At 34.0% G+C, this 108,929-nt stretch overlaps 1 pseudogene; it reads left to right on the forward strand.

Moving 5' to 3' along the window:
• Window positions 1–24,835: 24,835 nt before the first annotated feature.
• Window positions 24,836–84,738, forward strand: LOC149579442 (floricaula/leafy-like protein pseudogene; annotated as a pseudogene).
• Window positions 84,739–108,929: the final 24,191 nt, after the last annotated feature.

The raw sequence follows: 108,929 nt of genomic DNA on the forward strand, positions 1-108,929 counted from the left end.
TCAAGTGATATGGGGTTCACAGAGAGGAGTCCTAAAAGCTAAACAAAGATCAACTAAAAAACCAGAGACCCTCTCTCACATCCTTACATCCCGCAACAACTTGAGAAAAGGTTTCCAAAATCTACAATGAAAGCATGAGGTCTATCATGATTACAGCCTAGCACAACCATTGATAATGCCTCCTCACATATGAGAGGATTATAGCTTGGACATTGATTTTCATGCACCAAACTGCATTCTAGATTTGAGATATCTCTCCAGAATCTCATAATATGAGAAGGATAATCATGACTCTGATATGGCATGCTTAAGACATTATTAGAAATTGCAAACCACTGACTAAGTACTGAATGAGGCAGATTTAGCTCCTATGGAAGTAAATTTAATATCAGCAAAAAGGACAACGATACTATAATAAGTAAGAGGAATAGTTTTAAAAATTAATACACCAGCTCATTCATCCAAGGTTATATTAATACAGAGAGTGACTAATATTATTATGTATATTGACATATACTTGTCTATATGTATTTAGATGAGATAATTAATATTATGATAAATCTAAATAAAACCCCTTTTTAAAGTTAATACAGCTAAACTTAACAATTATTTTAATAACTATTATTCTAATATAGTATCTATAATTATTAAAAAAATAAGACTTTAAACTGCCATAGCAACAAAGAATTGCTGATCCAAAAAAATGAATGTTTACTAAGAGGGCTAGCCCTGATAAGAATTATAGCTATTGAGCTTTATTTAAATGGAAATTAGTTAATTAAATTGTCCTAATGTTCTTATTCTTTCAGCTTATAAGTATGTCGTAATAGAGATGGATAAATTAGTTCTAACGCTATATAGAATTAAATCTATATAATCTACTAAAGATGTATTTCTGTATTTATCTGTATAGGTCAATTGAATATGAATGTTGTCTATATGACTCTAGATATTTGTATCTTTTAATCATCTTAGCTATTAGAACTGTATAGCTGGACCTAGAAAGCATTAATATTACACTAAGAAAAGATTAAAATTAATTGTAAACCAAGGGTGATTCCTCGTTCGTTCCCCTGTTAGCAAGCCCATCAGCCATCGAATTTCCTTCTCGAAAAATGTGACTAATATGGATATCTTCAAAATTTTCCCAAAGTATTAGAACTTCTTGGATTTTTGCGTTTAAAACCCAATTTGGGGTCTTTTTCTGCCTAATAGCATTAAGGATGACCTAAGAATCACCTTTGATGAAAACTTTGGACAAATGAAGATTGAGACAGAGATGTAAACCTCTCCAAGGCTTCTAATTCTGCCATGTTATTAGAAGAGGGTGGGAGAGGGGATGCTAACTTTGCTATCCATTGACCATCGTCATTGTTAATGATGTAACCAACACCAGAAACTCCTAGGTTACCCCTCGCGGCACCATCAAAGTTCAATTTGTGCCAACCTAGAGGAGGAGGGGCCCATTGGAAATTTTCCCTTGCCTCCTTATTTCTTGTTGGGTATACCAGAGGAGAATTGATGAGGTTGGACCAATGTTTTTTCATGAGTCCATCCCAGAATGAGAAAGAACCTTCTTCATGCAAAGTTTTCCTGAGATTAGCATTCATAACTTCCACTATTGAAACTTCTAATTTGAGAAGAAATCTATCTAAATTCAGCTCCTTATCCTTAAAAATGCGACGATTTCTTTCTTTCCACAATTCCCATACCACTATAGAAGGATAGATATTCCAGAGCTTACTATAGACCCCACGAACCAGATTTTTAGGCCAAGAACACAGCAGCCCGTTAAGAGAATTTGGAAAAGGAGTTGACCATCCAAGTCATGATCTGAGCCAATCCCAGCAAGAAAGAGTGAAAGGACAGTTGAGGAAGAGATGATCAACATCTTCACTACTTTTTTTACACAGGAAACACCTATGTGGGCCTGTAATACCAAATCTAGATAAATTTGTCCACGGTCAAAACTCTATTTTGTAGGACAAGCCATAAAAAGAAACCAACTTTAGGGAGGCATGCTACATCCCAACACAGATTTAGAGGGATCTCCACCAAATTCCATCATTGCGAATGGATGATATCCTTATACCCTTGTTTCACACTATAGATTCCATCCTTAGATCTAGCCCATATAAGTTTATCCGATCTTTTAGATTGTTTAATGAATCTATTAGAGTTAATCTTTTCATATGCAACAACTAAATCTGGATCAAGATCTGACTCCTCTAGAGAGTGCCACTGCCATCACAAAACCCCATCCAATATTTCCTTAACTTTATAATCTTCTATCTTATTACCCCATAGCGAAGTCAGCCTGAGTTTAAGGGTGTCAATGGTGGGGGAAGATTGTATTGGGGGTTGTCCATCCCATGAGTCTTCCAAGATTAGAGCTTTATCACCAGCTGCCACATCCCAAGTAAGATATCTACTAATAATTTTTTGGCATTTCATCATAAAATTCTAGCACTCTGATCTTTTAGGTGTTCTTTCCATTTGGAACAGCGATTTTGGATTAGTTAGATCCAAATATTTATAATAAAAAATCTTCGCCCATTTGTGTTTGTATTCCTGATATAATCTCCAAACCAATTTGGCTCCCAAAGCCTCATTTTGCCACTGAGGCTTTTTTATCCCTAAACCCCCACAATCTTTAGGTTTTCATAAATCATCCCATTTAATAAGAGAAATTTTCTTATCATCTACTTTGTCTTTCCAAAGAAAATTCCTTAATTTAGATTCAAATTTATCGGACATCCAATTAGAGAGAGGTAGACAAGCCATAGGGAAGATTGGAATGGCCAAAAGAACCAATCTAATTTTAGTAATCTTCCCAGCCTTAGATAGCCATTTATTTCTCCAATTTGCAATCTGCTTATCCACCTTTTCAATCATATCCTACCAAACTTTCCTATATTTCGAGGAATTTTCCAAAGAGATACCCAAATATTTACACAGGAACACTCCCTTTTTGTATCCCATAATCCTATAGATCCTATTTTCCATCTTAGGGGAGGTATTTAGGAAGTAAATCTCAAACTTTTCCTTATTCACCTTTTGACTTGAAGCATCCATATAAGATTGTAAAATGTTTTTGAAACCCAAAGCCTCTTGAACAGAGCTCTTCCCAGGAAGAATGGTATCATTTACATATTGTTGGTGTGTAATGTTAGGGAGATTTTTGGTAACAAAAATTCCAGAAACACTACGATTCAAATATGCATCAGAGATTTCTCTACTGAAGGTTTCAGCCATAAGAATGAAGAGAAATGGAGATAGGGGATCTCCTTGTCTAATACCCCTAGAAATTTCAAAAAAACCTTCTAGCGTCCCACTAATAAGAACAGAAATTTTTGGAGTAGAGATAAATTTAAAGATGAGATTAATCCATTGATGGGAGAAGCCGAAAGCTTCTAAGGTCTTACATAGAAAACACCAATCAACCATGTCATATGCCTTCTGAATATCTAACTTCATGAACATGCATGCTTCCTTATAAATGGAAGCTGAGTGAATGGTTTCTTGGATAATAAGAATACCATCCAAAATAGATCTCCCTGGAACAAAACCTGTCTGTTCTTCTGAGATCAATTTTGGCATGAGTACCTTGAGCCTATTTGCCAAAATTTTTGAAAAAATTTCATAGATGGTATTACACAAGGCTATAGGACAAAAATCACCAGGATGTTCTGACCTGTCCTTCTTAGGAATCAATGTGAGGAAAGAATTATTAATTTATGAAAGTAATGAACCACCATTTCAAGATGCTTCAATTGCTTTCCATAAATCTTCCCCTAAAATGTCCCAACATTTTTGGAAAAAAAAGGCTTGAAAACCATAAGGCACCGGAGATTTATCCAGACTCATGCTAAAAATCGTGGTCCTGACCTCCTCCAAAATTATTGGTCTGTTTAGAATCTTGTTGTCTTCTATTGTAACCAACTTGGGAATAAATTTCAGCATTCAGGATTGAGCTTCCAAATTTGATCCTTCACAATTATTAAGTAAACTTTTAAAATGTGTTACTAATGTGTTTGTTATTTCATGGGGATTTTCTATATGCAATCCCAGTGGAGTAGTGATGCTTGTGATTTTCTTTAGTGATCGATTGTGAATAGTTGAATTATGAAAAAACTTTTTGTTACGGTCTCCTTCATTCAACCATTTCTCCCTAGATTTCTGCCTCCAAAAGGTCTCTTCTTTTGAGAGGATGTCTTCTTGTTTTGCTAGACGATATTTTTCTAAAATATATTTCTCATGATTCATACCATATCTAATGATTTCCTAATTCAGAATTTTTAGTTTTTCTTCAGTTTCCATTTTTTCTTTGAAAATATCGATGAAATGTTCTCTATTCCATCTTAAAATGTTTTCTTTCAACATTTTTAGTTTTGAGATAAAGATGAACATTTTAGAACCTTCAAAACTTGTTTGAGTCCACCATGTCTGAATGAGCTCAATGAATTTTGGATCTTGAAACCACATCTTTTCACACTTGAAGGGGTTTCTAGGGGGTTTAGATGGTTCAGATAGCTCCATGCATACAGGAAAATGATCAAATCCTACATACGGTAGGATAGAGGATTGGAAATCCTTATTATAGTGAATGAGATTACCTACTATGAAAAATCTATCAAGCTTTTCCACAATATATGCATAATCCTTTCTTTTATTATTTCAAGTGAATATATCGTTATTTGATGGAATTTCTAACAAAAGATGTTTATCAATCCATAATTTGAAATCAGTTGAAGAAGGTGTGAGATGTTGGGAACCTCCTACCTTTTCATCCAATACTAAGATGGTATTAAAATCACCTCTTAGTATAGTTGTGCTATCTTGATGTTCCAATAAAATCATACTTAATTCATCCCAAACAACTTTTTTTCCTGTTATACTGTTGGGACCATATACATTTATAAGAATAAATTTCATGTTTGATCTTAAGCTCTATATGCTAACACAGAACCAGTTACTACTATTCGCTAGATGCTTTAAATATGCTTTCTTTGAGTTCCAAATGAATCCTAAGCCACCAGATGCACCTACTGCATCCAAAAAGATTGATTCCCAAAGACCTAAAGACTTATTTAGTTTGGCACCTTCTAACTTATTTAATTTTGTTTCTTGTATTAAGATTATTTTTGAATTAAAATTCTTTAAATATTGTTTAATTAACCTCTTTTTACTAGGGGTTTTTAGTCCCCTAGCATTCCATGGTGTAATCCTCATGGTGCCTTGGGAAGGCGCTTCCCCTTCCCCATTTTTAGAAGCTCATCAATTTTCCTCTGTTCCCTAGATAGTCTCTCAGATTCTCGTAACTCCTTCAAAGATTTCTTGCCCCTTTTACTTTTAGAGTTGCCAAAAATAGGGGAAATCCGACCTTCTTGATTCATATGCAAACTGAGCTCTAGCTGATATACTTCCAGATCTTGTGCTATTGGAGATATACAATCATCAATTTTTTCAAACTCTTCTATTTCCAATTCTCTGCATATCCTTTCCTGGAGGGCATCCTTCTCTTGTTCATCATGATCTAATGCTAAAAACTTTCCCATGCTTGTCCAATCCTTCTCCTAACTTTTTTCCATCCTGGTCTTACTCTGTTTGTCCTGCTTTAGTAAACTGTCCTCCATCTCAATCTCTAGAATATCCCAACGGAGATCCTCAGCCGTATAATCTTTTCCTCCCAATTCGATAATTTTCTGTACCAATTTCTCTTTTTGTGAGGAAGTGCTACTATACCTCTGTTGCTCCCATTTTCAAGATAAAGTTAACTTCTTTGTTTAGGAAATGCTAAAAATCTTTGACAATAGATCCTAATGAAGATTTGTCCCCATACTATAATTTTGGCTGATCCTCCATTGGGGTAAAAGGCAAGGTGGGCATCTCATTGGGCGTCTGCCAAAATTTTGAAGCCTCTATACTTTGGAGTTAATGAATCTTCCCCTTGGCTTGTATCAATTTCCTACTGCTAGAAAACTTGTTTGTCTATCCTTGAAGATGTTTCTACCATCCTCACCTTGGGAGAGGAAAAAGAAAGATCATTTTCTACCTCACCTTGATCATAGACTTCTGTCAGCTCTGTACCTCTAGACTATAATTCTCCTTGAATGTCATTTCCTTTACTCCTATCAGACTCCTTCAGCTTTTCCTGTATTAAGAGATCCTCTTTACTATTTATTTTTTATTGGTTCCTCCCTCTTCCATCTCCCTATTCCTTACACCTTTCTTCAAGTCCTACAGTAGTATTATATATCACTTTATCTTGCTCTAATATTTTACCTGAGATCTTTGTTGAAGGTAACTCACTCTCCTTCGGGCCATTTTTTGCTTTATCTCTATTTGCTTGCTGTTTTGTTGAGGAATTAGGATTTCCTATCTTATTTTTCCTTACTTTCTGACCATGTTTATCTGTAGCCTTTTTCTTATTTCTTTTCAACCTTCTTGGGTTTGTTCCATCCAAACTTATCTCCTCATACTCTTGATGCAGGAGCATCTTGCATCCAAAATAAAGGGGAGACGTGTTGAATGTAAAAAAAAAAAAAAAAAAAAAAAAAAAAAGAAAAAAAAAAAAAAAAAAAAAAAAATTCTGGAGGAGAGAGAAAAGTGACGAAATAATTAGAGGAGAAATAATAAAAAATAAAAAATAAAGGAAAAAGGAGAAAAAAAGAAAAAGAAAAGAGGAATTTCTATTTTCAAGGTGCGTAGGTGGCGTAAATAGAAAAATAAGAAAAATAGTTGTCATTCCATTAATCGAGGTGTGTAGGTAGAAATTCTAGAAGGTTTTGGATAAATCATGTATTTAATATTTGTTGGGTGCTTAGTTGTATTTGGGTAGGAATTTAATATTTATTTAAAGGTAGTTGTATTTACCTTTTATCCCACATTGGTTGTGTTTGTAATGTCTTGGGTTAGAAGTTCCTATTTAAGCAAGGCTTATTACCATTTGTAATCAAGGTCGAGGAGTAGAAACTTGAGAAGTAGCAGTTGTGGAAGGAGAAGCTCAAGGAGAAGCTTGATATCATCTTGTGGGTGTTGTAAGGATCTTCAAGTATAATAAAATTTCTTGTGAAGCATTTTTTTGGTCTCCATATTGTTGCTTTCTTGATTGTGAGTGAGTAAGGGTGGTGTGGCCCTCTATCAAGTGGTATCAGAGCAGGAGTTCCTGAGTGTGTGGACAGATCGCCGAACGTGAGGCAGTTTATACCAGGATTTGCAAAGAAGGTTGATCTTGTGGCTGATTGATCTTTTAGATTGGTGGATTTTTTTTGCTTAGGGTTTGCTAAATTTTTGGAAGATGTCTCCAAGAAGATTGGACCCCAAGGAAAATGATGACCTTAGTGAAGCGATGGAAGAAAGAATCTTAGAGAAGATAAGAGCAGAGGTCAAATTAGAGATTGCATTGATGAAGAGTGACATGATTGCTGAAATTGTGAGTGCTTTGGGTGGTGTACCTAGGCATGTGGGTACTGAAGACAAATATGATGAAGTTGCTGAAGACTTTGAAGCTACTAGTGAGGATAGAAGTGATCATGAGGAGAGACCTACTGGAATTAGGACTACTTAGTTTGCTCGACCTAGATCTCAGTTGAAGCTGAAGCATAAGATGGAGGTTTCTAAATTTTTAGGTACTTTGAATCCTGAAGACCTGATTGATTGGATTGGTGAATTAGAGGACTACTTTGAGCTTGAGGGTATTGAAGATCCATTGAGAGTAGGGTTGGCACAAACTAAGTTGAAGGGACATGCTGCTCTTTGGTGGAAGGAACTACAAAGAGATAGAGAAGAGGAAGGTGAAATGAAGATCACTAGATGGAAATTGATGGTGACTAAGTTAAAGGCAAAGTTTATTCCAGCTGATTATGAACTTGAAGATTTTAAGAGGTTGCAGAATTTGAAACAGAAGGATATGACTGTGAAGGATTACACTGAGGAGTTCTACAAGTTGACTATTCGGTCTGGGCATAGAGAATTGTCAAAGGAGAAGGTAGCACGGTATATTAATGGTTTGAGATTCAATATTCAGGATGAGGTTGGTATGCTAAATATTTCCACAGTGGAGGATGCTTATCAGTATGCTTTGAGAGCAGAGGAAAAGCTAAAGAGGAAGAATCAAGGTAGTTCTCGAGGGAAGGAGAAGCAGGATAGTTCGATACAAGCTAAACCAAAAGTAGAAGGCGAACCAAAACCTATGGAACAAAGAAGAAGGACAGGTGGAGGTGTATTCAGAGGTAATTGTTTCAAGTGTGGTCAAGAAGGGCATAGATCTTTTGAATGTTATATTGGTAGGACAGCTACTATTGTGAATGAGGTTGAAGTCCAGGAAAATCAGCCTGAGGAAGGAGAAAGTTTGTTGGCTCGACGAGTACTAATGGGTAAGAAGACATTGGATTCTTTTCAGAGGACTAGTTTGTTCAGAACTTGTTGTAAGTCTGGTGGGAAAGTTTGCAAGGTGATTATAGATAGTGGTAGTACTGATAACCTTGTTGCTGAGGAGATGGTTCAAAAACTTGGTTTGAAGAGATTGAGACATCCTTTTCCTTATAGGATTGGCTGGTTGCAAGGTGAGCATGCTTTGGAAGTGAGAGAGCAATGTCTTGTTGATTTTCAGATTGGGTAGTATAAGGATCAAGTATTGTGTGATATTGTGGATATGAATAGTTGTCATGTGTTACTTGGTAGACCTTGGCAGTATGATTGCAGGGCTATGCATGATTGTGTTAGGAATGTGTTTACTATTGAGAAAGGTGGTAGGAAGTTTTCCTTGATTCCTTTGCAGAATGAAGCACTCGGTAGGAGAAACCTGAGTGTTGGCAGTCGAGTTGAGTTGGCAGATTTTGAGAAGATTGAAAATCAGCATGGGAAGAAAACCTATAGAACACCTATGGTGGATGTAAAGGAGAAGAAGAAAAACAAGGGAAAGAGTGTGCAAGTTGAAGATTTGGAGGACATATATGTGAAGAACCAGTTTGGGATTTATGTACTAAATCCCGAAAGATGTTCTTCCAGCTATTAGAACATGTTTTCGGACCTGGGGAGTCTGATGCAGGAGCATCTTGCATCCAAAATAAAGGGGAGACGTGTTGAATGTAAAAAAAAAAAAAAAAATTGGAGGAGAGAGAAAAGTGACAAAAATTAGAGGAGAAATAATAAAAAATTAAAAAAAAGGAAAAAGGAGAAAAAAAGAAAAAGAAAAGAGGAATTTCTATTTTCAAGGTGCGTAGGTGGCGTAAATAGAAAAATAAGAAAAATAGTTGTCATTCCATTAATCGAGGTGTGTAGGTAGAAATTCTAGAAGGTTTTGGATAAATCATGTATTTAATATTTGTTGGGTGCTTAGTTGTATTTGGGTAGGAATTTAATATTTATTTAAAGGTAGTTGTATTTACCTTTTATCCCACATTGGTTGTGTTTGTAATGTCTTGGGTTAGAAGTGCCTATTTAAGCAAGGCTTATTACCATTTGTAATCAAGCTCGAGGAGTAGAAACTTGAGAAGTAGAAGTTGTGGAAGGAGAAGCTCAAGGAGAAGCTTGATATCATCTTGTGGGTGTTGTAAGGATCTTCAAGTATAATAAAATTTCTTGTGAAGCATTTTTTTGGTCTCCATATTGTTGCTTTCTTGATTGTGAGTGAGTAAGGGTGGTGTGGCCCTCTATCAACTCTTTAGGGTTGGAGACTATTATAGATTTAAGTCTTTTTCTTCCTGGGGAAATCGTATTTGTGACTCCAGCTTTTAACCTTTCTTTCTGATCTTCCTTCATATGTAAATCTTCTGGGAGGATTTGTTCATCTGATGCTCTGATTTTGTTGTTTTTCATTGCTCTCATCCATGGAAATTTTCTTCTAAAATCCGAGGAAAGGGGGAGGATTTTGGGCATAATTTTATGAAGTTCATCAAATCTTACAATATCCACTATTTTCCCTTTGTATTTTTGAAAATTAATATCATATAATGCCTTATTGGTTTTAAATTGTTTCTTAAATTCATTTGGATGATTCAAACTAACATTGATCAAAACTTTAACAATATTCCAGCAGCAAAAAGGGGCATCAATACCTCTAAACTCTCCTACTGCAAATCCTATGTCTTTGATGATATCTTCATGACAAAGCTCTGGAGGGAGAGATGTCAAAATAAACCCAGAGGGCAGCGAGCATTCTACTTGTTCTAAATTGAAATTATGAGACCAATCTATAAATTTGAAACAATGACCGTTGAAAAAACATTCTGAGACCAAAAGAAACTCTTTTTTGATCGATTCATCAAAACATTGTAAAAAAATAGTATTCTCCTAGAAAGAAGATATACTTACCTCCTCCTCAGAGTTCTCCTCCAGCCAATCGAGTAGCAGAGGGAGCTCTTCCTATGGTCCATTCCATATAGCAAAGATACATCTTTTCAGACAATTTTCCCAGGAGTCTTCAACTTCTTTGCTTGATATTCTGATAACTTTCTTCTCTATTTTGTATGGGGTTGACCTATGCGATGGGCTAGGGTTAAAAGGTGGAGATTTGATGTTGCTTCTACGATGCAGAGTGATGTAGGAGCCTGGAGATTCTGATCTAGCAGGTATCCTTCTAACTTGAGGTGTGATCGGATATGAAGAAACTGGAGGGAAGGTGAAATGTCCCTTTACTAGTTTTGTATGATATTTCCAACCTCTAATCATATCTTTAAGATCAAACAACCAATATTTCAAAGATCCACCAATTTCTCAATAAACCCCAAATTGGGTATGCCAGAAATAGTGCCAAAAGCTTCACAGCTTCACCTATTATTAATAAATTTGAAAGTGGAAATTTTTACAAAAATTTGAGCAGAATAACAGCCTATAAAATGACATTTTCAGATCTGTATAACATGCACACAATAGCTCCCAAACGGAGGACAAAAACAATGCTCATCGAGCTCTTGAAAATAGCACAAAATAGCCCAGAATCACCACAAAAACTTAATAATCTATCATAGAATTATAATCATATCTAAATACATATATTCAGCTCTATTTTAATATTTAAAAGTCTGATATACAGTAGAAACCCAAACTGATATGAAATACTCAACTGGAAACACCAAACTCTTACAAATATACACCCGAAAACCCACAAATCTGCACTGTTCAGCACAAAGGAAAACTCTGCATGAGCATGCACATGGAATGGCTTCAAACTCCTATCCTTAGACTTCTTGTAAACCTAAAAACTCCCATTCTTGGGTCTCCTTGGAAACCTGCAAACTCCCGTTCTTGGGTCTCCTTCTCCACAGGTTTGGCAGCCTCTGAAGAATAACAAAGAAAATGAGCAAAAATCAAGTTCTGGAATGAGCCCAAAATGCCTCCAAACCCCTTAAAAGAGGGCATAACCCTAACTCACGTCCAAGAGGGGTTAATAAAACATATTTTAATAATAATTTTCATTTATTAGTCCATTCACTTCCAAAGATTATCCCCTTTTGCTGAAACTTCACCTTTTTGGGCCTGCTTGCCTTAGCAAAGATTATTATTTTTAATTATTTGAAAAGGGGACATGACAAGTCCTCCCCTCATAAATATTTCTTGTCCTCAAGCAATGGCTGAACAATAAACCAATCAATCCACTTGGATCCCAAATGTAGTCATGAACTATACTATTGCCAATTAACACAGGCTCCTGCAATATCCTCTGCAATATGATCAAGAGGAATCCATAATCAAACTGACAATTACAGCTCAACCAAACTCCAAAATCACCACTTCCACTGTCAGAAACCCATGAGACGCAAACTCTTAGAACATCAAAACCCAAGTAAAGTGGATAAATCAAACTACCAACACAGTAAATACCATCAACACATCCCACTAGCCTATACGGAATATACAATCCAACTCTGCAACAATGGTGAATGCTCTCGAATGAAACTGTACCAAGTATGGAGAATCCACGCACTGTAGAACTCCTGCAGTCAACACAACTCTGCAAATCACCGGTCACTATCTCATAACCATAACTCCCATGCACTGCTAATGGTGAAAAGACATTACAAGATAAAGAGTAAGAAATGGAACCCAAACCAAATTTTCCATGAACAAGTGATATAGCCCACTGTGACTAACTACCAGTTGAGCTAGGAGATGTCATAGCCAAAGGAGTAGAATCAGTAACAACAACTGCTGAAGCATCACTCCCAAACTCTTGCTCTAAGTCATGTATTATCAAGTTGTCAACTGCAGAACCTATCACCATGTCATGTCCATCACAACTCTCATCCCGAGGCATCAAACTGTCCCATAACTGATGACAAGCACTAGGAACCAAAGTACATCTTTGTATCATCATCTCATCAACATGGTCATCAAAGGTAAATTGATGAGCGTACCTCACAGTGTAATGCCGATAGAATGCGCCAATCTCAGTCAGTGGCTCAGACTGTAATCCAGATGAAACTAACTGCAATTGATCATTAACCATGTTGGAACTGACTACTACCTCCGAAGATATCACCAAGGGAGTAGTATTACTAGTAGGAACCATGCCAACTGCCGACTCACCAGCATCACACATGATCTTTGATACATCTCTAGTCTCTGTGCCATCAGTACTAGAGGCCACCACAATGTCAGGCATACAAAAATCTGCTACAACACCCAACTCAACTGAACCTGAATCTAGTGGGAATGAACCTGATATGCCAATGTTAGTATCAAGGATGGATACATCCCCATCTCCACTGTCTCTGACAATCTCGGCCATGGACATCCTCGAATCACCAAACACCACAGCTTGTGACTGTATAGAATCAGGTAAAGACTGTAGTGGCTCTAACTCCATGCTCATCTTAGCCAAATGAAACTGTGACTCCTTGAAAGCCAACTATGTACTCTCAAGAATCTCAGAAGTCACCTCAAGCTACTAAGTAAGCTAACTCACCTCATCTTCCTTGGCCAACAATGCATCATATGTTGTACTGCCCCACTCCATAAGATAATCTCTATTGGCTACCAACTGCATATAATCCTGTCTCAAAATCCAGATAGCCTCCCATAAAGAGTGGAACTCTGTCAAGGAAAGATAACTACCTCCCTGCTCATCACTAGTAGGAGAACCCCATCCATAAACTGCTAACAACTGAAGAGCAACATCAAAATGCTGACAAGCAATAGCAATGTCTCACTCACTAACTCTCAACTAATTAGACACATGATGGCACTGGCTAGACTATCTCCTACAAACCTCCTATGATGCACTGTCTAAAGGAGTATCCTCAAAGTTACTAGTCTCTTGAGTATTACCATCCATATCCTGTGAATCAACTCCAAAGCTCATATCAACATATGGAGTATCAAAAACTATAGCACTTATGTCTAACTCCTCTGTACCAAAAGAAACTACCAAGGAAACTAAGTCTTCAAAACTACCCACTACATCCTCCTGGATGTCATCAATTCCAATATGATCCTGGGACTCATCTTTACACATTGCCAAATATGAAAGATCATCAACACATTCCAGCAAGTATGGTTGACTAGATATATGAACAAAACCCAACAACGGTGTATAAAAACTAATACCAGCATCAGACAAGTTGCTGGCACAAGAAAAGACAACACCCTACAATCTGCTAATCAAATCCATGATAGCACCCAAACAAACACTGCTACCAAAAAGTGTTAAAGATCTCCAGTCAACTGAATCCCAAATGCCAATATAACAATCTCGAGTTCATATCTGTAAACTAGAATAAGTTGGTAACTCAAGAAAACTCCTCACCTGAGTAATATGACCAATACCAACTAACTCCATATACCTATCATGATGAGATAATGAAGTCACAATACTATCTTTGTCCACTTTCAGTCGGTCGAACAAATCATGTGAAGTACTACCAGCCTCAACCTCATGTGTCAAAGCATCTAACTGTGTCTAGTACTCTTTCTCAAAAAAGTCATGAATGCTCAATGTTTGCTCATCTCTACCAGGTATCTCACCATCATGCACAACAACATCCTCATAATCATCATCTAAACCTACTATGCTATAGTCACTACATGTTGTAACTATACCATCCTGAATACCTGTGACATCACCCTTTGACGACCTGTATACAATTGTCTCAATTTGAGTATCAAGTTGACCATTACTATAAATCTACATAATATCCTTTCTCACTACCTCCTATGGTAGAGTAGAATCTGAGACCTCAACCTGGCTATAAGCTAGTTTCTCAAACTCCTCATGCAAGTTCTTGGTAATTGTGTCATCTGCCCTGTGAGAAAATTTGCCAAATAGAAATCCAATCAACTTATCCACCTTAGCTGGGTCAGAAAACATGTCATTCATTATATGGTAGTGCTCAACCAACTGTTTAGACATGTCATGGATTATTTTCCTAAGTTTATCTCGAATGTCTAAATAACCATCCTTTCTACTGTTCTGACTCTGGATATCAATTGTCCAAGATCATGTCCTCTGAGACTCTGTACTATACCTATCCATTTTGGATAAAGTAGAGTGTAACCTCAATAGGTTATAACTTCTTCAAACACCAAGAACTAACATGCAATTGATTAGAAGTAGCATGCAACCATAGATTTTGACATGCAGCTGATTAGAAGCAACATGCAACCACCAAATTCACCAAGAACTAACATGCAAATGATTAGAAGTAGCATGCAACCATAGATTTTGATATGAAACTGATTAGAAGAAACATGCAACCATAAATTATGACATGAAAGATTTGGGTAGTTGTCAAAACTGACATGCAAGATCTGGGTAGTTGTCAGAACTGACATGCAAGATTTGGGTAGTTGTCAAAACTGACATGCAAACTTCTACAAACCCTCAAGCTGGCAAGATCATGGATCTAATACCACTAAAATTTCCCTTTACTGGTTTTGTATGATATTTCCAACCTCTAATCAGATCTTTAAGATCAAACAACCAATATTTCAAAGATCCACCAATTTCTCAATAAACCCCAAATCGGGTATGCCAGAAATAGTGCCAAAAGCTTCACAGCTTCACCTATTATTAATAAATCTGAAAGTGGACATGTTTATAGAAATTTGAGCAGCATAAAAGCCTATAAAATGACATTTCCAGATCTATATAACATGCACACAATAGCTCCCAAACAAAGGACAAAAACAATGCTCATTGAGCTCCCGAAAATAGCACAAAATAGCCCAGAATCACCACAAAAACTTAATAATCTATCACAGAAGTATAATCATATCCAAATACATATATTTAGCTCTATTTTAATATTTAAAATTTTGATATACAGAAGCAACCCAAACTGATATGAAATACTCAATTGGAAACACCAAACTCTTACAAAATATACACCTGAAAACCCACAAATCTGCACTGTTCAGCACAAAGGCAAACTCTGCATGAGCATGCACATGGAATGGCTTCAAACTCCCATCCTTATCCTTCCTAGAAACTTTCAAACTCCCATTCTTGGGTCTCCCTGGAAACCTGCAAACTCCCATTCTTGGGTCTCCTTCTCCACAGGTTTGGTAGCCTCTGAAGAATAACAAAGAAAATGAGCAAAAATCAAGTTCTAGAATGAGCCCAAAATGCCTCCAAACCCCTTAAAAGAGGGCATAACCCTAACTCACATCCAAGATGGGTTAATAAAACATATTTTAATAATAATTTTCATTCATTAGTCCATTTGCTTCCAAAGATTATCCCCTTTTGCTGAAACTTCACCTTTTTGGGCCTGCCTGCCTTAACAAAGATTATTATTTTTAATTATTTGAAAAGGGGACATGACAGAAGGGCGAAGATTTGATGATCTCTGGATGGGTGTATTTGGTTAAATTGAATATAAGAATTTGGTTGTCTAATTGTTCTATGGTGAAGAAATGGAAATTAGGGTTCTTGATAGCCTTACTAGGGATGATAGGGGATGACGAAACACAGTTCATATCGAAGATTGTTTTCTATTGACCTTCAATCCCTCTACTTCATTTCTGGCTACGAGGCTCATCTACACCAAAATTGAAAACTTCAAACCTATTTCCAGTATTCATTGCAAATCATTTGTCATGACCAGTTTGAGTTTCCACCTGTTGCCCTTTTCAGGCATAAATTGTAAGGGCCCGTTTGGTGAGCAGAATAGGAATACGTATTCTGGAATACATATTCTGGAATATGTATTCTGGAATAGAACATATTCCTATTCTCTGTTTGGTTCAACCAATATTTGATGGGAATTCGCAGACCTGAAAATTTATGTTTTCTAAAATAAAAAAATGGAATAGGAATAAGTATTCCAACACCACCTATTTTGGTGGAATTGCAAAACCTAATTTTTGGGCCAAAAATGGAATACATATTCCATTTTTTCTTTGTATTCCAATCCTATTTATGTGCATCCAAACAAGGAATTCAAACTTTTTGGAATACATATTCCTATTCCGCTCACCAAACGGGCCCTAAAGGAATTTGACCAGTTCATCCCCTGACTGCTGGAATGCCCTTGCCATCATTTTTGTAGAAATTTCCTTTGTGACTTTTTTGCTAGGTGAAGTGAATTCGGCATTTTTCTTGGCTCCTTTGAATTATTACCATCTACATTGGATCAATTAAGATTAGACAAAGATCTAGTCATCTTGAAATTATTTCTTGTATATCAAAGATAATATTATTTTTTAGTTGAAGTCAAATGAATGATTTAAAAAAGATGTGTACATGAACTTTGTAAAAAAAGAGAGGCGTTGACTAATAGTTCATATCAATTGTTACTACTAAATAAGAGAATTTTTAAATTATTAGGAAGAACAATGAAATAAAATAATGAAATGCTTATTACCATAGTGTTTAGCATTGAATAGGTGCCCATGAATGAAATTAAATCCTTGGATTGGTCTTTCACATGCAAAATTATGTTCATGTTTACCTTGCAATAACCATAGCTTGTAAATGCTATCTTCTATCATGGAAAATAATATAATTAAGAGGTTTTTTTGTACCTTGTAACAAGCTTGTATTATTAGGGAAAATGGATAAATTAACCAAATTGCCAATTATATCTATGATAGTGAATCAAATGGATTACTTGACATGGTAGATCTAGAAGAAAACCAATAGGAAAACTAATGATCCAACCTGTTTCTTTTCCTTTCTTGTTATTTTTATTTTATCAATTTGTATTAAAGTTGTAATCATTTTGCAAAGACAAAATTCAAAATCGAGAGTCAATTACATTTTATATAGGTCCATTATGATTTGATTTATATTAAGGAAAAAAATACTCTATATAGAACAATGAGTGAAATTGAATCTAACCATTCTACTAAGCACAAGTAATTGCTAGATACTTAGAGTTGATTAATTTAACTTTGAAGTCCAAAAACATAGATGCACCATTTAACTATATAATGTACAATTGATCAATTCTGTCATTAGAATAAATTTTTTATGAAGTTTTATAATGGTTACCTCTATTTGAAGGGTGCTCTACAATGCAAATTGTAAAATGTAAAATGTAGCTATAGTAATCCAAAACCACTATTTTATTTTTCTAATTTTAAATTCTACAATTTACTTAATAGGATGATAACTTCAAGAGTATGATATAATTATGCTTTATACTCTTTGTTGTGGGCAACATGAATCTCCTATAACTCATTTTAGTGTAAACTCATTTAATGAGCCATGTTTATCATTACAATGTGATTTCTTATAATATGCATGATTTCTTCTCTCCATCAAATAACTCACTCGATACTATTTTGATATGAATTATGTCTTTTCACTTTTGTGCAGTAAAGCATAATTTGGAAACAAATGGTTGTTTATAACCAAGGATATCCAATGAGGAGGGAAGATGTCAAATGGCAGCCACCACAAAAGAATTGGATAAAATTGAATTTTGATGGCACTTCAAAAGGAAATCCTAGATAAATAGGAGTAGGAGGAGTGTTTTGCAATGTAGAAGGGTATATCATGGTTGTATTTGCCGAAACTTATGGATTGAAAAATATACTATGTTGGAAGAGAGCTAATTACTCAGAGGCATTGAGATTACAACACAACATCGATGGACTAAATTGAAAATAGAAGGTGACTGCATGACTATTGTGAATGCTCTTAATAATGAGGGCAATGGGGATTCGAAAAAAGATGTTATAATTTAGAATGCTAGAAATTTGTGTGACATTTTTGAAGAATGGAAATATAGTCACATCTAGAGAGAAGGGAGTGGATTAGCAGATATTATGGTTAATATTGGTGTATGCCTTCAACCTAATGATAGAAAACTTTGGACCAAACACTAGCACCTAGATTTGAATAAGGTGGCTAATAAAGAAATGACTAACTCATTGTCTCTGATGTTACAACAACGCAATGTAGATCCTTCAAGACATTGAGATTCAGTCATAAGTATTGTTTATATATTTTTATAAATACATTTAATGTATTTTTTAGGTGAGATTCACTTGAGTTTTATAATATTTTATTTTTAAAATTTTATAGTATAATATTTAAATTTAAATAAAGAAAACCAAAATAACTATTTAATAAATTTGATTTTAGTAGTAGATAAATGAAATTACTAAATAAATTTATTAATTATCAATATTATAATTTATTAGGGGTAAAATATATCATCATTTCTATGATAATTTATAAAATGTCAAACATAGAAATTGATGTTATAAGACTTCTATTGATTAATCCAATTAAAAAGGAGAAAAATAATTTATACATATTATAGAAATTAAAAATTTAACATCTATATTTCAAAACATAATACTTATAATAAAAGATCAAATTAAAAAACTTATAACTGGTCAACTATAGTTCATTTAATCACCATTAACATGAGCAATCTAAAACAACATTGGGCATGCATAAATTAGGACAAATGGGAGTGCGTGTTCAAATTTCAAATCTTGAGATGGGCAGGAAGTCATAGGGAGACAGATGTCATCTACTAGGCATGCAGGAGGGGATCCAGGTAGGCAACGGAGAGGAGTCAGGGGATGGGGACCCACGTGTGGACTCCCTAGGGAATCTCCCAAAGAAATGGGCCTCACTCTTTGGACTCAAGCCATTAGGTAAGTCCTCTTTCCCTCCGATTAAGGTTGTGTCTAGTCTGGAAAAGGGTTCTTGCACGATTGCTATTCCAGACAAGATTGTTGACCATAGCATTGCCTCTATGGCCTCAAAGCTCGTCGAGAATTTTATTGGCCTGAGACCAAATATTGAGGTGGTTCAGGCCTACACTTTGAAAAAAAGGAGCTTGAAAGGTTAGTTAGTGTCACTGCAATGGCTAAGGGCTTTCTCTCTTTTGAGTTCACCTGTCAAGAGGACATGGCTGACATTTTATGTGAAAGCCCCTGGAGTTTTGGGAGGGCCACCCTGGTGCTTCAAAAATGATCATCCAAACTAGACTTAAATGAATCATTCCTTTAGCAAGCTCCAGTATGGGTCAGACTCCTTGAGCTGCCATTAGAGTTCTGGAATGAGGATTGTTTTAAGGGAGTGGCTAGCTCTTTCAGAGAGCTTCTCTCCATCGACCCCATTATAGCTTCAAAGAGCAAGCTGACTCATGCGAGGATCTGCATAGGTGTAAGGGAAGGGGTTGACATGCCTGAAGTGGTATGTTTCCAATCCAAACTTGGCACTCATATCCAGTAGTTGGACTATGCGAGTGTCCCTTTTGGGTGTTTTCACTATCTTAAAATTGGCCACAAGGCTTTTCAGTGCCCAAAAGCTAAGACTGCTAAGAAGAAGAAGGTGAAGAAAGTGTGGATAAAGAAGACTGTTGTATATGGCCAAAATGACCTTTCACCGTAGACCCAGAAAGTAGCAGATGCTCCCAAGATGAATATCCAAGAGCCTCAGGCCAGGACAAGTAAAGAAGGGGAGTCAGCCAAGACAAGACTGTGTTCCTCTTTACCTTTAAACACTTCCCAACTAATAGAGGATGACCTAGTCAAGGAAAGGACCATGCCTAAAGAAGAGGAAGGCAAGGTTTCCTCACAAAAAGGCCTTGAGTTTGGAATGGACAATTTCCCCAGCGAGGAAGAGCTAGTATTGGGCTCCTCAGAGATGGTAAAGGAAAGAGAAAAAAAGGAAATTATCATCTTTCAGGGCCCAAAGGAAAATTTGGTTTCTACCAGGGAAGCAACAACTAGAACAAGAAAAAAGGAAGACTTGCTAAAAGATCAGGACCATAGGGTTGATCTTCTCAGCACTCTAAAGAATGGCAACAAGGCTTCTAGATCCTTGAAGTTTGAAAAGAAGGGAGAGACACCTAGGAAGTATCAAACCAGAGATCTATCTAAGGCTTCTCCTATAGCGACCAGGAGTAGCTGCAAACCAGATGCAGGCTCTACTACCAAAGTAGGTAGAAAATTAGAGAGGGAGTTCAGAGAGGAGTAGACCAAAAGATGCTTAGCAAATGGGCGCCAAAGCACCCTGAAGGATTTTTCCAAGAATAAAAAATGAAGATCATCTCTTGGAATATTAAGGGCCTTAATGGAGCCCATAAATAGGAAATTATAAGAAATCTAATTAGAGACCAGAGACCTAACATTTTGATGATCCAAGAAACTAAAATGAAAAAGGATTCTTTGAGAAATATCAAGTTTAGTAACCTGATGAGTGGGGAGGCTTCAGACTCGGATGGAGCCTTTGGGGGTCTACTGACTTTATTCAAGACAAAACTATTTAGGGTGGAATCTATCTTCAATGAAGGTAACATTCTTTTTTGTAAAGTATTCCATATCCACTCCAATGAATTTTGGTTTTTGCTCAATATTTATGCTCCCAACAACAAGAGAGATAGAAAGTCCTACTGGTCTAGAGTAGAAGGGCTAGTTCAGAAAAGTAACATGAAGAAAGGAATCATTATGGGAGACTTTAATACCCCTCTTCTGGACAAGGAAAAGAAGAGTGGTTTTCCTTAGGACTGGGATAGAAAGCATGACCTCTCTAACTTCATCAATGGTTTGGCTTTTCTAGATCTAGATCTTATGGGAGGTGACTTCACTTCGTCCAATAAGTGCTTAGGTAAGGATTGTATTCAAGTTAGACTGGATAGAGCTCTTATTTCTCCTGATTGGTTGCAGTCTTCCTCTTGCAAGTTAGCTCTTTTTCCTAGAGTTGCGTCTGATCACTCCCCCATCTCCCTCTTGATTGTTGCTTCTGATCCCTCCAGACCTCCTCCCTTCCATTTTGAGAAAATGTAGACTTCTCACTCTGACCTTCTAGAAATAATTAAGGTCTGGTGGAGCATAGAAGTGGAAGGCACTACAATGTTCTGGGTGGCTAGAAAACTTAGTAATGTAAAAAGGATGATAAAAGCTTGGAATAAGTTGGATTTTAGTCATTTATTCTCTCTTAAAGAGGATCTCTCTACTGACCTCTCTACTATCCAAGCCTCCATTCAGGAAAATGGGTATGATGCCTCGAATAAGGAAGAAGAGTTGTCCATCTTGTCTGATTTGCATGATATCATCAGCAAAGAGGAAATGTTCTGGAGGCAAAAATCTAGAATTAACTGGCTCAACGAAGAAGACCAAAACTCAAAGTTCTTCAATTTATCCACTCTTAAGCATAGAGAGAATAATAGGGTCTTTGGTCTAAAGAAAGACTAGGGAGTGCTGACTAAGGTAGAAGATATTTCTAATGAAGTTGTTTCTTTTTTCTCATCCCTATTGTCTTGGGACCCTTTGCTCTCCAAAGTGGATCAGGAAGACATTGTTTCTTGTATCCCTCAAATCCTCCAACCGCACCATAATAATCAGCTCCAGTTCATTCCTTCTATCTCTGAAGTTAGAGAAGCTATGTTTTCCCTTCCAGTAGATAAATTGCTTGGTCCTAATGGTTTTCCCACCTTATTTTTCCAAATGTACTGGCCCATCATTATGAAGGATTTTGTTAAGGCGGTTCAAGAATTCTTTGGAGCCAGAAGTATTCTAAAGGAAATTAACTCTACATTCTTAGTTCTTATTACCAAAGTTCTAGGAGCTAACACACTAGATAAATTCAGACCCATCAGTTTATGCAACTCATTTTATAAGATCATCTCAAAGGTGCTCACTTCAAGGCTGCTAAAGCTTCTCCCCCTGATAATTTCCTAGCATCAATTTGGTCTTGTCCTGGGCAGGTAGATTTTAGATTTGATTATTATGGTGCATGAAGTGATTCAGTCTATGGAAGCTGGAAAGAGAGAAGGGATGTTACTCAAACTTGACATGCCCAAAGCTTACGATCGAGTAGATTAGTCTTTTTTGGAGTTGGTGTTGAAGGCTTTTGGCTTTAATGACAATTCATGTAAACTAATCTCTCAGCTAGTTATCACCCCTTCTCTAGCTATTTTAGTGAATGGATCCCCCTCTGATTTTTTCAAACCTACAAGAGACCTACATCAAGGGGATTTTCTATCACCTATACTTTTTATTATTCTGGCGGAATGCATTGCCAGACTCATGGAGAAGAATAAGAAAGAAGGGAGGATCAAAGGTTTTAAACCTTCTTCCAAATGCACCACCTTTTTGCACCAGCAATTTGTTGATGACCCTATTATGGGTGGAGAGGCCTCAGTCAAGGAGGCTAAGGCTATGAAAGACACTTTGGACACCTATTCTAGAGGGTTGGGGCAACTCATCAATTGGGATAAAAGCTATGTTTTCTTTATCAATACTTTGGAGGAAAGACATAAGAGAATCTCTAGAATCCTCAGGTTTCAGGTGGGGAAGCTTCCTTCTACCTACCTTGGTCTCCCCTTGGGAATGACCCCTTCTAACTCCTTCTAGAGTAGCATCATGGATAGGTTCAGTAAGAAGCTAGCTAGCTGGAAAGGTGGCATTCTTAGCCAAGCTGGAAAATGTCAACTAGTCAAATCCATACTCCAAAACTTTTTGATATACGCTCTGAACCCTTTCACCATCCCGATGAATTATACCAAGAGGATGGAGAAAATCCAAAGGGATTTTTTATGGACAAGAACTGGAACGAAAAAAAGGTACCCCCTTGTTTCTTGGGACAAAGTTTGCCTCCCCAAGAAGAAAGGAGGTCTGGGAATCAGGAAGCTCACTCACCTCAATAAGGCCCTCCTAGCAAAGCAAATTTGGTGCATCTTTAGTAGCATGAGGGAATGGAGAGACACAGTGGTTAATAAGTATATTAAAAGGCCCTTTATTCAGTTCACCCTATTCAGTGAGGATATCCCAAGAGGCTTTGTTGTTTGGAATGGTATCTTAAAAGCCAAGAATTTGGCTAATTCAAGAGTCTCCTGGAAGCTAGGTAATGGGGAGAACATTCTATTCTATTTGGACTATTGGCTATCTTAGGGCCCCCTTTTGAACAACCCCAGCTATGGACTATGGGCCAATGAGTGCATCAACCTTTATGGGCACAAAGTTAGCAACTACAGAACTAAACAGGGGTGCAAGGACCTTTCCATTATCTCAGAGGACCTCAAACCAATCATGATCATGCTTCATTCCTTATCCCTTACCAACAATAAGGATGAACTGGTATGGATGGATAATGCCAATGGGCTCTATTTGGTTGCCTCTGGGTACTCTGCTTTATGGAGCTTCAAAGAGTCTCCACCTTGGTTGAGAGCTTGGTTCCCTGGCCTCACTCCTAAAGTCATGTTTTTTTGGTTGGCTCTTCAAGACAAAAATCTCACCTAGGAAAATCTCATAAAAAGAGGTCACATCATGCGCAGCAGATGTGTTTTGTGTAAAGAAGAGTCGAAGACAGGCAACCATATGTTCATTCACTATTCTTACTTTGGAATAGTTTGTGGTGTCCTCACCAAGGATTAGGCCATCTTTGGTGCTTTCCTTCTAACCTTCTGGACATCTTCTATTATTGGAGTGGTATGTTCAATGGATCTACCTTGTAGGAATTTAGCTCTTGGATCCTGCCCCATTTTTGTTGGAGCATATGGAAGGAGAGAAACAATCGGATTTTCAGAGATAGGGAGGAGCCAGCTTTAGTTGTTGGGAGGAAAATTTTCAGTAATGTAAAGGAAAAAATTTCTATGAGGAAGGGAGGAGATTTTGAGATAGGAGGCAGGAAAAAGGAGAAAGAAAAAGACAAAGCGAGGAAAAGACAAGAAGCCAAGTGGCTTCTCCCCCCTAAAGGCTGGCACAAAGCCAACTTCGACAGAGCCTCCAAGGGCAACCCTAGATCGTCGGGTAGTGGAGGTGTGATAAGGAATGAAAATGGAGATAGTATTGCGGCTTTTTCTCTCACACTAGGATTCCAAACAAATCACTTTGTGGAAGCCAATGCCGCGTGCAATGCAGTAAAACTAGCTTTTGAAATTGGGGTTACCAATTTATGGCTTCAAGGGGACTCGAATAACACTATTAAGTGCATCAATGGCAACTCACATCCATCATGGACGATAGCAAATCTTATTGATGAGACTCGAGTGACCCTAGCCAAATTTAATAAAATCCACGTCACTCATATTTTTCGAGAAGCAAACCCAATTGCCGACAGGTTCGCGAATATAGGGGTCAGCACAAACCAAAAAATGACCTGGCTTCCTGGAACCTGTATGCAAATGGACATTAAAAATCTAATCAACTTGGATAAAATCCAAGGAAGTATGGACAAAATCAAGCCTTAATTATGGATATGAAGGAGTTAAGAAACAAGGGTACTTTTCATAATAGAAGCATGGGAAATTGTAAATGTAGTATCTTATTATTGATTAACTGGCACGCTTTGTGGGTCATTCTTCACAATCACTTCTGGGGAAATAGCAGGGTTATCTTTCTCTATTATTTGCTTACTCTTGATAGTCCATATTAGTTACAGAGTGAGGAGCACATGAGTAAAGAAGGTGTGAAGTTTGCGAAAATGGTTGGCGAGAGATGCAGAAAGGAGCCGGTGGGAGATTTTGAGAAATGGAGGAGTAGGCCAAAAGTATGGGAAAATCTTGAAGAGGGTGGGGTTACCAATTATATCATGAAGCTACATGTATTTGATTAGGAGGTGACCAAAAGTATGGTGGGGTCCTGGAAGGATGGTAGGGTGAAGATGAATGATATCTACTTCCATATAATGGAGGAGGTGATTGCAACTATCACTAAAATCCCTATCGAGGGTTTCAAATTCTTCAGAGATAAGAAGCTCTCGGCTAATGCGGTTAGGGACTTTGCGGAAAGTGAGAAGGAATTGAAGAAGCTGAAAAAGATTGACACCTACTATGTCCCTGACTCCATGAAGAAGTGGTGGAGGTATGTTATGAAAGTTGTTATTGAGTATATAACTTTGGACCCTAGGTTTGATAGGGCTCATACCCACCACTTTGTCATTCTGAATCATTTTTGGCATAATGCCAAAATTTCCTTTCCTTTTTATCTGTTTACCTCAATGAGTAAGGTGGTGGACAGCTTCAAAAAGAAGCCCATTGTAAACTTGGCTCTACACGAGGGGTTGTTGTTTCTTATCCATGAGCACTTCAAGGCCCAAACTATAAGCATTGCATCCCCTTAGGTAGAGAATGTGGAGTTTGGTAGTTCTAGTTACTCCTCTAACTCTAATGAAATTCAGAGCCTCAACTCTGAGAAAGGAGGGATCTCTTCTTCGAGGAAAGTTGTGACTAACCAAACTAAAAAATTGCCCACCCCCATAACCCCAAGCAAAAAAATCCCTAGGGATCTCGAGCAGAAGCCTCTTAAGAAGGCTGAGGAGGGAGACAGTGATGATGAGGAGGATCTAGAGTCTGAGGAGGTGGTTAAGGAGGTGCAGGAGGAAATAAAGGAGGAAAGTGGAAGGAAGAAACGCAGGAGGGAGAGTTGGGAGGAAGTGTGCTCACAATTTGAGGAGACGTCTGTGTTGCCCCTGTCTCCTATCCATCTCCAACCTAAGGAGCAGAAAGAAGAGAAATTTGGGTACGAAGAAGGGGAAGTGCAAACCAAGGATAGGAGGAAGTGTGGATAAACTTCAATGTCAAGACTTCAAAGATGGGCATCTTTAGGGAAGCCATGAACCCCCAAATCCTTGTGGAAAATCAAGAAGAACAGAGGCTGGAAGAGCTCATTGACCCAGTGATTGTGGCAATTTCAGACAGAGCTAGGGAGATAGGGATGAACCTCTTAAATAATGCTCGAAAAAGTATCATTGAAAACTTTAGATCAATCAAATGGCTTTTCCACAAGCTAGAGGAGGTCAAAGATCAGGTGAAACATATTAAGGCAACAAGAAAAGGGATGGATGCTAACAAGAGGATGGAATCAGCTGACAAGCTCAACCTGGCAGAAAAAAGGATAAAAAACTTGGAGAACTACAATCAAAACCTTGCCAATTAGATGTTCTCTTTGTTGAGCTCCATTAATAACAACATCATCTCCCTCATGGGATGGATAAAAGACAGAGATACATAGGAAGATGAGGAAGGAAAAGATAGGGATGAATCCAGAACGGAGGATGACTCTGCAAGGGACATCTCCATTCCTGATCAGGACCAAGGGAGCCAAAGGGTGCAATAGCTGGAAGCAGAGGAGAAGCAACTGGCCTTTGAGGCTGGTTAGGTTATGCAAGTGCTAGAGCGAAAGAACGAGGAATAACTCTCGCCTGTCCTTTTGTTTCTAGTTGTCTTTTGGCTTTTTGTTCTAGCTTTAGGCTATGGATTTGTCTTTTTTCCTGGTCTTTTCTCAGAACTATATATTTAGGTTGGGCTTCTTGCTTATTAACAGCCTTTGATCTTCTACTTTTTGGTTGGGCTTTCATGCTTATTATCAACCTTTTATGTTTTAACTCTTGGGTTTCAGGTTCCCTGTAAAACCTATTTATCTAATAAAAAACATGAGCAATCTAAAATATGATACAATAGTACTTGGCACTAACTAATCATTTATAACCAACACAAATTATCATCCAAACCCCTATAAATTGGCATGTACCCACTATGGACATCTAAGAAATACTGTGTAACTTCACATGCCTTGATCTTCATCACATTAGTTTTACTAATACTTTCTTCTTACTAAACTTTTCAAGAACATTAGAACAAAAGAAGAAATATGTTAACATAAACCCTTTCAAATATGTGGTAACAATCTCTAAAACAAGGATCAAATCATAAGCACTAACCAATCAAACAAAGATATTATTCCATTATCTTTGAGAACTTCTCTATAGTAAATCTCTCTAGCTAAGGGAAATCTCGTTTACATAAAACCAATTTACCACTAATGGGTGAATGAAAAAGTAACTCACTTCTACACCTTCGCACCTACTTATTTCCCTGATTATGGTTTAATGCTTGTGATTCTTCTCTTTCTCTTGTTCGCTTCTTTGCAAGCTTATTTCCCTATTGACCGCTTAGGCTTGCTAAAATATGATCTCTTCATTCTATGCTTTATCATGGCTTTGTAGTTGATCACCACTTCAATTTACTAACCAAAGACCAAGACCTAACATCTTGTTTATCTGTGATGTTGTAATGGCTCAAATATCAACCTTGTTGCCTATTTACAAGTGCCAAACACAAAGCTCTTCTTAACCCTGCGATGTTGCGATCACTATTTTGATTGACTGCCACTTCATTTCATAGCTACACAATTAAAAATATTAACTGCAACTTAAGTCTTGCAATGTTGTGATAGCCTTTAGCTTTTAGTTTTTCTTATTATTTTCACAAACTCATAACTTAATATTTTAACTCATAATCAAACCTCGCAATGGTGTGATGAACATATATCACTGTTTCACATCCTTAACCATGGATTGAACTTAATTATATGTGATGAAGCGATAACCCTAAACTTAACTATTATTTTATATCTTTCACGGCTTCACAACTACAAATTTTAATTTTCCATTTAACCCTGTGAAGCTGCAATGATAGGCTTACACTACTTCGCAGCTACAATCTCAAGTTACTCTTAACTACCTGCGAAGCTACAATGGCTTCCATACTTGACCACCATGGCTATCTCCCAAAAATTTGCAACTTAAAATCTTTTAAGCCAGAACCAAGCCATTATTATGTGATCTTTATTGAATCACTCATTTGCAACCAAAACTTGAAGGTTAACCTCAACAACTGCGATCTCGCAATGACCTTTATCTTGACTGCTTCGCACCTTCGTAGCTTCCAAAACTATTGGTGATCATAATGGAGTGATGGAGCAACCAAGAATATTTTGCAAGATTGCAACTTAAAACATGTTAGAGTTGAGACTTATAATATGAAAATAATCAAAGGACTTAGGGATATAGAAAATTAAATGAATGACCAAAGTTTTTGATGTATCCCTATTTCAACAGGATAGGCTAATCTCCATCCAAAATGGAAAAAAGACAAAACAAAGTGAAACTTCTTTTTTTTTCAAATTCACAAAAATGTAGTGACTTTTTTCCATTTTTTTATTTCAACTACAAACTATGCATGAAAATATGGATGAAATTGTTATGCATTTTCGATATTATGATTGATTAACAATATAAAAATATGGATGAAATTGTTATGCATTTTGATATTATGATTGATTAACAATATAAAAATATGGATGAAACTATAATGCAATTTTGGTAATACCCTAACCTAACTGCCCGATAACAATATCCAATTATGGATGAAACTGTAATGCATTTTTTATAAAATTGAAGCTGCTTGAAAAGATTCAACACATGTCATATAAATGAATCAGATTACATAATGAGAATATAGATGAAACTATTATGTGTTTTCAATATCTCCTCCTTTTCAATCACTAAATACATGATATTGTCATAAATTATAGTGATACCACATTTTCATTTTTCATATTTTAGGTCTCGCCTCTAACATGTTTTAAGTCATGATCTTGCATAGTTGTCTTTGTCACTTCATCACTCCAATATGAACATTAACTATTTTGGAGGATGTGAAGGTGCGAATTAGTCAAGCTAATGGTCATTACAACATCGCAGGTGTTAATGTTGACCTTCATTTTTGGGTCGTGAAGGAGCAATTCATTAAACATCGCATGATCACAACTTGTTTTTGGCTTAAAAGGTTTTAAGTTGTAAGATAGTGAGAGATTATAACCAACAATCTACATCCATTCATCCAAAAATGGGCTAGGGTTTTTTGCTTTTGAAGAAGATTCTTCAATTACGACTTGTGCTATCAATACTCCTTTCTATGCTATTTTTGTGAAATAATCTCAACTATTTTGAATGTTGGATTTTGGAAATCTACTTGAATTCACTTTGCAACTCTGTCTGTACTCTAAAATATCAAACAATCATGCAACTAGTAATGAAAATCTTTGTGCTTCTTAGAATTTATTGATCTCTCCAAAAGGGAGCATGGCATTAAAGGATGGCTTTAAAACCCAAACCCTTGAAGTCCTTGAAAAGCTGGTGACATTTCCACTTTTTTAAATTATCCATGTTTCCATCTCATACTTTTCCTTCCATCTCAAAGATGGCCGTTGAAATTTTTTTATATGTTTAGAAACTAAGCATTGTGATGGTGCGATGACCTCTTTGTCGCTTCTTCACAATGGTTTTCTTTCTTTACTTATCCCCAGTTGCGATCATGCAAAGAGGGCTATCTTAGCTATTTTGCAACTTCACTACCTTTTTCATATCAGTGAGTTTAAGATCGCGACAATGTGATTCCCTTTAATCGCTACTTTGCAACTTCATTTCTTTATTGAAAACATGGGCTTGCAAAACTACGTTCACTTATTTCCATGCTCCATTGCTGCTTCATAATTGTTTACCACTCTAACATTCTAACTTCTATTATCTGGAGATGACCTATTTGTTTACTACTTTGTATCCCCACTATAGTTTTGGACTTAACACTCTTTTTACTTGTGATATTGCGATGCTTGAGACAATCACCTTATCACTTCTTTATAACCATCAGACATGATGTTTGCTTTAACTGTGTGATATTACGCTAAACCCTTTTCCTTAATTGTTACTTCTTTTCACAATGTTGCAACTCAAAATTTTAACTGTCTATGAAACCATGTGATGATGTGATAAACAGTTCCTTGCCACTTTGCAACTTAAAGCATTTAAACTGTGTTGCACCTCCAAACTTCTAGTAATCATACTAAGTTTAACTCTCACCTTTCTTTGTAGCTTTGCAACCACAAAATCTTGACCACAACCAAACCTTGACATATTGAAATTTCAAGCTTTCACCACTTTTCTATTGTAACCTTGAGTTAATCATAAACTCTTGCGATGATGCGAAGGTTTAAATCTTAACTACATGATTGCTTTTTGCACCTTCACAATTTAAACTTTCACTTCATTTCAAACCCTTGCGATTATGCGATGACTATTTCTTCTGACAAATAGTAATCCTATCTCCACATCGAAGGAACATTAAACTATAACATATGGCAATCGTGTGAAGGAAAGGATACATTAAAGGAAGATAAAGTTGTTTTATTGATTATGTCTTAGGATGCAGTAACAACAATGGCTAACTCATTTCAAATATTTGATTCTACAATGAAGTAACAGAAATGGCTAATCAAAGGTACATAAATAGTTATCTAACTTGATACAACATTAATAGGCCCATGAAATGACATCTAATGAGGTTGCTTTTTATGGTATGAATTCATACAAAAGTAGTCTACGATGACAATTCCACCATAACTCCATCACTTGGCATCTATACAACTGCATAATTAATAATAAAAATTGTCACTTCAATGAAGCATCTGTCAGAAATGCTGACAAGACACCCAGGAAAGGATACAGAATGACTGTAGATGCATCCAGATGGGTCTATGGGATGTATGTATCATGCATTTTTCTGTCCTTTTTCTATACTTTTCATGTACGGTAGGATGATTTTGTGGGAGGGTAGTTGTGTCCTATATATGCCAGGCAAGGATAATTAAATGGTAAGGCAATACAATGATAGCTAAGAGCACATCATTGCAAGATTTTTCAAGAAATATAATGATAATCCGTACGTTAAAGATCTTGCATGATTTACCATACACATCAATGACATTCTAGTTGTAGTTGCATTTATAGAGGTGGTTGCTAAGGGAAAAAATAAAACACAAATTTTTATATAGGAATGTATTCCCATACGTCTACTATAAGGAATGGTCAAGCTAACCATAAGGACTAATTCTGGGTTGCATATTAAAATATATATGTTGCATTTCAGTTCAATGAGAGAAATTGATACAAGTTCCATCATCTTGGTACATTTTTGTTTCCTTGAAGATAGGTATTAATCCAACTATGGATGTATTCAATCATAAAGAAATCTGGATATCTTATCATATAGTATTTTAAACTCCTAATAAATGACTATAGTATTCAATTTTCCAACATGATTTGGTCTATCACTAGCTTGTGCATGCAAAAGTTTTCATACACTACATTCTTTTTACACACACCCAACATCATACACAGATTTATAACTTAATTCGGTCGTTCAATGAAAATCTTGCCATTTTCTTCACACGGCGCATCAATTCTGAAGATTAAAATCTATAAAATTCATTGAAACAGAACCTAGTATTATCCCTTATAGATTATTTTCTTTCCAAGATTTCTTTCAATTGGCTGGGCTTAGGCAGGGTCTCATGAGGGGGGCTTGGGCTCTACTTCTAATAAAATAGAGTTCTCATGAGATTTTTCCTTGGAGGCTAAAGGATTATTTAGAATCATTTCCATCAAAATAGGAGCCCCTATATTTTAGCCCTCATAACTTGAGTGGGTGAAAATGGGACCAGGCCCCACCAAATTAGGAAAACTATGTGCCACATGTCAACAAATAAAAGAAATTTTGAAAAGAAAAGAAAGTTTTTAATTTTTTTAATTTGATATTTTAAATGTAAAATCCTCCAAACTTCCTTAGTTTAGGAATTCAAAAATACATTTTATTATCCATGAAACCATTCATTTGTAAACATTCCTAAAAAAATCTCATCGCTCACTACTTTATTTCTTAGGAAGCCCCCCTCCATAGAACCCCGACCTTAACTAGCACACTCGAAGCTTTGACCACTTCGAGTGGCTAAAGTAGGCCCAGCTCTGACTCCTCTGACTCCAATTTCTCATTAATAGAGACATTTGGTAGATGGGCATAAATTTAAATTTTAAACCTTCCTCTACTTTTCGCTCACCCCAAAATTGGTTAAAGTTACTATCCTTCTAGTCATTGCTCTCATTTTATTATCCTCCATATGAAACACCTTGCGATTTGAAATAACTATTTGAGGTAGAGGAGAAGCTCATTCTAATAGAGATGGATGCAAAATATGGAGGGACGTCATTGTTCTTATATAATGCTCTTCTTACTGTATATCTATGAAGAGGATTTATTTATAAGGCTTTACATAACATCAAGAGAATTTAATTTACAGGCATAAAGGCAAACTTATTAAAATTTGCCAGTATTCTCAAACTTCAAAATAGATTGCTAGTGTATATTTAGGAACATTCCACGATAAATAAAATTGATAGTTCTGAAGCCAACTCTCCACTCGACTAGAAATGTGAGAATCTGTTTATTTAATTTGTTTAATCAAATCTTTCCTACGCATTCTTTGATTTTGGTCTTTCTCTCTACTTGATGAAAGTCCTACTTATAAGTTCAAATTGTTTAATTTTCTTTGTTCTCTGGTATGCATTCAATTGCTTTATCAGGTTACCTTATTTTTTCTATATAGTTCTCATTCAAATTATAAACCATTTTACTTAATTGATATTCATGAGTTCCATATCTATTGCTTTATCCTTTTACTAGTTTTTTTCTATACAATTGATGATCTATCGATCTCAATTTTAGGGATCTACTAACTGAGGAATAAATTGGATCACCATCTAAATATTTTTTAGAAGACTAAAAAATATAAGAAATAAGGTAAAAGATATCAATTAAGGATTATGCATTTTTTGGTAGAGGAAAATATATAAATCTTAAAAAGTTATGATTGAAGAAAAATGGGTTGGAGATTATTAATTTGTATTGTCTAATGCAAGATGAAAAAAAGAGCAAGAAATATGGTCGAAGGACTTAGGAATTGGTTTTACCACATACCTTATACCTTTGTGTACATCTTGGTATTAGTATTATTAACAATGTAAATATGGGTTAAGAATGAAGGAAGTGGAAAGTGGAGTGAGAGAAATGGGTCGATAAAATAAAAACTCAGATATTTTAAGACTATGAAAAATATATTCTCAAATAAATCCTCAAATAAAGTATTGGGTACTATTATATTATCTAATCTTGTAAAGAATCTTAGTATAGTGGTTTTAATTAAGGCTATGAATTTACCCCAAAGAGATATAAATGCTTTATTTTATGATTTAGTTGTGGAGATTACATAGTTACACCTTAACAAACTATTGTTTTATATACACAAACACTATATTGGTATTTCAAGAGTGGCCTCAAACAACCATTCAAATATATTTTTTAATAAGAAATACATCTAATATAGTCTTTTTCTTGACAACACATTCAATCTTTTTCAAAAACCAAATAATTTCTATGATCACTTTCCTAATACAAGTTCCTAATCTAATACATTTTAAGAATTAGATATAATTTTCAGTAGAATTTATCAAGTTCTTAATCTTTTCTATAGATAAGCTAGTTATTATTTTCCTTATAAATTATAATGAAATTAATTATATGATTCTATAAACATTTATATCTCAATTTATACTACTTAAACCACACATTTACACCTAGAAAGATAATGTCCATTTTAACAATATGCATAATTATGTTATTCTTTTCCTTCACCAAATAACTTAGAAATCTAGCTAAAAGTATGTTGTTCCTTGTATACAAAATCTATTTGCTCTAAAATAAAGGTGAATATTTTCATCCCCTAGTAGTTATATCGATCAAAGGTTCTTTTATTTTTTAAATATTCTAGCTTTATTTGGTTCTTGATGACCAAATCAGATTGTGAAGTCTAAGTTTTAAATTTTTTCTACTTTGAGGTATTAGCTTTGTGGTGTTAAGAAATGACTTGGGTTCTTATATATCCTCCTCTCATTTGCATTTACTTTATGGCTAATCTCTAAGCTTTTGAAGTATATAGATAGCAGTTAAAAGACATGGGGGGCTAACCTCAAAGTACAAAAAGGATGAAAGATCAATCAGAGATTACCTTCCTATCATCTAACCAATATCAGTTTTATACTTCAAAAAAATAACATAATCTAAAGCAACCCTAACAACATTAGTCCTACTATGATCAAGCATATAAACAGGAAAAGTATTCCAGTAGTAAAACACCATACTACTACTATCAGTCCATCTATTAAACTTATACAAACAATAAAAATCCTTATAGGGCATTAAGTTCAAATTACACGACAACATTAAAGCATAAAGAAAAATAGCCAACTGGGCTAATTGCCCTCCTCCTTATCTAGTTCCTCCACATCCTTTACCTTAGGACCATCCTTGTCCCCAATTACCCCCTCCTCCTTGACAGGTTTGTCCAGGAGGGTCTTCATCTAGTCCTTCACCAGGAAGCCATATATAGTGTGGGTCAAAATCTCACTCTCCTTTCCTACGTTCTTCACGTCCTTGTTCATCTGAAGAAAGTACAAGGTGCTAGCCATGGAATGCATCACTTTAGTGGAGAGCTCAGCCAAGGTTTCAAGTCCTTAGTAGATGCTAGTATGATTATCTTCCAAATCCTTCATTGACTATTCAAGCCTGTCAAGCCAAGCCTTACAATAACTCTAATCATGGCTATACTTTCCTCTCCCCCCCCCCCCCCCCCGTAACTTTAGGGTTTTCCTTCCTTAGGGAAATAATATCTTCACCACCGCTTCTATCCTAGGAAGGGTGAAGCTCCATGGTTTCATAAATATGGGAGGGGTTGGGATGGTTGGAGCCATACTTTTTTCCAATATCCTTGTGGGGTTTCTTCCTCTTGGGGGGTTTAATGTCACTTTTAGTAGAATTTGAGATGAGGACCTTTTTGGGATGGGGCTTAAACTTCTCCATTTGGAGGTATTTACTAGATCTACAAGCACTCTATTTTTACTTCCTAGTATCAGTTTCAAAGTCTATGAGACTAATTTTGACCTTAGGATTGGGGGTTTTCTTGATTTTTTTTATGGCTAGTCCCAAGTCCAGGGTCAAGTGAGGCTTGGGGATTAGTAGTAGCTAGAGGGTTAACCAAGAGTGGTAGATTGTGGGCAAGGTGATGGGTATACAACTTATTCATTAAACCCTAGTGGATGAAGTAAAAGGGTTTTCCCTCCTTTCTCCTAGCCTTGAAAATACTATCTTCCAAAGAATTCAATAAAAGGAACGGAAAAGAAATTTGATCCAAATATCTAAAATGGTTGAGGATGGGGAAATTGTAAAAATATAGTACCTAAAATTGGTCCTCCAAAGTTATGTATCTTGTAAAAGCATAGAAGATGAAATCCCAGGGCTTAGAGAGGTGTTCCTTGGAAAACCCACCTCGCATACAAACTAGTTCTTCATTAAACTTGAAGAATTTCTATAGGCTGGTTTCATCATTCACGTGAGCTTATTTGCACTAGTTCTTTCCACCCATGGGAAACTCACCGACCCTATCAATAAGATCTTCAGTGATTTCAAAACTCATCCGATTGACAGCCACCCTTCTATCATTCCACAAATTGAAGTACTGCACAGAGATCTTTTCCTAATGTTTTATCATCCCTTCCATAAAGGGTAATAGGCCACCCTCCTGTAGATAAACTATCATCACTTCACTTTTATGAATGTACTCCTCTACTCCTATAGGTTCAATATGATCATTGGTGCTCATACCACCACACAACTCAAACACCAACTCTTTCGATTTTTCCACCAATTCCTCTAAAGTTTCTAACATTGTTGAGTTGTAGGTAAGACAATTTTTACAAGTTAAATAAAATATACTCAAGATGTAAAATTAGAGGTAGTATAAAGCCATCATAAGACCATAAGTTTTTTTGAAGCCAAAAAAAATCTCTTTCCCTGGCACGTGTGAATTGTCCCTTTCTTTCCATAATCACACAACTCTAGTTGTGAATGTAATGGGGTATGAGTGAGGTGTCATTATTGTCTTTTACAATTAGATTTTTGAATATAAGAAAATCCATTACCTTCATCCTTTTGCGAAAATAAATAAGATTCACGGCAAGGAGATCATAAAAGAAAATCCACATATAATCTTTCCATACATAACCTTTATGAATCCCTTTACTTTCCCACTCACACGGAAACTTGAAAACATGCCACTTGGTGTGATAATTCATATGATAGTGTTAGAAGTAATTTCTCATTTCATCAATAGTTTAGTTGATGATAGAATTAGCCTAATGTCTTCCCATTCATTTAACCTCGTGACACTATGTTTGAAATTAGCAAACTCATCTACTACACCATTACCTTCACAATAAATATGATCCACCTAGATTCCCCAGTATTCCTCCATCATCTTACAAATTTCCTCAATTATCACCTTGATCACCCAACAATTCTGACTGTCCTCTTTAACGGCTTTGATAATTTGCATCGAATCCCCCTCAACCATCAACCTACTAATTATGTGTTTCCTCACAAGTCTCAATCCCCATAGAAGATCCAAGGCTTCAACTTCATTATTTGAGCCACCCTCCCAATTTTTAGAATAACCAATAATCATTTTCCCTATAGAATTGTGTAAAACACCCCCGATAGTAGAACTTCCCACAATGGTTGAGCCATAAAAATTAAGCTTAAACCATGATTTATGGGGCAAATTCCACATCATATTCTTCCTAGACAAGGCTTTGGAGTTATCAAACTGTGCCACCATATGTCCCACTCCCCAAGCAAAAGCTCATTGCCTATCAAGTCTACCTAGGGGCTTCAAGAGAGGTTTCCATTGCTAGATTCCACTACATTCCTTTAGGAGTCTAATAACCTATTGCATCACCCCTAGACTAGTAGTAGCTTTATCCTTGAACATTTTGTTACTCCATTCCTTCCAGATTTTCTATGAAACATAAGGAGGAATTATTAACCATAAGTTATTTAGGTACGGGTGGGAAGATGGGCCATTCCAATGAACAAAATATTGTATACCTTCATTAGCACACCATTGGATTCTCCATAATGCAAGTACCTCCCTCCATACCTCTAAGGAAAAAGGGTAGTGAATAAAAAGGTTTGATATAGAGTACGCATCCTAAAGACATAGGACATAACAGTTTGCAAGCTGACATCCTCAACTTTGAAGATTGTCTGTCATAAGGATAGATCCATGTAAAGTTGTCCACCAAAAAAAAAAAAATTCTTTGGAGGGATCTACGGGTGCTACACCTTTCTCCAGTCTCCCTGCACCCCCACCCCCAAAGGCAACATAGGTATGTTGACTTCATTGTGAAGTTCCCTGAGTGAGTAAGCTTCCAGACCATGGAATCTTCAACAAGGATGAGAGGGATCCTATAATTATTCAATAGGTTTTAATTATTCAATAGGTTTTGAAATTCTAGAGCAAAACCCATCCCCACAAGAGCATGGTGCTAGATTCCAAACGATTGGTGATCAGAGGTGATATAGTTTTGGTTCCTAGATCCATAAGCTCTAGTGTACGTCTCATCCAATAGGAAGAATTTAGTATGCTTGAGTGGGTAATCTTGGATCCATTGGTCATCATAGAAATCAATGTTGTTACTATTCCCAATAATCCAATGGCACCGTATCTTCATAATTTTTTGGGTGTGCACTATTATTCCATTATTCCAAATTTTAAAACCCTAGGGGAGAGCTTGGGTCCATAGGATATGATGAAATGAATCTCCTCCAAGGTACTTGGCCCTCACAATGTTGCATCAATTACTTGTTGAATTTGTCAATCTCCAACTAACTTTGAACAGGAGGGTTTTATTCATATGTCCAATCCTTCTTAAATTTAATCCTCCGAGGTCCTTAAGATGAAAAAAAATTCCCAACTTACCAAACTCATCCTAGCTCGTTCTTTAGTACCGGACCACAAGAAGTTTCATTTTATTTTTCATGGGATATCTTTGAATCTACTAGGAATTTATAAGTGGATAGGAAGTAAATCAGGATTCCTTTTGGGGAGGCAGAGAGAAGTTGGAGTTTCTCAATCCTGCTCAGAATCTTACTTTCCATCTCTCCAATTTTCTTTGGAAGCATTCTACAAGACCATTCCAAAACTAATTTAAAAGATCTTTAATCATGAGCAAGAGACCAAGGTAAGTGTCTGGTAGAAATGTCTCCTAGCATTCCAAAATTTGAGTAACCTTACCTCTTAGACTGGCATCAGTGTTGAAGAAATATACTTTTCTTTTTTGATAATTTATACACTGACTAGATACCTCTACATACTAGTTTAGGATAGCTTTCCACTTTGTGGCTTCATGGACTGAGGAGATACCAAATAAGAAAGTCTCATAAACATAAATTATTGAATAGTTTCAAGAGGACATAAGGATGCAAGTCTAACACCTCTTAACTTGCCAACATTGTTCATGCAAACCAAATTTCTACCAAGGAGCTCAGCCACAATAATGAAGAGATATAGGGATAGGGGGGCACCTTGGTGTAGCTCCTGGGACAAAGAAAAAAACCTCTAGGAGTCCCATTAAAAAGCACCAAAAAGGTCATGGTAATAATCACATTTTTTATAACATTTTAATTTAAACCAAGTTTAGAGAGAATAGAAATCAGAAATTCCCTCCTAACCTTATCATAGGCTTTAGAGATATCCAATTTGAGAGCCATACCTAGGTTCTTGCTCCTATCCATAGAGTGGATAACCTCATGAGTAGTTATGACCACATCTAGGATCTGCCTCCTAGGGACAGACCCATTCTAATAGGGACCAATGAACTTATCAAGGAGGAGCTTGATTCCATTTACCATAATCTTGGAAAGGATTTTATAAACCATGTTGCATAGACTAATGGGTCAAAAGTACTCCAGACATCTAGGGTTATCAATCTTATAGAGAAGAGAAATAAATGTCTAGTTGAGTTATTTTAGTAAATTGCATGTTCTAATGAAGTCTCTGGAAAAATGCATCAAATCATACTTGATAATATCCTAGAATTTTTGAAAAAAGCCAAAGAAAAACCATCAAGACTAGGGGATTTGTAGTGATTCATGCTAGCTGCATATTTTTTGACTTCCTCCTCCTTGACCTTAGTAGTCAAGTCCTCATTCATCTAGTTATTAACAATCAGGTGAAAAGATCTCAAAATATCATTTTGTATGTTGCTACTGACCTGCACAACATGTGTTATAGAGTTCCTTGAAATAGAGACAGACTTTACCTTCTATCTCCTCCATATCATTAATCTCTTGACCATTTTCATCCACCAACATGTTTATGGTGTTACATTTTTTCCTTCTTGATGTCGATCTTTGGAAAAAGGCCATATTTTGGTCACCCTCCTTCAACCACTAAACACTTGATCTCTATTTCCAAAAAAAATCCTCTTGATTTAGGAGTGTCTTCCATAAGTTTTGACACTTCCTCTCCTCCTATTTATGTTTACTATTAGTATTGTCCTGAATAATTTGGTTCTAGAGGGATTCAAACTTCTTCTCAATAGGTTTCTTTTCTTTGGAGATGTTGCCAAAAGAATATTTGCACCATCCCCACACTTCTTTTCATATTCCTTCAAGCTTTTTGGAAATATAGAACATGAACATTCGCTCAACCAAGTCCTTCCACCACCATGCAATACAATCTCTAAACTCGATGTATGAGTGTTAGATGATTTCATACCGAAAAGGGCTTCGTCTGGTAGGTTGATTCTCCAACCAAGAGATCACCAACATAGAGTGATATGAAATGGCCCTTGGCTCCACCTTTAAGGAAGAATGTTGAATAATGTCCCAACAAGAAGAAATAAGATCCCTATCAAGTATAACCTAAATCAAATGTTTGCCCAATCTATTATTTGACCAAGTGAGTGCAAGACCCTAAAGATCGATATCAATCAAGTCATTCCTTTCCAAGAAGCCCCCCAAAGCTTGCATACTATTAGAAAAGTATTTCAAACCCCCTAGATTCTCCAAAAAATATAGAGGGGTGATAAAGTCCTCCGAGCACAAAATTATTTCTTGTCTCATAGTCTCATCCACTTTAGTAGCCTAATCCCAGATAGCTAGTCTACAATTCCTAGTGATGGGGGCATAGAAATTGAAAATATTCCAACTAACAACATGTGAGGTGAAACTCATGACCACAAAATGGGGATTAATATAGTTGACCATTTCCACCACCTTGTCTGGGTTCCACATCATGGAAATGCCACTGGAGGCACCATTAGCCTTAGTGTAATAAAATTTAGCCCCCAGCCAAATGTAAGTAGAAACACTAGAGAAAAGTTGCTCAGTAATTTTAACTTCCTACAAAAGAATCAAGTCAGCCTTAAGCTCTATGACCTTTTGTTTTATTTCATAGTATTTCCTAGGGCTATTTAGTCCTCTTACATTCCAAGATATGAGCTTCATCTTTTATGATATTGATTTTCCTTTAGGTTTTTTTGTTTCCTCTATGTTATATCCTTCTTCATTTTCTTTTGACAGATGTTCTTGGTTAGAGGTTTCCCAATCCTCGTGGATGACTCTACATCCACCTTATATCCTCCTCTAGGATTCCTCTCTGGGACCATCTAGCCAACATCATTATTGAGAAGGTCAAGATTTGGTAGCTTGGTTGTGAGGGAAAGTATTTCAACAATACTTGTGAGTGAAACTATGAGAGTGCCATCAACGAGTAGTGATCCATTCCTAAGAGGACGAGTGAAAAATATGGAGTAGCACCACTTTTATCTTCTATTGATTTAATCATTTATCCCTCCCCAAGTTGGAATAGTTGTAGAGAGAATGTTTCAAAGATATCCCTCTATTCGTGGTCAAAAATATCAATCATTTTGGCTAGGAGTTTCAACTAGGTCTTGAGAGGCCTCCTTATAAGTTTCCTTCAGGCTAGTTGATTCCTTATTCATTGGGCTTTCATCCTTTTCAGCCCTCTCAGTAGTTTTTGAGCTTTCAACCACCACCACTCTCAATGAGGACACTTTTTCTTTTAGTTTGTCACCCTTCAGACAATCCACAACCAAATGGCCAAACATGTTACACTTTTGGCAAAAGGGGACTGCATCCTCATAAATTATCAATTGCAACTAGTCGCCCCATTTAGATTTTAGGTCAACTATGTCAGCAAGGGTTTATTCATTCCAATATTGATATAGAATCTAGCAAAACCTAGTGAAGTTGTAGAGCTAGTCATATTGTCCATTTTGATGAACTGAACAAAGGAGTTGTTAATCTATCTAAACACCCTTTCATCCCAAAATTCTAAAGGGAGACCAAGCAACCTTATCCAGACTGGAGCATACTTGTAGAGGTCCCTCTCCTAATTGAAACATGACTTCCATTTTTCCATCAGCAAGGGGTGTTTGCCAAAATTCCAGGACCCCACTATGAATGAGTCATGATCCTTTTCTATAGTGAAGTTGAATAGGAAAAGGAGGCTAATCATAGCAAAGATGGACACTAACCCCAGAGTTTCCACTTCATCGAGCACCACTTCCTTACCATAACAATCATGGATTAGAAGAAGATGAACTATCCAACAAGAAATCCAAAAGAGAAATCATGGGACCAGTGGACCCTAAGGAGATCACGAGTTTTGTACTAGAGTCCACAGGAACCTTGGATCTGAAAACAACCCCCAACCAATTTGACTTATGGGACACCACCAATAAAAATGTCAATGGACAACCACTGAGGGGTTTAGGGCCAAAACAAGCACAATAATTAGAGATAGAGCAAGGTTTTGTTAGAGGAATATCTTCTTGGAGTAGGTCACAAACATTTTGGGCCTTACCAAATAAACTTGGTTCTAGATTTGGACATATAGGTCCCACTAGCTCTAGCAAGGGGGGGTGGTAAAGGTAGAAGGGAGGACCTTCCCCTTGATATTAGAGAGAGCATAAGCTTGGGAGGAAGCTAAGAATGGGAAAGGAGTTGCAAAGTGATTTACACGTATCTATTGTGCGATCATAATTCTAAGTTACTATAATTATAATTCTTGATTTGAGTATTTAATGAAACATTTTATGTTATGTTACTATCAATAATATAATAGATAAGTCTCTAAGTTATCATCATGAGATTAATCTATGTAAACTCTCATTAAATAGGTTTTGTAGTATTATACTTGGTCTTTGAATCTCAACCTCTACCATTTTTTAATAATGAACTTGATGTTGATGCAACTCTCAATATGATGAGTTTTGTTCAAAATCATAACTAATTTAAATTTATTAATTTCATTTTCTAAATCTTAATGCTTTTCTCCTGTCATGTTAATTTTTGTGTTTTGTTTAAGGCTTCATATAGATGAGAGTCTCTAGTAGGCACTATTTCATCTAATATTTGGATTAGAAGCTTCATTTAGTCCACTTTGAGTCTTTTTCCATCATGCATCATATGTTTCTCTCCATCCTTATTTAGGATAAAATTTAACTATGTTGTATTTTATTTTCATGCTTTATTTATATGGCAATAATATTGTAGTTATCCAAGACTTTGAGTTGTTTATCTAGCAAAAAAAAATTGTAGTTACTGCAGGCCTACGTTCTCACATTATTTGTAATAAAAAAATCCTTAATGTTGATATATTATGAGGTGGTTTCCTATAACTATTATTTCCACCTACATATGCTACAAGCAATGAATTTCATGTAGTATTCTAAATATCCTTTTGTATTTCTTATATTTAAATTTGTGTGCATATGTTGAATGAATTCTTGATGTTTATATATTTTTAGCTAGTTTTAAGTTTTTTGTAACTATTTGTTGTTTGAAATATAAGGTAGGCAAGGTTACTGAGAGGGGAGGGGTGAATCAAGAACAAATGAAACTTTATCTTATTTCACCAATTAATCCTTCATATAATATTCTAATCTAATTGCATGCATGAAAGAATGAAAGAAAATAAACATTCATATTACTTTGACACAAGATATGGTGACCTAGAAACCTTCCAATTAGAAAGTAAAACTAGGGTGGGGATGATACCCACAAGGTTTAGTACTCCAGTATAAAGTTAACCTATTAAGGCTTATAATTGACCACTTCTGGTGATTTTCCCTATTAGGAGCAATAAGGATTGTGAGGTCCACCTTGTAAAAGGATTTACAAACATACAATGAAGTATGCACTTGGTTAAGAGATTTAGCAAAGACTGTTAAGTCTACCTTATTAAAGGATTTGATTGATGCACCTATTAGGATGAACTAGTGGTTGATATTTGATCTACAACTTTGATTTTCTATTTGAGATCCCTTGTATTGCAATGATCACCTTACTGTGATAGATAAAACTCTATTGTCCCTTATACTACTTGTAGTCTTCTTTTAATTCGCACTTCTACTCATCACATTCTCTTCTCATACATTCTATGGATATGATACAATACATTACATATATGCCAATCCAAATTACACCTTATTGGAGTCAACTACAATATCAATTTTATCATAATTCACAAAGTTAACCCAACTATTGTAACTTAGGTTCTGAAGAAAAACTCGATGATGTTCATGTATATGAAAAACATTGTCAATGCTTGGCAATCTTTGCCACTCGGTTGAACTTGAAGCTCAGTTAATACTAATCACTTCCAAGTATCTTAAACTTGATCAGCATTGTGTGACTCAATGAACACTAAGAAAATTGGCAGCAACTGGACCACTAGGTTGATACTGCGTAACTTGGTCAACACTAGATCCACTTTGTTAACCCTATGAGCCCAGTAGACACTCTTGGACTTGGTTAACACTACAGAGCTCAGTTAACACTATGATCTTCTTCACTTCCACTAACTAGCTTGGTGGCCTTTGCTACACTCAGTTTCCACTGAACCTTGTCTCTAAAGCTTGGTAAACACTGTGTAGCCTGGCAAGCACTACAAGCTGACTACTTAGCTTGGGAACAACTAAATCACTTGGTTAACATTGCAGACTGAAGGATAATATCTATAGCAACTATAGAGCTTGGTAAAAATATAACCAATTCTGATAGAAAAATAGACCTTAATGTCAATAATCTTCCCCTTTGGCATTAGTGACAAAAACACTTATCAAAACAAAAATCTGATCATTCACAATTGTATGTCAAAACTTCCTTTACCATCATTTTGTGTCTTCAACTCAGTTTTGACTTTCATCTTCTATGGCTTAGTAGCATACTCTATTTTTTTTATTTTTCAAATTTTCTTTTTTAAAGGTATCTTTTGCTTATTCACACTACACTATACAGCTCCCCCATACATATATCTCCCTTATATACATACACATGGATTATAGTATATTTCTCCTCATTTGCATATTATATACACTTGTGTTGCATAAAAATGTAACTAAAGGAAAACACATTAAGCAACTAATGCACATTCCTACATTATCATGCAAAACCTCAAAATATGAAAGAAGACATGTAAATGAACAACAAAATAGCACTATGCAAACCTCATGAAACTATCAAGTGTAGATGATTTCATTGCTCATGGGATGTGGTTGCTCACAAATCCAGTAGCATAACAATGAGGTAGAAGGTGCTTCTTTTGAAATGAGGAGAGGGCTCTCCTTTTATAGAAAAATGGATGCAACGGACAGCTAAGATCGAATGCAAGATGGAGGGCTAGGATCCCTTAGGATTAATGAGGTGTCCATGAGGTGGAGGCCAAGTAGACTCCATGTGGATTAGGGTTTTGACCATTCAAAGGGGGCAATATGCTCACACATGTGTGAGCAACCTTTGATGGTGACATGTCAATGACAGGTGTAAGAGGTGTGTAAGATCATGTTTCCTCACACATGTGTGAGACACCTTTGAAAGTGATGGGTCAATGACATGTGTAAGAGGGTTGGAGGCTCAAGGTTTCTCACACATGTGTGAGACACCTTGGTTCACATGTGAAGGGGGACAAGGTTGTAAGAGGCATGCAAGATATGAGGGATAAGGAAAGTGTGAACATCTCTCACACATGTGTGAGGTGATCCTAAGTGTGTTCTCACACATGTGTGAGGATTCCTCACACATGTGTGAGAACACACTTAGGATCAAGAGGTGATTAGCTAGGATGATTAGGAAAAGAAAGCATGATTAGGAAGTGGGTAGGTTTAGCAAGACGGGTTAGGTAGGCTAGTGAGGTTAGGTGAGGATTAAATGTAGGAGCCATGTGCTCAAATAGGATTAAATGCAATATTTAATTCCTAGTGGGATTAGGAGGGAATTAATTAAGTAAATGACATACTTAATTAAAGTGAAAGGGGTTAGATGCAAGTGGGAATAGGTTAAGATTTAAATAAACCTTAGTTTGTTTAAATCAAGAAAAGGTGAACATAATTAAATAAATGTAAAATTTATTTAATTAAAGGCAAGGGAATTAAATAAATAATAAATATTTATTTAATTGGTCAAGACACGTGATTTGGACAATTTTAGGTGTCTACAACACTACTCACCCTTTTCGACACAAATGCCAAAGTTTTATAATAACTATGTATTAATACTAAAATGTGATAGGAATTCAGAATGAACCTTTAAAATAAGTACCATTGTCTTGTCTCAATTTTCCTGTAGCACCTTGCTTGCATGTAATGCAATATGAAAGTTGTTATCATGGATGAGTGTCTTTTCATGTGCAATATGTTTTTGCAATGCATCCATGTTTGGAAGAGTCATGCCTTGGATTTCTACAAGTGTGGCCCTGATCCTGGCTTCTTGCTTCAATAATTATGCCTGTAGATTTGTTAGATATATGATCTTTGAATAGTGTTCAGAACTATGGCTTGGGTCAAGTGACAGCGAGTGTGCACTTGCCTTCATTTCTTCATCTATCTTGGACAATTTCTCCTTGATATGCTTGGTAAAGATAGATGTGTCATTTAACTTGACAAATAGTGACACAACATTATTAACAAATGTTTCCAGTGTACCAAGAATTTAATAGCTAACTCTACTTGATCTATTGCAATTCTGTGTGCAACTTTTTCTAACACTCTATTCTCAAATTTGGTTGCTAATATTTGAAGTAGGTTCTCCTATCCATTCAATTCTTCAATTAATTTGTGCATAATATTTTCTAATTAATCAAGAACAGGTTGAGTACTATCAACCTCAATACTTAGGGCATCAACAAATATGCTCTTTATGTCTTCAAAATTTTGACTTTTTTTTTCTTATTCTCTTCTCTAAGTTTTTGCTACTCATCTCTCTTCTTCAATAGTTCTACCATGGTATTCATTTGATCATGGGCGAGGGTAGAGATATCGTAATTTGGAATAACTATATCCTTATCCATATCAATAGCTTCTTCTTCTTTTCCCTTTTCTTTCAAAATGGTGGAAACAATTTTTTTTCCCTTGTCTAAGAATTCAATACATGGTTGAGACTCTTTCTCAACTATCATTGTACTTCCTATAGATACATTTGGAATGGAAACAATTGTAAAAATTGATGAGCTAGAAAAAAATGTTGAAACATCACTAACAAAAAAAAATACCTTATTGTTGCTTGGTCAAGCTTGATGATGAACGACCTTTCTGCTCAACAGATGAAGTGTTGGGCACTTCTATCATTGTCACATTCAGCTAAATAGATTTAGAGCTTGGTTGGGTGTTTGGTATAGTAATTCTATCCACAAACAACTTGGTAGAAGCTATCTCTAAGCTAGATTTCACTAAGGCTATGCTTGAAGAATGAGGAAATGTTGCCATAACTATTGTTGCAATTTTCTCTACATCAATCTCCTCAATACCTTGTATCTCTGGAAGACTTCCTCCAGTAGCTTCTCATTCTTTCTCTTCATCATCTAGATTGACATCATCTAGTTCATCATCTTTTATTTATATTTCCTCTTCCTCATCTTCATCATCTTTGTCATCAACATGAACAAAAAAGTCACTGGGTTGATGTAACTTGTAAATGTTTTTACATGTTTTTGTAGCTACCTTCACTACATATTCAATGTCCTTAAGCAGTATCATACAATTGTTCAACTTGAGAGTGAACTTCTTTTCATTCTGCTTCAAGGAATCTTTGACTTCCTTCTTACTAATATTAGGCATGAGTTGCTTCAAGATCTGCTCAAAGATGTCGTTAGATGTCTTCTTTGCATGCTCCCATCTAGGCTTTATTTCTTGCATATTCTCATTAGGAATTTTTCGTGCAAGCTCATTAGGTCAGTACTTCCATTTACCTATCTTGGTCATAATAGCATCCTAAATATGCATTTTCTCATCCTCATTCCTTGTCTCATACTTGAGGAATTTAAAATTTTCCATGCCAGCTCCTTCCTCCATCTTCTTTAATCTTTCTTAAAGTGTAGGTGTAGTTCTTTTGAAGACTATCTACTCAGCTTCTTCTTCACCTAGCTTTAATTTCTTCCTTGATTTGGCTACTCTTCTTGTGAATATAGTAGGGGATGACTTGGTAGGTTTGGTTATGATAACCTTTCCTTTCTTCCTTAGAGGCTCTTCTTCCTTAGATTTTTCTTTTCCTTCTTCATCCTCTACATCATCTTCTTCAATATCATCACCTTTTCCATCAGTAAGCATTAGAGGGGAACTTTCTTTCTTAGTGCCTTTTAGTATCTTTTCTACTCTTTTTCTTCCTTTATTTACTATTTTAGGTAGCTTAATATCAAGCTCTATTCTTGCCTTTGCCTCATCATATGTACTAAATTTTATAGCTTTGGGATCCACAAGCTCATTCAATAGAGCCTCTATAATATCATTGATATCATCAATGTTAACCTCATACTCCAGAGGCTTAACCCATACCACTCTAGGTCTGACTACCTGAATATATACTTTTTCATAGTCCACCATGAAAAAAACATCATCTTTGTAATCTTCTACAAGTTTCTTGGAGATCCTATATCTATTATTCATCTTCTCCTTGTATGTTTCAAAATAGTTATCCATGATGCTATCAAAATTTACACCCATCTCTGCTATGTACTCATTAATCTAATATAAAATAGGAACATCTTTCCTCCATACTACTATACATTTGGAACATAAAATTTTATAAACTAAGAAGAATAAACATGTTAAAAGAGATACAAACTTACATGGATTATTCTTTGATCCTCTAATTCTTTCCATGTTTTTTTTTAATTTGGTTCAACAATAACTCAGCAAGGTTGAAGGATAGGTTATTCTTCACAACCTTGTAAGAAAGATCAATAGCTTCACATAAAAAATTGTTTAATCTGCTAGAACTATAAATCTTGTGTACAATGACATGAATGTCAAACTTCACTTCCATGTCAATTACACTTCTTATCTTCATTCCTCTTCTATCCCACTGAGCAAAAGTTCACTTTTCCAGTTCTACCCAACCTAGGGTTCAGGTTGTCTTAGCTTTATTAAGCATTGGGAGTCTAGTGATTCTATGAATCATTTTCTTAGTTATTTGAATAGGTTGCTCCAACCATAACTTCTCATTGTATACATGACTCAAAATATCTCATCCATTTGACCTAAAAGTCTCTTGGCATATATGATATGTGCGTCTAGTGTTTGGTTTCCAAATGTTGATGTTTAGGTTTCAATGCATCGTCCACACACAATTCCTTGAATGCTTCATTCATCATTAGGATTTTGAGTTCTTGGATAGAATAGTGATAAAAGGAATGGATGTTATCCATGAGTAATACCTTAGATAGAATTTGTGACTATGTACCAACTAGGTCAAGCACCTCTGCAATCACTAGACTTAATTTGAAATTTGGTGCCTTGCAATCAACTACACGAATTGATGTTTCAGAGCCTTTCTTCACTTTTCTACTTGAAGATGCCATGATTGGTAGGATTTTATGAAAACTTTGAAAATTCTTCAACCAAAAACATTTAAATTTTTCGAGGGCTCTAAATTCACTTTCACAAATAGCTCTAGAAATTTGTAGTGAAACAATGCCTTTGATTTCTTCCATTTTAACAAACTTCCTCCGTTCAATAACCATTAATGATTTGTACTTTACACTTGCTTGGTGACTAGTTGTCTTTCACTTGGTTTAATCTTTAATGCTCAGAAGACATCTATAGCTCGGTAAAGTTACCATCACTTGGTAGGAACTACCAACTTGAGTCTGCAACAATATGCAACCCGACCTTGTTCCTACTTTCCATTATGCTTGATGATCCATGTGCATCTTGAATAATGATGTGGATCATTCTTCCTATTGGCTAAACTAATGTTAGATTTCTTCTTCTAAATCATAGCTCTAGTGATCTCCATAAGGAACTATGTTGAAGTGTTTGACCCACCCAACATGTTGACTTGGGTGTCATTCACTTCATGATCTTGGTTTCCATTCTCTAGAGAATTTGGTACCATTTTCTTTCTAATATTTTCATCTTTGGCTTTCTTTTCATTTTCAGTTATACCCATCTTCATACAGTTCTTGATAAGATGTCCAAGCTTTGTACAATAAAACATCTTTTTGTAGTGTCTTTTTTCTTTGTATGATGTTTCACATAGTTTGCTCCAATGTGCCCATATTCATCACAGTAGTGACATCTGCACCATGTATTGTAATCCCATCCAAATATTTCTTTCACAATTTTTTTGCTGGGTTCTACTGCTTGGTTTTTCACTCTGAAGATTTTTGTCCTTGTTTCTTACAATTGTGACATTTACCTTCAAACTTAGGTTTTTCTTTACAGTCACTTACTCTATGACCATGTGTATTGCAATTGTAACACTTTCCAATGAATTTCTCTTTACCATTACTCCAACATTTTTTTGATGTATCACGTATCTTACCATAATGATTGCAAGTAGGTATTTTATTCTTTTGAGCTCCTTACTGAGAAGATTCACCTTCTTTTGTGTAGCCTATTCTGGCTTTGCCTTTGTGTCTGTACTGACTTTTTCATTCAATTAATTCATGTTTTCCTAAGATTTCATCATTCTTTCATAGGTTTTCTTTTCATAGTTGAGATCATTCGACAGTCTTTCATTCTCTGGTCTTAGATTCATAAGTTCTTCATTTGCATCAGTGAGTTGATCAATGAATTTTTCTTGTTGAAGGGATAGTTGCTATATTTCATTATTATTTTCTTCTTTCTCTTCTTTGGCTTTGTCTTTTTCTTCCATGGCTTCGCACAATCTAAAAGATTGAATTTCTTGTTCTATTTCTAGCTTTTTGACTTCTTCTTGAAGATTGGGATTCTTTTCTAATATATCTTTGATTTCTTCATCAGCTTCATCTAAATTTCTTTCAAGATAAATATCTACAATTCTTTCTTCAATGTAGAGATTATCATTCATTTGTACTGCAAGAGCTTTCCTTCTTTTTAATGATTGAGAGAGTTGCTACTTTGGTTTCTTGAGTCGACCAATAGCTAATTCAAGATCCAATTTTTTGTTGTCAATAGCCTTATCTAGCTTGTATACCTCCATTGCCTTTGATCTTTTCTCAAGATATTAAACTTTTCATGTGAGAACCAAATAAGCTCTAATACCAATTGTTGGAAATATAAGGTAGGAAAGGTTACTAAGAGGGGAGGGGTGAATCAAGAACCAATAAAATTTTATCTTATTTCACCAATTAATCCTTCATATAATATTATAATCTAATTGTGTGCATGAAAGAATGAAAGCAAATAAACATTCATAATAGTTTGACACAAGATGCATGACCCAGAAACCTTCCAATTAGAAAGTAAAACTGGGGTGGGGATGATACCCATAAGCTTTACTACTGTAGTATAAATTTAACCAGTTAAGGCTTATAATTGACCACTTATGGTGATCTACCCTATTAGGAGCAATAAGGATTGTGAGGTCCACCTTGTAAAAGGATTTACAAACATACAACGAAGTATGCACTCAGTTAAGAGATTTAGCAAAGACTTTTAAGTCTACCTTATTAAAGGATTTTGTTGATGCACTTGTTAGGATGAACTAGTGGCTGATCTATGATCTATAATTCTAATTTTTTGGTTGAGATTCCTTACACTGATCACCTTATTCTGATAGTTAAAACTCCATTTTCCCTTATACTGCTTGTAGCCTTCTTTTAATTTGCACTTTTGCTCATCATATTCTCTTCTTATAAATTATGTCGATATGATACAATACATTACATATATACCAATCTAAACTACACCTTACTTGAGTCAGTTACAATATCAATTTCATCATAATTCACAAACTCAGCCCAACTATTGTAACTCAAATTCTGAAGACAAACTTGGTGAGGTTCTAATACACAACAAACACTATCAATGCTCGACAATCTTTGGCACTTAGTTGAACTTAAATCTCAGTCCATACTAATCACTTCCAAGTATCTTGAACTTGGTCAGTACAGTGTGACTTAGTGAACTCTAAGAAACTCAGTAGCAACTAGGTCACTAGGTTGATATTGCATGACTTGGTCAACACTAGATCCACTTCATTAACCTTGTCAGCTTGATAGATACTCTTTGACATGGTTAACACTAAAAATCTTGATTAAAACTACGATCTTCTTCACTTCCACTAACTAGCTTGGTAGCCTCTACTTCACTCGATTTATACTAAAATTTTCTCTGAAGCTCGGTAAACACTGTGTAGCTTAGCAAGCACTACAAAATAACTACTTAGCTTAGGAACAACTAAATCACTTGGTTAACATTGCAAACTGAATAATAATCTTGGTAGTAGTTGTAGAGCTTAGTAGAAAAGTAACCAATTGACTAAGTGTTGAGTCACTAATAGACAAATTATCCTTAATATCAACATTTGTGTGCATATGCTTTAATAGAAAAAATTTCTAGAATTTTTTTATGGGAAAGAGTGATATACAAAACAATTGCAACAAATAACCAAAATATGATAAAATTTGTTTGACTTATGAGAGTTTGAATTCAATCTTTGGTAGAAGACATGCCATAGTCAATCAAGAACATACAAAAGAGCATATACAAGAAAATTGTGGGAAATGACAACTCTAGACCATTGTATTTGTGTAAAGTAATACTACACAGTGAATTAAAGCTCCTTAATTGAATGGCTAAATTATTATCTTTTGAAGTTCCCTAGTTATAATTATTAGTTGAGGCTCCTTGATGGAACAAATTTTAGGGTTAGCCTAAAACATGTACTAAGTTGCTAATTAATAATGTTAAGAAATTCAACTTCACTTTTCTCTGATAATATATTTTCATACCATTTAATAACATTTATCTTGGATTTAAACATTTGAATCATGGTATATCCCATATCCTCATGGACCTTGTTAAGAAGGTATGCTTAGAGAATTACAAGCTTAGCAGAGAGAAAAGCTTCAAAGAGCCTTTGTCTATCAAGATGCTCAATGATGCCATGCTAGTAGAAGCCAATGGAAACAAGTGAGAAGAGATGGAGGACATGGATTTGAAGACACCTTTGTAGTTAGTGAATTAAAAACCTCAAATTCTTGGCCATCACAACACAACAATTTCAGGTAGAAATCATGATGTTCATACACAATATAATGTTATAAATTATTAGAATTCTATAACTACAGTAAAATTCTAAATAGGACCATTCTAAAATTAGTACAAATATTTAAATATATTTATTTATTAAGGGTTAAGTTTGATTAGGTAAAATACAAGACAATTATTTTAGAGATTGAAATTCAATTTATTTTTTAAATAAGTTTTCTATTTTTCAAAATGGTTTACAATATGGAGGTGATTTATATATAAAAGTAGATTTCCAAGTAGTGTATTCTAGGAAAATTCATACTTAAAAAAATCACATACCTTGATCAATAACCCCCATGTTTGCATAGGTGGGGAGGATGCTACTAATGTTTGTAGGTTTTGACTTTATTACCATTGATTGTAGGGTCTGAATTTACTCCCACTGATTGTAGGGTCTAACTTTACTCCTACCAATTGTAGCATTTGACTTCACTCTTGTTGATTTCAATTTCTTGAATGATTTTAAAACCTTAAAAATTAAATCATCCATTTTTCACACATCATGCAATTATTAGAGCACATAGGCATTCTATTAACCAATTCAAATGCCCTATTTTTGATGCCACTCTTTATATGCATGTTTAACAAGTTAATTAAAATTGTAACGTCTATCACAAATCCTATATCCTCTATACTCAGATGGATTCCCATGTCCTAGTTGGAAGGATCCATTTCACCACAAATTAAGGACTTCAAACATCAGTTTTAGATTGGCGAGTACTAAAGACAAAAATTGTCTTATATTTATTAATCAATCAATCAAGCACAAAAAAAAAACCTTTTACCTAAAATCTCTAACAAAAAGTTAACTAGATATTGATGCACAACATCAACCTAGGGAGTCCTTGCATCTAATGGAGCCAAATTCAGAAGAGACTTCCAAATGATAGAAATGCATTTGAACCTAGTCTTGAATGAAATCACCCATAATTTATCTCCTTGCTTGATCTACTTCATGGCTTCAAAATAAGCCAATTTATAAAACATCGTGCAACTCAAGGTGTTCCAAAAGCTATGCATAACCATGTGGCAAGTTCAAGTAGGTATTCACTCAATCACAAACATTAAGATCAACAAGCGAAGGAATTCAATAGATTTTTGTAAATGTGACTCTTTTTTCCAAACTTCAACCATGTTAAGAGTTAACACAACAAGAATACTCAGTGCCACAAAAGCTCCACATCCATCTATTTTAACTCACATGAAATAGTACATAGGGAAGTAGGATGACCAATATATTGATTTAGCCAATGGCATTATCTGATTAAATGCGAATTCATGGTAGTTTATACCCACTATGTAAAATCCTATGAATAAATAATTGTTTCTTAATCACATTCTATACATCAATTACATAAGCTTTCACATAAGAATTAATAAGAAAAGCTTATATGTCACACTACAAATTAAACAAGAGTTCATGTCTCTTATGGAGGTAGGTTAATTAATTGTTTACTTGAAATAAAATGGCAGATGGCAGTTGCCATATAATCTAGCCTCAAAAGTGATGTGATTCAAGTAATAAAGCATTGATTAGACAGTAAACATATGAATAATTCATAGAGAATAACGAGACATTGTACTTGTGAATATGTTACAATGTAGAAATCATTGACACAACATACATCTTTAAGAAAATATTTGACATAAAAGTATTTATTTTCATAAATGTTAAGATCTAATAACCAATGTTACTTGTACACTTTTAGTAAACATATTTGTAATAGATGAGCAATATCTATATATGCACAATAGTTTGTTGTTGATGTTGTCAAGGAAGTTTCATATAGAAGCGTTGAAAGATGTAGACATGGCTAGTGTGACATAAACAACTTTTTGAGCATATAACATGCAAATAAAATCAACTTTATTGTAATTAAGATGAGTATATTCAATCTGTGGAAAGGTCCATGGATCAAACTAACATATATGAGTTAAATAGAAAGTAGGAAATTTATAAAATCAAATTATTCCATTGACAATACTTCAAAACCAATCATCACTATTTCATATCAATATTCAATTCGAATTTGAAGTATACAAACATGAATGAAAGCCCAATTTTTCCATAAATTAAGATGTAGAGAAAAACTAGAACATGCATACCTTGAAAAGTTGGATGTAATCTATCTTTTGTTGACTACATTATAATGTCATCTAATTGGCCATATAGTCACTTTGAATGTCTAATGAAGTGAATTTTTGTGAGTTAATTGTGAACTTGAAAAAGTTAAACAAATTAATTGCGTGAATTTGAACAAGCAAATTTGTAGATATTGGTTATTGTTTTATTTTACATGATTTAGTAAAGAAATAAGAAAATAATGTGCAACATGATTGCTATGGTGTCATGCCTGACCACTACTACTATTTTTCCGCTTAATAGGATTTTGTGGTTAAAAGTTTCTTTTTTTTGATATGTTTATATTATCTGTAGAGCTTGGTTTTTATATTGTCCTCGGAACATGTGTTTTATATCAGAACTTATTGTAGTCTCTAGATATCAAGTTTGATATCTCTGATGTTATGTTATTGTTGTGTATGCACAATATTTTATTGGATTGATATTAGAAATATTGTATTTTAGTTCAATTTGAATTATCAGCTAAAAGATATTTATATTTAATTGCGATGTTATGCTTTAGTTTGTGTTTTACTGATGCATAAATGATAAATGATTTGTTTGCTTCAAATACATATTATTTTTTACGGACTTACATAGTTTTGATTTCAGAGCATTCAGTCATTTGTAGTGAATATGGAGAATATAATCCTAATTTAATTTACTTGTGATTTGTGATATTAGTAAGGTTTTTTTTTTTTTATTAATATGTTATGTAATTCTAATTTGATTGATTATCCTAACATATTATCTTTGTGTTTATAAGGACTGGAATATCCTTATGGTTCTAAAATATATAAATATAATACCTATAGTCTATGTTATATCTAATGTTGTGGTTTCAAAATGAGGAATTTTTAGTGGTAAAACCCTTATGGGTTTCGAATGCATTTTAAAGGTATTAATGTATTGATCCTGCCAAATACATGGCGGTGGAAGAGGGCTGCCGTATCCACGGTTCTCTGCAAAAGTTTACATTCAATGAATGCATTTCATAGTGGGGTTTTCAATGGCATTGAAGGTTTCATCGCCATACTTTTTCAAGCTTGGCTCTGTGGTAACAATGCCGTTAATTTGGCATTTTTGTTTTGAGAATGTATACCACTTGTTTTTGGATGCTGTAAAGTCGACAAAATGTAGGGGTTGTAGTTGGAAAGAGATTCTTTCATATGGGGATTGAGCAAGGTTTTATTGCGTACAACAAGAATTATTATTGCCTTTTTTGCTATCATTTCTTATCTCTGTTGCGAGCTTGTTGTTTGGTGTTCATTTGGGGAGTGTGGTTTGGAGTTGTGCATTTGGGGCTTCAACACCGAGCTGTAGAGCAGAGCTTGTGTGGGCATTCTTCATTTTGTGTATTACACGTAGGGGCATTCTCTATCCCTACTCTTTCTTACTATAATTTTTCTTTGGTATGATATAAAGTTGTTAATAGATGTATAAGATTGAGCTACGTTTCGACCCTCGAGTTTGGAAGTGGGCAGGGCTCGACATAGGTTGTTGAGCATTGTCAATTTTCATGCTCAAGAGTGGACTTGTAATGTTTATTGGGCTCGGCCATTACTTAGACTATCAGCTATTATAAAGATACGCAGTTATTTCTATGAAATGGAAAATGGTGTAGCATCGATTTTATGAGCACATTTTTTATGATAATAGTTAGCAGTAGAAAATTGTCATTTACATTTTGTCAAACAGTTTGTTAACAGTTAGATTTGATCATTGTGAGGTTGAAGAATATCAAACAGGGATAGGGTATTAACATAGTTTTCAATAGATAACAATTCTTAAGGAATTATTGTTAATAAGCCATAGTTTGTAAATGTGTCGAATGATGTATTGAGACCATGTGTGGTTGTGCTATGTCAAACATAGCCTAGAGGTCGAACAGCTGTGTGAAAATTGTGGAATAAGCATTTGGTCATATGGTTATCATGAAACTTTAAAAGGGTTTGGCATCGACAGATTATTTAATTAGTTAGTATGGAACTTTGAATTCATAGATTTTGTTTGAATAGCCATTTGTTAAATGATTTGTGATGTTACAAAATGTTGTTATAGCTTAATCAGGGAATTATATATTGTAGGTAGACCTGAAAGAATTTGTGATTTAGTTGTATAGTTATCTTGAAGGGAAAAATTATTGTTGACCTCTGTTGAAACATGGATTGAGTTTGTTTGGTACAAACTGACAATGGTGTTAAAATGGTATTTTGAAATATTCTAATACAGTCATTAAGTTTAAAATGAAATGGAATTCTTTTTACTTAAATAATTATACTCTGTTTTCATTAAGAATCAGAACTTTTTTTTGGATTCTATTGAAATGGAAAGTTGATTTCATATTAAGTTTCGGTTATGAAATATGTTGATGAAATTCATTTTTCAAAATGAAAGTATCATCTGTACTTGATCTTACTATCTAGCCAATTCAAAGGATAAGTAAAGATTGTTATGATAGCAGGGATAAGTAGCATAGTACTAAGATCAGTAAATATCATTAAATTAAGATGTTAGTTTAATTGTATTTACGGGTTCTTATTATTATAGTATTTGTTTTTGTTGTTATAATAGTCTAAATTTACCTTGGAAATAGGCAAAATTAAGATGTGTTCGAATAGATTAAAGGATGTAGTATCATGTTGAATTCTGAGTTATATCTGTAGCATGAACATTCTTAGAAAATTTGTTTGATGTGTATTTTAAGAATAGCGGTGATGAACGTATATCGGGGTGGCTGAATTTGGTTTGTCCTATTCAGTTAATTAATTCAGTGATAATTATAAAATGATTTGGAGTGGGTTAATTACATATAAAAGATAATTGGCCTTACCTATGACTTAAACCTATATGGTTAAGTACGGAGAACAAGGCATATCTCTATTCTGTCATTGACAAGTATAATAGAGAAACCCACTATGTGTTGACTATGAGCATACCATACATGGATGCAGTATCTTAGTACCATAACGATGACACCTTAGTATATATATGTTTCATTTACGTGTTATTCTTAGTGCGAGTTTAATTTTGCAATAATGAGTAAAGGTTTACTTCTTGCATATTAATTATGGAACTGTACTATGTTAAAGTGAATCAGATATCTATATTATGGTTTTGTGTATGTTCGGTCTAATATGCATGCAGGTGGGCTATGCTTTTCAACTTAGTGTGTACTGAGCCCTCTTTTGTTTTGTGTTGCATTTTGTGTGTTTCCAGGTGTTTCGAGTTTACAAGTAGATAAGGATGTTTATTGAAGTTCTACCTGAATCATTATTTATTTGCTTGTAGGGTCCATATCTTGGACATAGGCATTTAAGGATGAGATTGTACTTCATTATTGTACTGAACTCAATATGTATTAGAATCTTTATGGAATCATATTTGGATGATATTTACTTGTATTTTGAGATTTTCAGATTGAGAGTGTTTCAATCTGTGTACTTGTTCTTGAATTAAGTGGAATTAACTAAATAAAAAAAATATTGTGTTCTTTGTACTTGTTTTTGAATTCAAATTTATTGGTTTTGTTGTGGTAGTGTTACATATGGAATGTAAATGTATTGGGAATTCAAACAAATATGTACTTGTGATGAAAGTGTTGTGCATGTTGATTAAATTGAAGATGAATTCCTATGAAGAAGAGATTGGAAATTTTGGGATGAAAGAAAACCAAATACACATGATAAGTGGCATATTAATTGTTGTTTACTATTTGTTGCAACAAAGGATTTTACCAAATACAAGGCCATTGTTATTACAGATTATTGAAAGAGTGCTTAAGAAACCAAAAGAACTACAACAAAGTATTTGATGAATATAAAATAATAATTATCTATTTGAAGAAGCAGAGGAAGACTTAGGGTGAGCCAAGGGAGAATGCACCAACTTGTGGTTCCTATAAGATGTCACCTTTTTTTTCCTTCAAAATTTCTAATAGTGTGCATGCACTATGGCCTAGGCTTGGGCTTGTTAAGCCCAGGCTATAGCGCAGGCATGCTATAGTGTGTGTGTTGCATTGAGAAATGGAATTCTCAATAGTGTGTATGCACTATTGGAAACCACATACACCAATAGAAACTCCTACTCTCTCTCCCCCTCCCCCCCCTCTCTCTCCATTTCTCCCTCCCTCCCTCTCTCTCTCTCTCTCTCCCTCTCCCTCCCTCCCTCCCTCCCTCCCTCCCTCTCTTCCTCCCTCATTCGCTCCCCCATTCCTCCTTCCTTCCTCTCCATTCCCCTCTCCATTTCTCCCTCCCTCTCTCCCTCTCTCTCTCTCTCTCTCTCTCTCTCTCTCTCTCTCTCTCTCTCTCTCTCTCTCTCTCTGTGTAACCTATCCAAATTATCTTTCCCCATTCCCTTCTCTCTTTCTAGAATTCTCTCTCACTCTACATCATATACCATACTCTCTCCCTATCCTCTACTCTCTCTCACTCTCTACCCTCTCTCCCTCTCTACCTCTCTCATCCCCTCTCTCCTAATCAATCCTCTCTATTGAAATTGAAGGCTTAAATAGTACGTACACACTATAGTGTGTGCGTGCTATTTAAGCCTTCAATTTAAAAAAGGTTTAAATCATGTGCACGCACTATAGCATGTATGTGTTATTGTGTGTATGCACTATTGCATGCATGCACTATCTAAAGCACTGGATACCACCAAGCCTAAGGCTTGAATCTTCCTTGGGGATTTAACCCAAAGGTTTAGAAGCTCTAAATTAGTTTGAGATGTGCTTTGCAGTAAGCATACAAAAAAAATTTGATTTTTCTTCTGTGCTCTCCTTCAAGTTTCCCTTTGGTTGAGAATCGATAAAATTAGGTTACATAATATTATAGATCTATGTGTTAGCTATATAGCCATATAATTTATTTCAAATTCATATTATTTCAATTCTTTCAACTATAATTTCTTTTGAATGTATGACCATTTTATCTCAAAAACCAACATGTCCTAATTGGGGTGTAGATTTTAGCTCATTCATCAAATTTTGCAACACAAGTTAGTTTTTTTACAAACTAGACTCCATTCTACACACTTTTTAAAAAAAAGTTTTTATTTGGAATAGTTTTTAATAATTTGTAGGGGGAGCCCACAAATATTTCACATTTTAGGGATGTGTCCACTTACAAAATTCATTAAAAAAATAGACATTATAAAATTGCCCAAAAAGTTTGGGACAAAGTACATGGTGTTAGGTAACTTTTGACTAGAGATTAAAAATTTCAAAATAAAAGTTCAAATTTTAGGGGGGACACACTTTGCACTATGCTATGTTTTTTCTGAAAAAATAGTACCACTTTCTATGGTCCCCTTTTTTTAGGGTCTAAATCTAAACCATTTTGAAAAAAAATAGTAGTTCAGAAACTAGATTCAAAGGACTACTACTTTTTTTTTGTCATATCTTAAAATTTTGAACGTAACTATCTTCAAATTCTTGTCAAAGTTCAAAAATTACTAATTTTAGAAACAAAACAAAACAAAAAAAAAGTGGTCACTTATACTCCCCTTTTGGCACCACAACTTGGTGCACTTACCCCCAACATACCTTTAAAAATTCACCCAGTTCCATAAATTTCCTGTCTTAAAAGCCTCCACGTTTCAGCGAATACAAAAAAAAGAAGCACGATAAGATCTAATGTTTGTCACACTCTTCACTGAAACAGAAACACATGTAAATAAATTAATCAATAGTTTTGATCACAATGACTAGACAAATTAGAATAAATTAAACTGAGAAGACATATTTGATTAGAAAGCTTTGACTGAATATTAATTCTAAAGATTCTAGTCAGAAAAAAACCATAAAGAAAACTAATTCTTTCATATAGATATATATATATCCTAAAAAATTACTATCCAAAAATACACAAATCAAATTTTGGAAATGTAATATTCTATAAAAACTTAGAGATTTTGCAATTGATTGAAAGAGTCATTGGATATTAAGTGAGCACTAATAATTAATCAATGTTTTATATGATGCAATGCAATATTACACTGTTAGAACTATATTCCATAGTAAAAAACAATCAAAACTTAAAATAGCTACATAGATGAGTTGGATAAGCTAGAAACCATGTGAGAACTTTGAAGCATGCATCAGATCCATCACATATGACATGAAAAGTCTGGCAAACATAACTTTAAATACCCTACTTTTATTATCAAGAATGTGTATTGGCTCAAGTATAATGTGGGCAGTAACTAGAATAGAATGTTCTCAGATTGTCAAGGCTCCTTGTTCAAAATATCCATACACAGATTCTTTCGGGAACCAATTTACATAAGAGCTTGCCTGCTAGAACTCTCTAGCCATAAACGAGAGACAAATTCTGAGATAAACATCAAATTATCACTGTGACTAAGAGTTCTACCTTAAATTATGATTATATTAGTTCTTTTCTCATTGACTTTAATGTTTTCTCTGTGTGAAGGTTTATATTTCACATGAAACCAAAGGTATCCAGAGCTTAATAGAAACCCTTGGAATCGCATTTTACATGTATAACTATATTTTTGAAGGCCCCATCTTTCCAAAGAAATATAATAAATTTTGTTGGAATGTTCAAAATGGGAAGGTTACTTTTGAAAAGGGGGGTGAATTAGAAGTATGACACTTTTAACTTTTTCAGATCCTTTAAAACGTATAACTGAAAATGAGATGCATGCATGTAAACATATTAAATGAACATAAAGTGAACACATGCAATAACACACATAACATCGGACTTGGTAACCTAGAAACCCTCTAGGAGTAAGAAGGTAAAGCTGGGGTGGATGATACCAACAAAAATCACTACAACAGTAATTGTTTGACCACTTCTAATGGTCTACCCTGTGAAAGGCCTACCTTGTTAAAGGCTTTACACTGTGTCAATAGTGACCTGGTTAGAGGATTTACAAACACTTTACATGAAGTATCACCCTGTTAAAGGATTTAGATTGTTAAACCTACCTAATTCAATAGGATTTTCAATTACCTTCTCCAAAGGTTCTCCCTCCTAGCCATTAAGCTAACTTATCAATATAGGATTTCTAACATCTAATACAATGGCAAGAAATTATTAGGAAAATAAACCTGACAGTATGTAATCCTTAATTGTTGGATTTAGGTACTTGATTTTCTCTCTCTGATGTGACCCTTGCTTGATTTGATCTCTATTCTTATCCCTTGTACAGTTCTGAATAACTAGATATGTAATTTCTACTCTGTTCCTCTAAGTCTTTCACACTTCACACTAAATTTTGCTATAGTTTACCCATACACTATTCTCTTCCACATGCACAATGGAGTTTTCATCCTCTTTTTAAAGATTGTGAAGACTTAGGGTTAGGTATGGATCTACAATCCATATTGAATCTTAAGTTCTCGCTCATTCCTTTCATTTTTCTTATTGGTTGCATGACTTCTCCATTTTTCTAATTGGTTGCATGTTGATTACATAAGAAACATAAACAATTCATCCTTATCCTTTTTCTCCTTTAAAATCCTTCTATATTGGCTCCAAAAAAAATGGTTTACATCTAAGTTTGTGAGGGCACAAACTCATATGTTGATTCTATGTTACTCGGCACATATTGGACTACTAGTGTTCAACACATACACTATCCTAGTTTTCTCAGAACCTATTACATTCTGGCTTACTCGGCACTTGTTACATTCTGGCTCACTCGACACCTATATAATTTTGGCTCATTCAGCATATGAAGCACTTTGACTTTCTCGACATTAATTGTGACTTGGCACTTATATAATGTGTGGCACCTAAAGTCACTCGGCACCTATTGGAATTCTGACTCAGCACACACAATGTGACTCGACATACATAGTGTACTTGAATTCAATATAAAAATTGGTTATGTGTGTTGACACTCAAATGTCAAAACTATTCTAAGACCAACAATCTCCCCCTTTGACATGAGTGTCAAAAACACTTAACTAATCATTGTCATCTGTCCTTATGAGTACCCTATCCAATTTATTTTTCATATGTACAAAAAATTTCAAAATTTGTTTGAAAAAATTTGTAAGGAACAATATACCTTATAACTCCCCCTGAGCTAATTGTTCCTTATTCATTCTTGAAACCAAAATTTTGTGTTGTTGTGCTTGATACTCTTTTCCTTTTTCCCTATTCCTATATTTTGTACCTGTGTTTTGTATCTGATCTATCAGAGCTATTGAATTCATGCATTTTGTATCAGATCTAGAATAGAGTTATCTTCCATATGATTGCCAAAATTTTGTATCTCCCCTGTTTTAGCTATCTAAAAAAATTTCCTTTTTATTCTCAAAATGAATGAAAGAATGTAATTAAAATTTATAGAATTCTCCCCCTTAGTTATATCTTCATCAAAATATTATATCTCCCTTATATCTCCCCTAAAACATATATCTCCCCCTTTTTTACACTACTGTGAAAGGGTTCTAAGGAGTAATACCATACTTAGCGAAAAAGTTACTATTTACCTCCATTATTAGTTTTAGAGTTGCATCCCAATTCTCCAAAGCAATGTCAAGTGACTTGTGTTGGATGGAAATCTCTGCAGTAAGGTGTACAAGTCCAAGTGTAGAAAGATTAGGATCTTTCTTTAGAACTGTTTCAGCATATACTTGCTCCTTGTGAAGGACTTCCAAATGTGGGGTGATAGAGTATTGAATTTGCATCAATTTTTCCTTTATATTGGCTTCCTTTGTTGGAGTATAGCTAACTCCCTTTGTGTGTGAAGTGATTGGGCAAAATGCTTCTCACTTTGAGCTAGATCTCTTGATAGTTGTGTGCTAGAAATCATCAAATATCTTTCCAAGCTCAATATCCTTTGATTTGTTTCTTGTGTGAAGTTGGAAAAATCACACAACTTCTTGTACAATGAGAAAATGTCCTCAAATACAGCTTTGACTTTGTCAATTTTCTTGGCCAACTCTACTTGTGCAAGTGTTATACCACTTGATATATTTTCATTTACCTTCCCCTAAAATTTTCTTTCTAACCATTCCATGAGTTTAGCATTAGTATCCTGGTCTTGATTGGTCACCTAGTCAACTATATCTAATAGTTGTTCCACAATGGGCTTTGATTCATCTACTGACTACAATTTGAATTCATCCAAAAAGATGTCCTTAATGTCATTCAATGCTTTCTTTTGTTTATAATGTTTTTTGAGTATTTCCTACCTCTTCCTTCTTTCTAATGCATCTTTCATTTCATTGATTTGCGCCATTGTGATGGTCTTGGAGTCATAGGAAGGTATTACAATATCTTCATCTAATTTAGGGTCTCCATAGTGGAGTACCCTAGCTACTCTGGTTGAGCTCAAGCCTGGAGTTGAAATTTGCAAAGGAATGGCTTCAATGCTCGGCTTCTAAAGGGTGTCAATCTTTGGTACTTCTACTAATGTTTGAATGGCAGCCTGCTCCTTTTCTTTTGAGGTATCCTCCTTCTCATTAGATTTTCCTTCCTCTGCAGTTGTCTTCTGTAATGCATCACCTACTGCTGGAGGTAGTGGAAGCATCAAAACTTTGGTGCTTGTAGTTGTATAGGTGAAAGGTGGTTCCTTTGGTTTCACCTTTTCTCTTTTTGGTTTTGCTACTACTTTTTGTAGTTCATCTACACTCACCAATACAAGGCTTGTGCATAACTGTGCCTATAAAGTGGATTGGTGAATGATCTTGGAGAGATCCTCTACAATTAGGGGATTGATGTTCTGAGCTAAATTGTTAGGAACATCCTTAATAGTTATTGGATTTGTAGTTGTAATGGTTATATGAGGTGGATATGAGGTGGCATTTGTGTGTCTTGTACACTCTGTTCTTCTTCTTATTGTTGCTCAGTTGTTACCATATCTTCTTTTTGTGTTTCTTCCTCCTCACCTTTTTCTTCATACTCCTCTTTCTTCTTTCCTTCATCTACTCTAGTTGTTGCTTCCTCTTGCTTCTCTTTCTCTCCTTTGTTCTTTTTTGTTTTCTTTTCCTCTATCTTTTCCTTGGCATTGGTCTCTACCTTATTTGTTTCTTCTTCCTTATCATCAGTTATCTTATAAATTATTTTCCACAATTGTGTGGATTTATTCACTACATCCTCAATCTTGTTTTGGAGGATGTTGAAGGCTCTATACTTAGGTGCCAATTTGCCACCATGTTTCCTATTAGCCTTTGTTATTTGTCCTTTTTTCATGTTAGTCTTTACTTGAGCTAGGGTAGATTCTCTGATCTCCTTTTCCATTTTTAGACAATAATGCCATTTATTCTCAACTATCTCATACAGTTGCTTGGGCATGGTATTTTCAAGTTCTAGAGGTTTTTTTAAAAAAATTTCCATCATGGCATACACAAATTCCTCTACTTTATTTTTCTCTTCTCTACTGAGCTTATTAAAATCAAGAGTCTTTAAATCATTTAAATCTGCATTCCTAATCTTTTCACAAAGTTTATCAATTGTAAACTTGGGAGGATTGCTTACCACTTTGAATTGGCTGATATCCTCTAATTCTATTCTTTCTTCATCATCTATATCTGGCTATGCCACATACTTCCTTCTCTTCTTTGGTTCTTTAGTAGGTTGTTCACTGGCCTTCTTCTTGTCTTTTGATTGTTCCTTGGCCTTTTGTGTGGATGCCCTTGTAATAGCCCTTGTTGCTGGAGCTAGCTTAGTTTGAGCTGGCTTAGTAATCTTCTTGGGCTTGGCTGAGCTACAGGATGAGTTTTAGCCTTTCTCTTCTTTTGCTCGATAGGTGTAGGTGCTTTCTCAACTTCTTCTCCCCTGACACCTTCCTCCTTGTCTTCCCCTAAGCCTTGGGTCAACTCTATTGGGCCTTGTCCTTGCTCTTCTTCTTCACCACCTACTTCTTCTTCAATATTTGCCCCAAGTTTCTTCTTTATCTTATTCACTAATTTATCCTTTTTCTTGATAATAGAAGTTGTCTTCAAGTCAGTTTCAACTTCTGATTTGACAACATCATATGTGCCAAAGTGAGGAGTTGTCTTGTCTATTTCTTCTACAAGCAATGTTGTGATTGTTGTTGAGGCTTCATCTACATCAAGTTCATATCCCAATGGCTTTAGCCATCTTACTCTTGGTATTGTTTCATGTATGTAGGTATAATCAATGTCAACCAAGAAACATATGTCATTTATATGTTTTTCAACTAGAGAAACTAGTATTCTCATTCTCTGCTTCATGGATTTCTTAAAATCTTCAAAGTAACTTGTCATTTGAGCCTCAAAATTGTAACCAATTTGATCAATGAACTCATTTATTTGTGTAATTGCAATTTTCTTAGGGTTCCAATTCACCTTTCCTCTAGAAGGAAACTCTTCCATAACATAAAAGAATATACACATGAGAACTGAACCAAATTTGCATTGAGCACCTTTTGATCTCCTTATTGCTCCTAGGTTTTCATTAATTTTTTGTAACATAAGTTCTGACAAATCATATGTGTGATCTTTCTTTACAAGTTTATAGGCTACATCAACAACTATGCATGGCACACTATTCAATCTGCTGGATTGGTAGAATTTATGAGAAATCACTCTCACAGCAAAATCTAGAAGAGGATCAGTTACAGTGTCAATAGTCATACCCCTCTTATTCCATTTGGATCCAATATTCCTTTTAATGATCTCTTTGGAATCACTTCACAAGGTCTTAGGCCAATCTAGGGTTGGGGAACTAGTAACCCTATGAACTATTCTTTTGGTAATCTTTACTAGTCATGTTTCCAGCCATAAACATCCATTGTGGATTCTACTCAAAACAATCTATATCCATTCAGTTTTAAATCCTGTAGGGTAAACTAGGGCATTGGTCAAACCCTTCTTCTCAACTACTTGGAATTCATCCTTCAGAATCTTGTTTTCACATAGTTTGTCATAGGCTTGGAATATCTCTAGATCACCTACTACACCTATCTTGTAGTTATAACATTTTCTCACATCTTGCACCATGACAACCTTAGGTGGAATGATAGACAATGTGCCAGTTGGGTTGTTTATGTAGGCAAGTTCAGGTATTGGCCTAAACTCGAGTTGCTTCAACTCATTGCTAACTAACTGGACCTCATGACTCTCTTTTCCTTTGGGATTTCTTGAACTAGAAGCCATTTTACTGAACTAGGGTTTAAATGTATTAAAAACTTTAACTCTGCATAGCCCGACACTTGATAAATGCTTTAGATCATTGAAATGTAGCTGAATCATTGTTGAGATCAATGCAAATGGCTTCAAAGTTGCTATATGATCACTCCTGCTCTTTTCTCATCTTTGCTTTGGTTTTGAATAGCGTAAAAATGATCAAAATTCAGCCTTATACCTATCAAAACCTAGCATTAAATGCTTTGTGCATATAGCTATAAACTCAACACTTGAAGGTTTCAACATGACTCAGCTTCCACTAGATTTTTACTTCACTCAACTTACATTGACATATCTCAACTAGACATCTAAAGATAGTTCGACAGCATTTGAAAAAACTTCAAATTTTGACTTGGCATCTTTACTCATGCAGATTTCTTCCTTGTAGTACTCCTTTCTCTTGGAACTGATGTATGATATAACTTTGTGTATCAGTCCCAAACACCTTTCTTTTGCTTAGTTGGATGAAGTGTGATCACTTGACCTCTTGGGTGAAGTGATCCCTCCATTTGATGTGTTGTACTCATCTTTCTTCTTCCAAGTCTTATTCATTTACCCTCTTATTTTTTCAACATCAACCTTCTCTTTTCCTTTTTTTATTTTTGTCTTGGGTGTTTTTGACTTTGTTGGGCAATTTCTGCTGATATGACCAGTCTTCAAGCAACTGAAACATGTAGTTTGATTTAACCATGTGCTTTAATTCTCTCTAAAATGTGTCCTTATGCAATTTTTAGGAATGTGTCCATACTCCTAACAATAGTGACAGCTATACTTGGTGTTCTAATCCCATTTATGGTGATGACCATGGTTGTTTCCTTTTGCAAGTTGATTGGGTGTCCACATAGGCTTTGAACTACATTCAAATGCTCTATGTCCATACTTTTTGCAATTGTAGAAGTGACCTTTAAATCTTGTTTTCCTTATGGTATTGGTTCTACATTCATGTGTTTGATGTCCTTGCTTTCTACACTTGTGACAAAAACTTGCATTTTTAGGCTTATCGTGTTGATGATTGTTCTTGTTCTTGCATACATTAGAGGTATGTCCTTTTTTACCATAGAAATGACAAGTAGGTTTAGTGTTCTTACCTTTTTTACTCCTTCCTTCTATAGTCTTGGATGATTCTCCTTGCTCAATGCTAGTGTAACCAAGTCTTGAAGTATCATTACTAGCCCTTGGTGGTTTTAGTAGTTGTTCAAAGTACTTGATAGCCCCATTGGGTTTGTTGAAGCTTTCTACTATCTCCTCTCTTTTCATTTCATTCTAAAAATTTTCATTTTGTATTTTTACAGTGGAGATCTCAATGTCTTTGATGTTTAGCTCATGATGAGCATTCATCATCTGGCTTAAGATGTCCAGCTGCATGTTTGAGATTCTTTCAAACTCAATTGTCTTCTTCTCCAGTCTATTTGTAAGATTTCTCTTTTCATCTTCTATCATGACCTTGTCTTCAATGGCTCTCTCTTTTTGTTCAATCACTTTACAAAGCATTATGGCTTGTGATTCTTGTTCAAGATTGAGTAATTTGATTTCTTCAGCTTGTGCTCTATTTTTCTCCATCAATTTAGCTATTGCTGCATCAAATTCCTCGGAATCTCCATTGGAAAACACTTGTGTGGTATCAATCTCCTTGTAGTGTATATTATTCTTAGCTATGGCTATATCCTTCTTTTCAAGGACTTTCTCAACTCTTCTTTGGCTTCTTCCAATTTGTGTAGAGCGAGGTGCACATCAATCACCTGATTGTCTATGATCTTCCCAAGTTTGAAGACTTCCATCTTTATACATTTTCTCTAAGTTGTTAGGCTTCTTCTTGTGAGAACTAGCTCTTTGATACCAATTGTTGGAAAGTTCAAAATGGGAAGAGTATTTTTGAGAGGGGGGGTGAATCAGAAGTATTACACTTTTAACTTTTTCAGCTCCTTTAAAATATATAACTAAAAATGAGATGCATGCATGTAAACATATTAAATGAACATAAAGTGAACATACATAACATCAGATTTGGTAACCCAGAAACCCTCCAGGAATAAGAAGGTAAAACTAGGGTGGGGATGATACCTACAAAAATCATTGCAGCAATAATTGTTTGACCACTTCTGATGGCCTGCCCTATGAAAGGCATGCCCAGTTAAAGGCTCTACACTATGTCAATAGTGACCTGGTTAGAGGATTTACAAACACTTTACATAAAGTGTCACCCTATTAAAGGATTTACAATAGACTGTTAAACCCACCTAATTCAATAGGATTTTCAATTACCTTCTCCAAAGGTTCTCCCTCCTAGCTGTTAAGCTAACCTATCAATATAGGATTTCTAACATATGATACAATGGCAAGAAAGTATTAGGACAATAAATCTGATAGTATGAAATCTTTAATTTCTAGATTCAGGTACTTGATCTACTCTCTGATGTGACCCTTGCTTGATCTGATCTTCATTCTTATCCCTTATATAGTTCTAATCAACTGGATATGTAATTGTTGCTCTGTTCCTCTAAGTCTTTCACACTTGACATTGAATTTTTCTATAGTTTACCCATACATTGTTTTCTTCCACATGAAAAATGGGGTTTTTTTCCTCCTTTTAAAGATTGTGAAGACTTAGGGTTAGATATGGATCTACGATCCATATTGAATCTTAAGTTCCTACTCATTCCTTGCATTTTTCTCATTGGTTGCATGCCTTCTCCATTTTTCTAATTGGTTGCATGTTGATTACATAGGAAACATAAAAGATTCATCCTTATCCTTTTTCTCCTTCAAAATCCTTCTATGTCGACTCCAAAAAAATGGTTTACATCTGAGTTTGTGAGGGCACCAACTCATATGTTGATTCTGTGTTTCTCGGCACATACTAGACTATTAGTGCTCGGCACATACACTATCCTAGTTTGCTCGGTACCTATTACATTTTGGCTCACACGCACTTGTTACATTCTGGCTCACTCCGCACCTATATAATTCTGGCTCACTTGGCATATGAAGCACTCTGACTTGCTCGGCATCAACTGTGACTCGGCACCTATATATCACTTGGCACTTATATAATGCTTGGCACCTAAAGTCACTAGGCACTTATTGGAATTCTGACTTGGTACACACACTATGACTCGACATACATAGTGTACTCGACTTCAATATAAAAAGTGGTTAAGTGTATTGACACTCAAATGTCAAAACTATTCTAAGACCAGAAAAAATTTATATTGTAATACCCCTCCTTTTCTATCATTATATACTTAGTTGTTAAAGTTTTATATGATTCCCCTATAGATGTATTATGTCTTATTTAATGATCGAAATGTAGTACTTTGATATGTTGAGTAAATGATTATGTCAGGTTTTAACAATTTCCTACTTCCAATGATGATGTTTTAATTTTTCTTAGTTAATGAAATTATTTTTATGACAATGTCATATGGTGTGTTTTAAAAATATGTTTATTATGTCCTCATAATGATGAGATGTTCATGTTAGAATACATTGTTATTTATATATAAGATTTACTATTATACTTACCCCATACTTGCATGTGTATGGTGTTTGTGTCTATTTGACTTTTATGTTTGACGTGTCTCATATGGTTGAGGGAGGGAGTCATAGTCACCTACTAGTCATGATCTACACAATGTACCACTCCCCACCATTGTTTGTTTAGCTTAGATATATATGCACATGTACATGCTCATCTTTTATACAGATTATAGGTATTAGGTATCGACTTCCCTGAATTGTCAGGATGGGCATACCCTATCACAATAACTCAATGGTAAGAATGGGGAGATAATGTTCAAGTTCAATCCTAGCCAAAGCCAAAATACTTGTCCTGCAAGGACGACTTGTATCTAAATGTCTACTTTTTTTAACCCATGAGTTTATCTTTGCCTATGTTGTTTAATTTTTAGTTTTGGTTAGTTTTGGTAATATTGATTTTCTATGGATTTGACTATGTAAGTTATTTGGTAATGATTTAATTATAATACTTAGGTCAATCATATAATATTGAGAGTTATTAAATATTATTTGATTAAAAAGAAAATATTAAAATATGAGAATGTTTAATTAATTAAAAACTAATTAAATATGTTCTTTAATTGAAAAGGCTTAATTTGGAAGTCTAAATTTAGAAAATTGGTCAAAGTGAAATTAGAATCTGATGATATTTAATTATGCTTTAATTTAAAAGTTTAATTTAAGAAGTTAAATAAAAAGAGAATTAAAAGATTAAAAGATTAAAGATTTAATATTATTTTATTATATTTATTTAATAATAATTAAATTAGAGTTGCATTTAAATAATGAGCTTTAATTATTATTATTAATTTAAATAATAAACTACACTTTAAATAGTGTTTACACTAATTAATAAAATGTAGGAAAAGAAAATAAATTTAATTAAAAATTTATTTAAGTGTGCATGAAAGGATTAAATAATAAAAAGTTAATAAAAATTTTATTTTAAGGAGAGGTCTTTTCAAAAACTAGAAACCATAGATAGAGTTAGATTCTTTATTAAGAGATTCGAGCTCATTTTCTACACACACAAGGTTTGGGGAATGAAATTTAGAATTGGATCAAGAGAATTGTTGAAAGTTTTGGGGTGTTTGGATTTGCATGTGTTCATAGATTGTCTCAGATTTTAGCTGTGGTTTTGAGGTAGGGTTTGAAAGCCCATTATAGAATTTTATTGAAAGCTCTGTCTACTTCTTTTTTTTTTGGTGCTTTCACAATACTTATTGATTTTTGGATATAGAATTATGTTGCAGATTTTGAAAAGGAAAACTTATTAATCAAGAAAATTTGATTGTAGAAAAACTGTAGAAAATTATTATGGTTGTATTCTTATAAAACCCTTTTCTAATATAAGAAAAATTCTATTACAAGAAATTGAAAAAAATAAAATAAATTGAACAACTAGGGTTTCAACTTTAAATTGCCATTAGAACCATATGATTATCATGAATTTTCTAAATAAAGATTAATTGATAGGAAAGCATCTTGTGACTAAACTATGCATGCATGAAAAAACAAATATACTAAAAATAGAAAGCTAAGCATATTATGGTTCCATGATTTGAGAGATCAAGGGAATGCAAAAATAGTGATTGCATGTTTATTTTTATTTTATAAAAATATAATTTAATTTTTGGATTTATTTATTTTATTTCATTTTTAAAAAAATTATTTAATTTAATTTTTAGAATTTTTTTTAATTTTTTTTAATTATGATTAATTATTAATTTTATATTTTTAAAAAAATTGAAAAAATAATAATAAGTAATAATTTTAAAATTTTAAAATTTAAATAAATATTATTCATTTAGCTAAAGTGAATGTTAGTATCAGTGATACTTTAAGTCTAGTCAAACTCTTAGTTGCATATTGAAAAAAAATATTTATTAATGCAAGATGGAAGTTAATAAATAAATATTTATAATTTTATTATATTTTAAGAGAAGTTGTGGTAAAGTTCACTTTGTAATCATCTAGTTATTAACTATTTGACTTGATTAGAGAAATTATAAATAATTCAATTAAATTTTTTATTTTATCTCTAGTTGAATTATGAATTAAAGGAAAAGCAAATATTAATATTGGACTTAAATAGAAGTCAAATTAATATTTTAGAAATGAAATTGATATTAACGTTTAGTCTAATTATATACATTTATGTTATTAATTAAATTATTTATGATTTAAGATTATTTAAATTAATAACATGATAATATTGTATGATATTTTATATGCACAAAGTGATTTGACATTTAAATACTTATTGATCTAAATAAATATATTAGCATAACAATTTAAATTAACATGTATATTCTTACTTTATTTCTAAACACATCCTTATAGCCCAAACTAAACAAGTGAAAATGTTGGAATTAAATCATATGACTGAAAACTATGTGTTTTCTTATATTCTATTTACAGTGTTGTGATATTTATTTCATAATGATTCGTTTGTGAGTTGTTTAATTGGCCAAGTTAGAATGTGCACTAGAGGCATTTTTGAGATTTATTTTATGATTATTTGACTTGATGCCATGATGTACTTTATGGTTTGAATTGAGATTTATGAGATTTATGCTATTGAGCATTTATGGGAACTTGGATTTTGAGAACCAATGTTATTTTTGGGCTACCTGTTAAGGAACCAAATTTGATCAGTAGTACTTTTGTGGTATGAGACACAATTGTGGTTTGTGATTTTTGGGAGGGTAGTCTAGGTGCATACCTATCAGAGTTGCTTGCAATGGGGGTTGGGGCCCAAAGTGGCTACTAAGGTAAGTCATTGTAAGTTGTGTAATACATGATAACATAGCAATTAAAATATTTAGAAAACTTTAAAAAGATAAGTTAGATATTTTTTCTTGCCCATGTCTTGAGTGCTTGTATATGCTAAGTATGGGAATAAGATGATACCTAGTGAGAGGTATGAGTAGTTTTCCTCGAAATCATGAGAGTGTACTATGGTTCCACATGTGTCATGTTGAGGGTTCGAGGTCCAGAGTGACCAGTCCAAGGTAACTCAACACTTGAGGGTCGGAGATCTAGTGAGAGACCAGCCTAGGTTAACTCCTTCATGGCTTTTTTATATTTTCCTCTAGTGGTGTACTTATTAGATATTACTTTTGATGGTATATTTATTATGAGTTGTTACTTATTGATCGGATGTCATTTATTGTTGACAGTTGAATTTTATAGATGAGTGTTCATTATTTATTGGTGGTGTACTTGTTGTTAATGATTTACTTTTATTGATGACGATTGTTATCTGTTGGTATTGTTTTTGGACATGTCACCTTTGACTTAAGATGGATACCTTTCATTGACTTTATCTTGATTTGATAGTGTATTGTATTTGGTATCTGGATGTTGACTTGGTATGTGGTGTTTGTATTGGATTGAGTGTCCTTTCAATTTTAATTATCTCTTCTTCTCGAGTAGTTTGTGTTACCCTTGAGGTAGTTTTGGCCATTAGGATTCCTTGCCTAGGATTATTTTATCATTTCATTTTCCTTGTGTCGATTGTACATTATCTCTCCTACATGGTGGGAGTGGAAGCCTGACTAGGTGACCACACAGTTGGGAGGTAGTGTCTTCTTACCATTTGGGTCCCCCTCATATTTGTAGATGTTAGATGTGCATGGATGCAGTTGTACCTGTTAGAGTGGGGTTGTTGTTTCACCAAAAAATATATCTTTCAATGCCTGATACAACCACTCAACTTATAGTACACAGGAGGTAGTTAAGCCCTTGTCACAAATCCTTAAGGGAGCCCTAAACAAATTTCTATCAATCTCCCCCTCAACATTACCCAAGGGTTTGAAGATTCAAAACTGTGACCAAGCTCTAATACCACTTGTTAGAGTGGGGTTTTCATTGCACCAAAAGATTGATCTTTCAATGTCCGATACAACCACTCAACCAATAGTACATAGGAGGTGATTAAGCCCTTGTCACAAATCATGAGGGGAGCACTGAATAGATTTCTAATAGTACCATTATCATTCTTATTCTTATCCTGGAGACTTCTATTTATTTGATGTATCTATATATCATGTATTTTGTGTTCTTAAGGGATATTGTATTATATATTGATGTACTTGTATTTATTGTTGCATACCCTATGACATGTGTAGTGGATGTAATTCATTTGATAAGTTCTCATCATATCAATTGTATTAATGTATTTGCTTATTAGATGGTGTATATGTTATTTCTTTATGATCATGAACATGTACTTGAGACTTAAACTAACTTCTTAAATGTGACTCAACGTGAATGAACGCTTGAAGAATGGAAAACTATATTTGTAATTGCTTATGTGTATGTGTATATTGCTTCTGCATTATTACTTTGATATTGTTTAAAACTTTTTTTAAATAGTTCAATAAACATTGTAACATATTAGGTTTATTTCTCTTGGGTTCCTCAGCGGGGCATTACATATATGGCATAAAAATGAAGTGTTATAAAAAACTACTAATCATAAAACTACAATAATCCTGGTCAAAAAAATAAGAAAATATAGTGCATCTTGCTATGCACAAGAAGCTTAAAACATAGATGAAAACCAAATCTAAAGAATTAAAGATGTACAATAGCTAGGAAAGTATTATACTTCAATTTTTTACTTACCTTTCTCTATTGCTCAATACTTATCATAAAACCCACAAAAAGAAACATTTCAGTCAAGGAAGTTCATTTCATTTTCTCATCCACAGGGTAATATGGGATTGAACAGGCCTCTGCAATTGTCAGAAATTGTATCAATGTCTCAGTGACTCAAGGTGTACCATTTATTTAGCCATAGCCCTTAGATCCATAATTTTACCCCCTATTGTTGGGCATTTAATTTTGGAAGATTAAAAAACCATAAGAAAATATTAAGAAAATGCTAAAAGAATTATGTGAGCTTGTAGAATTAGGCATTGATACAGAATCTATGACTTAGCCATAAGAGCTAAAAAAAACTTTAAAATGCTTAAAAACAATACTATATTCTATTTTTAGAAGCTACATAATTTCAAAGAAATTATATAGATCCTAACTGACTAGAGAATCATCAACCAAAGTATTAGCAAAACCCATAATCTTTGTGTGATTTTAGGGATCGACACAGAATCCCCACCATAATAGCTATAAATCCCCCCAAATGGTTAAAACCATAGTACATTTTATACACAGGCATAAAATTTCAAAGAAATTAGACAGAAAGATGAAATTTCACACACCCTACAAAAAAATTGAAAACACTAAAACCTTGAAACCAAAGAGAATACCATAATAATAAGTTAATGTTAGATACCCACTTGGGGAATGACCTAATCTTGCCGAGAGTTCAACTAGTGTGTTTAGTGCCAAAAGGAGGTGATGATTTCAGCTGAATACTAATGCTAATAGGGAATTTCCAACTCTTGGAATTTCTATTGTTAAAAAACTTGATTTATGTTATTTGCTTATGCACAAGCATTTCTGTATAATTTACAATCATAACATTAATGATGTGAAGATATTAAGGACAACAGGCTCATTTAAAAATATTAAATGTTGTAATGTTACTATTAAATGTTACATCAATGATGGTGATGGTAAATTTCATAATATTTGTAATATGAATGTATTTTTTCATTGTCTTTTTCTTCTCATGGACCAATAGAATCTTTAAAAATTCATATTTTTCATCTTTTAAATTACATTCAAATTAATACAACTTTTGCAAACCTTAATATATCTCAAAAATTTTAGAAATTTATGTGCTCCCTCAAAATAATATAGAATATAATGATTCTATAAATTACCGACCTTTGAAACTAATAATAAGCAATGCTTATATGTTACACTACAAATTAAACAAGCTATACATACACATTGTGTCATTTACATTGATTATATGAATTCTCACTTAACAATTAATCAAGCAATACGTATATGTCACATCATATAGGTAATAATTCAATATAATTTATCAACTAAAATTCAAGAAATAATAAACAGATAAGTTTAATATAAATAAAATCATTTATAGCATATTTCCTAATCTAAATTTTGAAGAATAAGCCAGCTTTCATATAAAATAAACCCATCCATCTTGCACGTCAACCCACGTATAGTTGAGATTGGAGATTATTGTCTGATCATATTCAACTTTGAGTTTTACAAATGGAGGATGAGATTGAGAGGTGTGTGAGATGGGCGATGCAAGGAGGAGAATAATTTGCAGATGGAAGGAATCAGCGAGGCAAGCTATGATGGCCGATGGATGTTCTAATGAAAATATTTCACGCTTTACTTAAGCGTTTGCGATATAAATTCAGGTTAAATTGTTTCTATGTGATGTTCTTTGTATATAACTGATGTTGTCAAGGTCAATAACCCAAACTTTCCAAGGGGTCATCTATTCTAGTACTAGGATATTAGAGTTGGGAGCATAGAGTTTTTTCTATAGTTAAAACTATTTTGTGTACAATTCTATTTATAAAACTTTCAACAAGTGTTATGTCATATGTACTATTTACTAGCATTTGCACCTCAGAGAGATTCAAGAGATAAACTGATAGAGAATTTTATGAATATTATCATTAACTGAAATTGCATATATCACTAAAGGGTTTATCATATTTTTCGTATGATTTATGAGATTTTTGGTCATGAAACAATAATGGCCATGGTGGTCTAAAAGTGCTTCACAACAAAGGTATTTTTCAACTCCTCAAGTTATCTCTACTAATGAGATTTTCACAACACTTATAATTTCAACTTCCCAAGTTATCATTTTCACAAACCGTGTATGGTTGATATGATTAACTTTTGCATTTTAGGTGAGTTTTTGACATGTTTTTGAAGTGGTGTAAAGTTCATTATAATGTTCTTGATTAAGTTTGGATGTGATTGTGTAAAATGAATTTATTAGCAATATTTTCCATTTTAATAATATTGATTAACTTATGGATATGATTGTGTAAAATAATTGTATTAGCAATATTTGGAAATATATTTCATGATTCATCATCAGTGTCAAAGTTTAGGGTTACTTTTTTAACTTTTTCATCCTATGATGAATTTCCAAGTCAAATCATTGATTCTAATAAAAACAAAAGAAGATACACAAGTAAATGGTGTGCTACCTTACCCTCCACTAAGTAGAAAGTTAGAACCACCATTGAGTTTGGTAAATCTTGTAACTATATTGTTGAATATTTTTCCAATAGAACATGTTTTAAAAGACACATATTTATTTATTCGATCATTATGAATGAAACCATATTGTTTTCAATTCCTTTTATCATTTTAGCTTTATAAAATTTTAAGTTAAAATTAATTTTCTAATCTCAAAAATATTTTATTCTATAATATTCTTTCTTTCTTATAAAGTATTAAGAGTGAACTTTTATGTTGGTTAATAGTATTTATTATGAACTTTTATAATAATTTTTTTGTATTTGTCCAAACATAGACTTAAGCTGAAATATTTAAAATACTTTTCTAAATGAATCACCTTAAATCATTAATATATTAAATTAATTTAAATTTAAATTTTTTTTGGAGATTGTTATTAATTTCAATTAAAATAATTTTAAGAAACTAGTTATTTAATCTTTTATAAGTTATGAAAAAATCATTTTTAAAATTTAAAATTTAATTTTAAATGCTTGAGAATATTTCTATTAATAATCATATAAAAAATAAAAGATAAGTTACATGAGGTTTAATTTTTTTGTTAAAAGCTTTCAACAGTGTGTATGTATATATTTAATTTGAAATATTTTAATTTTTCGGGAAAAAAATTTTGATACAATTAAGTTTTAAATAAACATAAGATATTTATTCTAGATTATTGGTGAAGTTGATTGAAATTAAAGGAAAAATATTTGATATAATAATTTTATAGATTGTAGTTCAAATCTAATAATAATGAGTAGGTTGGAAATAGGATATTTTTGTTTGGGATAAATTTTAAATAATGAATATATTAAGTTATGTAAATATTATTTAAATTTTATTAGAATAATAGTAATTTTCTAGTCCAAAGTCAATAGCACATCTGGTTGAGAGCGGAGGCATGAGGCTATGGTTACCCCCACAGTCTCCGGTTCAAACCTCTCTCTAGATTAAATTGGCGGGACTATTGTAGGAGCATGTTGTCCCACCTACAAAGGATTAGTCTCACCTTAGCTCACCTCTTTTGAGCACTAGGCTAGGCCATGAGGATACCTCTTTCATAGCAACAAAAAAAAAAAAAATTAGTTGAAATTAAATTATTGAAAATATTTGAATTGCTCATATTTAAAATTAACTTACATTATTAAATTTGTTTTTTTTTTTAATATTAGAAAATGTTGAACATTTTTCTTGACTAATAGTCATTATTTTAACTATAATTTTAAATTTTAAATTTAAAAGTTAAGATTTTTTTTAATTAATTAATTTAATCAATCGTCATAAACCATATACCCAATTTTTTAACAAAGTTCTAAAAATATTCCACTTAAGCTCACAAACATTTTGTCAAATCTTGATCTTTCATAGAAACAATTGGTCAAATCTGAAACCAAAAGAATATAAAGATCAAAGGAAAGGTAAAGAGAGAAGGAAGAATTATTTAGAAGAAGCAAATGAAAATGGAATAACTCAAATGAAACTAAGAGAACAATATATGTCACAGTAAGATAAACATATTTTATATTGGTTGATAATTTTTTCTAGTGGAGGTGGAATAGCAAGGATAGAATCGACAATTTTGTCAAAAAAAAAAATATTAGCTAAACAAGTCAAAAGTAATGACAATTTTGTTAGGCAAAAACCACATGAGATAAAACAATACCACTAGTTTGGATGTGAGACATGGTTTGAGCATGAGATGCTAAATTGTATTTATGGTAGGAAGTTCCCTAGAAGCCTATCGACTTAATTATAAAGTTGGTCGAGTTATTTAGATCGAGTGTCAAGTGTTGTCATTCTCATAGGGATGGGTTCATATGAACCACTACTTGTGAAAACATGGGTCAACAAGTTTAATTTAAAAAGGATAGGCTTGTTGTACTCCTACTCGAGAAAACATGAATCAATAAATTTGACTATAAAAAAAAAGATTACGCACTTAAATATTAATTATTATTTCTTAATTTAATTTAATTGCATCTAAATGAATACTAATAACCTTCAAATTTCTTGATGTACAATTTCTTTTATGAAATAATTTTTAGAAACGTTAAAATTTTCTTATTATTCTTAAACAATGTACTATATTTTATACAAATACTAAATACATAAAAATTAAAGAAAGTATTAAAAATAATCAAAACATTAAATAATACATAAATTATTAGATGCACAATACATGAAGTAGCTATTTGAAAAAACCATTAAATCACAAATGTCAATGAAGGAGACAATTTAATGTTAAATTCAAAAATAAAACTTTTATTATAAGCTATATAATATTGTAATGTCATTCATAAAAAAGAATAAACAATAACTTGATATTTGAAATGACTATTCCTAATATGAGTCAAAGAGAAATAAATTGATTTTTTTTCTAAATTTTTGAATATAAAAGTAACTATATATAATAAACTTGTTTGAATTTTTCAATTGTATAAATGATTGAGTAGACTAATTAAAAAGTTTAATGCAATAAATACATTAATATTTATATATATATATATATAATCAATTCATATATCGTAGACAATTATTTCTTAAAATCACTTTTTATAAGCAATAAATATTTTATTTCTTCTAGAATTTTCTATACAAAACAAGATATACATATTAGAGACAATTATAAACCAAATTTCATTTATATTTTTAGACTTGGTTTATTTCTTTTGACTAGGAACAAATTTGAAAAGGGGAATGAAATTGGAAGCAAGAAAATTTCAATGCACATTGTAGCATTCCCTACTTCACTCTCAACCAAAATAATCCCATGCCTTGACTCTCAAAAATCTCCCAAGGGCTACATCATCTCCATAAGCCCCTATTATGATCATGGTAAAGTTGATAAGTCTAAAGATTACCTCAATCACCTTTGGCAATTTAGAACCTTGTGCAATTGGAACATTCAAAGTTCCCACCTTCAACTTCAAGAATACATGTGAATTTGGGTCTTACTATAAGAAACACCATTATAAAAATAAATCTAAATTAATAGAAAATTCAATTTGAACACTTCTACTTTAGCCTCTTTTCTATTTATTTTTTTCCAAATATTATGATTTTGCATCTATAAGTGACTTCCTAATGATGAGGGATGCTTACAAAAACTTAGTAAAATTAAAGATAATATTTTGGTTGATGTTAATTGTTAGTTTTCAATGTTATTGCATCAAGGTTCTTAAGTACAAATATATTGAGTCAATTGATAGAAAACAAAAGTCACATCAGTATCCATCTACCCATCGAATACTAAATTTTACCAATGAGAAATTTCTTTTAAAAAAAACATTGACTCTCTCCTTCATAAAATTTATAATATTTTGATGGCTAAATTGACACCTCAAAAAATCAATACTTGAAAACCCTAAAAAATCACCTTTATAAAGACTCGCAACATAAAAATCAATTTCTAATATGTATATAAAAAATATAATACGAACACACACACACACACACACACACACATATAAACAAACTCAACCCTTTCAACTACAATAAAGTATTGAATATCATGGAATCAATGCATAAAATAGGAGTGGAAAAAATTGTTAAAAAGGAAGATAATATATAGTGACCAAGACAACACCATACATGGTGGCTTCCAAATTTCTTTCTTAGTGCCAATAAGAAGAGGAGGTTTATAAAAAGGCTCACAAGAGTGATTAAGTTAAGCCTTTTGAAATCATATGAAAGATTATAGATGCAAGAGAAGGTATAATAATTCATATTGCAAGCTCTCGAGTAAAATGAGAAAAATTTCCATCAGAAGATTTATGGGGCTTATGAAGTGAGAAGTTTGTGGTGAATTGGAGGTGTGGCAAGGGTGGGATAGGGAATCAGTATAACATGCACTAAAAATATCTAGCTTCCAATTGCATTCTCCATTTTCAAGTTGCTCCTAATTTATAGAACAAAAACAAGTGCACATATAAAATTGGAGTCTGGTTAGACTAGTATCACATGCACCAAAAATTTCTAGTTTCAAATTGCACTCTTTATTTCCAAGTTGCTCCTAGTCTAGAGAACAAAGACAAATGGACATATAGAAATAGAGGCTGGTCAGATTATGATTTGTATCTTAACAAGATATGGATTGGCATGTAGGGTGACATTACTTTATGTGAAAGCTAACAAAGATTCAATAACATATCACTTAGTTTACATGTCAAATCCAAAAATAAACATATTTTATTTTATTTTATAATTGAAAGATTATTTTGTAACAAGTTCACATTTGTTTGCAATGTTATCTTCAATTTCTTTTGTTAGTCCATGTCTTATAGAAGACAGGGAAACAATGTTTTCACTTGCCTCTTTGTAAGGAAACATGCAAGAAAGAATAAAGAATATAAGCATTTCCACATAACCCACAATAGATCTGAAATAAATATGCAACTGAAATCCACATGCAAGAGAATAGACAACATACTCACAAAAATGTGGCACAAGATATACCCTAGGAAACCCTCATTAAGGGAGAAACCCATCCTCCAAAAGCATCCATCACCATGTATTATTCAACAAAAATACCATTGTAATACAACCATGGAAGCCTTCAAAGCCATAGCCACCACCAAGCAATCTATGTGAACAAGCATGAATCCACACATCCCATACCATGCTTGCAACCTTCACAAATGCTCCCTTGGCTAACCTGTCAAACCTTATCCCGCTCAACTCTTTCCCTTTTTTCTTCTCTCTTCTCATTTTCTCACACCAACAAGTACCCTTGTGGCTGCTTATATAGTAGCAAGTCCCACAAAACCACCAAGTGGTATTACATAAACCATGTGCTACCTAACCCCTTGACCCCACATTTAATATTGGAATGTTAATTCTTTTCCCCAGTATTAAACAATTACATGAAATATTATCATAATATTATAATACAACTCATCAAGAATATCCCATGGGAATCTTTATATGTTGCACGTCCATCTAGGTGCAACATTACATAATAAAATAAAACCAATATTATGCAATGTGTGCAACACCTATTTTCTCAACAATTTCCCACTTGTTGTATACATTACATAGGATCAATCTGTAGCCACATAAATGAACAAGGGAACAATCTCTCCTAGCGCATCCACCATCATGGTACTTGCAATGAAATCAAAGTATCCAACATCTCAAACATTAATGATCTCACCTCCTATTATGTCACTACCACTAGACATGCATAGAAGTCACCCAAAGAGAAAGCCACCCAACCTATCACATTAGAAGATCATAGAATCCTATACCAACTAAAATACCAAGCACAAGAAAACTGATACAAAGGTAATTGCATGTATCCATAGCTGAAATAGCACCCACAATAAGTGTCAAATCTATCTAACTATTCATACCTCCAAAGTTATACCAAGTGAATCTCACAAAATCAGCATATCCAATATGTAACCTACAATCACAAGTGTCAAGAGCAATACCTGCCATATATATACCAAGAAGCTCCCACTACAAAAGAAAATGTAAAATCTATAACCAATCCTCTCACAAAATCTTAAAGAAGTGAATTCATGTAGTCTAAAGGACATCCACAACATATAAACCAATAATCTACAAGAACAACTCTCATAACCAATCTCCAATAGTCTCCCAAGTTCTCCACAATCAATAGAGGAAAGAGATAAAGGAATCATTGATTAACTGCAGGTTATCATTGAGTCCTTGGGACAAGTTGATCGATTGAGATGCATAACACTAAGCAAGATGGTTGAGATGGGTTTCACTGCCAACACATTGGTCAATTTGACTGAGCAAGAGTTGGATGTTGTTATTAGGATCATGGCTGAAATATACAACCTTGATCTTCTTGTTGGAGAGAAATATGGTGTTAAATATGCAATTAGGATAGAAAGGAGAAGGTTTGATGAAGCAGAGAGGAAGAAGCATATGGAACTCTTTGCTATCATGGATGGAGAACAATGCAAGAGTGATGAGAATCCCTTAGACATAGTGTCTCAAGAAGGTAATTTATGCCTATCCATTGCTACATATGTTTGAATGGTAGAGTTATCATTATACTTGGTTTTTGTGTGCACATATAGATGCTTTCTTACTCTATTTTGTGCTTGTTTTCCTTTGGGGGACATATATGTTCTTGAGAAATTTATCAATTATATAGTTGCACATGATAGTTGTAGTTTGTTCTTCTAAGAACACTATTTCGTACTCCAGTGTCCACATTCTCCTCATGTTTACCTCTAGATATTCTCCTCACAAAGTCACGTGATTTAGATCATATTAGTAGGTAGCCTCTAAAGCTATAAAAATAGTAAATACTTGTAGCATTGTATATACCTTTGTGTAGAAACAGTTTCTTGTAATCACTCTTCCATTAAAATGAGAACTAAGAACTATTTCATTGTTTGTATTATTCGAGTACCATTGTTGCATCATTTGTAAAGATGCAATTTTTTGTATGCTTCAGCTCTTTAATGGGTTTTAAAACTTGTCTTCTCTCATAGTGTCAAATATGGTAATTTTCATTTCTAGGATCAGTTTTGTGATAGTTTTTAGCATTGACATTTCGGATCTTACTTTAGGATGTCTTATACATCATAAGAGAAGGCATTATGATTATCAATCATGGACTATGATCAACATTGATACTAAAAACTATCTCATAGTCTATTCAAGAAGACAAAATAATTATCTAGTATAGATTGTAGAAATTCAATACACCTTAGTAATTAAATCCGATACATATGTGACATGAACAATGATTAGTGGTGAAGGGGACGAGATTCAATAGCTTCTAAGATTCATCATTTCTATATGAAATGTATTCTTTGACTTATTGGTTATTTCTAATATTTGGTGAAGAGAAGAACTATATGTGGATTATAAGGGTCTATTAGATCATATGATGATAACTTAGTTGGGTTGTTGATACACGTCTATCAATGGAAGAACCTAATGGAGATAATAATATGATTCTTTCACAGAATAACTATCCCTTGAACCTAATACGGGAAATGATGATGTGTTTCTACTTCAAAATAGTGGTCATTTGAGTACAATAGTGAGTGGGTTAATGACACTGCTTGATAATAACAACTATTGCAGTGATCAGAAGCTCAAAGCTTGCAAAAAGTAGAGGAGAAAGTGCTCAAAAGAGTTTGGAGAAGATGGAAAAGATAGGTAAAGAGAACACCCTTTTATTATCAATGAACCAAGAGAACTTGCAAGAGGAAAAAAGATGGCCTTGACTATTTTTTGGATCTCTATGAGCAGTGTGGCAAGTTTTTGCTAGATGTTCAACACATCACTAAGGAAAGAGGGGAGAAATGTCCTACAAAGATATTTGTTTATAATGCTCTACAATCACCTCAAAAATATAGTGCATAGAATTTAAAACCACATCTTGGTTCTTTTATTCAAATAAGATTAGATAACTTATCAAGAGAGAGTGATATTGTTTGTGACATGGATCAAACTATATTTACTTGGTTGAAACAATGTTTTGATCAATAGTGTAGTAAATCTTCTTACATGTTCATCTATAAATGTTTAAATCTATGTCAAAATGCATGGTTGACCTTGTTCAACATGTTTTTCTTTCCTATATAATGATCATATTCATATTTAATGTGGTTTTGTTGGCATCCTTGTTATCCGTGACTTGATAATACTCTATTATATTAAAATTGATGTCTACAATATTGAATAGTTTTGTAGATCTTTAGAAACCACAGGTGTAACTTGATGGAAAACCATGTGCTTCTATTGGGGAAAGTGGTCTCATGACTCTGTATGAAAGTTTGTTTAGTCAGGTTTACAATAGCCTTAATCTTATTTATGATTTTCATATTTCTAACGCTCAATATCCTTTGTTGGGAGATAATTAGGAAAGAGAATTTATTTCAATACATTACACAAACGAAAGTATGTCTTACTCTCATGCAGCTGGATGTTGCATCATCTGAACTTCTTGTAACTGATAATGAATTCAAGGATTTAGAGTTTAGCAAATAATTGAGTGAAACTATAGGTTATTTTCTAGAGTTGCACGTAGTTCCAATTTTCAATGAAAATGATGCAGTGGGCACAAGAAAAGCACCGTGCAAGGTATTTATTCCTGAGTATGCCAAAATTTTAATATGTGATTTATTTTGGCTTATTATTTGTGATAGTTTGTTTGAAAACTAGCTTACTTCCATACACTTACCATTCCAAATTATACATAGACCTGTTTTGGACAACATGTAAACATGATAGAAAAATCTTGTTAGATATGTCATAAGAAATCAAAATATTTTCTACCAATACATTCATATATCCAAGAGTTGAGATACCTTCTCAAGTATTAGATGGAAGACCTGCTACAATTTGCTTGCAAAACCTAAGAATTAAGCTCACTTATCTTAAGACCATGAAGGGAAATTATTAAACTCTTCTTAACATATCATGAACTTCAGATAATGCTAAAGGAAAGCTATTACTAAAATAATTCCCTCTAGATCATTACAGTATGTCCTCACAAATTACTTAAGTTGAACAACTATAATGCCCCGCCTAGAGATCCTTGGAAACAAGGATGAAATACAAGCCAGAATTTTTTTTTTACAAGTATGAATGCACATGACAACATCATATAGGGATCACAAAGATCACAATGGAAAACTTCACCACAATCTCGGCAACCAACAGATCTAATGCATAATCTCATGCATACCATCAATAATCTCATGCATATTCAGACAAAAATAATTTCCATGCAATGCAACATTTAAATATTCATCAATTTAATATAGTTTTACATAAGCTTAAGAAGTAATCAGATTGGGGACTTAAGTCATTAACCCAAAGATACAATGCAAACCTATTTCTTTGCAATGATTCACCATAACACTTATTTTCAATGAAAAGAACCATTTCATTATTATAATGACATAACACAGAGTCACAAATAAGATTTCATCTATCTACTTACAACAAGGAGAAAACAAGGAACAATGCACCTAACTCCATAAGGAGAAATGAGAAGAGGCACACAAGGCCAACACATGGACACCAATCAGTGGTTCCATCCAAAAGGGTCACACAAGAAACCAACCAACCAAGCCACATTGATTTTTCTTACAAAACCAGGAAGACTCACTTCCTTCTCCACACGCTGATCTAGTTGCCTCTACTGGACAAGCAAGTCCATCCCAAGTCGATACTGAAGCAACAAAGATCATGAGTTCTCACCAAGACACTCGCACTCAACCAATGCAACACCAACCACATGGGCAACATAAACATAGAGATCCCAATGTTTGAACATGGGCTCTAATACCGGATGTAATGCCCTGCCTAGAGATCCTTGGAAACAAGGATGAAATACAAGCCAGAATTTTTTTTTTTACAAGTATGAATGCACATGACAACATCATACAAGGATCACAAAGATCACAACGGAAGACTTCACCACAATCCTGGCAACCAACAGATCTCCAAACGCCACTACCAACTGACACACATGAACAAAAGCCAACAACCACCACAAACAAGATGAGGTCTCAAGAAATGACCACTCATCAACAAAACACCAAGTTGGGGTAAAATGCAGAATCCTAAAATTTGGCTAAGCCTGAAATCCTGAAGCCCTGAAAATTGGCTAAGTCTGGATTTATGAAGCCCTGAAATTTCCTAGAATCTTTAACTTATCTCTGAGAGGTCTGAAACCTATCTCAAAAGATTCGTTGCATATATTAAAATATATCTTAAGTATAAGTTGAAATATACATCAACTTATACTTAAACAATATATTTTAAATCTCAAGAGACTGACTACAGAAACACACACAATAGAAATCAAAAAGCAACACAAAGGGATTGAAGAACACCTAAGAGGGTACCCTAAACCATCCCTAAAAAGTTCAAATTGGACTAAAAAGTTCCTGCTACCCACCCACCCAGCTTTCATAAAAATCGTGCAACACTTTATCAACATTGTGGGATACTTTACCAGTGTCGTGCGACATTTCTCCAGAAGGAGGGTGACACAATCAGGGGTTGGGTGATACTTCTCCAAAGGGCATGTGATATTGGAAGTTTATCATACAACATTTCTTTGAAGGGAGTGCGATACTGTGAAGTATCACACGACAAAACTCCAAGATGCGTGAGACACATTCAGGGTGTGCACGACAGAGTTCAAATGGGCATGACACTTTATGGTATCGCACCATGCTAACACATGGTCGCCCAGGAAAAGACAAGAAGACTACAAAGGAAGAACTTTAAGCCAAACAGAGTTAGAACCTCCACACCAAGGAGTACTAGATCCACATAGATCAAGGAGAAAACACTCAAGTGCATAAACAACAAGATGCCAAGAAGGAGATACATCTATCCATCTAAAACTACAGCAAAAAAGAACGTATTGAAAGCAACATCACAGTGAACATAAGCAACATCGCAATGAACTAAATGAACAAACTAAGTACACGATTCCTCCCAACCATCAATAGCATCATAATACCATCGTGGGTCCTAGCCATTCCCCGCACGTAACATTCCAAGCCACTGACCAAATCGTCCATACTTTTGTAATAGGGACGTCACTACTAAAAAATGCAACAATATAAGCATAAGGGAATCTAACATGCTAGTAGAAAAGCATAAGATAATCCTATAGTAGATAACATCACTTATCACATGGTAAACATCAATAAGCAATAGATATGCTACTACAACAATTCACATCATCTAATCATATGCTAAACATCGATATGGGAATGTGTCAAGTAAACTAACATCATCTAAACATGATATCCAAGCATTCCAATGAAAACATAAATCACAAGAAAGAATACTCTAGAACCTAAAGTACCAAGTGAAAATATCCAACAGCGGTCACACTAGGACAAGACCATCTCTGCACACTGATCCCTAGCAGTGGTAAAGGTAGCTATGCCTCCCAACCACGTGGAACCTATAGGTCCATACCAACTATGCTGATGGAGATAAAGATCCAACCACAAACACACAAAATAACATCCATGGCTAACACTCACGCCAGATAGTATGATGGTTGAACCAAGAACCTAAGACAATGCAAGGAGTAAAGGTCCTAGTCAGACACTCAATAGGCTACTATGTAGGGACTAACATCATGGAGAGTCGCTTGGCATCAAAAATCCCAAGCTAGGACTTGCAAAAATTCAACATCCCTCAACGAAAAGGCTCTAGCACCCCAAACCTTTTTATTATCTTAAGTTTTATTACCAATCACACATTTTATTTAGTTATCACTTAATTAAAGCTTCCTTCGCCAACCCTTAGGGTACAATGATCACCAAGCTGCGAGGTAGAAGCCCCCTCCATATGCTACCCTACCCTACCCATTCTCATCCTACGACAAGTGCATGTGGGCATGCATACTCCCATCCCAACCCCAATGATCATAACTTCCAAAAGTACCACAGAAGATTGGGCTTCGCAAGTCACCCAAAAAATGTACATGCACGAACTCATGTGTGGCGCACCACCATCATGAAGATCATAACACAAGGATAGGATGAGAACACAATGCAAAACAAAACACCCAACCGAAAGCAAATCAAGAGGACGGATTCTACATGAATCCCAAAGCCAATAAAACCATACATCATAAAATCACTCAACCGACCTCAATCTGAGAGTATGGATTCTACACGAATCCCAATGATGCAATAAGACCAAACATCATGAACTTACTCAACTGACCTCAATCTGAGAGTATGGATTCTACATGAATCCTAGCATTCACGAAACAAAAGCAAAGGTCTAACAGAAACAATAACAATAGGTATAAAATCACTCAACCGAACACAACGTCGAGAGTACGGATGCAACATGCATCCCAATGCAAAATAAAAGTGCAGAAATGGTTTGACTGATATCCAAACGGATCATCCAAGTCCACGACTCAAATTGTGCCAAGAAAACTTGAAAAAATAGGGTGGCACACAAAATGAGGTTAAAATCCCAAATTTTAGAAAAAATCCAAAATTAAAACCCATTTGGGCTTTGGGTTCAAAAACCCCAAAAATCAAAAAATAAAAAGAATCGGACACCGTATGCAAAAATGGCCAGCATAATGGCCCAAAAACCCAAACCCTCATCTCGAAAAATAGGGAAATATTCATACCAGCCCAACCGGGTAGAACTAGCATATAGAAACGGAGGAGAACACTAGTTCTCAGCCTCCAAACAAACGGCTACCAGAAATAGAAGTAGAAATGGAGTAGAAACAATAAAACAAGAAAGCCCTACCTCATAGCCAAAAGGGAAAAATGGTAATCTGAACCATAAAATAAATATCTCATAGAAGTAGCTAAAAATTGCAGCAATCCAAGGCTTCCTCGAGCTAGATCCAACGAGCTCAACCTCGCGACAATCCCACGCCCATCGCTCCCACAATGAACAAAAAAGTAAATCCTCATAAAGAGGATTTTGGGTTTTACTCTCCAACTTTCTAATTCAAAAGGGAGAAGTGAGGAATTAAATTCCTTTTTGGATACTTATTCACTTTTCGAGTGAATAATCGATTAGGGCAAATAACCAGCCAACCTAGTTAAACTTTGAATCGACCCAAACGAAAAAATAGGCTATTCCTATAAATAGGAATTCATCTATGGCAATAAATCAATTTAAAAGCTCGAAAACCTAAAAAAACATAAATCTCCTTAACAACTTTCATGACAATGTGAAACTCTAAATGCATAGACACGCTCACTGGTCAAATCACATAATGCAAATGAGTTCGGATTTAATAATCACCAAAAGGTTTAAATTAAACATTTAATTAAGGATACATCAACCATACAAGGACAATATTGGTAAAATATGAAAGTTTGAATCACTAACTCCATTTGCCACTGCCAGGGATATAAATCCTGCACACTAAACAACACGATCAAGTGCAATTGCATATAATAACATAGCCAAAACAATAAATGCATTAAATCACCTAATTTAACCATTTATTTAATTATATTAAAATAATCTATTTACATCACTCACATTTGCATAAAGCATAACAATGTAGGAATGAAGTAAATAACCATAGCATTAAATCCATCACCTAACATAGTCAGAGGTATGTCCAAATACCAGATAACCAGATATCATCATAAAACACACTGTCATCTCAAAATGGCACCATCATGCAATATGATTAACTAAATAGCATAGTAGTCTAATATCTATGATATTGGGATCAAAGTGTAACATCTGACCCTCAGGTCCTCTCAAATATAAAGCATCACATAAGAACAAATATCTCTCAGATCAAAATATAATAAGGTAAATGTTTGCAGCACAGAACCAAAGAATCCAACATGAACAATCCATTCTAATTACTTAAGCATTTAATAATGATTGATTACTCTGCATTAAAAAGGCATTCAAAACACATAAACAACCATAGTCATAAACATGACTAACCACTGCTACAAGAACCTAGTCCAGTGTAGCATGGTAATAGTACATAGAGCAATCTCTACACACACCTCAAGGTAATCACGGAACAACCTCATGATACCACATCGATCCTGGTAACCACTGGCACAAACCTTAGTGAACCATAAATCACATCATAATCTCATAGATCAGTCAAAAGCATAATCAAAGCCACTGATACAGAAACATAAATCCAAACACCTCAATGGTGTAGATCACTCATGGTCACAATCATGACCCATCACAACAAAAGATCAGCAAGGTTGCATCCATCAAGATGATTTATAGAAATCAAATGGGAGAGGTACTACAATAACTACATAAATGCAGCTCATATATAGATGTTAAAAATGATGGATGTCACAATAAATGAATCAAACACAATAGAATCATCAAAGAAGATGACTTTTCATAAAGGTCATTTGACTATTTGTGCTCTTACTCTCAAATGGTTCTTTTTTTTAGGTAGATGGTTAAATGTTGTTAGACTTAACTAGCTTTTGGAAATCTTCTTGTTCATTGGATTGAATTCTTCTTTTTGAAGCTACCCTTAAACTAATTTCATATCATCGTACTTTTTTATCTTCTTCCATTGTCATTATGCATCACTTGAAAAAGTTGTCAACATCCATAGGACTATCACTTGACTCTTTACTTATTCACTATGATTGAATAATGTTTATAGTAGTTGCATAAGATTCAGTAGGTTATTACATTCTGAATGGATTAAGAAGAAAATGGTCATGGTATTAAATGTTTTAGGTTAAATGTAATTTACTAGTTCTTCTCTTAATATATCTATAATAGTGACTTTTATTATAGGGAGATGCTTAAATTATCAGTCTGACTATCTTCTAGTAGTCTTCTTCTACATTGGATTGAACTCTTCCTTTTCAAGCTACCCTCCCTTTTGATTTTTGACTAACACTGTTATGCATAACTTAAAAAATTTGTTGACAGTCATGGGGCTATCTCTTTATTTATTAACTGTGACTTTTATAGCTGACACATAAAAATTAATTCTATCATGCTTAATGAGTGCTCTTACTGACATGCTCTATTTTCTTTAAGATTTTTTAGATCCAATAATTAGAGTCTAACTATATTAAGTGGCAAATGGTCATTGTATTAAATAGTTCATGCAAAACACCATACACTAACTATGCTCTTAATGTGTCATTTGTAACAGGTCTTTCATTTAGGTAGATGTGCAAACTATCATAGAAAATTAAGTCTATCATGCTTGATGCCATTATGGTCTTAATATATCTATAACAGTTCTTTCATTCTAGTTAGATACTTAAACTATTAGGCTTTGAATAGCTTTTGACATTGTTTTCTTGTTCATTGGACTGAGTTCTTCCTTTTGAAGTTGCTCTTAGACTAATTTCATGTAACCATATCCTTTTGATTTTCTACTACCAATGTTATGCATCACCTCAAAAATTTGTTAACAACCATAGGATTATCTCTTTATTCTTCACTTATCCACTATGATTATTGCACACATAGATACTAATTAAGTTTTTCATGCTTTATGACTTTCATTGTAGGTATGCTCTAGGTTCTTTATGGCTTCTTTTGATTAGGTTTAGTAGTAATAGATTAAGATGCAAATGCTCATTATATTAAATTTTTTAGCCAATATGCCATATGACTATCTGTGCTCTTAGTCTCAAACAAATTTTTTTTTAGGTAGATGCTTAAATTTTGTTAGATTTAACTAGCTTTTGGCAGTCTTCTTGTTCATTGGATTGAATTCTTCTTTTTGAAGTTACCCTTAAATTGATTTCATATCATCATACCTTGATCTTCTCTCTAGCAAACCCTCACAACTATATAATTCAGTTGTGAACTCCTCCATGTCTTTTCTTTGATCCTCTTATATGAGTTACTATTCTCCAATGTCATAGGTTTAATAGCTTTCTATAGCTTTCTATAGCTTTTCTCTTGATTGCAAACAAATACCAAACGGCAACAACACACGTTTCATTGATTTTTTTGGGGTACTCTTTCAAAAGAATACTTTTCTTCTCTAATCTTTGTACTTCATGATAGTGATTCACTTCTTCACACTCATTCTAATCATCATTCCCTTCCTTGACATAGCACTTTATTATTTCCATGTGCAACTGAGATTAACATTCACCATCTAATGTCCAACCACCTATGGTTTCTTAGAGTTATCATCTAATCATTGGTTGTGAACATGAGCTTGTATTGATTTTTTTAATGATGAAGGTCTAGAGTTTGCATGTTGTGAGAATGATGGAGACAAGGTGATCAGTATTTCACAAGTGTTTGGAGTTTGACTTGTTGATTGAGAGCATCCTTACACTTTCATTTTTTTACTGCTCAAATGCTTCACTTCTCACCCCCTCCAGCCTGTGTGTTGCCTGGGTATTCTTACCTAAGACTTGCAAAAATATTGATAAGCCAAGACCTACCTAGGAAAACCACAAAACTACCAAGAAAAAAGGTTTTTAATTGTTGCCCATCTACAATGGGGTGATGGAGTGAAAATATCACATGTACTTTGACTTTGCGCGAGTATTTACATATTTACCCTAGAAAAAGACTATTTAAGTCTTCATGTTTTACATGTTCAAACACAGAGGGTGATAAATCCTTATGATTATTGTAGAAAACTAATAGAGGTGAAGACATCATATTTTAAAAATCTAAGAATCAAATTTAAAAAATCTAATTTGGGAATCTGATTTTGATATCATTAAAGTTGAGGAAGATTACACTTTATTAGTTATCAATTATGCATTGCTTTACAATATTCTTAATGTGTTTTTGATAAGAAGTATTTTCTAATGTAGATTGAAATGACAAAATATTTCACATTGGTCATTGATAAACTTCGTTCAAGGTGTCTTTTTTGGAGCAGTTAAAGAATTTTGTCAAAAACTACATGATCTATTTAAACATTACTATAAACGATGGATCTTACCAATCACTATATAGAGATCAGGTATAGTGGCATTATACCAACTTTGAATATATAAAATATAAATATAAACCATTTTAAAGAAGGAAGAGTTTGAGAGCAAGTAAATTCCATTAAATTAAATCTAGAATTAGATTACAATTAAGATACATGGAAAAAAGGTCCTACACATAAACAATGTAAAATGAAAAGTGTTACAAAAGTTATTATCTAATTTGAGATCTTAGTTTTTTTTTTTAAGTTTAGAATATGGATGTGATTAGTAGATTGACTGGTAGTTACTAAGTCTTTGTATTTAGAAGTTAATGTTTATATTGTAATGATATTTTTTAAGGTTTGATTAAATTTTATTACCAGTAGGTGGAACCAATTTAGGGGAAAATCCATAAGGAGAGAGCTTCCAAGAAACTACTCTGGAGGTTCCTTTATAAAAGAGTCCTTGTCAATATAGACATCTTGTAGACACTTGGATGAAATGGGAACATTCATTGCCAAAAACCACAAATCTTATCATAAAAGACTGAAATGTCATGCTTCATGAAAGTAGGAAATGATTAAATACAATTTTCATATGTCATGCCTCATGAAAGTAGGAAATTATTTAATAGAATTTGCATTAAACATGTGTGGATGTTAAAAAGATTTCATAGATACAAAGCTAGTAGTCTCATGGTGGTTAGATTTTTCTATATTTAATTTGATATTGACTGCTTTAATGATTATCATTTAAATTGATATAAATGTCTCTATATATATGAATATGAGTAGAGTAGTAGTACTAGGAGCATAGTAGAAGGCTGGTTGGACTAGTAGAAGTTATAGAGCCTTAGGCCATGAGTACAAGAATGTGCCTGTGTGGTAGAGCTAGTAGTTATATCATTTATATAACATATCTAGTTTCTTCATTATGTCTTAAATGATACTAACTAATCTTATGAGTGCAATCTTTATGATTGAGACTTTCTACCTTAAATTAATCAACCTTTTGTTTGAATCCATATAAAATTTTACTTCCCTTTTTCCATACTAGTTTTGTGCACATAACTATCTAGTAGTAGCCTAAAAGAGATCTTATGATATTTTTTTTTATTTAATATTTACATATAGTGAACGATATAGGTATGATTTGTGGCAAGATTTGTTGTCTTCAAAGACTTGTGATAATTTCCATCTAGAAGGAGTTTGTAAATTTAATATTTCATGTGGGTGTATTTACCACTACTTAAACCAGCATTTCACCCCTTTCTTCATAATTTTGTTTCACATCTAGGGAGTCATTTGGTGCAGCACTAACTCTAATAAATGGGCTAGCTTGAAAGTTCACCCCATGGTCTATATTGAAATGGATTTAACCCAACTTCTTCTTGACTCCATTAAGATTTTAAGCCCTAGTTTTGGGTCTATTCAATGGATAATATATGTCAACAATTCTAATGATTGCTTATATTTTTATAAGGAAGGTTATCTTATTAGAGACTAGTCTCATTGCAAACTCCTAACCTCACACATCTTCAATTAAGAACTCCACCCCCAACTCCATATGTAGATAATGATCAAGGTACAATCACATTTGGACTTGTATATGCAAACAATATCATAACCTCATCCATCTATAGCCATTTTTAGTGCCATCAATCTAGGTTTATGAAATCTCATCTCAAGGTGGTGGTAGACCCACCAAAAACCTAAAGATAAATATCCAAACGAAGTACTGACTAGGCCAGTGATTACTTTGGATATTTTTCTCGTACTACTTTTTTTTAAAGAAATCATATTGGTTAAAATTTTGACCAATCTTGGTCAACATTTCCACCAAATAGGTCAAAATTTCAACCAATTCTTTGGTTGTGAGTATGGCATCCTAGTCATTGATAGACAAGAATTGGTTGAACTTTTGACCACACTTTGGTGGCCATTTTGAACAATAGTTGGACATTTTTTAGTGGTCATTTTGACCAAGATTGGTCAAAAATTAGACCAATAATTTGACCTTTTTTGGTGGAACTTTCGATGAAGATTGGTCAAAATTTTGACCAATGCCCACCAATAATGCTCATACCAAATGTAGCCTATTTCGACCAAATACTTTGGAAAAATTTCAACCAATTGGAGGGTTCATCAAAATTTTGATGACAAAAATAGCCATGCACAACTTGGTCACAAAGTCAACTAACATGGGTAAAACTTTTGACCATTTTTTGTCAAAAAATGGGTCAATTTACTAGTGCCTATTGCTTTTGGTCTTCCATCAATATACATAGCAAGCCTTTTACTTTGATAATTTTCTTTGCATTATATATAATTTGGTGATAATGCATACTTATGCATACTTTTTTTAATTGCACAATCCACATCCAATTTTTGTAATTGTAACAAGGTCCTACATACTCTATCAATTCAACAACTTTATTGTAACTAAAATTTATGTCATGGAAAATAGGTCGAAACCCTATAATGAAGATAGAATTATGTGATATATTCTTTTGTTAACTGCAAAAATAGTGTTAACTAGAGGTAGTTCCTTGGGTACCCATTCTTTTTGAAGATGTGTGTACCTTAAGGGAACCTTCCTATCGCCTTCACTCTCATTATCATAAGAACATGATCCCCGTACAACAAGAAAAAATTGCATTTGTTTATTGAATTTTCTTCTAATATTTTGACCTCTAGTCAATCTCCCTATTTTAGACCTACTAGATGTCTTACTTTTGTCTTCTATTCCAGCATTTTCCTCAATCAAGGAAGATAGATCAGACAAATACCTATTTGGCAATACCTGCAATCCATAAAATGAGAGGCATGCTAGGACTAAAGTTGATGTTGATGGTAAAGAGAATATATACAAATAAAATTTTGTATCCATAGGGTCTATTGACTTATGCTTGTTGATTCATGTGATTGTGCAATATCCTAGTCAAAGGCATTAAATAGCCTACATATGTAAATTATTTATCTTAAATTAGCCAAAAATTACATGATATATATGCTACAAATTATGTAGAAGACAAAAATTACATGATGTATTCATCGAAATCACCGTACATTTTAAATTCCTTACCTCTACTTTATGTGTGGTAGCTAGGCAATATCATTGTATATACTCCATGATAGTAGAGTTTAACACATAATAACTTAATTATAAAAACATAAAAGTCAAAAAAATTTCTATAAATAAATCATAACCTCATCATACTTGATATTGATCATACATTGACATACATTTCATTGATCATGTGATTTTGATCATATCTTCTTCTTCCATCACATTATACTTTACCAACCTTCCTCTTGGATCATATCTAACAAGAAATGACTAACCCATTTTATGTTTAATGACAAAGTAAAACACTTGTTCACATTGTCTCAGAAGAACATAGGGCCCATCACCAACTGGCTCAAATGACCTTGTATTAATCATTGTAAATCCACTATGTTCAATAACAATCCTATCAAGATCATTTTGATTCAAATGAAGCTTGTACCATTTGACGAAAAATAGAACTAACTTGAATGAATTAAATTCACACTCAAGTATATCATCCAAAATGCAATAGTATCAATTTTTAAATTATTAAGGATGTATGTCATTTCTAGGTGAAATATTGGTGACCTCGAAGACTGCACTTATCCGAGAATCACTTTTTTTTCATCTAAATTTTTATGTGAAAATTATGTCCATTGTAGTACATATCTTTGTGGTGTTTGATCAGAAATTATTCAAACATGTCAAGATTATTTGCATTGATCTATGAGTTGATATTTAACTTATGAGTCATGATTAGTAATCTTCTACGTATATTTCTATCTATTAAGCCATATGCTAGATTAAGTACTATTGGCATAACATTGGGATCTCCATTGCGATGAGCTTCTTCAACCAATGATGCAAAATTTCCCCATGTTAATGAGCAACCATTTTCTTGAGACTATTGAATCCATATTGTCATCTAATCAAGATTGTATACAATATACAGATATAGTGCATCCCACTCATAACTAACTATAAAGAAAACAACTAGATCAGTTAGAAATAACTTATATTGATGATGGATAAGAATTAATTAACTACAATAACATCTTATAATTACCTCTCACTTTCCTCAATCTACCTTTTCCCATAAAGTACTCCCCTTTGAATCTGTTAATGGAGTTGGCATCCCAAATACGATCTATATGGATCTTTGATGCAAACTTGGGAAGATATTCACTAATGTACACAATGGTCTAGTATACCATATATCTCTCTACCATAGAACTCTCAGGATGTGCTCTCTATTGAACCAAATACTTCATAAATCCTAAGTGCCTCTCAACCATCCACATTGACCTAGTTTGTATAGGTCCACACAATTCAATCTTTTTAACTTGATGTATGAGGTAGTGTTCTTGAGCATTGAAAAAAGTTGAAGGTAGACACTTTTGCATTTCACACTTAAGCTATAGAATTTTTCTCTTTCAATATTTTATATCTTTTTTATCAATTTCTTTAGATGATAACCACCTAAAAGAGATTCAACATGCAAGAACATATAAATAAAATTTTAGATTAAAATATATAATAAATTACATAAAAAGTAAAGCAAGTCATAAACATACTATATATACAACAAACCTAAGAAACAACACCCTCATGTATTTTCCAAAATCATATATAACTTGTTTAATACTATTGTCAAATTGGTGTGGGAGGGATAAAGGTAGGATGTATTGCAATCATTAAAAAAATGATCTTTTCAATGTATTATGAAATAATACAATAGGTAGTACATGCAATTTTATGAATATATTGTAAATAGAGAACATGACTTACCTTGATGAAGGTATGTCAATCATGTGTTTTCAACCTTAGCCTAAAATCACCTTTCTTTGATATAAGATTGTTTATATCTGCAGCAAATCCTATTGAAAATTTTATTTTTTTATAACTTCTTTTAATGTGTCACTTTGTTGCTTTGTTAATAACCAAGGAAGAGCACTCGTACTTATGCGGTCTTCATTGATATTTGATTGAATGAAATTTTTTAATGCTTGATTGGATTCATCATTGTCATTAAAAAATTTGGCAATTTTTTCTTTGTCGCACCTTCCATCCAATATTTTCCATAGTGTTTATGTTGCATTCTTTCCAATGTGCATAGCATCAAACAATGCATGATTAGGAGATCCTTGTAGTATGATAACCTACTATATTGAGTAGGATAAGTTTTTATTCCTCTAGGAAATTGGTCATTGATGCCTTGATGACCTTTACGAGCATCAATTTCATCATTACTAAATAAAAGACAACGTCATAATATAAATTTTAAACTTCAAACCACAAACTAGACATTACCTTGATGATTTAGTCGATCATATTTCAACTTTTGTAGATGAGGTGTCATTCTTCGTGGCCTTGATGTTGTCTCTTCTTTTCCATTACAAATATGTTTTTCAGTAATTTGATACTTATGATTATTTTGGAGAAAGTGCCTAAACTCATCAACACTTGCTTTCCTAAACTTCTTGAATGATGAAATTTCATCTTTGGACCACAAAATAGACATGAAAATTTTTTATTTGTCTGAATACCTAAAATGTCATGTACAATTGGATCATGTACAATTATCATGCACAAATTAGACATGCAATAATAATGTGTAAGCACTATAAGAAACTAAATATATGTGACTTTAATAGTATAACATACTATAAAAATGAGTTATCTCAAGGGCATCATGTATTTTCCATACAAACATTGCATGAAATTGAAATTTTCTTTGTCCTATGGGTCTAGAGATGTCATGCATAGTGACCCCATTTCATAACTTCAACAACTCGTCAATAAGAGGCTCAATATATATGATCATATCTTTAACTTGGTACTTACCTAGTAATTGAATGAACATAAAAATTACATAATTATTATGACCATTTTGATGTATTATTTATAAATTAATTTAGATAATTATTAAATTAAAAAATACCTAGTACAATCATTGACAAGACTATGTGCTCCTGTTAGAATTGCTTTAGAATAACTGGGGGGGGTGAATCAATTATTCAAGGTTCAGATGTCCTATTCAAACTTTCACTAAGTGTAGTGAACCCATTTAACCATTCATTCATCCAAGCTTTAACTTATCTAATCAGAAAATTACAGTAAATCAACATGCAAGTATAACACATAAGAAATCAACACATTACACAATGATTTACGTGGAAACCCAATTTGGAAAAAATATCAGTAACATGCTACTCAATTTTTACCCTTTTGAAGTGATGCCCTGTGAAAGGCCTGCCCTGTTAAAGGCTTACAACACATTGTTAAATGTGACTTTATTAGAGGATTTAACCGCCTTGTTAGAAGTGGGCCTATTTAAAGGACTTTATAACATTCACTTGGAATGCCACCTTGTTAAAGGATTTACAAATAGCTTTTAGGCCAACCTAAGTCCATAGGATTTTTAGATCTAATACAATTGCTAGAGAGTATTAGTAAATCTTGATCTGACTACAACGTACAACTTATCTTGCAAATCTTAGATCACTTCTCAACTCATACCTTTTTCTAGCCTTCAATCTCTACAACTCTTGAAAACTCGCCCTCCTTTCAAGCTTTGTCACCCTGAGTCTCCATACTAAATGTACCAGTGCAATCATCTCTTCATGACCACTCATAGAAGCAGAGCCTCTATGCTCTTCCTTCTCCTAGATGTCTCCTCCTTGACACCCTTCAAACCACTTTGCAAATTTGGCTCTTCAGCAGCAACAGTATCAGCAGCTCTTTGCTTCTTGGTCTATGACTTCTTAAATAGAAGTCTTGGAGTTCCTTTTCCTACTCGATTCTTCCATTCTTTAATTTCTAGTTCGCATGGATTAGGTAGGATTCATTGCATCTAACCCATATTTTGTTTCCTCTAGAAATTTCTTGAATAATCTTTTAGAATTTACTCAAAAATGGTTTATATAGGATTTTATGCCAACAAATCATCATTCTTATCTTCCAACTCATTCACAAAATTCAATGTAACCACTATGTCAACTTAGATTTGGTGAATCTTCATCTTTTGAAATAATGCAGCAGCTCAGCACTATTGAAATACTGGTGCTCAACACATACTGTGTTACTCGACATCAATTGTGTTTTTCCTTATGCTTGACACCTGAAGATCACTCTGCACCAACTAAAATTTTTTTGATGCTCAGCACCTGATCTTCACTCGGCACCTGATCTTCACTCGGCACATGAAGATCACTCGACACACACTAGAAATTTCTATTACCTAGCTTCTACTGAGAATTTTCTCAACTTCAACTAACTTGCTTGACACCTACTAATGATCTTAGTTTAAGCATTGTAGTCAACCTTGTTACAACTTCTTCCTCCAATAATTCTAAGTGTGAAAAACCTCTGTATCTTTGAGTATGTCATCAATACATTACTTAAAAATTGTCTTAACTGATCTTTGCACTTCATTACAACATCATAACTCAACCTTTCCCTTAGGTGCTCTTGTTACATCTTGGTGATCAAATCCTCTTTATCAATCAAGTACTTGGATCTTATAAGCAAATATCATCCCTACAAATAGTAGGTTTGACATTAATGACAAAATAATGATTGAAAATGTTCTTTTACAATAATCTCCCTCTTTGACCTTCAACAACAACGAGCTTTTCAATCAGATTTCCAACAATCTCCCTCTTCATCTTTGTCTAATTCATCCTTCATGGCTACATAGACTACTTCATCATCATTTTCATTAGGGTCTTCTTCAACAATGTGGCATCTCTTGCCTTTCTCTTTGCTATCATCTTCTCTTTTGTTCCTGAACTTGTTTCCTTCTTTGTAGTTCTTCTTCTGTGGACATCTTGCAGCTATATGACCTACTTAATTGCAATTGAAACATATGATAGGGAGCTTACCTTTGAATTTTCCTTAACCTCTATGGAATTTCCTAGCTAGTAGTGCTTCTAACTGTTCCACATCTTCCTCATCTATGTTGCTATCACTGGATGCATGTTTTCCTTTTCTTCTTTTCTTGCTTGATGTGTCCTCCTTAGTATCTTTAATTTTCATCTTGGCCTTGAAAGTAGATTCAAGGTTCTCAGGTCTGTAGTTGTCAAAATTGGATAGCTCAAATGTAGTAAGTCTTCCAACTATTCCTTCAAAGGTTGGTGTGTTCCCTTGTACACACCTCAGCTCTTGGATGGATGAAACTCTTATAGCATAGATAGGAGTAGAGTTCTTAAGTATTTGTTGATAGTTGTTTCTTCTTCCAATTTTCCACCTAGACTTCTTACTGCACTCACCACTTCTTTCATTCTTGCAGTGTACTGAGCAGCATTTTCACCTTCCTCCATCTTCATGTCATCAAACTTTCCTCTTAGGCTTTCTCTCTTTGCTCTCTAGACATTTTGATCCCCTCCATAAATTTCTAACAAGGTTTTCCACATCTTGAATGCAATGTCACAATCTTTGATGTCATCATATTCTGCATAGCTGAGTGAAGAGGCAATCTCCAACATTGTTTGGTTATGCTCCTTCTTTTTTTTCAAATCATCTATAGTAAGAGTTCCTATTGGAGTTACATGTTCTATTCCAATTGAGGTTTTTTCATAGTCACCTATTGATCCAAGGTGCAATTTCATCAAACTCTACCATGTAGCAAAGTTGTCTTTGTTGAGCTTGGGAACTTCTCTCTTGGATATCTTGGTCTTCCTACTTCTAGTACCTTGAAACTAAATCAGCAGTGGGATCTGATAACAATTGTTAGAATTTCTTTAGAATAACTGAGAGGGGGAGGGTGAATCATTTATTCAAGGTCCAGATGTCCTATTCAAACTTTCATTAAGTGTAGTGAACCCATTTAACCATTCATTCATCCAAGCTTTAACTTATCTAATTAGCAAGTTACTGTAAATCAATATGAAATTATAACACATAAGAAATCAACACATGACACAATAATTTACGCAGAAACCCAATTTGAGGAAAACCACCAGTAACATGCTACTCAATTTTCACCCTTCTAAAGTGATGTCCTATGAAAGGCCTGCCCTGTTAAAGGCTTACAACACACTATTAAATGAGACCTTGTTAGAGGATTTAACCACCTTGTTAGAAGTAGGCATGTTTAAAGGACTTTAAAACATTCACTTGGAATGCCACCTTGTTAAAGAATTTACAAATGGCTGTTAGGCCAACCTAAGTCCATAGGATTTTCAGATCTAATACAATTGCTAGAGAGTATTAGAAAATCTTGACCTAACTATAACATACAACTTATCTTGCAGATCTCATATCACTTCTCAGCTCATTCCCTTTCCTAGCCTTCAATCTCTACAACTCTTGATAGCTTGCCCTCCTTTCAAGCTTTGTCAACCTAAGTCTCCATACTCAATGTACCAATAAAATCATCTCTTCATGACCACTCGTAGAAGTAGAGCCTCTGTGCTCTTCCTTCTCCTAGATGTCTCCTCCTTGACACCCTTCAAACCACTTTGCAGATTTGGCTCTTCAGTAGCAACAGTATCAGCAGCTCTTTGCTTCTTGGTCTATGACTTCTTAAATAGAAGTCTTGGAGTTCCTTTTCTTGCTTGATTCTTCCATTCTTTAATTTCTAGTTCGCATGGATTAGGTAGGATTCATTGCATCTAACCCATATTATGTTTCCTCTAGGAACTTCTTGAATAATCTTTTAGAATTCACTCAAAAATGGTTTACATAGGATTTTGAGCCAACAACTCATCATCCTTATGTATATGAGCAATGTTAGTATGCTAATAGAAACCAAATTTAAATAAAGCTTCTACAAACTAAACAAAATTCATAAACTTCAAGATAGACTAAGATGAGCTCTCAATTGAGAATATGAGCCATTGATGGGCTCTCTCAATGAGAAGCTCTCTTGTTGAGTAGCTTTGTCTAAATAGATAGGATGTATGCTCAAGCTTTATGCTTCAAAAAGGGCTTCAAATGGAGTTGGAATTTGGGTGTGAGTGTATGGTTTTGATGTAAAATGGCTTCTTAAAATGGCATTATGACTTTACTTCATGGATTGTGTTGTTTTGCAAAGGGGAAGGATCCAATTTATAGGAAAGAGGCTTGAGGGATTGAGGGCTAAGATGCAAGGATGGGAAAAAGCTCATGGAGGGCTCAGATTGCATGAGAGGAGAGCACATGGATTGTGCTTCCTTACAGCCAATCAAGGAGTGACACATGTCACAGGGTGAGAGGATGGAGGAAAGGGGAAGGATGAGTCAACAAAGGAGGCTCAAGGCATAAAATCTTCATAAAGACCCTCATAATGGCTTGTAAGAGCAATAAAAGGGCTTGGAAGAGTCATTTATGGCCTAGTGGGATTCATAAAGTTTTATAGTTGGGATATTTTGAAGGAGATGAGAGGAATTTTGACTTGGGCTTAATTAGGAAGGTTTTAAGCTTGCTTAGGATTGTGCAAATGATTAGAGGATGGATTAGGATGGTTTAGGATTAGCTTAGGGATAGGCAAGTGGATGGCATTTAATGAGGGTGGGTGAAGGAGGAGATATTTGTTAACTTTGGCTTGGGTTAGTAAGTCTTAACCCATGTTTAGAGAATGTGACAAGGTTAGGAGGGGATTAGGATTAGGTTTAAAGACATCTTCTAGAAGAGTCTAGACTTTGGATGAGGATAAAGACTTTCTAGAAGAGTCTAGAACTTCTTAGGATGAAGATAAATTAGATTTTTAGGAAATAAATAAAGTTTTATTTATTTCAAGGGTTTGGGTTGAGGAGATATTTATTAAAACTTTTTTAATAAACATGAGGATTAATATTTAATCTTAATTAAATATTTTGAGTTGGGATTAGGGGTAGGAAATGATGGGATTAGCCTTTAATCAAAATTAAAGAAGGATTAGAAGATTTTGGAAGAGGTTAGTGGTCTTAAGGAAATTGGCCAAGTTTTGGGCAAAAAATAAAATTTTTATTTATTTTGAGTTTTTTGGTCAATTTATTAATTAAATAATTAATAAATAAGGAAATAATGTTTAAATAAGATTTAAACATTTTTGGGAGGGATTCCTTAATTAAATATTTTTAATTAAGATAAAGGGATTTAATGGTATAAAAATAAATTAATTAAATAAATAATTAATTAATTAATAAATGATGATGTCATCAAGAATTTTTCAGAAAATAAAAATACTTTATTTTCTAAAGGTTTTTAGGTGTCTACACCTTATCTTCCAACCCATTCACAAAATTCAATGTAACCACTATGTCGGCTTAGATTTGGTGAATCTTCATCTTTTGAAATAATGCAGCAGCTTGACACTATTGAAATACTGGTGCTCGGCACATACTGTGTTACTTAGCATCAATTGTATTTTTTTGGATGCTCGGCACCTAAAGATCACTCGACAACAACTAAAAATTTTCTGATGCTCGACACCTGATCTTCACTTGGCACACACTAGAAATTTCTTTTACTTGGCTTCTACTGAGAATTTTCTTGGCTTCAACTAACTTGCTCGGCACATACTAATGATCTTAGTTTAACAATTGCATTCAACCTTGTTACAACTTGTTCCTCCAATAATTCTAAGTGTGACTAACCTCTATATCTTTGAGTATGTCATCAATACATTACTTAACCATTGTCTTAACTGATCTTTGCACTTCATTACAACATCATAACTTAACCTTTCCCTTAGGTGCTCTTGTTACATCTTGTTGATCAAATCCTCCTCATCAATCAACTAAGTGATAGTACTTGGATCTTATAAGAAAATATCATCCTTACAAATAGAAAGTTTGATATCAATGACAAAACAATGATTGAAAACATTCTTTTACAAAAATCTCCCTCTTTGACCTTCAACAGCAATGAGCTTTTCAATCAGATTTCCAACAACTCCCTCTTTATGGACATCCAAGAAGGAATGTTATTATTAATAACAAAAATAAGTCACACTGAGTAAACAAATCTCATATCTCCAAATGGATTGACACCATTCGCTACCAATGAAAGCTTGTGATTATGAGGTTCTTTAAAGTGTGGCCTTTTTTTTCTATGTCTTTAAATACAGAACCATTTATAGGAATTTGCATAATGTCATCTTGACTTCTATTGTGTGCATGATAATCCATAAATTTGCCAAGCTAGTCACCTAAATAATCGTTCAAGACATAGGATGATGGGAATGTATTGAAGAACCTTGTGAGGCACCATTTTTGTTATTTGATCTAATGGATATCTACTAGTATGAAAATTAGTGCATTCTGTTACAAATTCATGTTGTTTATGATATAAAATATGATCACTAAGAGATGTGTATTGTCTAATACTTCATTCTAATTCGATTTATAATCGTAGATAATTCTCGATACGAATGAGGCATATTGTTTGATGGTGGTAACAAAAATTCACATATCAACCTACAACAAAAAAATATGGATTGTTAATATAATGAATAGTAATGGTATACTAACATTGAATATGACAAAAATGGCATACATTAGCATACGTGACATTGCTACATTGGATAAATCATTTATAACCTTCAAGTTCACCAACAACAATATATTAGAGAGAAATTTGTTTGGGAGCCTTGGTATAGGGACTTGTATACCTTCTCAAGTATAGGTATATCAAGACCATCTTCATCATCATTATCAAATGTGCTAATACCATCATTGTGATCATCTTCATCAACTTCACCAATTATATACCTTCTCAAGTATAGGTATATCAAGACCATCTTCATCATCGTTATCGAATGTGCTAATACCATCATTGTGATCATCTTCATCAACTGCACCAATACTATCTTCTTCAATCATGTCCTCTGGCACATTATCATCTTCCATTGGAGCATTATCCTCAGCTTGGATATTTACACCTCCATGTTTCTTCAGTTGGAAATCCACATTCACCAATCAACAAAAATTGTGCCGCCTTCAACAAGAGCATGTTGCCAACAATGACTGGGTTGTTATGATTAGAATTCTTTGATTCTGTTTGCAATGACAATTACATGTATCAACTTTTCTTCAAAATTGAGACCACAATCTAGCAATTTTCTTGTTATTTTTTTCTAGGTTCACATTGCCAAGCAAGATCTTTCTTTCCAAGAAAATATATCTACAAAATTATTGGACATGTTGTACTTAATGTTTATATTTGCACATATGTTTTTGAAAGAAAAAATGGGTGTAATTAATTTGTATATCTACAAAAATATTGGACATGTTGTACTTAATTTTTATATCTACACATATGGTTTTGAAAGAAAAATATTTATATCTAGATTTTATGAGAAATTTGGCTTTTCACTTTTTTTTAGCTATATTTACTTTTAGGATGACATAGTGATGAAAGCTAACCAATTATTTGTGATTTTAAAACATAAAATTTTATTATTTGTGGTTAAAGATTTGTTGTTAAGGATATTGGTAAGGAAGCAAGGATAAAAGTACACTTCTAGTTTTGAATTTCCATTGTGAGTTGTTAAATTGAATAAGTACCAAAAGAGAGAGAATGACAATATGCAAAAACTAGAAGGTCCTAGGTCCAAATGTTAGAAGAAACCGAAGATTTCATTACAATTATCACCTCCCAAAATCCAATCACAAAAATAAAAAGAAAGAATTTGTAGAAATGCAAGATGGAGAAGAAGAAGAGTTAGACAAGGTTCTAATAATCTCAAAATTGTTAAATCTTTCAAAAAAATTCAAATTCTTATATGTTGGATGTACAAAAAGCCAAAGTGGGGCAACATATACTTGTAGACATGAGAGGTGTGGACCCAAATGAAGAAGGAGAAAATGTTATATGTTGAAGGCAATATGTAAGGGGATAAAATAAAAGTTGGAAAAAATATCTATTATGTGAAATAAAATAATAGATGTTATAGTTAGAAAAGCAACAAGGATAAAATGTGGCACAAACCATATCTAAGACACATGCAAGAACCAAACTAGTATATCGGCATTTCTTGTAAACTTAGATGAAGAACAATAGAATCCCTTAATAATTTTGGGTAAAAGATGCCTAGAGAATAAATGAAATCTAAGAAGAAATATCATGAGAGATTTTAATGGCCCCCATTGGTTTGATGCTAGGATGAAGATTATGAAGGTGAATATAAATAATCTTAAGAGGTCAAATCAAAGAAATTCTATGACCTCAAATTTTATTCTGTGCCAAGTGAAAGTAGTGGGTGCACCTAGCTATAGGACAACTCTTGGAAGATGTGACCAATTTTAAAAGTAGATAAGAGGGAAGAACAAATCAGTAGATGGGAAGAAAACCCCCGTGGGAACATCTTACAAGAAAAAGTATGCCATCGATAAAATCAATTCTTAAGAAGTATTGAGCTTCACCTACTTTCTTATGGAGAGAAAGCAGATCATTTAATTGGGCAATCAAATAAAGTGGGTTATACATATTCATCTAATGATGTACATATAATGATTACAAACCTTAACACTATGCAAAATGAACTCCATATGTCTTTTGAACTTTATGATTTCAGAGCTTCTTAAGTGAAAAAATTACATCATATAAAAGAGAAGCTAAGGTTTGTTGAATGCTGGAATTTTTTGTCAAAAGAGTCCAGATATTTAGACTTTATCTGCAAGCATGTTAGTCCATCATGTTAATGATGTGGGTAAATGTCCAATATGCACTGATGATTTTGTATTGCGGGAGGAGGTGATTAAGATGCCTTGTCATCCAAACCATACATTTCATTCTCATTGTATTCAACCAAGGGATTGGAGGTCCTTCCTATGAACTACTCTATGGAAATGCCCCTAATATTGTTAGAATGGCTACAAAGGAGAGTTCTAAGCTGTCACTGCTAGGAAAAAATATAACTCCTCAAGTTATTCTTTTGTTTCATCAATGGGGGGGGGGGGGGAGAGAATTCTTGGTTGATATATTCTAAACTTCAATTTAATTTTGTTGGAATCAGTTATGTATGTTTTTATTGATGTTTAGACCACACTCAATGATCCACTATGAACATGATATTAACATATGTTTAATGAGGGACAAGTTATTTTAGAAAACAAGATTTTTAGATGAGTGGATTTGAATTTAGTTCTCAAGAAAGAACTCTTCAATAAAATAAGGAATTCATTTTTTTTTGTCCAGACGACCATTTTCTAGAAAGATAGGATT

Source organism: Cupressus sempervirens, chromosome 1 (assembly GCF_028749045.1).
Source record: "Cupressus sempervirens isolate cs-2001-9-10 chromosome 1, ASM2874904v1, whole genome shotgun sequence".
NCBI lineage: Eukaryota > Viridiplantae > Streptophyta > Pinopsida > Cupressales > Cupressaceae > Cupressus > Cupressus sempervirens.